The 109565-nt window shown below is 44.4% G+C and overlaps 9 protein-coding genes across 15 annotated transcripts in view; 6 read left to right on the top strand and 3 right to left on the bottom strand.

The window, feature by feature from the left end:
• Window positions 1-12147: 12147 nt before the first annotated feature.
• Window positions 12148-22396, bottom strand: sar1b (secretion associated, Ras related GTPase 1B). The gene is made up of 7 exons (XM_030360253.1): window positions 22203-22396; window positions 19789-19864; window positions 17673-17792; window positions 16386-16451; window positions 16099-16202; window positions 14651-14782; window positions 12148-14051 (listed from the first exon to the last, which is right to left on the bottom strand). The coding sequence occupies exons 2-7, from the start codon at window positions 19844-19846 to the stop codon at window positions 13935-13937; spliced, it is 597 nt and encodes a 198-aa protein (XP_030216113.1). The 5' UTR covers window positions 19847-19864; window positions 22203-22396; the 3' UTR covers window positions 12148-13934.
• A 427-nt stretch (window positions 22397-22823) lies between these two features.
• Window positions 22824-44417, top strand: sec24a (SEC24 homolog A, COPII coat complex component). 3 transcript variants are annotated; one of them, XM_030360212.1, is made up of 24 exons: window positions 22824-23192; window positions 24941-25621; window positions 26644-26790; window positions 27198-27263; window positions 28788-28850; window positions 29294-29460; window positions 30074-30261; window positions 30603-30705; window positions 31229-31355; window positions 31966-32075; window positions 32263-32375; window positions 34040-34158; window positions 35184-35239; window positions 35411-35617; window positions 36955-37078; window positions 37462-37620; window positions 38355-38528; window positions 39079-39189; window positions 40443-40618; window positions 41421-41558; window positions 41899-42003; window positions 42298-42390; window positions 42753-42856; window positions 43134-44417. In XM_030360212.1, exons 1-24 carry the CDS (start codon window positions 23138-23140, stop codon window positions 43246-43248), a joined length of 3501 nt encoding a protein of 1166 aa, XP_030216072.1. In that variant the 5' UTR covers window positions 22824-23137; the 3' UTR covers window positions 43249-44417. The 3 variants fall into 3 exon arrangements, with proteins under 3 accessions (XP_030216072.1, XP_030216071.1, XP_030216074.1); XM_030360211.1 differs by having other exon boundaries at window positions 30603-30714; XM_030360214.1 differs by lacking the exon at window positions 27198-27263 and having other exon boundaries at window positions 30603-30714.
• A 507-nt stretch (window positions 44418-44924) lies between these two features.
• camlg (calcium modulating ligand) lies at window positions 44925-48226 on the top strand. Its single transcript, XM_030360248.1, has 4 exons — window positions 44925-45241; window positions 45457-45920; window positions 46359-46424; window positions 46656-48226. Exons 1-4 carry the CDS (start codon window positions 45085-45087, stop codon window positions 46845-46847), a joined length of 879 nt encoding a protein of 292 aa, XP_030216108.1. The 5' UTR covers window positions 44925-45084; the 3' UTR covers window positions 46848-48226.
• A 2182-nt stretch (window positions 48227-50408) lies between these two features.
• On the top strand, window positions 50409-64156 carry ddx46 (DEAD (Asp-Glu-Ala-Asp) box polypeptide 46). 2 transcript variants are annotated; one of them, XM_030360215.1, is made up of 24 exons: window positions 50409-50568; window positions 50796-50978; window positions 51118-51240; window positions 51402-51425; window positions 51645-51726; window positions 51932-52100; window positions 52282-52604; window positions 52697-52801; window positions 53208-53373; window positions 53689-53809; window positions 54086-54261; window positions 54879-55000; window positions 55904-55982; window positions 56896-56978; window positions 57343-57507; window positions 57706-57868; window positions 58356-58549; window positions 59674-59811; window positions 60051-60200; window positions 60953-61168; window positions 61624-61842; window positions 62415-62559; window positions 62922-62995; window positions 63656-64156. In XM_030360215.1, exons 1-24 carry the CDS (start codon window positions 50540-50542, stop codon window positions 63701-63703), a joined length of 3297 nt encoding a protein of 1098 aa, XP_030216075.1. In that variant the 5' UTR covers window positions 50409-50539; the 3' UTR covers window positions 63704-64156. The 2 variants fall into 2 exon arrangements, with proteins under 2 accessions (XP_030216075.1, XP_030216076.1); XM_030360216.1 differs by lacking the exon at window positions 51402-51425.
• Window positions 64157-64433: 277 nt separating this feature from the next.
• On the top strand, window positions 64434-69895 carry c7h5orf24 (chromosome 7 C5orf24 homolog). Its single transcript, XM_030360252.1, has 2 exons — window positions 64434-64729; window positions 66165-69895. Exon 2 carries the CDS (start codon window positions 66168-66170, stop codon window positions 66807-66809), a length of 642 nt encoding a protein of 213 aa, XP_030216112.1. The 5' UTR covers window positions 64434-64729; window positions 66165-66167; the 3' UTR covers window positions 66810-69895.
• Window positions 69896-70581: 686 nt separating this feature from the next.
• On the top strand, window positions 70582-74204 carry txndc15 (thioredoxin domain containing 15). 2 transcript variants are annotated; one of them, XM_030360243.1, is made up of 6 exons: window positions 70582-70830; window positions 71291-71601; window positions 71861-72007; window positions 72324-72487; window positions 72909-73039; window positions 73793-74204. In XM_030360243.1, exons 1-6 carry the CDS (start codon window positions 70740-70742, stop codon window positions 73987-73989), a joined length of 1041 nt encoding a protein of 346 aa, XP_030216103.1. In that variant the 5' UTR covers window positions 70582-70739; the 3' UTR covers window positions 73990-74204. The 2 variants fall into 2 exon arrangements, with proteins under 2 accessions (XP_030216103.1, XP_030216102.1); XM_030360242.1 differs by having other exon boundaries at window positions 71291-71607.
• A 166-nt stretch (window positions 74205-74370) lies between these two features.
• LOC115546632 (pterin-4-alpha-carbinolamine dehydratase 2) lies at window positions 74371-85984 on the top strand. The gene is made up of 4 exons (XM_030360258.1): window positions 74371-74530; window positions 75188-75319; window positions 83115-83195; window positions 85533-85984. Exons 1-4 carry the CDS (start codon window positions 74444-74446, stop codon window positions 85626-85628), a joined length of 396 nt encoding a protein of 131 aa, XP_030216118.1. The 5' UTR covers window positions 74371-74443; the 3' UTR covers window positions 85629-85984.
• A 7551-nt stretch (window positions 85985-93535) lies between these two features.
• pitx1 (paired-like homeodomain 1) lies at window positions 93536-102197 on the bottom strand. Of its 3 annotated transcripts, XM_030360245.1 has the most exons (6): window positions 101994-102197; window positions 101084-101138; window positions 97379-97534; window positions 96163-96365; window positions 94272-94865; window positions 93536-93877 (listed from the first exon to the last, which is right to left on the bottom strand). In XM_030360245.1, the coding sequence occupies exons 2-5, from the start codon at window positions 101127-101129 to the stop codon at window positions 94317-94319; spliced, it is 954 nt and encodes a 317-aa protein (XP_030216105.1). In that variant the 5' UTR covers window positions 101130-101138; window positions 101994-102197; the 3' UTR covers window positions 93536-93877; window positions 94272-94316. The 3 variants fall into 3 exon arrangements, with proteins under 3 accessions (XP_030216105.1, XP_030216104.1, XP_030216106.1); XM_030360244.1 differs by having other exon boundaries at window positions 93536-94865; window positions 101994-102195; XM_030360246.1 differs by lacking the exon at window positions 97379-97534 and having other exon boundaries at window positions 93536-94865; window positions 101994-102195.
• Window positions 102198-108546: 6349 nt separating this feature from the next.
• LOC115547086 (extensin-1-like) overlaps window positions 108547-109565 on the bottom strand; it is a 10467-nt gene continuing 9448 nt past the window's right edge. Inside the window, exons 3-4 of the mRNA XM_030361055.1 lie at window positions 109273-109275; window positions 108547-108621 (exon numbers count right to left, since the gene is read on the bottom strand). Of these exons, the coding sequence (XP_030216915.1) occupies window positions 108547-108621; window positions 109273-109275 (78 nt within the window). The remainder of the gene's footprint in view (window positions 108622-109272; window positions 109276-109565) is intronic.

The following is a 109565-nucleotide window of genomic DNA, read 5'->3' as shown; positions in this document are numbered from 1 at the left end:
AAAGGTGTTTCATATACAGCCTTTACCTTTTTAGTAGCAAAACTAGGGATGCACAATGTTGAAGGAAACTTTTAAACTCTTTCATGTAGCTGATTTATTGCCATGGATGAAGGAAAGCCCTTTTGAAACAGGTTGCCATTCTTCACAAAGGTTGTTTTCGGATGGGGATTCCAGCTTTGTATTTGAACATAGCAAACGCTTCTGGTTTTGTAGCCTGTGTTCTAGGAATAGCACCGAGCACCAGAGGACTTTGTTGATGTTCCCCCGAGACTTTTTATACCCTATAAGTGTGTGAACATTATGAACAACCGCTATGATATCTACATGAGAGTACTGCAATGTTTTCAGAGTATTTCTGGGACATTGTGCAGCCCTAGTAAATACAAATAGATTATATGATATGATATTATATTTACAGTGTGGCTTCAATGCCCTCTCCTTCTGCTTCATAGTTCACCGCTGAGACTCTCAGAATATCTCCAAGCGAACCACCTTCATCTAGTGTCCAGGGAGGGGTGGGTCATGTTGAAGTGCTGGTGTGGGCGTATGGACGACCCCGCTTGGTGTGAGCTGAGGCTTTCAGGTTTGCTGTAACTTGGTGCTCTCACGTTGCACGCCCACGTCTGAAAGTGTTTTCTCCTGAACCAGTTTCTGTGCGGTGAAGCCCAGCACACAAGTTGTTTCTGTAATTGTCAGGGGGCTCTGTGTACGTTCTTTATACGGAGGAAGGAAATCTCAGTACAGTATCAGTCCTTGGACAGAAGATGCCGTAGAAGATGTTAGGCTGGCCCTGGGAAAAGATGATGTCATGAAGGCCGTCCCTCGGCCAGTTTCAGACTCTTCTCCCCTGACCGCCTTCTAATGCCCATCAGCGGACAGCTGGGCTTGTTGGTCAGTCTGACAGCTTGACATGCTAGAAGGCCACCGTGTCTACTGGGGTCCCCTGGGGATGCGGTGGCCTTTTGTTTACCTTGGTCCCCTGGTCCAAGGCAATGAGAAACAGAGTGATGCGTTGGCCTGATTTCTGGAGGCACCTGGAGATCGTTTGGATGCTGTCTGGTACTTTTTCCTATGTGCTAGCTGGCTTATTCAGTAGAGACTGGTTCAGGTCTTGTAAATAGAGTTTTGATTGGCCAATGCTGCAGACTCTCTTGTCTTGAATAAATAGGAAACAATGCCAAGCATTCTTTCTTTCCGATTTAACGTTTTCCATGTCTTTAAAGATTGACTCAATGGCACTTTTGTGGACCAAAACATTCACCTTTAACAAAAAGCAACACATAAACGTAGCAAAGAAACCAAATATTGGCAAGTTAAACTAGCGGTTATCATTTATTATAGATATGTTCTGGCCAAATTATAACTCTTTTAAACCATGGATTTGATGTACTGTATAAGTAGCTTAAGGATTGATATAAAAACGATTTATCAGATAATGCACTTTTCAAGTTGGCTGGGCTTCAAAGTTGATGCCTCAATCAGCTTCACACTAGATAACACAGCCACAAGACTCATTTGTTTAGTATCCAGCTAATGTTTGGTTAGCCAGGATGCAAAAAAAAAAGCTTAGTCATCCAATACAAGACGCTGAGGACCGCTGACTCAACACAGAGCGGGTCTGCTTCCTGTCTGCCATCATTGTCCTCTCCTTACTCTATTGTCCAACGCCAGCCCCAACATCCCCCCCCTCCACACACACACACACACACACACACACACTCCGCCGTTTAGCTGGACTTTCTACACACCTTCAATAACGTTTAATACTGCACGACTGCACTGCTTGCTACTATTACTACTGCTACTACTAGAGGCATACAGTTCTTTTGAATAGCCGTGTTGTGGAAAGCAAGCTGCTCTCCGCCTCTGTTTGTGGTCGGTGCTTTAGCTGACCGCAGAGGCTGGTATGAAGGCAGAGCGGTGATCCACCCACAACCCTTTTAGTTAGTTTTGCTTTGCTTCAGCCCGGTTACATCACAGCGTGATATCATGATCGTTCCACTCCCCTGGCTTCACCCCCCCTCCGCACCCTACCCCAGACACCCGTCAGCTCCCTCCCCATTCAGATCATCTCCCCCTCTGCCTCTCCTCCTCTTGCATAACCTTGTCACCATTGTTGCCCTTGATTTGACCCTCCCTGTGAGTACCACTCCACCCCGCCACCCTGTTTCATGTGATCCCCCTCCCTTCCCTCTCGCCCCTCACCCACTTATCTCCCCCTCTCCCCTCCCTCTCCTTCCTCCCACTGCTGCCATTTCCCTCCATCCTCTTTTGATATTAAAGTGAAGGACAATCGGTGGGGAAAAGGAACTCTGTTGCTTTAAGGAAAAATAATAGACTTGTGTGTTGACTGAGAGGGTGTGTGTGTGTGTGTGTGTGTGTGTGTGTGTGTGTGTGTGTGTGTGTGTGTGTGTGTGTGTGTGTGTGTGTGTGTGTGTGTGTGTGTGTGTGTGTGTGTGTGAGAGACACACTTCTCTGCTCAACTCAAAAAGAGAGAGTGAGGTAGTGAGCGCTGGGGTGAGGGAGGGAGGGGGGGGACGGGGTGAGGAGGAAAGGAGACATCCATAAGAAGAGGAGGGAGAGGGCGTTAAGAAAGGACAGATGCAGAGAGAGGGGGAGGCGGGTGCTGTACCGCAGCCAGAGAGCTGGAGAGAGAGAAGAGAGGACAGCTTGTTCTTTCCCCTGTGTTCTGTTTGTAGCCCGTCCATACTGTCGAGTTAACAAGAAGCTAATATAAACTCCACCAGGCTCTTCTTTGCTCCCTCCGTGCCATTCTCTGGGCTCTTTATCGCTTTCAGATGTTCTCTGTTCGGCACTTCCCTCCCTTTCCTCTCCCTTCATATTTGCATTATTTGGGGGGGGGGGGGGGGGGGGGGGGGGGGTGGTTGGAGAGGTGTCTCAACCATCAAGAGTTCCCCCGGAGCCCCGCCCATCCATGCTGGTTCAACCAATCACGACAATCAGCATCCACACCCTGGAGGTTCCTCTTGGTTGAAGGCCAACGAGAGTTATTGTAATTGCATGAGTCGTGCAGACTCTCTCCTCTCGAAGACGGCCCCCTTCCAGTGTTTTGAACAGTCAAATGAAGTGTCTTATGAAATTGGCATTAATTGCTGTGCCACTTCACGCGACCATCTGTCCAGAAACAACAACCGCAGCATGCTAATGTTGAGACACGCCGAGAGACGGAGGGGGAGGGCCTGCTGGAATCTGCCTTCCAGAGGCAGACCACGTACTGTGTGTGTGTGTGTGTGTGTGTGTGTGTGTGTGTGTGTGTGTGTGTGTGTGTGTGTGTGTGTGTGTGTGTGTGTGTGTGTGTGTGTGTGTGTGTGTGTGTGTGTGTGTGTGTGTGTGTGTGTGAACATGTGGTGGCGGTCAGCAGCTTCCCAAACCCGGGCCTTGGGTCGTCTAGCCTGTTGGTTCATTAGAAGTAAAGCCTGCTCCCCATTGGTCCCCCTCTCTCTCTCTGCCCTTCCCACTCTGCTTGATTGCTCTCCCCTGTACTGATCTCTCCTTGGCATCTGCTTCTCCCCCGAGCCTCCTCCTCTTGTTCGCCCCCCTCTGTTTTCCTCTCCCTGCCTTCAACTGGAGAACAAACATGTGTCTGTTTCCTCCGAGTCCGTTTATTTATCGGACTCCAGTGTCCAAACCTCACAAGCACAGCCAGGAAATATAGGCTTTGATTACATAAATCGGGAAAACTGCAGTGTGTGTGTGTGTGTGTGTGTGTGTGTGTGTGTGTGTGTGTGTGTGTGTGTGTGTGTGTGTGTGTGTGTGTGTGTGTGTGTGTGTGTGTGTGTGTGTGTGTGCGCGCTGTGTCCATTCCATGGCTAATTGCGGTTAAAACGTGTTCAGCTTGCGTTCTCGTCTCCCTGAGATAATCTCCCTCCCCTCTTTCAGAGATCTGGAACATTCTTTCAAACTATTTATTCTCCCTCACACTGCACCATAATCTCTGCCTCTCTCTGTGTCTGTCTCTCTCTTTTTCTCTTTCTCTCTCTCTCTCTCATTGCATTTCTATCTTGCTTCTTCCTAGTTGTCAACTGCTTTTTCCATCCCCCCCCCCCCCACCCTCCACCACCACACACCTCTCCCTCTCCCTCTGCAGTACCTCCAGGCCCAGTCAGGCCAGTGAGGAGCTGGCTGTTTGTCCCGTTTAATAGGAAACTCTCTGACATGTCTCCCTCGACCTGCGGTTGCCAAGTCCCTCTCCTCAGGTTTAAAGAGTTCCCAGAAGTTCTGGCTTCCAAAACGTTTTTATTGGTTTTGTTCGTTTGGATTTTGTTGATCTCCTCAGTTGGATTGAGTGTAAGCACTTGAATGATCATCTTATTAGTGTTGCAGGCTGGGAGTGGCCTGTTTTAGGTAGTGATCCTATCTTTAGAACTGTTTTAACAACCATGCACTGCTCATGTTTAGCTAGTTTGCATTCTGTTCTAGTTTTCTTATCAGCAGGTCTCTTATTTTTGTAAGTGTACCATATTTGCTTTTCGTTATCCTATTGGTCATATTCATGCACTATTTCCATTACCCTGGGTCATAATCATGCATTTTCAATATCATTGGTCCTATTTACGAGCTATTTATCAATATCAATCAGCTTCCTTTTGGGAGTAAAAGCAAGCTTGGCACAGGCTCCGCCTCCAGCGGTCTTCAGTAAGACGTTCTTCAGTAAGACGTTCTTCAGTAAGGCGTTCTTCGGTAAGGCGTTTTTCGGTAAGGTGTTCTTCGGTAAGGCGTTCTTTAGTTAGGCGTTCTTCAGTAAGACGTTCTTCGATAAGGCGTTCTTCAGTAAGGTGTTCCGGACCCTCCCCCCTCTGCATCACTTCTTCAACACGATAATATGAATGTTGCAGGAGGCCATCCTTCTGTATTCTTTGTTTCGAAGAATGTTGTGCCATTTGTTAATAGCTAAGAGAAATATCGAACATATATTAAAAAGAGCTATTTTAAATTATTTTTTGGGCTTTTTTTGCTATATTTATTTTCTTGTATTAGAATCTTCTTTGTAGGAGGGAAAAACTAAAAGTGTATTTTTCATTAGTGCGAAAAACCTATTTTCTTCCTTTTTGTACAAATTCAATGTTTAAGCGAAACTTTAAAGAGCAATATGATGATGCTGACGACAAATGATGTTTCCTGTGACTGTATCTGCATGCTGTTTGTGTTGCCTTAACGACGGCTGCATCCTCCCTCCCCTTCCTCCCCAAACTTTGTCTCATCCCCTGAAGTCCCGCCCTCATCTGGTGGTGTCCAATCCAGTTCAATCCAGCCCAGTGCAGTCAATAAAGCAGTGCTTTCTGTGTACCAAACGGTCTTGTTCTGTGTATCTTTTCATCTGAAAGCCTACCTTAGGGAAATATGATCACTTACTTATAATGAAGAAGCCTATTGGCTTGATAGTTACTTTTGATACAATTTTTTGACTAGGCCTCTTTCTTGGGTGTTTTTGGTAGATAACATACCCAAAGTAAGTTGAGTACACATATTTCCTATCTAAAAGGAGTCGAATGTTCTCTTTGTAGCAACATAAAGATGAGACCTGGACAGTTTTTGTCCATGAACCTGGTAGCCTACAATGCATAAATGAAGAGTGGATTTTTAAAGTGAATAAGACCTGTTGCATTGTCGGTGAGGAGCCCTATACTACTGAAGGCCAAAGGACAAGGACTAGTAGTAGGCCTACTAGTTGATCCCAATAAAGTAAAGCAAAAAATGACAGGTTTTAGTGGAGGTAGGTTTGGCAGTCTCCAAATAAAAACAGTAAATCCAACTTAAAAATTACAAAATGAACGTGGTGACACAAACCGGTTGACATCTCGAGAAGCCATTGATCAAGACATTCGACCCTTCTATTGACCGGTCACGGCAAATGACACAATTGCACATCGCAGTTGCACCACATGGCCTCCAGATGGAGATAAATGCCGTGTGTTCTGATCAGAGGCATTTAGCGTATTTGCTGTGAAACCCTCAGCTGCTATAGAAGGGAGGAGGCATTCGTCACTTTCCTGTCCTCGGGTCATCCACACAACCCCGTTACTGCTTGGGTCAGGCAATCGGCCTCGCCGTTGTGTGTCGCGTAGGCTACTATACACCTTGAATACATCCTGATGAGGTGGGGCGAGTCAGGGAGCATATTAATTAAACCTGACAAAATAAGAGTGGTGGGATAGGGGTGCTTCATAATTGTTCTTCTTTTTATAATCAGGGCTTTAAATAACCCATTATCAGCCAAAGAAGGTTAATATATCCCGTCACTACAACGCTCACTCGCAGGACTCGTATTCGTGATTGGCGTACAACAGAAGTGTAGGTGACCATCCAAGTCAAATGCCCTCCTCTCCTGCCCCCTGGTGGAATGATACTTAAGCTAATGGTCTGAGGTTGTGTACACGTCACCAAGGTGCACTTGCAGTTTATATTGTCGTCGTAATATAAAACTGGATTATACTATTTTATGCCATTGACTTACATTGCCTTGTTGTGTAGTTCTTTGTTTCTGCTGGCAGAGCTCTTCACTGGTTTACGTTTATATTCTAAGTGTCTTCTGCTAGAGAGGAAAATGTAGGCCAAGCAGACCAACAGTCAAGGGTGTCCGTTTTTGCGTACATGAAGGTTTTTGTGAATTGTGTGTGTGGTACATGCGTCTGCATCATGGACATATCGTGCACAAACAAGGTTATTGTTCCCTTTTGTAGATATATTCATGTGTTTGTGTATCTGTGTGCGTAGGTTCATGTGTCTGTTCAAACTTCCATGAGTGTGTGTGCTGCAGATATCATGATTTCTCCGCAGCAGCAGATGCCCGTTCTTCTCTGACACCACGACTAGCAGCCTGTGCTGCTGCAGTTGGCTCTGCTCCCATCGGTGTGTGAGAGATGCTTGAGGAGGGCGAGAGATTTAAGGGGGTCCACAAAGTGAGCAATATGAGAGAAATAATAGCGTCGGAATGGGCTGAGAAGAGAGCTCTTCAGAGACTTAATGAGAGAGGGGTTGGATTGAACAATGCAGTGCAGTAATGCTGGGTGCTCATCCCCAATGACGTGTGTGTTTGTAATTACCCTTTGCTCCTGGTTGCAATTTGAGTGCGTGGCAGATATTCTGTGGCTATAGAACAGAGGCTAAGGATAACAAATATATTTAGTTTCAGGCAAGTGTCTTGCCTTTCTTGGCAAAATTACTGTTGTCTCAAAAGGCTCCACAAACTTCCATTCAAGAGATATAACAGCCCCACCCTGAACAAGAACCGTTGCAAAAACCCAAAGGAGGAGGAAACCTTGACTGCCACAAAAGGATCACTCCACTTAGGCTAGTGGTGCATAAACTTTAGAGCTCGTAGAAAAAGTTGAAGGCAAACTCACCAATGAGAAGAGTAAGGAATATCTTAAATATTTAAAGATGCACTGAAATAGATTGTTAAAGCTGCTGTATGTAAGATTTAAGAGAGAACCAGAGAGAACAGAGAGAGAGAGAGAGAGAGAGAGAGAGAGAGAGAGAGAGAGAGAGAGAGAGAGAGAGAGAGAGAGAGAGAGAGAGAGAGAGAGAGAGAGAGAGAGAGAGAGAGAGAGAGAGAGAGAGAGAGAGAGAGAGAGAGAGATAGAGAGAGAGAGAGAGAGAGAGAGAGAGAGAGAGAGAGAGAGAGAGAGAGAGAGACTCAACAACCCCAGCCAGCCCCCTTCCCCCCCTATACATGGGATGGACAAAAAAGTTGGATTCCATTGACCAAAAAATTAGCCAGGAGCGGTCTCAAGTCAAAGTGGGGGTGGCATTTCACTCCCTAATAGATGACAAACGGCCATGCCAGTTCCAACCAATCGCACACAAATAATAAACCTAAAAGAATAAAACATCGTGGTTAAAATGTCCTCATATTGATCAATGACAGAAGACATAGGCTACTAGACATGCATCATGCTAAGACCAGCGGGTGTCGGAGAATTTCTGCAGGCGTTTTCTGTTGCGATTGTTTGCTTCAAGCACTGTAGGCGCTTCGGTGAGGCTGTGATGAAGTTCACTATTTATTGGTCCGTGTCTAGACAGTAACGAACATCCCTGACCATAGACAGTCAATCGCGTTTGTGGTCTACAATCAGACGTGAACTCACTATTGCATGCGGGTGTCTCCATTCATAAAAAAATGAAAACATTCGGGAGGATGCAATAATACACATTATTCTAAAGAGGTCAGAGATTCCGTGCGCAGCCCCGCCTTCTCCAGTGAAACAAGAAAGCCTGCTCCTTGACGAACGGGGGATTTTACCCCCTCGGTTTTACATAGGAAACTTGAAATAAGCAGGTGAAATCGACATGCCTGCCAAGCTGTGACCGAACCGGCTTGGCAGTGTAAAAAGACATATAGCCTACTTCATCCTGCCCAACAATATGGGCAGGATCTAGACCAAGCTCTCCTAATCGGGTCAGCAGTAGTGTCAATGCCTAGCCTCTGCGTTTGAATTATGGAACGTTGCATTTTTTATGCCTACAAATATTCTAGACTAGAGAGTGCACGTCAATTAATGAAACCTTATGCGGAATCAGATAAAGTCGGCTCTCTTTGCTGCTCAAAGCATGTTTCAGAAGTCAGCACATTAAGATAAATGTAGTTGTCACACAAGCTATTTTAGATTTCTGTTAACTATGGAATTATTTCAGGGGGGGAAATGCCGTGAAAAAATGTATGCACATTGCATTCAGGATTAGGAGTGATACATATCGGCCTAGGCCTAATCAATTGTGTTTTAATGTCTTTAGCATTCATATTATTGCAGTCTATTCTTTTCGTATGCTATTCTGCTGTTGGCCTTGATGGGGAGATATTTTAACGCTTTTTAACCCCATTTTCCTGTGACATTCCTGTGCCTCCCACTCCTACAGAGCCCATTTCAGCACCGTGTCAGTAGACAGTTACAATCCTACGAACGTCTTGAGTGCAGTGAACGTGCGTTCATGTTAAGAGGAGTTTCGGGAAACGCTCCTAAGAAATTTACGATGGATCGCAAGATCCATCGTGAGAATGATCGTACGAGCGTGGATCCATCGTTATCAAGAAACGGGGCCCAGGTAATTTATAGACGTTTTTAAAATACCTGTTAACAGGGAGGAATGTAGGCTATGGAAGCCAAAAGGGTCACAACTTTGCCTTACTGTAGACGTGTATGGATTCTAATTTAAAATAATTGTAATCATCATTTAGTGTAAAATTTGTTTTTCTAACTTTCATAAAACACTACTCTGAAATGTCATAAAAGAAGCCGATATTAGGGGAATTTTAATTTCCTATTTAACTCATTAAACAGCGCATTCAATGCTGAGTTTTTGATTACATTCAAATGAGCTCTTCTTGATTTTTCTCAGCTAGTAATTGAACCATCTTCACCCAATCAGCCATAACCAAACACATACCTCACTAGGCCATTGCTGATCCTTTTAACGTCCATGCTGTGGATTCACTTCACTTTGCCTACCTACGGGGTGTTTAATCCATGTTCACGTCATTAATCAACGTTTAGTCTCGCTTTAATTCTCAGAGTATATTTCCGCCTTCTTCGATCATGTTCAATGTAAATGTAATTTTGTGTTATTGTAGGCCTACATCTATTCTTCTCGATGTTCAGTGTGGCTGTTTCACCAAAAGGCATTAATAATTTACTATAGGCTAATAAAATCAATACCAACAATTGTTAAAGCGCTTCGAGGGGTGTTTAATTGCTGAATCAGGGAAAAATTGTAAAAATGTAGTAAAACTAAATCTTGAAGTGAAGCACGTTTTTGAGAGCAAATGTTTACAAACGGCACCCCATAAACACTGGCCTCATCCCGAATGAGGAACTTCAATGCAAGAGACGGTAATATTGTTTGCCTCACATTCCTATTTGACTACTAAGTGTGTGAATGTGGATTTTCAATTTAAAGTATTTGCCACCTAGTGGACATACATTTTCATTTGGCTTAATTTATCACAATATGTCAACCATATAATACTTCTTAGAGGAAGACTCTGCTGCCATCCAAAGGAATTGACTATAAAAGCAATATGTTGTGTCAACACGTTATATTTTTGGCCTTGTGCATTTTGAAATGTTTACAGGGGTATATTAAATGTTTAGTTTCGGCTTTCTAAAGACGGCCATGTCTGCAGTGTTAATGCAGGTGCCCCAATGACCATGCTTCACATCAGCCGATTGGCTGCTACACTGAACCCACACACCTCTTTGGCTTCTTTTGGGCTCCTCCAGAACAAGGACGCAGGGTGGTGGGTGTTGGAAACCCATTTATTATAGAGTTTGAAAGACAAACTGTGCGTTTACATGCAGAGTCATTTTCGGATAAAGAATTTGAATAAGACCTTAAGCAGACTTTTAAAATGCATGTAGACACCTTTACCCGATCTAACTCGGCCCGAACGGACACGCGAGATCGGATAAGAACACCTAGATAACTCGATGATAGTCCGATCTCTACGGGGATATTTTCTGATATTATCCATGAATCTTAAAGACTGCGTCGGGTTCTCCAACTCCCTGGTACTTCCACAGCAAAGACTTGTAGTGGGGGTTATCTCGGTCATGGTGGAGAAGGAATTGGGGGGAAAGGAACTTTGGCTTTGACCCTCTGAAGATTGAAACGCTACATGGAGGAGAAAGGGACTGTTGCCATATGCGGGACAGCTGTCAGTTCATTTCGGGTCCATGTCAGGGGAGTTTTCTGAAATATCCGGGGCTTAGCCAATAGGGAAAGGAAAAAGGCCAATTTTTTTTTCAGAATGCTTTGCATAGGCCTAAATATACAAAATACACAGTTTATTATAGCTTTAAATAACTTCCAGACTGCTGTGCTGCTTATCCCCAGACATCTAAAGTTCCATTGAAGTTATTTCAGAGTAAAATGAATACAAGTGAGACAGACCTTACATATATATATATATATGTACACATACATACATACATATATATATATATATATATATATATATATATATATATATATATATATATATATATATATATATATATATATACATACATGACTGGAGATAGAATAGGTTAATTCACTTGAGGTGGTAAACAGTCTGGTTATGTTTTTGAATCGTTTATTCTCTCGCCGGAAGGACTATCTAGAAGGACTAGGCTACTTTGAGATGCCCCTGGACTCCCCATGTTTGTTTCTGAAGCAAGCACAAAAAAAAAAGAAGTTGATTATTAATTTTTTTTTTTTTAAATAAGATTCGGGACCCAAAGAGAACTCAAAGCTGTCTACTGAAAACATCTTTCTCGAATGCCCCCTGAGTTTGTTGTTGCTGGGACATAGGGGTCAACCAGAAGTGGCTCTCCATGTATGTAAGGATAATGGACACGGTCCGTTCGAGTAGTAAAATCGGTATAAGGCCTAATCCGATCTAGCTGTCCCATGTAAAAGCACATGATGGTGAAGGTGATCCAAGCTGCCATTTAGGAACCTAGTGTGTGTGGTTAGGGCTGGTTTAACCTGATCACTCAATGCACAGCAGGTGTGCAGCCTCACCCAGCCTCACCTTTTTTTAAGTAAACAAATCTATTGGTGAGGACCACAATCACATGATCTGATTATCTTTCTGCTTTTTTTTCAGCCAGGTAGTCATTGACCTGGCTTTGAATAGATCATTTGGTTGTAGCCTAGTGTGTATGCAAATTATATGGGTTACAAGGTACGCAAAACGGAGATGGAAAACAAACGTCCCACTGCCAAAGTGGGATAGAGATAAGCGGAGAGCTGTGGTTCAACCCCAAATACATTGATGAGTTAGGTAATTTTTCCTCTTTGTGTCTCGACCAGACTGAAATACAATTTGGTTGTAGTTATGTAGGCAAACCAAATGAGCAAGGTACCCAGTAAACATGTGTTGATGTCTACTTTGTCTTAGAGCGAAAATTAAAATTACCAATCAACCGGATTCCTAAGATGACCATAACCAACGTTATTTTATTGATCACTGATGTTGGGCATCTGCTAGTGGATGACATTCGTGCTTTGGATGCATTTGTTCCCTTTGTGGATTAAATGTATCAATGGTTTACAAGTTACACAATCCATGCTAAATGGTCACCATGTAGGTCTTAATGTGATGACTGCAAGAAGAAAAGAAAGAAAAGAAGCAAACCATTCACGTTCGTGTCCAGCCTGATATTCATTGCAAACATTTATTACAATATTGTTTTAATGATGCAAACAGCAAGTCCCCTTCTGTTGGAACAGCTCATTAAGATGTCATAAGGGACTAAAAGAGACACAGGGATGGGAACAAAAAGCAAAAAAAAAGGTGTATTTCTTAATTGTCATTCCATTATGTTTCCTTTAAAAATATTAAAACAAAAGACGCACACATCTCCAATTAGTTAACATTGTTTAACATATTTTGGCATCTGCTCTCCTTGTGTTGTACTGGAATATTGGTCTTCAAAACCCTACAGAAGGCATGCATAATAGATTCTGGTAATGCACATAGATTAAGGGATATCGCTTATTAAAGAAAAAAATATATGTCTATCTATATAATATCCATGTACGTTATTTCAGTACACTTCATATATATATAATGTGGTCCCTTCGTAGCGTGTCTCTGGCCCAGCGGTAGAGGCTGCTCTGGGGAAGTCGTTGGTGCTGTCAAATACTCACCTCTAGGGGGAGCTAAGGACTGACTTGTTCTTCACTGTATCTTACTGCATGTCATCATAATCAGTTGCCAGCTCCTTATATTTTAGCCTGATCACAGTTTGTGCTGTATAAATATTCAATTTTAAACCTTGAAAAAGGTAAAAAAATTGTGATAGCCAATGATAGTTTTTTGTATTTAAAATCTCTTACGTAAATGCATACAGTCTAAGCAAATATGAAGGTCATCAAGATGCTTGGAGCCACTCAATGCCCTGTGCCTAAAAGTATAGAAAACTTTAACATAATGAAAATACCCAACTTTCAGCTACCCTGACAAGAAAACCCTAAAGTCCTTATTTTCAATACATTGAGATAAATGGACGCCTCTATTTCAGTAAAATAACAGCCACACATACACATCTTTAGGGTGCAAGCTATAGAGGTGGCCACATAAGGTTTTTTTATGTTTATTGAACAGGTGATACAAAATAAAAAAAATGTTCTGCAAAAAAAAAAAGAAAAAAAAAGATTTAGGACCGACAATTAAATACTGGGTCAAGTATCTGCACATATTTCGTTCCGGTTTAAAAAAGTGTATTGCGATGTATACAACGACACTGCTCTTCCTCGCTGCTCAAACTGATGGTGGGGAGCCGGGGCCATGAGACGGAAGGTGGGAGGGAACACTGCTTTACCAATGGAGCCATGGAATTGATTGACAGGGTCTGATGCATTTCATCAACACACTCAACGGATAGCGGAATGGGACAAGGCAGAAAGAAACTGGGAATGGATTAGTATAAAGATTTCAAGCCTGTGAATGGAAACGCCTCTGCTGCACAATCCATATTAATTTGACCGCTTTGAAAAGAGAAAAAAAAAAATATGAACAGGAGATTAACGAGATAAATAAGTAAACGTGTGCGTGCGCAAGTGCGAGAATGTGTGAGTTGGTGTTTGTGGGTGTATGCGTGTCAGTCTGTGTGTGTGATTGTGTGTGTCTGTACCTGTGTGTGTGTGTGTGTGTGTGTGTATGTGTGTAACCAAATGTTCGACCAATAAAAGTCTATTGGGTTCAGGTTGTACTGCGTTCTCTCGGCAGCTGGAGGCAGATGTTTCTAACCGAACATGGGCGTGGTTGAGGGGGGTCGGGGTGGTGGGCTGGCTATGGTACTTGGTGGCAACGGCAGGGGCGGCTGGTGGGTCAGGCGCCTCCCCCTCCCCCTCCCCGTAGTGGTGGGGGGGTGGCTGCAGCAGCGGGCGGTCCTTGGTCGTGTTGTTGGGGGGGGGGGGGGGGCCCTTTAGTCGATGTACTGGGAGAGCCAGCGGAAGCCCTCTCCGTAGCCCTGGCGCTTCAGCACGCTGCACATGAACACCTCCAGTGGTCTCGTGTTCAGCTCCTTCATGGGGACGTTGCCCTGCGAGACACACACACACACACACACACACCGTCACCGTCACTGTAATGGAAGATTTACTTTGCATCCCTCTGAAGCTTTTCGGTCCAGTTTCATAGGTTATCAGAAGTATTTTTGAAAAGCATTACCTCAATATAGTCATATTTTCGTCATACATTAAGACAATTATATGAATGCATGGATTAATTTCTTAATTCACATGACGGCAGCCAACATGGGGGTGAACCGGCAAAGCAACAGCTAGATCCCTCTACTCAAAGCAGCTGGATCTGAGCAGCTGTTACTGTTGATGTCGTTGGCTGGGGTTATTTCATGGTCTATACGTTCGGACACCCGGCGGTTAAACCCAAGATGTGACCCATGGGTGCTAGTGCTCTAGCCAACAGCCAGCCCCGCTAACGTGGAATTCTTCCAGTTTTTCCACAAAACTGAACTGACATCTAAACCGCTTCGCTGGATGACAGCCAGCGTAGTAACGGACCCCTTTGGAGCGGGCGGGTGCACAGTGTCACTCCCATCTCCACAATCCGAGCCCATCGCTCACAAACTGAATCAGAGGGCTACCCCCCCCCCCCCCCGCCGCGGCCCCTCTAACTCACCTTGCCCGTTGTCTGTCCATACAGTCCAAACAGCTCCCTGAGCTTCTCCTCACTGACGGCTTCTTGTCTGTCAATCTTGTTGCCCAGGATCAGGATAGGCACGTTTCCAATGGTCTCGTCCGTCATAAGTGCCTGGGGGGACGGAAGGGCAGTGTGTTACATAACCACACTGTAAAAGGACCGCGCTCGTTTGGGACTACTGACAATCGAGCAGCAAATAACACCAAATAGGACGAATGCATTTTGCCAAAAGTACAGTTCAAGTATTAAACGTAGTTACCATTATGCAAAGGAAGCGTATAGAGTTCCTCATTTAGAAACACAGCCTAACCAGGCCTGAGCCTCCCGATGAGGACAGACTGCATGGTGAAACACAGAGTCTTTGTGCCATCCGCGCCCATTAGGAGCGCTGTCCACGGCTTCACTCACGAGCTCAGCCCTGGGGCTGAACACTGTTACATAGTGTAGGGTTCAAGGAGGCCATGGCTTCACGTTGGAGCAAATATGTGGAACTTGCAAGCACTATGGCTGCATTCTTCTTTCCCTATGGCGTCTCCAAAGAGTCACTCGTCTGCCATTAAAGCGGTGTGGAAGCGAGCTAGCTTCACATGAAGCAGAAGGAATTCATGGGGAGAAGCATTGACCTATGAGGTTATATTTCAATAGTTTCAACTGACATGGAGATGTGGTAATAATGTAAAATGTAAAGTGTTAGCCTACTCTTTTTAGCGCAAACATAAATAAAAAACAAAAAAAACGCTTAATCAGCTAATCCCTGATCACATGTTCAAGCCATATATGGGCATGTAATGCTGGCCAATCAATCAGTGCATCACGACTCCGAGATGACCTGGAGGAACCACACTGTTTCAAGCATCACATTCCGACAACAGATTTCCTATGACCAATATTAAACTACCCATATTAAAACCAACATAATGGTTTCAATTCCATCAGATCATCACTTACTCGTGTGAAAGCAAGAATCACGTTACAACAAGAACTGTGTTCGCACACAGGATGAAATCATTTGAGAACTTTACACACACACTCTCAGTCAAGTGCCTTCGTAAAAGGGTCAATAAATGGTAGCATACTTATGTTTAAAGGGGACATATTATTTCACATTACAAGCCGTTGTGAAATGTTGCAGCTTCAGACAACACAGGTGGGCGTGTCCACCTAGATGTGTGCGGGATAGATCAGTCTACCAGACTACCCAGTGGACTGTGGCAAACGTTGCACATCTATCCGTCTTGAAATGGCTAATCACACTCACACCTGGTGTAATATGTCCCCTTTAATATAGCCCAATGAATGTATCTTATCTAATTATTATAGAGAAAAGACTCACGTTTTATAACTTTTATTTTTTACCATTTCTTTCTCTACGTGATGTCCTGAAACCATCCTAAGAAAGTGTGTTGGTCAGTATAGCAGGTACTCACGTCTAATTCTGTTTTGGATTCACCCAATCTTGGCAAGTCTGCACAGTCCACGAGGAACACGATGCCGTTGATGGCGGGAAGGTAGTTCTTCCACACTCTGCGAGCTGGGGACACAAAAAGGCCGAGCGGGTGAATCACCTCATGTTAGTTACATTTTTTTTATGTATGCAGATTACACATGATGACATGAATACAGATACTTATTTATCAGAAACAGGTGGAAGTCTCTGTACAGCATCCAAAATCATCTCACAAATTAAATTTGTCCTGCTTTCACAGACACCCACCTTGTGCATGGCCTCCCAGGTCGAAGGTGGTGAAGGTCATGCCAGCGATCGTCAGCTCTTCAGACGCTGATGGGAAAACACGGGAGCATGGTTACTTTAGTTCAAACTTGGTGATCAGGTGTTATGAAATACTTGAAGCTGCCATGTCAAGTGTATTTGCATAGCCCTTTATCACAATCACAACAGGGAACTTCGTCAAGCTTGAGTTAAAAAAAAAAAAGTAACGATAAGAAACAATATCCAAGATACATCCCTGTCAGGGGATGGCTATGAGAGCATGTGTACGATTGAATAACGAATGGTCACAAAAAGAAAGCATATTCCATAATGTAAAAAACTAATCAAATGCATTTTTAAGACAGATGATCGATGTTGACAAATAAATGGTAAGGGTGCTAGAAAATATATTGACCAAAACGAAAAGCAACCAGGGTCTAGCGGGCAAGGCATCCTTGTATTGGTGCATGGTGAGATTTCATCAGACCTTATTTTTTGGTGGACAGACATTAGCGTAGAGAGCAGCAGTCTGCAGCTGCCTCTGCCAGCTGGTTCACAAGAGCCAATAAGAACACAAACTCCATTCACCTGTTCAACAATCACCAATTTCCTAAAACAATTCCATAATTACATTCCGGTCCGTTTCATGATGTTATTACGATGACACATGTATTGACCGTAGCTGTGGTATACAATATCTGGCTGTCAAGGTGCTGGAGGGACAGGGACTATTAAATAATACCATCAGATCGTCACATCGTTCGTCACATCACCCACGCACACGAGCACCGACAGCTTAGCTTGTATGCATCCGTCCGTGATGAGGATACACAGCTTGACCCTTGGCCTGACCCCCCACCTACCACTCAGGTTGGTATGGAACTGTACATTGTTACACCCCTGGGAAAAGGCTCTAACCCTGGACATTTATGTGGCGTGTTTACTTGAATATGGAGCTAACCATCAAAGGAAGACTGACTTATACCCTCAAACCTCTAAAGAGGAGTAAACTTTGATGACCTCTCATGGAGATTAATGAAAGGGGGGGGGCGGGGTATAACAGTCAAATAATTATTTTAGGGATTCAACATTAGAGTAGAGATGTCCCCATACCAAACCAAATATATATTTCTCAGCTCATCGGTTATCGTCAGGCAGAACAGAGCGTTGGTGCAGTGAAGTTGTGGCGTAACCATGAGTCCATATCGTATTGGATCACCACAATAGAAGATTGGCCATAAACAAGAAAAACATCAGTCTAAGAGCCTGCGCGTGTGATTATGTACTCACTTGGATGCAAGGTTGGCACATGTTGTCCCAGTCGGTCATCTTTGAGCATGTGCAGGAGCGTTGTCTTGCCAGCATTGTCCAGGCCAAGAAATACTAACTTGCCAGATTTCTTATACAGTCCTATAAAAAAAAATGAAATGTGCATTACATGGCAGTGTAATAAAAAACCAAAAGGGTTTTAGATCCAGATTGAAACCAGTTCCAAAAGAACGTTCCCAGGAACAGTGTTTAAGGGTTCGAAAGAAAACACACTTACGCTCAAGGCAGTAAGCGCTAGAAAGACTGGCTTATCCATCAATAAAATTAAAATTGTGACAGTGATGTTCTTGACGAAGCCATGCTACAGTTTTGGCAGAAACATATTCTTGGCAAACAAAGAGAAATTCAAGACATAAGAATGAGATGTTTTGCTTTCGGGACACCTCGTCACTAGATATATGCTTTCAACATTGTGATAGGGTTCAGTTTACAGATTAACGTGATCATTCTAACACAAAAACCTTGAAGCATAGTGGCATTTAATAGTTATACTGCAGAGGCAGCTTCAATAGAAAAATAATAACTTGTATATTTCGCTCTGAGATATTTGACTTTATTTCTTTATTGAATTGTTAGCTAGCCAAAAGGCTTAGTACCGAACTAGGACTGAGCCATCTGGGAAATATACATGATTATGAGCATTTTTAAACAACAGCAATTCATATCAAGTGTACTTATGAATTCAAAATCCAAGCTGTCTAATAGAGGATCGTTATGTTGAAGAATATGGACATTTGAAGTGAGGTATCTTATTTGATAATCTTAAAGTCATCCCCACTTAATACAGTTATGTGAGGAAGTCAAATAATGAGCCTTAGCAAGTGCTTCAAAAGAGGAAGCGATGCCACCCAGACGCCCTTTGCTCTCATGTGAAACTGCACCAGTCCACGTATGACACAAGTTGGCTGACTCAGGGATTGCCGGCGATGACGGCTCACTGGATAACAAGGTAGCGACCCGTCGGACAGGGAGAGCCGGAGAAGCGGCTCTGCACTCTCATTGACATGTATGCACAAAAGACCCGTTTCCTGAGGCAGAGAGAGGTCTATGGCCATGCGGTAACATGAGAGAACCGGGATGTCATGGCTTAGATTGGGGAGTTTTCAAATTCCTGACACATTCAATGTGGTTTAGGCTTTTTTTGATCAACGCATCGTTAGGTCAGGTGTGCCATTTTATCAACGGGCCGGGCAAGAGTAATGCGAGCACACGTAAACTTAGTGTTCTAGATAAAAACATACAAAGAATAGACTCAACAGGCGATTCGGGGCCCAGGGCCGCCAGTCCTTCCATCTTCATGTGGAATTAGGTTTGTCTCTTTAGAAAGTAGCCAAACAAATGCTACATTTAAAAGCTAAACTTTTTTGGTGGAGACGCTTCAGAGATGAAGCCGTAAAAGTTAATAGACCATACTAAACAAGCTTCACAAAAACATCTCTAACCAATCTAATGTCCAAATCACTTTATCGTGTTCTACCAAAGAGTGCCCCTGTCACTCATAGGAACCATAGCATTATAGCACATCGCTCTTTGTGATCAGACATTTTGTTTGGCAATATCCTGCTATTTTGACCATAACTCTGTACACTCTGACGCACATTGAAAGACCAAAGAGCTATATTGTCATTGTTACGATTCCTGGCAGGAGGGCAAAAGCAAAACACATGCAGAATCTTTGCAACAAAGAAATCTTGGAAAACCTCATACAAAGCTCTTCACAGGGACAGCCCCCTTTAGAACGTCTCGGGTTACTGAAGTGATTTCAAACTCATTCACTGCTCTGCCGGATCAAAAAAATCTTTCTACTAAGAGTTGAAAAGGTTTCCCAATGGCCACAACCCTTTTGGGATACGTTCTTAGAACCCTCATTGCGCAGGAGCGTCATAAGGAGAAATGCTGCAAATGAATTGTGCCATGAACCATGGCTGTAAACTATAAGTTTCTGGCCAAACGATCGTTTGACCTTATGACATTGCAGTTGCTAAAACAAAAGACAATTAATCAACCAAAATGCTTTTAAACGTGAATACGTTGCCACCCAGAGGAACAGGACAAGTGTGTGTGTGTCTGTACTCACCTAGAAACTGCAGTACACTGCTGAAACCACTATAAATCCAATCAAATATGAATGACATATCCAAAGCTGTCGAATCCTGCAGGGGAGAAGAAAAAACTAAATTAATCACAAAAATACTATCAAAAACAATCGTAGGAATAAATTGTAGTACATAAAGCTAGAACTTACAATGATCTGGGCCACTACAAAAACAGTCTCAGTACAGCAACTCAGTGAGTAGTACTGTCAGGAGTACTTGTTACCAGATTACCAACCAAATAAAATGATATGCAGCTCTATAGATAAGTGCTTGGGTTGTGACTCATCATTTGAACATTAGTCAGGATCACTTTACACAACAAGGTGGGTCATAATATAACTGGGGTCTGATTGGAAGATTGGAAATTCTGTGTTGCCAACACAACATGGGAGGTTAACACCTTGAGATTGACAGAACAAGATGACTGGAGGGTCTAGGTATACTCTATTTTAATGTCCCAAACTGGGACCATCTCCCCAGGACTAGTTAACGCCAATCAAGGAGTTCTGACAAGAGATAATGCGCTACCATAAGAACCATGAGTGAATTTCAATCAACTGGTGATAAAAACAATGGAATTCTACAAGAACATGCAGCAAGTGATTATCTTGCATCAGTGTGGCTCTTTGGACAGGAGTTTCAGAGCAAGGATGATTATCAGATAGGCTTCACATACCTCCCATAAGCAATCAGAGATCTGTGTTTTCAACACCATTTAAAATAAAACCATTCACAACTCTTAGCACTAGGGCTTAAACATTTCAGAATTTGACAACTAATTCATTGATAATCACTGTTTATCTGTGAAAGATTATAAAAAAACTTTTAATCCACAAAAACATTTGGCTGCCAAACAAAAATATGTTTGTAACAAGGGACAACCAACCAGTCCCCTGCCTAATTGTATGTAAGCTTCCTCTATTCTTTCCTTACATACTGACATCTGAAACCCACAAGTGAGGAGCAGTGTGGGGTCATGTTGAGTAACATGCAAACAAGTCAGGGACTAAAGAGTACAGCAGGCAAAGGTGAAAGCCATGCAAAACCCAGCTGAGCTACACGTCAGCAGGAGATAGGCTCCTGTCTCCCATCGCTTCCCCCCGCCTTCCCAGAATGACTGCTGTGAAAGAGTGGGCCGGCATAAGAGGCTGAGACTCAAACATATGAACTTGTGAAGCAGCCAAGTCAGCTGCATATGCTGGCGAGATGGGCACCGACATCCACGTTCAACAAGTCTCTTGTCTACCAACAGGCGCTCGCACTAGACTACGGCACCGGACATAGCACCTTATGTCAACATATTACTTTAAAGTTGCCCAAATGGCCTGGGTATTGGGAGCACAATAAACAAGAAGATTATGGTTTGATTGTGCCTTCCATAACTATTGACTCACAAGTGAGATGATCATAGACGTTTTAAATTGTCAAAAGGTGGGAATTGTAATAAGAATTCAAGAGAACAGATATTCAACACAACAAACCGGTTACCAACATAGAGTGTAGAGAGCAAAATAGTTTTCATGGTCCAGTGACCTAGACATAGGTAGGTTCCAACGAGTAATATTACGATTTTCAGTCATTATTAAACTGAAAATAGGGTCAGGGTCTATGTTCTGAGAAAGAATGATCTCCCATCCACATCATACGATGCCCCAGTCAATCTACACAAGAGGCTTATATAATCAAAGATATAACTATAAATAAAAGGACAACAGCCCTTGTAGTCCAGTTTTTTTTTTTCTTAAATCATTTCTTATGTATAGGGTTTATTCGTAGAGCTGTATTAAAAACTAAATGTGTGCAGTAAAAGTCGACATATTTAAATACACACAATGCTAAAGGCCACATATGGGGACCGCTATGCATATACCAGATGATTCTACTGTCAAACCAGTGACATTACAGCCGGTAGTCGCGTTGTCATCGCTAGTTCCCTTTACTGCACATAAAGGTAGCTTTCGTGAACTCTGAAACACATTCGAATTCTATAATAAAGCCCGTGTAGATCAATTATCCTCAAACATTAAGGTGAGGCCGTCTAACAGGGTCGCTAACTTGAACCTTCTAGCTACGTGTCACGTCCCGATACTACGTAGCACTGCTAGCGATGCTACGGTAGCTAACCCTTTGGTTAAAATACACACTGGAATACTACATACATTTGGATTCATCAAACGGTGAGATTCTGTTCTAAATGTATATTACATGTGACGTTATTCAGCTGTATGGTTATCCGGGGTCGTATATTACGCCGTACAGCTCAGGGTTAGCAGCGCTAGCGTCCCTCCATTAGCCCCCATGACAACTCGCTAGCTGTGAGAGCTTTTGAGCGTCAGCTCTCACACCGAGGGTTAAGGCGTAGATCCCATCGTTGCAAATACATGGACAGACTTACCCGCTCGCTATGTGTAGATAAATTCACCTAGTCTGTACACTTTTATAACCATTAAAATTGGTCCTGAAGACAAAAGAAAGCTTTAAGTGTCGGTCTTCTTCGTTCTTTCGTGTTTTGTTACTAAGCCACGACACTGCAATGGCTGTTCAACAACTCCCCGTTTTGCCCAGCCGCTTCCGGTCTGTGTTCCACACTGACCTCTCCGGTAGGAACACAACAAGTTGACCAGACAATATGACAATAATCTCTTCAAAAATATATAAAACACAGAAATGAAGTTTGATGAGCTTGAATCAATTTTTAACTGCGTCACGTTTTAATACATCCATCACTTTTGTTACATAAGAGGTGATGACATTAGCTATAAAGCCAGACGTAAAGTGGCTTCACCGTCACACCTGTACCTTTTTCTTCTATAACCAGCCGTGTTCATCACCTGTGGGCTTGGTTCAGCTAATGGTTCATACTTCAGCATTGAAATGTCAGCTGAATTCAGTAACATCAAACGGGTCCCCACATTTGAAAAAGAACACTTGTGACTGTTCTGTTTTTTGGTTTCCAGTACACTGAAAACACAGAGACACCAGAGGAAGTGCCACGTGTAAGTACTGCGCATGCCCGGGGAATACGTTGATCCTGCCAGACCATCCCGACTTCCTGTGGAAGGAGAGAAGTGTTTTACACGATTATCTATCCGAGGCCTACGTTTATACTCTAACGGGCAATGGCTCTCCTCGTCACCCTGTGATGTCTAACTAGCCAGGGAGTTTATTTAGTAAGTTATCACAGGACGTCAACAAAGCCAGCACTTTAATTAGACGTCCTGCTGTCACCCGGTTTGCGTTAATTCGGCTACACTGTTAGCCGGAGGCGCAAGCTAACGCTAGTCGTTCGCATTAAGATTCTCTAATTGTGATCCCGGTGTCTATTTCAAGATGTCAAGTACGGGGTTCAACTCTCGTAACGGGACAGGGCAGACCTATGCAAACGGTAAGTGGTGATGGTGAACATATGAAGCACATCTGCCCCTCTGTTAGCTAGTCGGGTCGCTTATGGGGGCAAGCTAACTCCGCTAACCTTAGTATGAAGTGTGTCAAACTTGACGTGACTTCCTAATTTAATGTTTTTCCTTGTGGTCCGTAAGCTTCTTTTACTGAAGTTGGCAAAACGGAACATGTTGGGTTAATGTTGATGTTTAACTACCCGATGTCAGAAAATATTGAATCAGTGTTAACGTTGCCTAGTTTGTGGTTGTTGTTAGTGATGGTGGGGCTTATCTACTTGATTAGGACTGTCAGCGACACATTCCATTGTACATTTTCTTAGGAAGCAATCGATACGTACACCCATACTAATTTGTTTCTGTACGTTATTTCGTTTAATAAAGATAATGAGATTGAGGTAATAGCCCTTCTTTTATTAATGACACTTCCCTAAGTTAAAAACATCAAATCCATTTAATAATTATGCCGAGAGTTCCACTAATTCCTTACAGATATAATTGGAATATAACTCCCTGGGCGGGATTCAATTTAACTTTTCACTGTATATGTGGCACATTGGGGAGATCCAGATGTGTTGTATGCAAAATAACGTTATTGTTACTCAACCATAACCTTGTTCATTTCGGAGCTCCTGCCACATCCCTATTTGGTTCTATATATTTTTTTAAGTGATATCACGAATGACTTTAGGGTCAATGTCTAAATCATTGCTTTTCGGTGTTTTCAAGCAATGCCGGCAGGAATGTTGGCATTTCTATAGCAGTTAGCAGTTTGAGACTATTTGTAATTTAACCAGAGTCTCTGTTGACTAATCATCTCGCAATTAGCCACTCATATCACTTATATTCTTATCTCTCCCCCACACATAAGTCTATTAAACAGCTACGTTATTGCTGTCCTTTGTACTCTGATCAATTTAAATCAAACACGTCAGAGTAGAAGCTAACTCTCAAAACCAACGACTTGAGGTTAAGTTGAAAAAGGCGTCTTTAGCCTTATTCAAGAAGCTAACATATAACATCCACCACCAATACGCTACCATATGTGGTTATCTTTGAAATTATTTCCTGTAAGTATTATTTTTTTTTCATGCTTCCCTTTAAATTACTTGGAATAATTAAGTCATAGGCCCAATTTTTTCTCCCACTCTAATACCTTTTTTCTACCTATTTTCCATGCAAAATACATGCATGTTGACATCAGGAACCAGCTCATGTGGACCTGTAGTTGGAAACACGGGTCCGATATCAAACCCTCATACAGCACCCAACAACATAGCTTTCTCACATAAGTCAAGCTGCAGCAGATCTTTATATTTTATTGGCATGTATTGGCATCTGATTGATTCTTTGCTCTTCATACAAAACATAAAGAAAACATTCAATGCATCCCGTGTAGCAGCACTGTAGTTTAGTACTGTTTAGTACTTACTGGACAACTAGACCATGAAGAGGTTTTCCTAGCCATGTTCCTTCCCTGGAAAGCAATAACGTCTAGATTATTCCTGCATATCCTTTTTTTTACATAGGTAATGGCTCTTAAAAGAATATTAAACTATTCCGTTACTCTTATTTTCTTTTCCTGGAAAAATCATTTGTCTCTCTGCCCACAGTTGGGAAAACGTTCCATCTATTAGTTAGATTGAGAGTTGTTGACGTGTCTAGTCGATTTCACGTAAAGTAGTTGATGCTAGTTCTTCTAACCAGCCTCTATTGTTTTCCCTCTATTTTAAAGGTCCTTCCCAGAACCCAGGAATGGGCTTCAACATCGGTTCCCAAGCGCCATACAGTCCAATGCCGACCAAGGGCCCAGTGGCCCCTGGAGCTGGACTCTACAATTCTGGTCCTTACCAGCCAGGCCCCCCAGCAGGCCCTTACCAGCCCGGGCCCCCTGCTGGTGCCTACCAGCCCGGGCCCCCTGCTGGGGCCTTCCAGCCTGGCCCCCAAGCGGGTCCCTACCAGCCGGCTGCACCCGTCAGTTCATACCATCCTCCTCCAGGCCAGCCCCCGTTGACCAGACCCCCAATGGGAGGTCCGCCACCAACGCTCACCCCCCCGCAGTCCAGCAGCCCCGCTCCCAGGATGCCCCACGCGCAGGCTACTCCTCCACCCCCTGCTGCCATGTCGCACAACTACTACCCAAACCAGCCGCCGCAGCAGTCGCCGTCCCCTGCCTGGCAGTACGGCGCCGCTGCCCCCCCGGCCGCAGCACCACACGGAGCCATGAGGGCACCCCCGTCCGGCCCGGTGGGTAACCACGTTGGGCCGATGAACCCAGCGGCTACACTACTCCCTCCCCAGCCGTCGCCCTCCTCATCGGCGGGATATGCACCCACACCACTAGCTCCCGTCCCGCACAGCACTGCGCCTGGCTCCGGACCGGGGCCTGTCCCCCTCCACGGATACACTCAGCCAGGTAATGTAAATGGGGGGGGGGGGGGGGGGGGGTGTGGGTAATGCTGCTTATGAGTAATCCTCTATGTATCCCAGAGTCAACTTTGGATACTCTTTCTGGTAACACAAAAGCAGCTAAGCAGCGCTAGCTACTTGCGTGGCTCCTTGCTAGCAGCATGTTGTATTATTTACATGTACACACATGCATGTATGTTTTAACTGAGCGTTGTGGCAATATCAGTTGTAGTACTACACTTTCAAGGTCATCTGCTTTTGGTGCGGCAGTCTACTTGCCACGTCATGCTGCCGATTGAGGTCCAGCAGCCTGATTGCTTTCCTGTTGGCCCTGGACATTGACCTTTGTGCCTCCAGAGTGGCTGAGCGGGCCTTACACTCTCTCATGCCCTATCTTGATTGTATGTGGTGATTGCTGTATCGGCTATTTTTCTTTTGGGCAAAATACTGATATTCTCCCTATGCATTTCTATCCATGGAAGACTGATGGAAATCCAACCACGGAAGAACTGCTTAGAATGACCAAATTCACAAATATTTGGCCTTGTTTTGTTTTTTCCTCGGAGCCAACAACCAATTTGCATACTGGGAAAGTTGTGAATCAAGTGTTTTACAAGCTCCATGCTTCCTTTTTTAAAGGGCCTTTTGCCCTCAGCAGAGATAAGCAGCTGGAGTCCTGCCATTGCTGGTGTAGTCTTTAAAGAAGGAAGGACCACTCCTCTCATACCAAGAGGTGTCAACACCAGTTCACAGAATCTCAAGTTCAGATTCATGTTACAACACGGCCTCCTAATTACGACGTCACCACGATACACAACCGCCCTGTTAAACCAGCTGATCTAAATTACCGTCTTGCCGTTATTTTGACAAGATGCTTTTTGTGTTCAGATCCAGCTTTTATGGCCTAGCCCTTCTTTCACCCGATTCAAAGCGCAAACCGGCCGTGTGTGTGTGTGTGGGTGTGTGGCGGTGGGTGGGTGGGGCACTGTATAAGGAAGGAATTGAATATATATATTTGTTCATTACCAGGAAATGCTTCAACTCCCCCCCCCATGGCCCCCCATCCATATCAACCAGCCAGTGCCCCCTACGGGGCCCTGCCCACTGGACACGCCATGCCTCCTATGGGACCCCCGCCTATGGGCAATGCTACCCCTCCACCCCCCAAGGCCGAGGGTAAGTGTGTACCCCTTTCAAGTTTTAATATATCTGTGTTATAATTTGTCAACGTTTTCCATCTGTATTGATTACAGGAAAGTGATCCAATGTTGAGGTCTTAATTGGTTGTTGTAATTGTACCAAAAACAATGTATGTATGTAATTGTATTCGTCATAATTGCTCTGAATTATGTAATGCTAAAACTGAAATATTGTCACGTCAAACAACTTGAAACTTTATTACACCCATTGGGAAAGTGTGAGTGCAGACTGCACACATGCATTTCTACCGGCACTCTGTCGCATGGCCTCAACCTCACCCATCATGCAATGGGGTCAGTTGGGGGTGAGGAGCAGTGTGTGGCCTGACCTGCCTCCCGTCTCTGGTTCTGACTGCTGCCTCCTCTCCTTCCTTTCCATGCCAGCTCAGTGCGAGGGGAGTGCAGCGAGCACTGAGCCCCCCAGCGAGCAGGGGGACATTGAGTGTCCAGGTCTGGTGTAGTCCGTCTCAGTCCGTCACTCACTAGCATTCGTAGTGGTCCTGGTGTAGTCGAACCCTCCCCTTTGCATGCTACCCTTCCATGTACCTCGGAATGCATATTTTCATTATCATTCTGTATTCCTCTTTCTAAAGGTACATTTGTTTGTCGTCTTTGTTGTGGTTCATGGGCTTAGCCCCACAGATTAATTCAAGTATCATGGGGTATTGAGGCAGGTCTCTACATCTCCATCTGTAAAGTCTCCTCTTGTGTTGGCTAACCCATTCAGGTAGGGCAGGGCCCGAATATTCGATCATCCGGATATTTGTTTGTAGGGTATTCTAAAGTTTTAATTATTTTAAGGGATTTCTTTTTAACCTCTATGCCTATTAGGGTGACTGTGGGTAGAAGGCTAGTTAAAATACCGTCTGAATATCCCAGTGATAAAATATATAATTCAACGAGAGAGTGAAGCCTTGGACCCAGGTTCTTTCATAGGCACGGATTTCACAGAGAGTCAGTATGTTGCTTGAAAGTAGCTCCATTATAATTTCTTAGTTCTTAAATATGCAGAATATATCCATCGCTTCCTTTGCATGCTGGTGATTAGTTGAGTGCTGCATTCAGCGCTCAACAATTGCTATTCTTTGGCTTAATTATTAATATGGTTGGAAAGTAAGCCACACTATTGTTGTTCTGTGGATAATTATTGACTATTGACCACCTCAGGCTGTTATAGAATAATTAGCGTAATTATGTACACATATTGTATCAGCTTTATTGAAACACATTTTTTCAATGCTTACACTATTTTCACACCTGGGAGTCAATTTAAATACTCAGGGATACAGAAAGTAATAATCTTTGCTCCAAACTTTGTTTATTAACAGTTAATTGATCTCTCAATGTGCTATTTTTGTTCCTAGAATGCAAATCAAATTGATATGAAAAGCTTAATTATAATAATAAATACAAAACTATTTATCTCATTATTATTAAATAATTTTGATTATCTACCATAATATGGTAATAAGTTTAATGAAGGGTAAGTTATAATGGAATATGTGAATAATAATAATAATCCTTTATCTGCGATCATTTTCATCTTTAAAAACCTGATCCGTTCATCACTAGCTGCAAGGTCAACAAGCTTTGAGCATAGCTCGCCTACCAGCCAGTCATTCAAACATTGATTTGAAAGGATCAACAACTGATCTATATTGGATAACTCTAGTGTACAACTCGAAACGTGAAAGGGTTCGGAGCCTTTGCTTTGGAACCAGGATTGGCCAGTCACGTACCATGTGATTACAAGACGCACATCCAAGAAAGCGCTCCAAAGACAAACCCATCCCAGTCATTCTGTGTCAGAATGTGGTGTCATTCATTTCCTACGTCATCTGATGTTCATTCCGAATATATATCCCAGTCTCCCTTGTTGCTGACGTCCCCTCTGGTGTGTTGTGGCTAGCTGCTGTGGTAGCGATGGTGTGTCAGAGAAGGTTATTTCACAGTGTTGTTGTGTCGTTGTCGCAGGCCCTTCAGCCGGCAATGGCCACCAGGCTCCATACGCCTTTAATCATCTGGAGAACAAAATGGGTAAGTGTTGCCGCCAGACAGTGATACAAGGCTTTGTTTGGGAGTTGTAGTGCCATCAGAAACCAGCACTGTTGTTCTGTCTTCCATGTTTATTATTTGTTTGTCTGAATTAAAATATCGGATTGTGTGTCAGGTTACATGAACTAATGGCAGAACACATATCTCCAATCCTCCAGATTAATGTTGTCCTACTGACGTTGCATGTCTGTACATTTACAGACATGCATATGGCAATGCATCTTATGAAATAACATTAAATATCTATAATTTCTTACATCATTTTTTGTTATTGATGAAAAGCATAAGAAAAAGACCAGATTAACTGGTCATGTTTTCTTCATGGTTTGGCTCTGAGCGTTGTCTTTTTTAGTAAAGGTGTATTATGATACGAAATGGAACCATGTAAATGAGCCGGTGCTCCCTCTTCTCTCTCCCTGTCCCAGCCGGTGCTCCTCAGTCCGGCCCCCCCGGCAGACACCTGGGCCACTACCCGTCCCTCCCTCCAGGGTACAATAACACGCCCGCGTCCCAGGGCGCCGCGCCCCCAATGCACCCTCCCATGCAGACGGCCCCGTCGCAATACCCCCCGCAGCCCCAGCTCTACCAGCAGGTGACCGGAGCCTCCCGTCAGGATGTGGTCGTTATGTCTCAATGACCCAAAGGCTTTTCTTTACCGTCAAAGATGAGCCCTATAGGTCTTTGATTTGCTGCTTTTTAAATGATTTTAAGGTTTCACAAAAGTGTGTGAGTTTCAAAAGTGCAGATTGCACGGTCATGTAGTACCTACTACTGTAGACTTATGAGTTATGGTCTGTCTGAGGACTTCCTCACTGAAACCAACGCTCACTGAACCAATGCTCTTTATTTCCGTCTCTGATCTTTTACATAACGCTGTGGTTGAGGTTCACCCATCCACTGCTGGGTAAAGCTGGCGGAGCTTTGATTGGAGAGTTGCAAAGGGAGAGGGCAGAATGAGTAGAGCAAGAAACAAAAGAAAACGCCCCTCCATCCATATATTCACCAGCATTGAGAAGCGTTGCATCATAAGTGATGGATTTAAGGAAAAATGTCTACTTTTAAATCAAGGCCCGAGATTGCCTCATTTGAGGTTCACGCAGCTGTGACTCTTTTATATCCGTTCCACACTTGCTGTAGCTCGCTAATGTGTGTGTGTGTGTGTGTGTGTGTGTGTGTGTGTGTGTGTGTGTGTGTGTGTGTTGCAGCCACCAGGTGGGCCCGGCCTGGCACAGATGAGCTCCTCCCTGGCCTCTCTGAGCCTGCAGGGCAACACGCCCGAGGCCCTGAGGGTGGTCAACCTGCTGCAGGAGAGGAACCTGCTGCCCGCCGGACCCATCCCCGCCCCCACGCCCCCCCTGCCCCAGGACCTGCAGAAGGTCAACTGTAACCCAGAGTAAGACCCCCTGCTGGTTACATTCACAGCACCCCAACTTCACCTCTTAGGCTATTTTGCTTCAGTGCAAGCACATGTTTTATTCATGACTTCGTTCATTATTGTTAACCATGGAACCTGTTAGTGTTTTAAAATCGTAATTTACCCCCTTAAGATTCACTTTTATAAACTACTACACATACTGTATTATGTTTTTAGTTGCAATGTGGTTAGGAAAGCCTTGTGACATGCCAGTTAGAGTATATATAACTGCAGATATCTGAAATGAAGGCAAACCGAAGAGTTAACGACTTCTCTCCCTCTCCTTCCTCCCCGTCTCCCTCCTCCCCTCCGTTTCACAGAGTTTTCCGATGCACCTTGTCCAGCATCCCTCAGACGCAGAGCCTGTTGAACAAAGCCAAGCTGCCCCTGGGTCTGCTCCTCCACCCGTTCAAAGATCTCTCGGTAACTCTGGTCTCTGGTTCTTTCTAATCCGGATAGCCTGTGACCTAACCCTATCCACAGGGTCTCAGTCGGTGGTGGCTTCAATAAAAAACCATCTATCTGGCTTCATTTAATGTAGGAGACTTCTGGGACTGTTGTTTCATATGAACACAAAGTCATTGTAAACCAAGATTTAAGAAATGTTTAATGTCAGGCTGTCAGGTGCTTTGAGAAGGGATTCTTCAGACTTTGCATGGTCACTCAATCTCTCCCCCCCCTTGCTAGTGAAATGGATATACGTAGAATCTAACTACTTCCTCAGCAGGATTAAATAGAAAAGAAATGTACTAATGTTGCCTAACCCTCTTCATTATTAGCCCCAGTGTTTTTGATGGCTTGTCTGAAGATGTATAACCGTGCCATTTGCCGTCTAGCTTCTACCTAGCTAACCCTGGGACAGTCAACCACTGTCCATTGTTCCTGTTGAATAAATCAGTGCCAACCCAGGGGCTGATTTCTAACGTTGTCCGTCTCTCCCTTAAAGCAACTCCCCGTGGTGACGTCCAGCACCATCGTGCGCTGCCGCTCCTGCAGGACCTACATCAACCCCTTCGTGTCCTTCCTGGACCAGAGGAGGTGGAAGTGTAACCTCTGCTTCCGGGTCAATGACGGTGAGGAGGGCTGGCTTGGCGGGAAGGGCTCCTAGTGACAGACCAAACGGCCAGGAAGAGGGGAAAGCTCTCCTACTCGACAGTACCTTGTTTCAAACTGAAAGCCAAAGCATACTGATTGGGAATGAAGCCTTGTATTTGTAGAGCTAGAATAATATTGTAACAGTGTTAAGTACACCCAGGGTGAATGCACTGTGCCTCTGGCTTTTTTCTGACTGAACTCTCTTTGGGAAGTGGAAACGTTTATTTATTTTGAGTCTCTCCGAACACGGCTGTCTGCTTTTGACTCAGTTTTTTGTCTTTATCATTTTAAGTCAATTTCCAGAAAATCTAAATCGTTGTTTAATAAAAAAAAAATTTATGTTTTGTAGATTAATAAATCTTGAATTATATTTGTAACTGCCTGTTACAATAGATTATTATACAAATGATGTTTCACATCATTTTTTTGTTAATCTAATGTTAACATGACATGATCAGCCATGAGTGTCATGATGGCCTCGGGGCCGGTTTCAGAATGGATAGTGTGGTAGCTCTGTGAATGGAGAGCAGTGCATGCTAATCCTCTATGTCTCTCTGTCTCTCCCTTTCCCTCTGGTCTGGTCGACAGTGCCGGAGGAGTTCATGTACAACCCCATCAGCAGGTCTTACGGCGAGCCTCAGAAACGACCCGAGGTCCAAAATGCCACCATCGAGTTCATAGCGCCCTCTGAATACATGGTACCACCAACTGTTTCTTATTGTATTATATTATCATCAATACTATATTTTAGTACTGGTGAAGTCCCACCTTGGAGTCTAAAAGATTATTCTGTGTCTGATGCATAAAAAGGGACTTCAAACTTGAAGTCCAAGATTCGGACTGTGTTGTTTTGCTGTTTGTAATCGATTTGCATTTGCTTCCCAGCTGCGGCCCCCCCAGCCTGCCGTTTACCTCTTCGTGCTGGATGTGTCCCACAACGCAGTGGAGACGGGCTACCTCAACGTGGTCTGCCAATCGCTGCTGGACAACATCAGCGCGTACGTACCGCCCCAATGCGCTGTGGCGCCCTTTAACCCATTCAGACTGGATCATGCATGTGTGCGTGTTTACCTTTAAGACCGAATCACGCATCAATGCGTATTTACTAGAGCTGTCAGTTAAACGCGTTATTAACGGCGTTAACGCAAACCAAATTTAACGGCGTTAAATTTTTTATCGCGCGATTAACGCAATTATTTTATTAAAAAAAAAAAAAAAACTTTTTTTTTTTTTTTTTTCTTTGGCTCAAAACAAAGAAGCAGTAGCCTGGCTGCTATGTTCAAATGACATTTGTTCAAAGCAGTCGTTTAATTGCACTATAGGCTATTTTTTTGTATCGTCCTGTTTTGATCAGTGTATATGCCAATGTTGTTATCAATAAAAAATAATTTGCACAAGGCACAAAAAAAATCAAGGGATATTTAGCATAGAAAAAGAATTTGCGATTAATCGCGATTAATTAGAGTTAACTATTACATTAATGCGATTAATCACGATTAAATATTTTAATCGCTTGACAGCTCTAGTATTTACCATTAATGCCGGCAAACGCGTCTGTGTCATATGGAGCGGTGTCGTCTTTTCCGAGGCACGTGGCCAATAATATGCACTGTGATTGGCTGAAATACTCTTGGAGATGATTAGGGATTTTTGACCGACTAATAAAATGCTCTGTGATTGGTCGAAATAAGCATACACGCGGAGAATGTCTCGGTTCGAAACACTGCAAGCGATCCGTCATGGCTGATTCAAGTGAGGAAAGTGATATTGACGAAGTAATTAATTTGGATTTTAATGAAATTATGCAGGATGACACAGGACCAGATTTAAATGATATCCTAAATGATATATCGGTAATGCTTTGGAAAGCATTACCGCAGCACTCGACAGTAAATTATGAGTTGTGTTTAGACTTGAGACTGTACTGTTCTGTTAATCTGTACACTCACCAACAAGTTATGATTATATGGTTTCTCAAGACGCTTTAATACATCAAAATGATACAACAAAGAAAATGAACATTGATTCAAATTGAAATTATTAGGTAAAGAAGAAGTAACCCTCTGGTTTGTTTTGGTTTTGTTCTATATCTGTGTTTCAGTGTCTATCATTTGTCACTTTGGTACCTCAAAAGTATGAAATAAAAGCAGATCTGTATTGATTTTCAAAATGTTCTTGATGTTTTTGATGATCAATGATTTTTTAAAAATATGCAGTTCAAGTTTATGGCCAAGCAAGTCAGTCAAGTTGACAGCCAAAGAATTAATCTCTCAAATGCCTTTTACCTCATGTTTTTATCTGCTATAGAGCCTGAGAACTTAAGGTTTTAGTAGGCGTTGACAAATTTTGAATATTGCTCTGAAAACCCTCAGGTTTTGAGAAGGGGTTTGCAGAAAAGTTCTTGGGCATAAAAAGGCCTTTTTTAGCAGGCTTTTTAGGCCTAAATGGGTTAAAGGAAACGCAAAGTAAATTGAATCAACAACACCAGAAGGGGTTACCTAAAGCACAATGAGGGCTGATATGTGTTCAAATCAGAAGCAGAACCCCCTGACCCCATTGATTATTTGCTGAAGCTCAAAGTGCTCCCAGCCTCCCAGCTGAGATGGCTTCGCTCTGTATTTCGTGTCCCTTGTGTTCACTGCCCACATGTTCTGTGCCACAGGCTCCCCGGCGACACGCGCACTAAGGTTGGCTTCATCACCTTCGACAGCACCATCCACTTCTACAACCTCCAGGAGGGGCTGTCCCAGCCACAGATGCTCATCGTGTCGGACATCGAAGGTGAGGCAGAGGCTAAGGCTAGCAAAGCAAAGGCAAATTATTGCCGTGCCAAAAGTAGGGATGGGTTATTCGAATATTCGATTATTCGAAATGACGTGGGTATTCGACTTAAGCAGATTTTTTAATTTTTGCCTGAAGTTATTTAAATATTATTCATTAGCTATATATATTATATTTTTCGTTAAACGTGTATACTAACGCCATTTAAAATATGTAAAGTAGAAAGAAAGAAAAAACACAATTGCAATACATTAGATACATTTTTGTGCCTTTGCGCATTACATAGTAAACTTGCAGGCAGTGCGCACACTAAAAGAATTGGCGACCAAAAGAAGCGAAGTGTGGAAATATTTTGACCAGATTGGTAATGCGAGGCAAGCCCATGCGCTGCAAGTGGAGTTCTGTTGAAATCCAAGCCCACCAGTACTTATACTTTTTGCTGTTGTGCTTAAATTTACTTGAATCTAATTTCAGTTTGTGCCTTAGGTGTGCAATACTGTTCATTCATATTCTTGTCAAAAAAGTATGGTTTCGTTTCAACTCGTTTCGATTCAGCATACTGATTTTGTTTTTTTCCTTCTAAAATGCTCAATGAATTGAACAAATTGGATTTGATTTCCTTATTTATTTGACTAATAGATTGAAAACTAATTCATTTATTTAGTGAAGACCAGATCACGGAAGCCTTCAGGCTACATTATGAGTGCGCTACACTTTTTTTTTTTTTTTTTCGTAGTTCGTTTAACCGGTTACTCGATTTCTTTTTTTTTTATTGATTATTCAAATATTGATATGCCTTCAAATGCCCATCCCTAGCCAAAAGTAGAGCTCATTTGAACGTCCCTAGGACCCTCACCTGGGCTCAGAATATCAAGGGGATGCAATAAGGTTTTCCCTTGCAGCAATCTGAATCCTATATTATTATTGACATTTGTGGAATATATTATTTATGATTTTTACCTTTGCACAGTTCATTTATCTTAATTTAACGCATAATGGGAACATAACCCTTCTCTTTCCAATAGAAATATTTTTACCAACGCCAGACAGCCTTCTAGTGAACCTCAATGAATGCAAAGAGGTAAGAAACATCTTTGATATGTGGACTGTTAAAAATTCCCCATCCCCCCCAGTATTGTTACTGCGAGTGGATGTGTTGGCAGCCACTTCAGCATCGACATCCATTAGGAAACCTTTCCTCCTCATTGAAACGCATCCAATGGACCATACTACAACCCCCTTGTGTTCCCAGCTGGTGCAGGACCTGCTCAAGAGTCTGCCCCACATATTTGAGAAGACCATGGAGACCCAGTCGGCCCTGGGCCCCGCGCTGCAGGCGGCCTTCAAGCTGCTGTCGCCCACCGGCGGCCGCGTGTCCGTCTTCCAGACCCAGCTACCAAGCATGGGCGTGGGGGCGCTCAAGTCCAGGGAAGACCCCAACCAGCGAGCCTCTGCCAAGGTACGGGAGTGGGGCCGGGGCCGGGGCACTCCCCTCCTGCACTGGCACTGAACCCCATCAGCTCATGGCAGAGGGAGCGAAGTAAAGCTCTTTCAAAGTCAAATGCACAACAAACATGGAGTAGCATTCACTGAAATTCAAGTGCTCCAAGCGCTCCTCGACAGTGGAGCTACTAAGTAGTAAATACAATAAAGTAATTTATCATCTAAGTGATAATATGAATTATAAAAACACATTGTTTATGCACAAAATGTTACAATAATGGAGAAGGATGTACTTTTCACTGAAAGGGTAATTATTCTGCAATAAATGCAGTGATGTCCAAGGTTATTAGTTCTCTTTGAACTAGTTCTATAAGTAAAAAAGAGCTAGAACTAGAGCTGATACATAGGGCGTACATCATGTGATGATTCTGTGGCTTTCACAAGAGAAAATGTAGATAATTTTTTATTAGCATTCTCTCCTTTAGAGCTATAATATATGCAACCTTTCTGAAAGAATAAGTCAATTTGTGCCTAAAGGCATATTAGATACGCAACATGCTCTGAAAAAAAACAGAATATTTCCACCTCATTACCGCTTACATGGCAGGCTCGCATTGGCTCAGAGCCCTTGTGGTCGTGCTGATTGGCTGTTGGAGGCATACAGATATTACTGTATTACAGAAGATGGCTGTAGGCCTAGAAGAGCCATCCTAGAGCCAGCTCTAGCCTATTCATTGGTAGCGCATGTCCCATCAAGCATGGAGTTGAGGCCTTGTGTATGCAAGATATTCTCTTCAAATCGTATGATGTTCTGGTGGTGTGGAGGGTTATGAGGCAAAGAGAGATGTTCTACACAGGCAGGAGCGGTTGTATGACAGATGTTGACAACCTCGTAGATGTGCACTGCATTCATTCGAGACCGACGAGGGATAGGTTGTCTTCTAGGCCGAACCTCTAGAGACAGCGTTGTTGAGTTCAGCTCATCAACCAATATAGAGCGTGGGGATTCATGTGCTCATTATCTGAAATTTTGTCGTGCTGTACTTTTCTTAAAATTCCACAGTTCCTAGACCTTGTATATTTAACGGGATTCGCAGAATTTTTTTCCCTATTAAAAGGTAGACTGCTAATTATTTGGTCTCTCACTGGACAGAGAAGCTTTGAAATGCAAAATGCACTGATTGAAGGTTAACGCACGCATGCAAGGACATTATGCATGTTCCTATAGAATGCTTCTGAGGAAAAACCCAATGTAAAGCCGTTATTCTTATTAGCTTTGCCCCTTTTAACCAGTGGAACCTTTTAAAACGGTTTAAAGAAAGTTGTGCTGTGTGTTGTCATCGGTATGAACAGGATATTCAGCACTTAGCCCCCGCCACAGACTTCTACAAGAAGCTGGCTCTAGACTGCTCGGGCCAGCAGGTGGCCGTGGACCTGTTCCTCCTCAGTGCTCAGTATTGTGACCTGGCATCGCTAGGTGAGCCTCATGCATACACTCACAGATATTGTATCTTTTTGGTTAACATATTGATTCGTATTGTATAACGTCTCTTTTTTATGTACCGTAATTTTCCGTCCTGTATATCCTGTGCAGCTACAGTGTGTTGTCTTGTTATTCTGCACCAATACACCACAGAAACGTCCTTGTGTATGAAGTGTGTTAACCTGGTAGCAACCTGACTTTCAGTTCCCATCGCGGTCTCATGCTACATGTCATGTCTCCTTCAACCCACTTTCCTATCCTTCCCATCTCTTGGCTTGCCGTGTCCATAAAGGCACAACAGCCCATACAAATACATGAAGTTATTATCTGAGCAGATATCATGATATAACTCCCGTACGCTCCCCTCCTCCCTACAGGATGCATATCCAGGTACTCTGCAGGAAGCGTGTACTACTACCCCTCCTACCACCACCAGCATAACCCCGCCCAGGTGGAGCGCTTCGAGAAGGACCTCAAGCGGTACCTCACCCGCAAGATCGGCTTCGAGGCCGTGATGAGGATACGCTGCACCAAAGGTCAGCCTGGGGTCCTCTTCACCACCAAAACCCTGCCCCTAGTCTTCATCAGCAGAGCTGTGTTCCCAGTCACTTGGTTCATTATTGTCTTATAATTGGTGGATAGGTTTGCGAAGAATTCAAGAATTCCAATAGTGTTTTAGTGTACTAGAGATTTGCAGGTCACCAAAAGCTGCATATCTCCAGCCTTCACACTTTGCGTCCTTTATAATTGTTGAGATCCTAGATAGGGCTTTGACTTTTGCCCAAAAATCATATTTGAAGTTCGTTTGTTTATTAATATTCAAATATTTATTAATAATATTTTGACCATTAAATGCCTTCAGTAAGACCTGGATTGGGCTTCGCGAGGTTTGTTTACCGGCGTTGCTATGGTTTCCGATCATGCGCGTTCCAACGGTTTATTAGGTTTCGAATAAATCTCTCTAATCAATACTTCATTCACTGCCTCTTCCGTGGTCATTACAATATTATGAATAGACTGCGTCGGGTTCTCCGACATCTCTCCCTCTTGGCCTGCCCATAACAGGTTGGAATATTAAGGGCTACCTAATATTCGTTTGAATTTTGATTTATTTTTTGATATTCTAATTATATTAGAATAAAGAAGTTCAGAGTCAAAGCCCTAATCCTAGACGTGTTGCGGTGCAGTCTTGTGTATTGGCCCTTCGGATTTTGGGATATATTGTCTTTATTTCCCATGAATAAGTAAAGTCCCCTCCTCTTTCTCCCAGGTCTGTCCATTCACACCTTCCATGGGAACTTCTTTGTGCGTTCCACGGACCTGCTGTCCCTGCCCAACGTGAACCCGGACGCGGGCTTCGCGGTGCAGATGTCCATCGAGGAGAACCTGGTGGACATGCAGGTGGTGTCCTTCCAGGCCGCGCTGCTCTACACCTCAAGCAAAGGTGAGGGATCAAAAGAGGACCGTATGTTTACACATACGGGGGCGATACCTTATCCCTCTCTGCCCACTTCCTCCCTCTCTGCCCACTTCCTCCCTCTCTGCCCACTTCCTCCCTCTCTGCCCACTACCTCCCTCTCTGCCTACTTCCTCCCTCTCTGCCCACTTCCTCCCTCTCTGCCCACTTCCTCCCTCTCTGCCCACTACCTCCCTCTCTGCCTACTTCCTCCCTCTATCCTTATCTATCTCCACCATGAAGTGTTGCGTTCAAACACATGTGATTGACAGGCAGGTGGATTCCCTGAACCAATCAGGGAGGTGTTGCCCTAGTTGGTCACAAACAGGCCCTGTGCAGTCTAAACTTAAAGTCGCCTAATGCTGTCAACTCAAAACAGATGTCCCCACAGAGCATTTCACTCCCTAATAGCTGACAGATGGCTTAGGCATCTCTAACCAATTACACAGAAATGATAGGTCCTAAATCTTAAAGAAAGAATGTTTTTTAGGAAAGACCAAAGACGACTTGTATCTGACGGCCCTTCCCTTCTCCCCAGGAGAGCGCAGGATCCGCGTCCACACCCTCTGTCTCCCCGTGGTCAACTCCCTGACCGATGTCTTCGCTGGAGCGGACGTTCAGGCTGTCACCGGGTTGTTGGCTAGCATGGGTACGTAGCACACCACATGAAGGGGCTGGACGGATAGACCAGTGACTCTATGGATTATAGTATTAGCCTCCAGTCCTTAATCTGACCCTTAATGCTGACGTAATGTTAAGAGTGACTTAAGCTTGGGGAAATAGCTGGTGGTGTCTCAGTGGCAGAAGCCCAGTTTGAAATCCCCTTTCCCTCCATGAAGCTCCTATTGGCCTGAAGGAGAAGAGTATCCACCGGGGTTGTGCTCACAGCGCTTTACGGGGTTAAATCCTTTCCTTCATAGAACCATTTCCTCAGTGCCTATTCAAACTGTTGATCAATCTACTGTTGATCCAGCTATCTATTATGAAGACGTTCTTGGGCTTAATGCTATAATGACTGAAGTTTTTTCATAGTACTCCCAAGACCTTCATTACCCTTAATAGTCGGCAGCGATTGGCTCAGGTCGCCTAGTAACCGCCCCCACAGGCCAATCCAATGCCTGGGAACCTCTTGGGGGATAAATTAACCTTGATGAAAATAGATTTCCTGTTTTTCTCGGTTATCAAGGGTCAATGAGACAATATCCTGTCTCTATACTCTCGCTTCATCTCTCTCTCTATGTTAAGTTTAATTTGTTGGCGCCTGTATTCTTTTAGTTGTATTGCTTTTAAGGTGTGACTCGTGAGCGCGCAGCCAGCATGTACTTTTGCGCGTGCCGTGGGAGTTGATAGCGTGATGTGTTAATGCTGTGGAGAGCGGAATTAAATGGCTGTTACACGAGTTGACTGCGGACTATTATTGTGGCTGGGATTAACATCTATACTCCTTCTCCCCCTCCATACTCTCTCGTCCCCTCCGCACTCTCTCTCCCTCTTATTAATCTCTCTCTCTGTGCTCTCTCTCTCCTTACTGTCTCCATACTCTCTCTCCATTCTCCTATGCTCTCTGCTTAATGTCTCTCCGTGCCTTCTCCTTACTGTCTCTCCATACTGTCTCTCCATACTGTCTCTCCTTTCTCTCTCTCACTCACTCTCTCCGTGCCTTCTCCTTACTGTCTCTCAATACTGTCTCTCCATACTGTCTCTCCTTTCTCTCTCTCACTCACTCTCTCCGTGCCTTCTCCTTACTGTCTCTCCATACTGTCTCTCCATACTGTCTCTCCTTTCTCTCTCTCACTCACTCTCTCCATGCTTTCTCCTTACTGTCTCTCTGTGCTCTCTCTCTCTCTCTCTCTTTCTCTTTCTTTTTCCCCCCCTCCCCCATACTATCGCTCCGTGCTCCAGCTGTGGACCGCTCCGTGTCGGCGAGTCTGGGCGACGCCCGGGACGCCATGACCAACGCGGCCATCGACTCGCTGGCGTCGTACCGCCACGCCGCGTTGACCATCCAGCAGCCCGGCCTGCTGGCCCCCGCCTGCCTGCGCCTCTTCCCCCTCTACGTCCTCGCGCTGCTCAAACAGGTAGCTACCCTGCCTCTCACCCCCCCGGTAGCCCCTCACCCAGGAAGAGGCTGACAGGGACGCTCTTGATTTGAAGAGACATCCAGAAGCATGCCTTCTCGGATGCACCCCACATCATAGTGGCACTTCATTCCCCGTTAGAGGATGAAGTTGGACTTCATAATTGATGTCCACCCCAGCACCATATAAGCCCTAATAATAAAGCAGGAAATTACAAGGAAACTAGATGGGGGGGGGGGGGGGGGATGGGTTTAAAAGATTTGACTTAATGCTCCTTTCTCATGGATTCAGACGGGCGGTAGACTTGAAATTGGATACCATTTTAATAGACGAGTGCAGGACGGTAGAAAAAGGAGAGGCGGACAGAAAATTCTGTTAACATTAAGGGTAGAAGGCATTCCCTCTAAGTTGTAATATTACTATATATATATATACTACATCACCATAGCAACTTATCGTGCCGCGTCGTGGCGTTCCGTCAGACCATCTAGTGTTGTTTCCTTGGTCCAGAAGGGGATGTTTGCTGCCTGAATCCATGTGAACGCAGCAGAAGGCTGGTGGATTTAGAAGAGTGGCACCGTGTTACTCTTTGTTTGACAAATGCAAACACAGAGTCAGCAAATCTATTCATTGGTTTCCCCATCATGTTTATATTTAATACAAACATCAATGTGTGTGTGTGTGTGTGTGTGTGTGTGTGTGTGTGTGTGTGTGTGTGTGTGTGTGTGTGTGTGTGTGTGTGTGTGTGTGTGTGTGTGTGTGTGTGTGTGTGTGTGTGTGTGTGTGTGTGTGTGTGTTCCAGAAAGCCTTCAGGACAGGCACCAGCACCCGGCTGGATGACCGGGTGTTCTCCATGTGTCAGCTCAAGTTCCAGCCCCTGGTGTACGCCATGCTGATGATCCATCCCACCCTCTACCGCGTGGATGACCTGTCAGACCAGGTGAGCCCTCCATCTGCACAAAGGATCCCTGGCCTGTGAGGAAGCCACAGCATTCGTCCTCAAACATAAAACACTTGGTGTGATGGCAACACGACCACCAGAATTTCAGAAGGTGTTTGAACAAAACCGCTTGCTGTTATTATAGTGACTGAAAACCTTCTGGAGATAGGGTAAAATACTGTGTTTTCAAGAATATATACATTTCCTCGGGGCCAGGGTCTTGATTTCCTTCAGACGGAATCCAATGCCCCTTGTTATCTTAATGTCACGGCCATCTCACCGACTTCATTTTCTCTCTCTCCGCCTCCCCTGTCTCTCGCCCTCTCTTTATTGCGACCAGGGTGCTCTGAACATCAGCGAGCGCACCATCCCACAGCCCCGGGAGCTGCAGCTCTCTGTGGAGAAGCTGTGTCGGGAAGGGGCCTTCCTCATGGACGCTGGATCGGTGAGTAGAGGCCCGCCTCCCAGCCTCCAGACACATCAGGCCTTGGGCTGATGTGGATCTTTATTCAGGTTAACATGGGGGGCCTCCGTCAATGAAGATGTACACCAAACGTCTCTAAAACTTAATTTCTCATCAATATGGTTGAGATATACACATGATTTATTCTGATTCCCCCCAGACTACAGGCCCATGTCCTCCTGTCAACCGATAGCTCAAGACGTTCTCCGATCCATTATATGAGATGTTTTTACTGTAAATGTTTTGACTTTCGGACCATTCCCTGTCCTTTTATAGGTGATGCATCTATGGGTAGGAAGGAGCTGCAACCCCTCCTTCCTCACTCAGGTCTTGGGCGTCCCGGACTATGCTGCCTTGCCTCAGAACATGGTACGACAATTTGCAATTCATTCTAAAAAAGTCTTCCTGCTTGAGTAATCTTAAATGACTAACGTAAACAACATCATTTACAAGCCCTTCTTATGACTCTCCCCTTCTGCAGCAGTTTTTTCTGCCGTAGAGTTTCTGTTTTAATGGTTCTGTTTTGGTGGTTGGTCGTTTTCTGATTAACGTGTAAAAGGAGGAGAGTGGGTTCAGTAGATATGCTACTACCAATACTTGCACAGCAGAAAGCCTCCCTCAGGGTACAACAACGCACTCATATTCGAAAGCCTCTCCGTAAAGGCACCACTAAATAACACACCCACTCTCCCCACACTCTCCCACCTCTCCTTCTGTTTTCCCCCCACCAGTACCAGCTCCCCGAGCTGGAGACGGCAGAGTCACAGAGAACCCGGGCATTCATCGGCTGGCTCCGGGAGCAGAGGCCCTTCTACCCGAGCCTCCATATCATCAGGTAGGTTCTGTTGACCATCCACATGGCGGCCGGCCGGTGCGCCTCAAAAGGGAACTACTCTGCTAAGCAGATCGTAACTGTAGTGCACTGATAAGGAAGATGCTTCTATGAAAGGGTGTCTGAAAGAAGAATACGTTAAAATGTTAATTTTGTTTTAAAAAAAAAATGAATCATCCAAGGGGAATTCAGTGCAACGCCATACAACAGAAGATGTTAATATACGTTTATTTCCCTCTGCGGGTCTGTTGAGTTGTGGTTGTGTTTCGTCTGGCTTCAGGGACGACAGCCCGCAGAAGGGGGACTTCATGCAAAACATGATCGAGGACCGGACCGAGTCGGCTCTGTCCTACTACGAGTTCCTGCTGCACATGCAACAGCAGATCTCCAAGTAATAGACTCTCGCCGGAGCCACAGGAAGACACGGAGGCTGTGTGTGTGTGCTTGCGTATGTGTGGTGTGAGTGTCATGAGAGTGTGTGTGGTATGTGTGTGCGTGTGCGTTGGCAGGGCGAGGGCTGCGCTCGTTTCCAGGGCAAGCTCCTGCGCCACCTCCAGTTGTAGTCTGTCACATCTTTCTTTTCCTCCGATCCATGAAAATGCTCAGCAACCACAACGACAACCGTTCCTACGTGACTCAACAACCTGATCCAACGCAAGCATTCATTCAAAGAAACCAAATAACGTTTAATGGATTGAGCACCTCAGAGAGATGAATAACGTGGATCATAACGCATCGCACTCATTGGAATAATGAATTGTGGAGAAGGGGTGGGTGGGGTGGGGACAAGAATTAAAATCAAAAATAATAATTATAATGATGACGGCTCCGGTTGTAAATGGTCAAGTGAATCAGTGTTCATGCTCTAAGAACAATCTTGTGTACCGGCGTTGTTCAAAAAGCAGTTGGTGTGTGATGTAACTTTGTTCCAGAAGCACAGTTGTCTTTCCTTAATACAGACTAATGCAGCTAGGTGGAAGAAGAAGAAGAGGAGGAGGAGGAGGATGATAAAAGAGTATTTGGGCGTTCAAAGACTGTTATGACACAAGTGTGCTTGTTTGTCTGTGAGTGGTACACCCTGGTTCTACCTATAAGGAGGGCAAGTGTGCTTTGTATTTCCTCATTATAATCGTGTGTTCAAGGAATCTTTGTTAGGTTTGGGGGAGGAGAGGGAAGAGACCAAGTACGTACAGATGTAAACAGCCGTCTTCGCTGCCTTGATTGTTTGATTAAGCAATGGAAAGTTGTCTCCCAGCACTTGGTTTAGATCTGTCCTTTTCTGTCTCAAACACGTGCATTCTTTCTCTCTAGAGATTCAGATCGCCTCGGATGATGTCTTGTTTTTGTTTAATTTATGAGACTCCCAATGTGATTAAATTCTGTAATTGCCTTGTATGGGAAGTCACATTTTATTATCAAGCCTCTGTTTGAATACAGTCCGTATATAAGAAATATTTTAATATAATAGGATATGGGAAATTCTTTAACACAGACATAACAAAGCCATTGTTATCTTTTAATCATACTTATTGATACTTGTATATTAAAGACTATATAAAAGTAATACATTGCTGGTGATTTTAATATGAACAAGGTGAAATGATACTAAGGAAATAAAACATTTGGGACTTTTTAAATGTAGTTTGTATTGTTGGTAAAAACAGATGCAAAAATGTTTTCTAATCTGCATACACTTTTTGTTCAACATCAATGACTACATTTCATAAGGAATGTGAATGCAAATGCTTTTCAGGATGAAATACTTAAATCTATACATTTTTAAAACGTGGGGTTGTAGATTTATTTTGTGTTAAAGGTTGTATCGGACTGCAATGAGTTATTCAACCTCAGAATAATTTCATTCCTCTAAAAGGAATTTACAAAGCATTTCCTAATCAGAACCTATTTTATAATAAAAACATATTAGTTGACAGATGGCATTGATGTGTTACGATTAAACCAGTAAATATTTAACATTTGTATAATTAAATAATTCCTTTTGACTGAAATGTACAATTCATTTATTCATGAGGGCTCCTGTGTCTGACATCGCCCTTTCTTCATGCGCGTGTATCGAAAATCCTCGGTGGCGCGCATCTAGTTGGCGTCATCATTCTGCGCCCTGGCTCAGCCGACGAAGGATAGGCTCCGTATGCTGTTGATCGTAGCCTGCATTGCCAATTATTGTTTTGTAAGCACTGTGTGGAAGACATCCTTTGATTCATTCAACGATGGAGTCGACCGAAGATAACGGACAAACAAGCACCGAAGAGAAGACTTTATCTGCAGCCCAAAGGAGAGCTGAGATCCGCAGGAGGAAACTGCTCATGAATTCTGAGGACAGAATGAACCGGATAGTTGGTTACACAAAAATTGAACCAGAGAGCGGTATGTCATGATTGATACTCTAACGTATATTTGGTTATTGCTATTATAATATAAAAGCAATATTTGTGTTTCGCTTTCATCGCCAAGAACTGTCACACTGACGTTTAAATCATTTGAGCTGCTTATTGGCTCTCGGTTTTGTCCCCCACGTGAGAATATATGTATTTATTTGTACTCCTGCCATACCTGATGTCCCCATCCTGTGGTCTACGCAGCTGGCACCCCCCGACGTCCAGCAGAGCCCAGGTTTCACCTGGATCTAGAACGGACAGATCCGTGGCCGGCCAACTCCTCCCCAAGGCCTTCTCCCTTCCTCCAGGAATCCGCCCACTCCCGTAGTTCCACCCCAGAGAGGAGAGGCTCCCCGCTGCCAGACCTGGGGGATCCCGTGGGAGGGAGCCTTGAGGACTTGAGAGGAGTAGCAGCAGGGGTTCGACAGAGACCCAGGGGAGAGAGGCCTTCAGACGATCCAAGTGGCTCCCCACGAAGAGGTCTACAGACGTACCTGTCTCGGTTTGATGATGCCATGAAGCTGCGTGGACAGCTGGCAGTAGCCAGTGAGAAAGCGGCCGAGGAAGGGGATTCAGAGCCGGAGGAGTTCGATGTCTTTAGGATGTTCAGGCTGATCGGCAGCCTACTCCTGGCTGTGTTTGTTAGGGTCTCTGTCTGCCAGTACCTGGTGAGTCCGGGCCACTGCGAGTGCACAGGTTCCATGGGCTGTTCCCATCAGTGATGAATTTATTGTATTACAATCTGTAAACAGAAAATAATTTAATGAAATACTCGTACAAAAATTACATTAGCAAAATACCCATTAAAGGTATTGTAGATCATTTATTTTAGAAGCATTTTTAGATAATCTGTTCTGAAAGTCTCTTTACATCCAGACGGTACTAAATAAATCAAATGCTCTGCCAAAAGAATACGATTACGGAGGTAATAAGCCCTTACAATCGCTGCATTCTGCCCAAAATGCCTACCCTACCCTTTAAGAACAAGTATAATTATGTAGTCTGTGTTTTGGTCATTTTATAATACTTGTTGGTTAGATGGGTGCAAGCATTGGCTGCTACATTGTTAATTTTACTAATCACTTTTTTTTCTTTCTACTTTCTAGTCAATTTTCGCTCCCTTTCTTACCCTGGAACTTGCCTACATGGGCTTATACAAATACTTTCCAAAGGTGAGTTGCCATCTTATAAACGTCACTCCTTTTGTGTTGTTTTCGTACATACCTCAAGTTATGTACATTCGTGATTGCTTGTCAAATATTTATTTGCAAGAATCTTGGTATTTTCGTACGACGAAAATACACTCAGCAGCTAGGAACCCCTTTGAGGAACACTTGACCATTGGTTTGACCAAATTGTATGTTATTGAGTCTGACCTACCTGACCTTTAACCTTTCCCACAGGTGGAACGGAAGCCCCAGTCCACGGTACTGACGGCCGCCCTGCTTCTGTCGGGGATCCCAGCGGAGGTCATCAACCGCTCCATGGACACCTACAGGAGGATGGGCGACGTCTTCGCCGACCTCTGCCTCTACTTCTTCACTTTCGTCTTGTCTCACGAGATTCTCCTCATCGTTGGCTCAGAGACTCCGTGATTGGCGGGGGGCAAGCTTAGTTCCATCCTCCTGTCTACTTCCCCTCCCCTTTCCTGATTTATATTGGAACATGCTATTTTGCGCCTGGCTACTAGTGTTATAATCAGGGTGGAGTGGCAGCATCCTGCGTGTGGGCACAAGCCAAGCCAACTAGTTAAGATGTAAATAAACTGGAAAGTGAGCTACTGCTTCATGAATGTTCCTTGGAAGCTCCAGTGGGATGTTTGTTTCATAGATAAAACTGGATGCATTCACATAACACATTTGGTCTTTCCATTGACTAGGCACATGCAATACTTCTCCACACAACTTTGCTCTTCAAACCAATCTTGGTAGATAATTTGGACTTTGCTCGAAACACTGCAGTCTTTATACTTGCCATACCACCATGAGTAATATTTTGTTTCCTATTTCAAGGTCCAACAAAAGGTTGAGGTTGTGTGTAAAATATGGGTTTGGAATTTCTTAAATTACAGTAAAATAATTGCTCTTACATCTTACCTACAGCACCTTTTAACTACGGTAGGTTCATTCTTAATTAACCACCAACATGGAACAATCGCCTTTAACAACCGTATTTAATTTATTTATTTAATCGTTCTGTAACTACTTTCTTGTTTCATAAATGGGTCACTTGGCCAAGGGCTCTGGCCACCTTGATCAGCACTGCTGACTCAGCAGTAGGTCTGAATCTGAACTTTTAAGAACAACAAGGAACAAGCGTTCACATTTTATTTATCAGAGACTGATGGGACTTCTTTTCCAAAGAAGATATCTATGCTATACTGTATGGCATTGGTCATCGCTTTGACTGATCTTACCTACATTTGGATTCTATATATAATCTTCCCTGACTAAACCCAAAGTAACAGTTCTGGCCAGGTGGTCCTACTGCTTCGTCCAAAAACATTCCTGTCTGGGATTAGTTCAGACAAACCTCTCCAAAATGCTATCATGGCAGTAGGTTAATCTTGACGTCAAAGGGTCGTGTGTGGGATGTATTTATTTAACTGATGAATGCTTACATATACAATTAATGACCATACATATATTCATGTAGCATACTGGAATGTTCAATGTTTTGGGTGAATGTATGTACGTCTGTTTTGCTTTTCTGTGTGTGGCCGTTCAGTATATATCATATTCAGTGTGAGGCGGATTAGGTATGCTCATCTATCTGGTAATAAAAGTTAATGTAGTTTGTTGCTCTAAACCAGCCTGGCTCATATTTGTGTGATATTCCAGTCAATTACTTCTGACTGTTTTTGATAATGTGTATAATTGTGAACAACCGTAATCGTTTTAAGAACTATCGTACAGTTTGCTTTAAAACAATTTAAATGAAGGCAACCAAATAAAGATGTGGCTGGCGACCATCAGCTCTCATGTTGTTTGTTTTACCATGTTAGGCAATTAAGGTTGGAGACCAGAAGCTTCAAAGAGAACACTAGAGGTAAAATACAAAAATTAGAATATCGTGCAAAAGTTTGTTTATTTCATTAATTCAACTTAAAAGGCGAAACTAATATATTGTATAGACTCATTACATGCCATATGAGCCTGGCATGTGAGCCTTTATTTATTTGTTATAATTCTTATGATTATGGCTTACAGTTTATGAAAACCCAAAATTCTATTTCTCAGAAAACTTGAATAATGTGAAAGGTTCAATTTTGTAGGCTCAGTGTCACATCTAATCAGCTTATTAATCCAAAACACCTGCAACGGGTTCCTGAGCTTTTAAATGGTCCATCAGTGTGGTTCAGTAGAATTGGCAATCATGGGGAAGACTGCCGACCTGCCAGTTGTGCAGAAAACCATTACAGTTTATTCAAACCCCAAATTTAAAATCTCAAAATTAGAATATTGCATGAAATCAATAAAAAAAGGATTTTAAATACAGAAATGTTGGCCTTCTGAAAAGTATAATCATGTGATATGTACTCGGTACTTGATTTTGGCCCCTTTTGCATGTATTACTGCCTATATGCGGCGTGGCATGGATCCTTTGAGCCTGTGGCACTCTTGGCTGGAGGGAAGGGACCACAGAGATCCCTTTATCTCTTCAAAATAGTTTGTGTCAAAACTAATGATATCCCAAAAGGGCTTGTACTTTAGAATGTATCATAGGATTTTTTGGTTGGCAGTTGAGCTGAGGAAATGCTAATGAACGTAAATACACCTAAATTCACAGTCTGATTGGCCTCTGTGATTGTTGAGGCTGAAAACCTATTGCACATTGACTGATCAGCACAGGTTATAATTGCCATCACCACACAAACTCAAGGAGATTTCCTGGATGGCCCAGTGTAGCAAATGTCAATGCCACAATCCACGTAGGGTAATTCTTTCGGGTTCCCTCAGATAAAGGATAGAGGTGGTAGTATTGAAAAGTTGCAGTGTTTATTGCAAAATTGTTTCATACTGAACATGGCAAGGGTGCTCCGCTGCCATGCAGGAGATCTCCCCAGTGTGTGTGGAGATGGCTGGCCTAACCTGTGCACACTGATAACTCAATGGGCAGCCTCACCCAGCACCAGAGTCCAGAGTCCAATCAGACTCCGCCATGTAAGGCTGCTTAAACCTGCCATCAGCTCCCACTATCTTTGGTTGGAGGTTGGAGATCACGCCCCTTTTTGTGCCTTTTCAAGATGGGTAGAGATGCCAAAATCCATACACATGGTCAGCCGGGTCCCAGAAATGACATCAGAGATTGGTATTGCTAGCCCTTGCCCATCTTTTTGACGGAGCCTCCCAGTGGTGGGGCCCGCGAGACCTAGTCCATCAGAATGGGGTGTAAAAGGCCAACCTTGAGATAAGAGGTACACTGCCCTGAGACTTGATAACCTTGTTCCAGGGCCTGACTGGGACCCCCAGACCGAACCTTGGCACTCTTTTGATGCTTTGTGAATCCCTTCCAGTGCCTCTAGCCCTTCCAGTCGGGCTAGAGGCACCGAACATCATATATATCCCCAGGTCTATAGCTCATTCCCAAGTGTCCATAACTTCCTTTAGGATTTATAGTATATTATCTACTCATTTATTTAAACCTTAATGCCCCGATTCATATGAAAGAGATGGCTCTATCTCCTAAATAATTCTGTGCCCCCACATACATGGAACCGTTGGAATGGATTTCTTTCGGCGGAAGCAAAGCGCCCATAGACCTCTGTTTTGTCCCACTAAAACACGTCCTCCTAATCTGTCATAAAGAATAATAAATGTCATCTTTGGGTCTTCAAACAGTAGATATGGGCCGTCGTTTAGGTGGGAGGACAGGCCGGCTAGCAGGGCGAGTACGGTTCTCTTGCATACTTCAGGGCAAGTATTCAGAAATATGCAAGTGAACAGAACTTGCCCTGGTTGCAGCAGTGTAAGTAATATTAAGAAGTATGCACGCAAAACCTCCCCGCACCGTTAGGGCCTTAACCTCAACATAACCCTAACCATAACTTGAAACCCAATCAGCTGATCTAGGTCAAGTTCCGCCCACTTGTCTCTGCAGCGAGCACCACGTGGCCAGCCAGGTGACGACACCACTCCTCTGTGTGCTTGAGGCCTCCCGCCACACGTGGCGCACAATGCCGTCCAAACAACTTGGACTCGTCGCATGAATTACACGCAGAAGCAGTCTCTTGGAGAGAACATCCGTGGAAGTTTGTCAATAAACTGCGTTCTATCATCGTTTCCTCATGAAAACCACTATGGGACGAGAATCACGGTATGGCTGAATTGCGCAGCCCGTTTTCTTATGTTATTGTGGTTTTAGTCAACGCTGAGATATATATTATAAAGTGCGTTTGAATGGCTAACATGCATGCTAGCAGACACTTCTAAACGGACGAGGAGCTAAAGCTGACAACCTATCAACAGAGCGCGTGTAACGTATGTAATTTGTCTATGTCATTGCACACGTGTTCTAACAGAAGGATCTTATTTGATCCGCAGGCATTACAGAAAACGGTCGTCCTCCAGAGGCCGGTCGGGTAGCCGGTCCAAGAGCCGCTCTCCGGACAAACGATCCAAGAAGGAAGACCGCTCCGGGAACCGAGACAAGGACCGTAACCGCAAGGAGCGTTCCCGCAGCCGGGACCGGCGCAGGTCGAGGTCCAGAGACAGAAAGCGGCCCAGGTCTGTATTCGGAGTGAAGTGTGGTGGTGACAAAAGTAATGTATTGTAACAATAATATGGTTTACCACTGCCCAGCACCCCGTTCGTGTAACTTTAGGCATTGTATGCTTTATTCTCATTTAACTTTTGTCTTAAACAGGCGCTCTAGGAGCAGGGAAAGGAGACGGTCTAGAAGCAGAGAGCGGAAGAGGTCAACCAGTCGGAACCGGGGTCGTAGGTCTCGAAGCAACAGTCCAAGCAAAAGCAGGAAGACTGATGAAAAGTAAGATTTGTTGTAATCAGATCTGGCGCGACTCAACCTCAATGTCCATTACTATTCCATGTGGTTGTTCGACAGTGGTTCTGTGACGCATCAATAACGATTCAAACTGTAGCAGAGTCAAGACTAATGTTGACTTTGCATGCTGAAATTGCTCTGTGCAGGTTGGAAGGTGGAGATAATGGTTTGTGAGTATCTAGGAAAGCAGATCACCCATCCATCCATCACCCAGAGCATATAGATTTCACAGGCTGTTTGACCACCCATGCATGTACTTACAATGCATAATTCATGTTTTCCTTTTGGTTTTGTTCGGCCTTGGTTTCATTTGATTAAGATATTTCATAAGTCATCCAAACTTTAACTTGTGACGCTGACTTGTTATGTTCTTGTGATGTCTTTGCCAGGTCTAAGAGCAAAGAGAAAGAAATTGATGTCTCCGAAAAGAAAAAGACAAAGGAAGAGAAAGAGGACGAAAAAGTTGAAGATGTAAGTTGGAAAGCAATGTTTTCATTCTAGTTTTGTAAGTGTATTTCTAAAGAAGGGCAACATTTTAGACACAAATAAATGATGTTAAGTAATAGGGTAGGCTCTTCCAATGAGTACCTGAAGGTGCCATTGTGAGCCATCATATCTATATAATTATGAACTCACAGACCATTGATCTGTTTGTGTTTTGTGCATGTGTTCGCAGCAAGACTTTGACCAGAATAAGCTGGAGGAGGAGATGAGGAAGAGGAAGGAGCGTGTGGAGATGTGGAGGGAGGAGCAGAGGAAGAAGGCCATCGAGAACATTGGCGAGATCAAGAGGGAGCTGGAGGAGAGGAAGCAGGGCAAGAAGTGGAGTCTGGAGGACGATGAAGGTAGGCAAACGCACCATGCATCCATCCATCCATCCATCTCATTAACCGATAGGTCTCTGCTGTTCCTGGTGCAGGCATCTATCCTAGCAAACCAATGACCTGAGTCTGGGATAATGCCCAACTGCGTCAAAACAAGATACATTCTGAAAATTGATTGTTTCTTTAAAACCTTCCTCCTAAGATGACGATGAGGAAGGAGGTCTCATTCCCATGGAAGGAGATGAGGAGGATGAGGAGGAGGAGGGTGAGGGCAAGGAGGAGAAGAAGGAGAGCGAGATGAAGAAGGAGAGCGAAATTAAGAAGGAGAGCGATGTAAAGCAGGAGAAGCCCGAGGAAGAGGTGGAGGAGGAGAAGAAGGAGACTCCCATGGAGCTGGAGGAGGAGGCGATGGAGGAGGAAGAGGAGGAGGAGGAGGATGATGTGGACCCCTTGGATGCTTACATGGAAGGCGTGAAGGAGGAGGTGAAGAAGTTCAACATGGGAGGCATGAGGGGAAACGACAAGGTGAGCTCGGAAGGACGTATGATTTGGAAATCTTAAATTCTCTGCATGGGTTAATTTGCAATAAAAAAAATGTTCCATTCATTTTTGTACAGAGAGGCATGATGGTGACCAACGTCACGGTGGTAAAATCCAAGAAGGGGTCTCTTACCCACAAGAAGAAGGGCGAGCTGATGATCAATGACCAGGATGCCATGGAGGTGAGCGCTCCTGAGTACTAAAACAAGCTAAGGACCGGCATATCATTATCTCTGATTGAAGATGCCAATTCTGTCTTGGCAGTGCACCTGCACACTCAGAATTTGTAGGACCCTAACAGAGATTACTCCTTTTGAACTAAATCTAATTTTAAATTAAACAAGTTTTGGTTATTATGATCAATAGTGAATGATCAATAGTTCCACTGATTGTTTGCTCTCCGGTGGATATGGATACGTTTTTTTTGTTTTATGTTACATAAACATCCATTTTGTCCAAGAGTTTTTTTTTTTTTTATTGGATTCCAATTTCTAATCAGCATTGCTATAAGACCATCCATAGTTGTAAGATCACTCAACCAACTCTTTGGCCTGGTGTTAAGATGCATGTGCATGTGTGTGCTTGCAGTACTCCTCTGAGGAAGAGGAAGTGGACCTGCAGACGGCTCTGACAGGCTACCAAACCAAGCAGAGGAAGGTGCTGGAGCCAGTGGACCACCAGAAGATCCAGTACGAGCCTTACCGCAAGAACTTCTACGTGGAGGTCCCCGAGCTGGCCAGGATGACTCCAGAAGGTTGGTGCCGTTGATTTAAATTAAAAAGTCCCAGCAAAGGCCCCTCATAGTGTAAAGGCTAGAGTTTGTACATCACTCGTCATTAACTCTTAAACCATCTTGAAGGGAAACCCTCTGCATTAAGCTGCCTATGGACAAGTGTTGCGAATTAGCACTTGTGCTAAAGCACTTAAACAATGCATCTGGTCTGTCCTATTGCTGTGTCCATATCAAATAAACACTAAATGGTAATAATAGCTTTGACCTTACTGTGCTGATGTAAAGCTTAGAAATGCTTCCTGCTCTAACGCCGATGTGCCCTTTGGCCGTGCTCAGATGTGCACTGCTACAGGCTGGAGCTGGAAGGCATCACGGTCAAAGGGAAGGGCTGTCCTAAGCCCATAAAGACGTGGGTGCAGTGTGGCACCTCCATGAAGATCCTCAACGCCCTCAAACGGTCAGTCTGGATGAATTGCATCCCACCTCCGTTTGTTGCCAAAAAGCACTCCCGTAATAAAGGGTAGTGCTCTTCCAATGCAGGCTTTTTGGTGTATTGCGTGCATATTTTCATTGGTGTTGATGACTCAATAATCTCAAATGTATTTATTCGGACCGCCCTGGATCCTAATACATATGAATGTGGTTTTATTAGAGCCCACTGATCCATTCTATTAAGAGTACCGCTTGTGTTGTAATATATGCTCTACCTCTGTCTTTCTCTCATGGTGTCCAGGCACAGCTACGAGAAGCCCACCCCCATCCAGACACAGGCCATCCCTGCCATCATGTCTGGGCGTGACCTCATCGGCATCGCCAAGACCGGCAGCGGCAAGACCATCGCCTTCCTGCTGCCCATGTTCCGACACATCATGGACCAGAGGCCCTTGGAGGAGAGCGAGGGCCCCATTGGTAAGGGCCTCTTCTGGATTCACAATGTTAAAGTAGTACGGCTCAACCGGGTGTGTTTTGATCCGTCATGTCAAATAGATTTAAGTTGAATTGACAGTAAACGGTACAATACATTTATTATACAAATCTGAATTGTAGGATAACCTGCTTGAATCGTTTTCCCATAATAGTTTGGCTGAACTTCTGCTGAAGGTACGATTTGAGATTAACTTCATTTAAACAACCGAAAAGCATCTCTTCCCTATTTGTTCCCCCACCATGCAGGGTTGCATTCACCAGCCTGTGATTAAAGGGCTCGTTTGGGGGGGAGGGGGGGGGGGGGGGGGGTGGGTGGGTGGGTGGGTGAGTGAAAGGCTATCTTATTTCTTACCATTTCTGATCAGTTTAAACGTAAGAAAATATTTCCCCACATGGGATAGGAGCATTCTACAATCAAAATAGGCTAATACAGAGGCAGGCACTGCCCCTAGGAAACAGATAATCGCACAGTGCTCTTCACCAACGAATTCTGACAGTTAGCATTTCTAACAAATGCCACTCAAAAAGTCCTCCTAACGTTTCTTAGAGCATGTGTGAAGCCTCCTGTGTGATTGGCTAATGCGTTTTTCCTCCCCCAGCGTTGATCATGACCCCCACCAGGGAGCTGGCGCTGCAGATTGCCAAGGAGTGCAAGAAGTTCTCCAAGACGCTGAACCTCCGGGTGGTGTGCGTGTACGGGGGCACTGGCATCAGCGAGCAGGTACAACGCTGGCTGGCTGTTCATCACACGGAGGAGGGCTTTGCGCTGTGGGGTGAAGCCATCATGTGTGCTTCTATCATCCTAGTAGAGTAGGGGCGGACCGCGTCCAGCTCCTGGTCCGCCTGGTTTCAGATTTATTTTTATTAAGTTTCTTTTACTTCATTTTATTCGGAGTTATTTAGTACGTAATCCAAAAGAAACCCTGTTAAGAACCAGTACCTACATAACCTTTTGTACGCATCTCCACGTGCGGGACGTAAACGGCGCGTTCTAGCGCTCGAGCTGCTCGGACCTCCCCATGGGTTTAGTTCTCTAGCGCTCACGTAGATGCTCCCACACGCTCTCTCTGCTGCCGTTGCTCCAGCGCAACACACACACACGCAGCACCGGGACTAATTCCGCCGCTATTAACAACTGGCGGTGCAGACTCTGGAGAGTCAAGGTCGACACTCGCCTCTGATAGATTGAAGTCTTTGGAGACTTATGCTTCAAATGCACTCTCACACAAACAGACAGACAGACACACACCACTCCATCGCTGTCAACGGCAATCGATGATCCGGTAAAAAAATTGTAACGCACAGTGACTTTGAGTAATTTTATCTGATTACTGGTTTGGAAATAGTAACGCGTTAGATTACTCGTTACTGAAAAAAGTGGTAACGCGTTACTAAGTAACGCGTTACTGGCATCACTGGTCCTCTGTAACCCATACGAATGCTGTTGTATTGGCTGGTATTTTTTATATTATTTTATGGAACCGTTACACTCCTCTTTTAAAGGTGTGTGCCAACGTAAGGGTGCTATTTCTAATCCTATTTTCTTAAGCATAGCCCAACACAGAAAGTCCAGATTACGTTTGATGAAGACTCCTGTATTGTTCCCTTCCTTCCTGTGCTCTAGATCGCTGAGCTGAAGAGAGGAGCTGAGATCATTGTCTGCACACCTGGAAGAATGATTGACATGTTGGGAGCCAACAGCGGTGAGTGAGAGACCTTCTCCCCTCCGACCCTTTTATCTTTGTAAACACAAAATACCAATGCAGGACGTGTGAACCAATCACATGTTGCCCTGCGTAAGTTCCCACTACTAAACTGTTTACGTTTCTCAACGCCCTACCGGAAGATAAGGGCCAGGACAGGTAGGTGCATCTTGTTTTGCCTAGTAACTGAAGATAGGCCAGCATCAAGCTGAATGTACACTGCCTGCCAATGTATCCTCATGTACTTTCACAGGCAGTATACCGTATTATCCCACCGTGAGCTCCTTAATGCTACGCTGCAGTGTTGTCTGTTTGTGAAGCCCATTGACTAGTGCAAACGTAGGTCTTGCATACAGAAATCCCACAAAGGTCCGCGTCTTGCATCTGCAATATGGGAGTCTTCCCTGTGTCTAGAACCTTGAATTGCAGCAAGCAAAACAAGAGAAAGGGAAATCGGTTTTGTATCTTCCACACATGCGGGGTAATCTCTAATATGTTTCCCTTGTAGGTGACAGGGTGCTTGGCCACATAATGGTTGGTGGCTCCTTGTATTGTGTCTTGAGGCTGTTTGTCTGACTCTTAAAGTTCCCTCAGGCCGCTGAGATGGTACGCAAGACCACAGATACCCAAAGCAAAGGCATTTTAGAGGATAAGCAATGCAAAACATCTGCTATTTGTCAATTGTCATTTTGTGTGCAATTGAATATACTGTGCTGGAAGGAAATGCATTGGTTTTGAAGTATTTTAGCCAAGTATTAAATGTACTGTATATATTATCAGATTTGGTTGATCCAAGTATTGTAAGACTTGTTTAGATTGCATGCCTGTTGACCTGACGTATACAGTGTAGACGTGTGGCTCTGTATCCGGGGTGTCTTTGGCTGACGGCTGGTGCCTCTGCTCTTCCCTCCAGGACGCGTCACTAACCTGAGGAGGACCACCTACGTGGTGGTGGACGAGGCCGACCGGATGTTCGACATGGGCTTTGAGCCGCAGGTCAGCCGCGGACATGGGGGGGGGGGGGGGGAGGGGGTGGATAATGTACTTCAACCTGTGTTAAAGGGACCCTATGCTGGGGGGGCAGGGTTTGGGGAGAGTAGGAAGAGAGAGCGGGGACGCCAAACTCAGGATTTAGACTAGAGTTGAAGTCACAAAACGTAAATTTTTTATCGTATTAAAAAAAATGATTGACAGATCAGAGTGTACATATTAAATGATAACACCAGTACATTCCAAAACAAACGCTAAACACGTCCAAAACCGCAACCTCATCGCAATCCACAACCACAAGGACCCAACACAAGGACACCGTTTGGAAAAAGTACCCGCTAACCTTGAGCCTGACGCTCGTGTGCGACAGGTGATGCGCATCGTGGACAACGTGCGGCCGGACCGCCAGACGGTGATGTTCTCTGCCACCTTCCCCCGGGCCATGGAGGCGCTGGCCCGCCGCATCCTGGCCAAGCCCATCGAGGTGCTGGTGGGCGGCCGCAGCGTGGTCTGCTCGGACGTGCAGCAACACGTGGTGAGGGTCCCTGTGTGGGTCACTAGGGATCCCCGGGGGGGGAATCTTCCCTGATGCCTGACGCAACACGTTATTATGGCGACGGAATGGTCAGGGACCTCATGATACGTAAAGCGTATTAACCTCCACCATGTGGTCTCTCTCTCTTGCTCTCGCTCTCGCTCTCGCTCTCGCTCTCTGCTCCTCCATGATGTGCAGCTGGTGATCGAGGAGGACAAGAAGTTCCTGAAGCTACTGGAGATCCTGGGCCACTACCAGGAGAAAGGCTCCGTCATCATCTTTGTGGACAAGCAGGAGCACGCCGACGCGCTCCTCAAGGACCTGATGAAGGCCTCCTACCCCTGCATGTCCCTGCACGGAGGTCAGCCCGCGGTGTCTTCCTTATGTTCCCTCTCAGGGCCCCTACCTCCAGGAGTGGTAGGGGGCCCCTGCCTCCACGGGTTGTCGGGGGCGGGGCCTGTGCTGTAGTCTTTATGTTCCCCTCAGGGCCCTTACCTCCAGGAGTGGTAGTGGGTGGGGCCCGTGTTGTGTCAGGGCTTGGGTCTGTCAATGCCTTCATCCATGTGGGTCATCCTTAAGTCTCATGGCGGCTGCAGCCCATTAGCGATGGCAGCCGCAACTTTTTAACCAATGCTCTTTTTTTGTGACCTATTGGCTGAGATGAATAATCAGATGTAATACGCGGATTATATAAAATGTGTTCTTCATCGCGACACAGTGCCTCAGGATGGTTGAGGTCGTTCTACGTCCTTTAAAACGTAGTTTTGTAAGATGTTTCTTAGCCCAGATAAACGTCTATGACGAATAATCTCAGTCAGTTGACCCGTCTGTTGTGTCTGACCGCTCAGGCATCGACCAGTACGACCGCGACAGCATCATCAACGACTTCAAGAACGGCGCGTGCCGCCTGATGGTGGCCACCTCGGTGGCGGCCCGGGGGCTGGACGTCAAGCAACTCATCCTGGTGGTGAACTACAACTGCCCCAACCACTACGAGGACTACGTGCACCGCGCCGGGCGCACGGGCCGCGCCGGGAACAAGGTGAGGCTCCGGAACCATGGGGGGGGGGGGCATGTGAGGGATCCCTCAGGCCTTTGAGGGCCGGCAACATTCTAGCACCTCTTGACTAGATTGGATTATAGGAGATCTATTGCTGGGACTCTTCACATAACCATCGTGATTTTTCACACGCAGAGCGTGAGAGTTGGTTACAAAGATCAACAATATCTAAGAAGTCAGTCAAAGTCAGCTTTATAGTCAATTACTTCAAATGTACCAGAAATTTAAAGGAATCGAGAAGACGTTTCTCACTATCCCACGGTGAACCGATAAAGTGCACAGGCACAACAGATAAGACGAGACGATTCCTAAAACTGAAAGTAAAGTGCACCGCAGATAAGGCAATTTACTAATATTAAAAAGATGGACGATTAAATATAAGTGTCTGCTATGTATATTAGTAGCATTGGCAGGAAGTAGCAGTATATGTTTCTGTATAAGTTAAGTTGTGCTAGTGCAAGAAAGGCAGTCCCTAATGGCATCAAAAACTCTGTAAGATGTATTTGTAAACACTAATAATGCAAATAGTGCAAAAAGAACAGTCAGTAAAATAGCAGCCATTTCAGTCTGTATGGAATGTAGTAATAGTAACAGTGCAACCGAGTTTTTCAAGAGTGTTTTTCGGGGGGGGGGGGGCAAGTTACTTGATTTGGATGAGAGAATTATTAGATTTTATTGGTCTTATTAGTTAACCTAATCAATACACCTACAGTACACTTTTGCATGCCACTCAGAACTGGCTGGCGGGTCACATGACGCCCTTGGTCGCTCTCTGAGTTTAGCAGTACTACTAGTTGATGTTAGACAACCGATGGGAAACCTGGACCCTTCTTTTTTTTAAGGTGTACAGGTCTTAAGGGTTAACTTTCAGTAGTTTTATCCTCAAGCCTGTGGTTCTTATACTGCACCCACCAACGAGTGGGTGCATTGAAACATTTATTTATCGGACGTTTCTTTTCTTACGCTTTTATTTAAACTTCTTTGTTTTTGTCGTACTCGGCTAACCTTGGTTTGTGTACGTTTTCTTATGCCACCCTTTGAGCCACGATGGCTCGTACGGTGTATGCATAGTAGGCGTGTTGAACCTTGTCGCTCCGTTTCCCCAGGGCTACGCCTACACCTTCATCACGGACGACCAGGCCCGCTACGGAGGGGAGATCGTCAAGGCCCTGGAGCTCTCTGGGTCCCCGGTGCCCCCTGAGCTGGAGAAGCTCTGGTCCTCCTTCAAAGACCAGCAGAAGGCTGTAAGAACCCACTGTGGAACGCAATGAGGCAGCACAACATGGCTGGGAGATGCTGGTTTAGAAACTGGATACCATTGTGGTTCCTGGATGATAAATGAAACATTTATACATTTTTGTGTATATTAAATAGTTATCTACATGCTCATACACAATATTCTCTGACAGCCGAAAACTAGCCAGCTGTCTTCTATGCTCCAAACTTTAATCTCTCTCTCGCTCTCTCCTTCCCACGCCGCCAGGAAGGGAAGAGCATCAAGAGCAGCAGCGGCTTCTCGGGGAAGGGCTTCAAGTTCGACGAGACGGAGCACGCCCTGGCCAACGAGAGGAAGAAGCTCCAGAAGCACGCGCTCGGCCTGCAGGACTCTGATGACGAGGACGGGCCCCTGGATGTGAGTATGGACCACCTCCCCACCCCCAGAGAGGAGAGCTAGAGGTTACCCCTATTATACCACCAGAGTGGCTGGCATCAGGTTGGAGGGGCCACCCCCACGAGTGACTGATAGATCAGCCTACAAGTCTAATGGAACAGTCTCAGCTAGTGGTACAGTCCACTAGTTGAGCTGGTAGATGGAGCGATCAGTCATTCCTTTGGCTGAACACTCCCACATACTGCGGGTATGCGCACAGGCCCACCTCAGTACCGTATGTTAGGAGGCTTTGGTAAACATGTTCTGCGGAGGCATGTTTTGCGGAGGCTTTGGTAAACATTTAGCGGCATGTTTCAGACATGGGGGATCAAAGAGAAAATAATAAAAATAGTTTATTGGAACAGAAACTGGTTCTTGCCGCCTATCCAGTGTATAGATAAAAAAAATATATACGGTCCAAGATTCCCATTCCCCTGCCATCCTGTGATCAGCAATCAGCAGATCATGACTTTGGTGTTGGGCCCGAAAATGTCTATCTCTGCTATAGGGTGTATGTGTGAACGGTGTTTCTTTCTATCATTTGTGTTTTATGTTAATTGATTTGTCAGTGCCATTAATTGTTGACATGGCAGTCTGTCAAATAATTTCAAAACGATACCAGTACACCTCGGGGAAATACAGGGTCCCCCTTTATATTCCTATGGCTCAGTCCTCAAAACAACCCCACTATCGGTCCCCATGACAACCTGCCTGTCGCCCCTGCCCCTCCTCAGATTGACGAGCAGATCGAGAGCATGTTCAACTCCAAGAAGCGGGTGAAGGACCTCTCGGCGCCGGGATCCTCCGGAGGCTCGGGCGGGGCCATGTCCTCCTCTGGGGGGGTGACCAGCCTGGGCCCGCCCTCCGCAGGGAACATCCAGAAGCTGGAGATGGCCAAGCGGCTGGCGCTCCGCATCAACGCCCAGAAGAACCTGGGGGCCGAGGCTCAGGTAGGGCCCAGCGTCCGGCGACGAGCCCCCGCATGTCGGCTCTCTGAACGGGAACCCATCCTGGGGGCTCGGACTTCATCTAGTCCTAGTTATAGCCCTGTTATCAGACTAGTTCTAGCCTTGTAATTAAACTAGTTAGTCCTGCCTGTTGGACTTGTTATAGTCCTGATGTTGGACTAGTTATAGTCTTGTTGTTGGAGTATTTATAGACTACTAATTGTCCTGTTATTCCCTTTTTAAAGTGCTATTATTTCAATTTCAATTCTTATTTATGTTAATATTATAAGTCCTTTTTCATAGTCCGGTTATTAGTCTTGTGTGTGTGTGTGTGTGTGTGTGTGTGTCCCGATCTCTGCTGTTCTCCTCCTGATCTATCAAACATCCCCATGGCCGCCCACACACACCCAGACCTGTCGCTGTTGTCCCCTCACACATGCTCCGTGTCTTCCCCTCAGGACGTGATGCAGCAGGCCACCAACGCCATCCTGCGCGGCGGCACCATCATGGCGCCCTCGGTGTCGGCCAAGACCATCGCCGAGCAGCTGGCGGAGAAGATCAACGCCAAGCTGAACTACACGCCGGTGGAGAAGCTGGAGGAGGAGCGGCAGGCGGCGGAGCAGGCCGAGACGGTCAAGAGATACGAGGAGGAGCTGGAGATCAACGACTTCCCTCAGGTCGGTGGTGGCCCCCAACGCATGCTAATGCTATGCTGTGCTACACAATGCTATGATAGACACCGCCGCGCTACACAATGCTATGATATACTAACCAATGGTACGAGACACATCTTAGGAGACCAACGATTTCCCAAGGTCAGGTAGCCCCCTGCACGCACTAATTTACACACAACTGCACACATGCTGTGTACTTGGCCTTTCTTATTCATAGATGAATATATAGATTATTTATATCTCCTTGAGGAAAAGCACCTCTTTTCCAAGAGAGCTAATTGGCCACATCACACACTTGCAACAATAAAACCATAAATTTAAACATGTTTAAAAGACACAAGGAGCACAATTGTTGCTTTATTTCGAAGCTCATCCAGGCTCAGGGCGAATTACACTGTATCGTTGTGTGTATATATACTCGGTATGTTCCTCCAGGTCAAAACTTCTGTACCATTGTCTGGCGCATGGATCCTTGAAAGATAACGTAGTTCCTGTTGGCTTATGGGAAATGTAGTCAGAATTGTGCCCTTGATATAATCTGAGTCTGTTGCTGATGGTTGGGTCTTGCATTGCAGACGGCGAGGTGGAAGGTGACGTCCAAGGAGGCTCTCCAGAGGATCGGGGAATACTCTGAGGCTGCCATCACCATCCGGGGAACCTACTTTCCTCCTGGGAAGGAACCCAAGGAGGGGGAGCGCAAGATCTACCTTGCTATTGAAAGTAGGCGATGGGAACGCACACATCAGTCACTATGTTCTGTCCACTTTGATCTCTTTAATACCATCAGTGCATGGGTGGTCTCGTATGGAGGGGAACACCTTACTAGTGGAAGTCTTGTACGTTTGGAGGTGGTGACGTAGGCAAGGTTTTGCTTAAAAAATGTAATAATCGTATTGTGTTATGACAAACAAATACAATTAAATTAAACTGCAGAATGAAGATGTTATTTTTTGGGGGGGGGCAGGGTAGTTTAAATAACAGGTTTTGATTTTCAATAATTTGTAAACTCCCAATGAGGTGTGTTTTAGATATGGACCATGTGGTCAGTCTGTGTGTAATCGTCATTTTGTGTTTGTCTCAAGGTGCAAATGAACTGGCTGTGACGAAAGCCAAGGCAGAAATCACCAGGTTGATCAAGGAAGAGCTCATCAGACTAGTAAGTGCTATTAATTACACAATAATAATAATAATAATACACATTATTACAAATTGGAAAGTCTCAACTACTGCGCTATTCTATTTTATGGCTCTAAATGTGAAAGATGATTGGCCGAGAGAGGTTTTGCATTGTGGAATACTGCAGTTCTCCCGAGTGATTGACATAACACAGTTCCAGACGGAGGGAGGGGCTGAATTATGAATGATATTAAAAATGAAGCAAACATTTGAGTGCACAACCCCTTTTTTGCATGTTATATTTATTTAGTTAAAGAAATTATAGCAAAGCTTCTTGATCTTTAAAACAAATGCATTTTGCCCAAAAGATAACCTAAGTCTATTAATTATTGTTTTACAATGGAATCAACCGATTTGTATGGTTGTAAAAAATAAATTAAAAATCTTAAGGGTGGACTGATTTAAAACCACAATTTCTCGCCGTTTATATGATCTATTCTATTCTTAAACACTATAAAGGTGTGTAAAGAAGGGGGTTGTTTTGTCGAAGAAGCAACAATCAGCGTTCTTGGAGCCATTGCTTTATGTACACACGTACTCTGTCTACTTAAAAACGTTATTTTTTATTCTAAAGGAAGAGATCAACAGTACAAGCCTTCTGCTAATGTTGCTTTTGTCTATTTTCATTTCTTCATTACAGCAAAATTCTTACCAGCCGACGAGCAAAGGGAGATACAAGGTGTTGTAAAGAACAACGTGTCCCCCGGGAGTTCAGCAGCGCGGCTTCATCTTCCACCACTTCACTTCAATTCGATGTTGCATTTGTTTCGGCACATTTTACACATTTTTATAATGATCCCTTCAATTGCAGTATATTGTTAAAATTGTCCCGTTTGCTTTTTTCTTGTCTTGAGGCTGTTTAACTTTTGTGTTCAGTGATGTTTTATCCAACCAGATATTGATTAAATTTAACATTTTACTTTGCAATTTCTCAAATTGCAATAAGTTCAGGTCAATGTAATTGTCTGCAATTCTTTGCTGAATGTAAGATATTTTTTTTAATTTCCTGTATAATAGAAGTTTGGCTGTCTTCCGTAGGCTACATTTTACTGGTCATGCAACATTGTCAATGTATGGTGAAAATACAATGGTTTTACTTTCCCCAAAAATAAAAGTGATTTAAAAAAAAAATAATAATCTATTCCTAGTTCAACCAAGCCTCTATCTGTTGAATAACAAAGAAATCCTGAAAATATGATTCATTCTGGTTTTCTAAAATAAATTATTTATAAGATTTCCTTTTTGTATGACGGGAATAGGTATTAATGTTTAAAGGGCAGGGTGGGAACACACCAAATCAATTGTTAGAATTCGATCGGTTTTGGTATTGAGGAACAATAATCACTCTTCACTCGTTGTCAAATATCTGATATTTGTTAATTTTGATATGAACAAATGATTACGATGTGAAAGTGGTTTTGGAGGAAAGTGTTAAATCGCATCTGTTCATCTGCGCATGCTCAGAAGGTCTTCCCGTCTTATTAATTTTTAATGGGAAATGGCTGCGTTCCTTATCCAGATCTCCGCTGCATGGAAATCCCACATATATACGCCTTTCATTTCAGTATACAGCAAACCGATATTGTAATAATTCAATCCGGGAAGGTGAATCGGGATCCTTTGTGAGAAATGAATGGAGTCATGCTTTGAAGGATGAAAGATCTGTCCTTTTTGTTTTTAACCCTCTGCTTCCCGTGATCCACAAACAATCGAGGTACAGTAAGTGCAAATATAAGTGGACTAGTGGTGTGCGTTTCATTATCCCATCTTCCTTTGAGTAACTAATTCATAGTTTAATGTAGTTTTTATGTCCTCGGAACCCTTAGAGTGTTGAAGTGTCAGAAGATGTCCGATGATCCCAAGAAGGCACTAACCAGAGCCCAAGTAAATCGGGATATTCATATATTGTTATTTATTAGAGACGCAGTTCATTGTAGCCGTTCTGATATTTAAAACGATATCTACTGTCTGCCATAAGTCCACTGCCCTGTTTGGTCCTGTCTGAGTGACAGACAAGATGCCGACTGGGCTGTCCCCCTGGCTTTTGTACATGCTGTGTTTTATCTGTTTTTGTGTGTAACCTTATCGGTGCTCTGTGCTTCAACAGGATATTGTTATTTGGGAGTATTTTCGTTGAACATTAGTCGTTGCCTAGTCACTTAATCAAAGACCACCATGCTTAATCATTACGTATTCTTAAAACCATAGATTATTAAAATGAGTTGTTTCAATAATTGCATTAAACCTGCTTGGTTTATTATTGTGCAGGAGCAGGTGCTGCTGGTTCCTATAACTGTTACAGATGAAATAGGTCTAGTTATAGTTAACGGTAACTTTGCCATCAGGGTGGTATTTGACTTGCAGCTTCTACCCCCTTAATTCTGTCTGAAGAGTTTGGGCCAGAAGACTGTAGATCTTGGTTGTAAGATAGCAGGACGTTTATGGGCTTACCACTTCTAATGATTTTATGTTTCTCCAATGTAATCAGCCCAGTCTCACACGGCCTGTCTAGTAGTGCTCAAACTGTACACACATTGTGTACTGGTACACACATTTAATTATATCATTCAAATTTGCAGCTTGCCTAATAAACAAAAGCCAATAATACATCTGGCTGCCCCCCACTAACAAAGCCTATCTTTACCCTGATTTGAGTTAGGATTGACTTTACTAATATGTTACCGTACATTATGTATAGCAGAAATAACAGGCATTACAGAGACATTACACACACACACACACACACACACACACACACACACACACACACACAAACACACACACATACACACAGAACCACACACACAATCGCACACACAGACACGGAGACACACACAGACACACACACAAACACATTTAATTCTTTATTTTAATCCACCACCATCACATTACAAGAGACATGATTCAAATATTTCAGAGATAAGATAAGTCACTGCTGATATGGAGCAGAACACAAACACACACCCACACACGCGCACACACACACACACACACACACACACACACACACACACACACACAATTTGGGACTTTGGGGCTTGCTTGAGCCCCTCAAATCCCACCTGATTGGAGGTTGGGGTTACGCCGCACCACATGCCCAGGTCCTCCATGTCCGTGTGCAGCAGCTGACGGCTCCTCTCCTCCTCCAGACGATGATGCGGCAGGTGACCACCAGTGACTTCTGCATGAGCGGCCGGCCGTCCTGCCTGGCGGAGGACTCCCACCACCCCGCCTCCCACTTTGAGCTCTGCGCCTCCCAGTCCAACAAGTTCTACCCCTCCCCGCACCCGCCCTCGCTGCAGATGGGCCTGGGGCCCATGCCGCCGCTGGCCCCCCAGAGCTCACACAAACCCCTCGCCTGCCACAGGCAGGACGCGCTGGGAGACCCCCGCTCGCCGGGACCCCCGCAGGGCTCGGGCATGGGCATGGGCAAGGCCGGCGCCGAGCCGCAGCCGCAGGACCTGAAGAAGAAGAAGCCCCCCGGGGGGAAGTCGGGCCGGCGCGGGCGGCCCGCCGGGACCACCAAGCTGGCGGGGTACCGGACCAGCACGGGGCGGCCCCTGGGGACCACGCGGGCGGCGGGCTTCAAGACCAGCCCGGGCCGGCCGCTGGGAACCACCAAGGCAGCGGGGTACAAGGTGAGCCCCGGGCGGCCCCCCGGCAGCATCAAGAGCCTGTCGCGCCTCAACAAACTAGCCTACGGCACGTGCAGCGGCGCCGCCTTCCCCTACCCGCTGCCCCATAAGGACAGCCTGTGTGAACCCTCCTGCAAGGACAAGGTAGCTAATGATTAACCCGCCGGCCCCTCACCCCACCTGGGTGTTGTCCCGTCAGAGCGGTCTTCTCCCCCGGCCCTCACCCCACCCTGGGCTTTGTCCCGTCAGAGAGCCCTTCTCCCCCGGCCCCTCACCTCCTCGGGGGGGGCAGTCCCGTCAGTGAGCCCTTCTCCCCCGGCCCCTCACCTCCTCGGGGGGCAGTCCCGTCAGCGAGCCCTTCTCCCCCGGCCCCTCACCTCCTCGGGGGGGGCAGTCCCGTCAGTGAGCCCTTCTCCCCCGGCCCCTCACCTCCTCGGGGGGGCAGTCCCGTCAGTGAGCCCTTCTCATCGGCTCTACTTTGAGAGATGCATGCTATAGTTCTGCTGTCAGAAACGGGCCATGATTGTACATTTGTTCCAGTCTGAGATAAGGAAGTGTGCCGTTGCTGTTGTGTTTTTTTATAACTGTTTTTGTGTCGTCATATGTGTGTGTGCTCTGGTCATGTGACCATCAGGATCTCATTTCACCGTTGAATCTATCAGCGTCAAAAGACGATTGGTTTTAAATTCACCTTGGAAATATTTTAATATCTGATCGTGCAGCCATTAAAACTTAATTTGGTCGGTTGATATGACATCCACTGCTGTGTGACACCATCTGTCAGTGGCTGGCTCTGCTGAGCATGCTGCTACTCAGCAACCAGTCCAGTTTAAGCAAGTATTTTCCGTGTTGTCGTTGTTAATGTTGTTTCCAAACGGCCTTCTGATTCTAGGTGTTGTTTCTGTAGGTCTGAATACAGCAACATGCATTCATTACCTGAACCTGAATATAAATAGACTTCCACATTCTATAGGGGTTCTATTTTCAATTACCTAACTTTTCAACAATGGTCCAACTATATTTATTGTTCCGTATGCAGTTTTGCATCACATTAATTTATACAAAAATCGAAAAAAGTGTGAATCTAACAAGCATGACTTCATCATGAAATGCAGTTTGGCTAGGGGTTGAGGACAAGGAGCTATTGGCATGTATTTAGAGTATTGTCCAACAGTATTAAGACTTGATATACTTAACCAGGTATTTAACCCCTTCTTCCCAACACTTTTGTTGGAGAAAAGGACTATGCCAAACATTTTCATGAATCATTGAGGAGACAAGTGGCAGCATTCTGCTTTAAGAGAAGCCCTAAACACGAAACTCCATCCCCATCATTTGTAAATATTTAATTGTTTCTTTTTACTTTTGTTTCTAGACAATTGCAATATTATAATTCTGATGTTTTTTGTTTTAAATTTTTGTATAATATTTCATAGAGTATTATGAAGGCATGTCTCACATTCTGCCACCCTATCTATTCTAAGGTTGGAAATTGCTGTATATTAATTATCTACCCTGAAGCATTTTCTGGCAAACGTCATTGTCAGGTTTGAAACATGTTTTCACTAAGTTATGGCTCAACCCTTTTTCAAACGCTCATTTAAGAAGAACAGATAAGAGATTTAAAGTTGTTAAAGTGGAAGCAAATATGTGTATGGTTGGCTCTATGTGGTGACATAATTATTTTACATCGTTGTACTTAGATTATTATTTTGTTGCGTGTGTGTGTGTGCGCGCGCTTGCGTGTGTGTGTTAATTTGTGTGTGTGTGTGTGTATACAAAGCTGTCAACTGCTTAGGTTGAAATCTGTAGACATGCTTTTAACCGATTGCGACCCAAAACACCATTGTCATCCACCTCTACCAAAGATTTGTATCTTTTCTACAAGCTTCTATAAATTCTCTGCTAGAGTGTTTTGATAACTTCTACTCATCTACTGTATTATAATCGTGTGATTCGGGGGATACCCATGTGGCGAATACAAACGCAGGTCATTAAGGAGCATGTGTGGGAGGTTTCGTCTTTTCCAAGGATGTTTGCAAAAGTAGTCTGGGCACAGCTGGCTATCAAACCCAGGAGCTATCAGCCAGGATCTGATCTCCTCCCAACCTCCTTCGCACTCCCCCCCCCCCCCCCCCACACGATGAAAAGGGTTTTCCGGCCTCTGTTGAACGAAAGTGAATCTGACCAAGGAACTTGTTTATGCCATACTGCGAATGAAGACGCTTCGTTGTACCATGAATAAATAGCTTGTTTAAATAGTGTTGTTAATGCATTATAAATCCATACCTAGGAGCAATGTATGCTTCCACAATCAAATCACAATTTTATATTCAAACGTTTTTACTTACGGACACAATTACATCTCTTTTTTTTATGTAACCAATATGTAGCTTTAAGTTATTTACACTGATGGAAGTTGCTCCTGTTCACATTACATGTCACTGACCTTGGCGGGACACTGGTTTGGTTTTATATGATGTCTGTGCTGTACAACATATATACATATATATCCTTTTTTCCCTTTTACTTTTTTCAAGGATAAAGTAGGCCTATAACTCAAACGATAGTGGATTATAAGGCTTAAATCCGTTCCAAAACTTCCAATTCCCAGCATCTTCCTTGTTCATGACATTGTGAATCATGGGATTCCATCTCCCCATCATACTTCTGGAGAACCCTGACACGTCTAGTGTTATTCCTCAGTGGGTTGACTTGTTTCACAGGATCTCCAAATTTGGTTACAAGACATAAGCGCTTTTGTGAATATATTTTGTTGCGTCCAACTTTTGTTGATCTCTTATGTTGAATGACCATACACCTCACACATATTCTGTGAGTAACTAAGTTTAATAGAAAGCCCATATATTTGGAAGTTTTTCAAGGTGTGATATCAAAGAGGGACTGCAGTTAATGGCAACGTTTTTTGATATGCCTTTACAATTTTAATCCAACACAATCAAGGGTAATTACTGAAATTAAATTATGAAATGTTTAATTGATTCACTCACCCTTCAGCAAGTTCTACAATTTAAAACAGCAGGTTTTAAAGTGATTTTGATTAAGATGTTACCTCACACTATTGAGTATTATCCAGAGAAGAGAAGCCCTGTGATTAATATATTGTGTAACACGCTCACATTTAATTCTTTGTATATTCCCACGTTTTTTTGCATTTCTTTATTTCTTGCATGGTTGTTGTGAAATGTCTAAAGGTTGTGTAATAAATTCTGAATTAAGACTAACTGGTATTGACTTTAACTTTTAAATCCAACTCTTAGCCATTTACATTATTTAAATTATTTGTCCATCGAGAAAGGCAGTATAGATCAAACTGTTTTAAGTTAATATACATTTATAACGTCATTTGTATGGGAAATGATTCAGCCCTCATAAGGTAAATAATTAATCATATTAATAATTTACTTGGTAAATGTCACTATAAATAAATAAACGTGGCCACAAATAAATATTTAATTCCATGTTTAATTAAATATATTTATATGTGTATTCATGTATTGATGTGCTGCTAGTTGTTTATGCAATGAAATATGTCTGGCAGCTTCATTTATAAAGGCAAACATATATTGCATATTGCAATGACTTTGCTGCAGTATGAAAAAATGTTACATGTTGGAATGTAATTATTAACAAAAATACAAGAATATATCTTCATCTCTCTCTCTCTCTCTCTCTCTCTCTCTCTCTCTCTCTCTCTCTCTCTCTCTCTCTCTCTCTCTCTCTCTCTCTCTCTCTCTCTCTCTCTCTCTCTCTCTCTCTATATATATATATATATATAATGTATATAATATATATATATATATGAAGAAAGAGAAATACTTTTTTGGTTTGATTTGAATCCTCTGCCTATTCATAGGTGGAGTCGGAGGTTTGTCCGACATAAACACAGAAATACCAGAACGGAACCATGGAAGAACGGAAGTCAGGAGTCGGAACTCCGGATATAATGTTTGTGTGGTCCGCCATGCTACTGTATCCGATACGCTACACAGTTTTGAAAATTATGAGAGAATGGTTTCCTAGTTTGAATATTTGTCGTATTTTATACCTTCAGTATATAAATTCAATATGACGGTGGTAATAGGTATTAATTATATTTGGTTGGTTTTCTTAAGCATTAATTTGTATTTTAGTGTCAGTTCATCAGTGGTCGCACAGGGTAAGTTTTGGACCGTAGCATTGCTAGCATAACGTTAACTGAATTAACATTATTGTAATATAGTTAATGAGCATGTTAAGCACATTGTGGAAAGTGTTGTGTGCAGGATATATCTAATCAGGCTGAGGGCCCTATAGATGTGTTATCTGAAGCACACCGATCCCTATTAATCAACATAAATGGGTTATTTTGGTATTCTGACAGAATTTTGACCTCCTCTGTTGTTAAGTTCTGTACATATTAACTTAACACTATTCAATGGGATGTTTGCACCAAAGCTTTAACACAGTTGAGTTAAATTCAAGCTAAATGTAGAAACGATGGTAATATCATGGCAAACTAGCTGTTTTTTTTCTTTTTCTATCAGATGTATGCTTGGATATTTAAGGAGGTTTTTTGTCAATGACTAACGTTTCTAGTATAGTTGATATGCATTGCTATTGTTTGATCACGTTCACAGAGAGCAGTGAGTCTTCAGAGACAAAATGGAGTGAGGATGCCCTCTCCGACCTGGAGAACAGCCCTAAATTCGTTGAGACGGACAACTTTGAGTCTCACCCGAAACGGCAGTTCAAAACTGCTGAGATTGCAGATGCCCTTATGGGGACTGAAACCCCCATCGATCCATCGGACATAGAGTCCCTGTATCCCAAAAATGTGAAAGACTTCCAGAGTGGCTTCTTGCCACCTTGTGCTGAGGATGATGCAGAGTGTGCTGCACCCTCTCAGGCTCATTATGGAGTACTTTTGAACAGCCCGGAAACAGAGCAGGTGACTGTAAACAAAGCCTCTTTACATATTAATAGTCTATAAAGATTGAAGGATTTGGGGATTCGGGGTACCAACAGCCATTAAATGTGGCTTCTGCCTACCTTATCATATTCAAACTTTCATCTCCCTGGGCATAACCCTAAATCGATATTGGTTTGAAAATGTATTCACTTACTACTTTCTATTTTCCGTTGTTTGATTTCCAAACGATATGTATAGGGTGGTCTCTCATTCGGTGCCCTCTCTTCCCTGTTCCAAGGTTACTCTGGATATGGTGCACGTGGACGCCATGGTGACGGAGGAGCAGAACACAACGGAGACCACGAAGACGCACAAGGTCAACTGTGATAGGAGGAATATCACCGGGATGGAGGACTTTACTGTGCAGGTCCTGAATGCTTCACAGGTAATTCCTGTCTTCCTGTGAGGAATGGACTTGTTGATGCACTATGGGTACTCAAAGGGTAGTTTCACACATAAATACTACATCTATTAACGTTTTTATCAGATAATGATCTATTCATCTATTCAATTTGAAATATGAATGCCATAATGGAGTCTTTAATCAGAACAATGAGTGCATCGATTTCTCAACTTTGGACGACCTATTGCGATGCAAACCCCTTCCTGCCACTGTTACCATGTAAGCCCTGTTGGCACCGGTAACATCATGCAGTCATGTCTGCGCTGGTCAAACCCTGCTTGCTGGTGATGTGCTGCAGGACCTGATGGAGTTCCTGAACGCCAACGGGACCGAGTGCTCCGTGGTGCTCTTCTTCACCACCTGGTGCCAGTTCTCCGCCAGCCTCGCCCCTCACTTCAACGCCCTGCCAAGGGTTTTTCCCAGCATGCATTTCCTAGCACTGGATGCCTCTCAGCATAGCAGGTACATGATTGCTTGTAGTAGAACTACGTCCTGTTGACAAACATTCAGAAGGAAACATACGAGTTGGTTGCCCGGTTGGTAGCATAATACCTAAAAGCAAGTACTTTTTCATGTGTTTTCCTTCATGCCTACAAGTTAGCTAATTTAGCATGCCAGAGTACATAGCAAGTCAGGCTTCATAGCTGTTTATGTAATTACTCATGTCTTGGGTACATCGAATGTTATGTTATTCGGCATGTAAGGCTATGGAGAACTTTGTTGTTGGTATTATGTTTACAGCCTACACACCTTTTGGGGTCCTTTGTTCCTGAGGTTACGTTGGTATTATTCTGCCCACAAAGTAGCTTTTTATTAATTGTTAGAACAACATGACCTCTAAAGCCTGTGTCTGTGGTATGACCGATTTGATCCATTTGTCCAGCCTGTCCACCCGGTTTGGGACGGTGGCAGTGCCCAACATACTGCTCTTCCAGGGGGTGAAACCCATGGCCCGCTTCAACCACACCGACCGCACCCTGGAGGCACTCACCTTCTTCATAGCAAACCAGACAGGTGTGCAGCATGAACAAATATACACTTTGATTTAATCTCAGATTGGGCGTGGTCGGTATTTATGTTTTCTTGCCTTCATAGCTTCCTATCATTTCACAGAGGTATGGTATGTGACCGTATTTTTGTACAATTTGTATAATACTTAAAAGTTGAGTTAGGAATGTAACTTATTATTATGTTGTCTAGCCTACAATGCTGTGTGTCTAAAATGAAGTCAAGTCTTGCTGGTTATAAATACTTATGGATTGTATAAATACATACTCAGTTTATTTCTAACTTCAACATTATATTATTTCAAACTACATAAAGCTATTAAGATGTGTGATTATGCTGCTATAAATGTCACTTTCAGTTTTTAATATCTGGACTTTCGGGACAGGCGGTCATTATTGTAAAACTTACCGCCTACGCGGGACAGACGCTCTTCATTGGCGAACAAACCTTTTTCAGTCTCAACCACAATGCAAATGCTTTATCCTGCTACAAAACAGAGACAGATATATGTCAACATAATGAAAAGGTGCATCAATAAGATGTCAGATGAAAAATAGAAAGAGGAGCGTCTGTAATTTGGACGGTATGAATAGTACCTACGGTATTTCTAAGTAACCTGGTATACAGTTATACCGCCCTGGCCTATCTCAGATATTGGCACTAAAACTCACTCTTTCTTAATATCCCCCACATGAGTCTAAAGTAAATGCTTGATCCAAGCAATGCAAAATGATGTCCCCTTGAATTCTCTCCATCCAGGATTCGAGGCTGGCCCTGACAGAGAAGTGACGGACTCCGACCAATTGGGGCCCCTGCCCGGGGTGCCGGTGAAGAGCATCGATTGGCTGCTTGTGTTTTCAGTCCTGTTCATCACAGGTTTTACGTTCTATGCCATCCTGCGGACAGACAGCATCCGGTGGCTCATACCAGGACAGGAGCACGAGCACCAGGACTGATTTAGATCAATTAGATCTGTAGTAAAAAATATAATGATGCTAAGTTATTTTACAGTTAAAGATGGCTGGGTTGCATTTAAGGGGGCGGTGATGGTGACACTAAATTGCAAATTGTGTGAAGAGATGACGTGCCATCTATGAAATTTTATAAAAACTGTTTTGCTGTGATTGTAAATGAATGTACATTTGTTGAAATAAAGATGTGTCCTCCTGAACATTGGTTGTCAAATTTGCAGTAGGCAATATTTGATTCTTAATCTCAGTTATTTGGATATGAAAAATATATAATATCACATCTTTAACAGGTATTGGAGACGTTATGGATTTTCCTAAATTAATTAAAAGAGACCCTACTTTCCAAAGCGTATTTTAATCAGGCAATATCCTGAACGCCTATGATCTCAAGCATACGCTAGAACCAGAAGTGTTGACCACCACAGCGTTTGAAGGGCTCATGTTTAGCTTTGGCATTAAGAGTGTGTCCTGGAGGGTTTCTAGGCTGGGGAGCCTCCTACCAACGATATCAAGACATTCTAACATGGTGAGAGAGAACTCGGGTTACCGTGCGTTGGTAGCGTCCAACTCTTATCTGTTGCAGTGGCGCATACTGCAACACATGTCCATATTTCATTGCGTAAACCTCGGCCCATAGCTCGACGGTTATGAACGACTATGATTAACCTTTGGTAAAGTGAAGACGTCACCGGCGCATTACTGTATACCTACCGTATTAAATTGAACCATGAACCAGAACGACTTAGACGACTTCTTGTTAGTGAGACACTGCCCCCCTGCGGACATCTGGTAGAATGTTATGGCATTCTGCTGCACGCATCCTGGATGTATTATAAGAACACACATTTAACACGCACAACATATAGACTGAGTGGAATGTAGCATGCCTGCTTCAACCTCCTACATTAGCAACGTGAATATATGGTGAAGAAATAAATAATAGATTGAAGTCTAAATAAAAAAAGCATCTTCTATTATTATCATTGTAGTCAAATGTGTAGTTCACACATACAATTTAGACCGAACTGTTCCAAGATAAAACAATGCGAGTCAATAGTGTCATAATATGTTATGGTTATTATAATTACTACTGCCTGTTGTGTCAACACCATGTTATAACCAGTGTAAGACAGTTGTTCATAATAATTACATTTATTCATGCATTCTCGTACTATGTCGCCAGGCCTCGGAGTCCCACTGGCTCACGCCAGCAGACCGAGAGCAGTCGGTGATGGAGCTGAGGGCAACCGGCTGGGCGGAGGTGGAGACCCGGGACGCCATCTACAAAGAGCTGCGATTCAAGAGCTTCAACCAGGTGTGTGTGTGTGTGTGTGTGTGTGTGTGTGTGTGTGTGTGTGTGTGTGTGTGTGTGTGTGTGTGTGTGTGTGTGTGTGTGTGTGTGTGTGTGTGTGTGTGTGTGTGTGTGTTCTATCCTTTAGAATCTGATACTGCATCCACCACTGTTCACATAAACAAAATACACGTGCACCAGTATGTTTTTACAAGCTGCTAAAATTCCTTTAGATTATTTTTATTTTAGTCTGGTTTAATTTAATTTATCTGCAAACTTACTTGCTTTTATAAAAGGAAATCAAATTGCTCGTACTTTAATTTGAAAATTTAAGAGCAACAAGCCTAACACAGGCAACATTCCCTTGGTAACGTATGTCATAGTATTTGTATAACGTATTTATTAATTTATTCCCGTTTGTAGCTATTATTAAAGTAATTGAAGTTTGTTCTGGAGATCCCTCTTGAGCTTCAAAGCGGAGAGAGTCTGGTTTCTGTGAAACGAAGCAACCCATTCACATGGAACCAGTAAGCAGCGTGCTCAGGGGTCTGCGTAGACTGCACCTTCCCAAGGCTGCTTAGCGGCCCCTCTAGTTGTTTTAGACCCCAACAAACTCTGTTTTTACACTTTCCCTCTGTTTGAAGAGGTGGGCGGCGCTGCGACGGGCTCCATGTGGTCCCCCGGCTCCAGCCCCTCTCCTCTTACCCACTGTGTCAGGCCCTATTAGGCTGAGGAATGCCAGGCCCCCAGTTGGCAGCAATTGGGGTTTCGATCAAAATGATTTCTTTTGCAAACAATGAAATTGGTTAAAATGTTTCATCTGGTTGACAGAAACCACTAACCACCTCGTCATTAGGGTTGGGTTTTTTATGTGTATTTGCCACTCTCCTTTACCCTGTCCCCTGCTTCTCTTTGTTTCTCTCTCTCTCCGTCGCTGTGTACTTGTCAATCCCGTTCTTTTTTTCTGATCTTGTGGCCCAATGTGGGGCTCACATTGCAGTGTTCCTTCTTACTGCTTATGTCTGTCTGTGTGTGTGTCTGTCTTTCTGGCTGTCTCTCTATATTAGATTTTTTTTGTGTGCACACACATTTGTTTTTAAGCTGTTTAGCAAATTGTTAATCCATTCCTTTCATATTTGGATTTAAATGCCCTTACTAGAGGGAAAACATTAGCAGTGGCCTGCTGGTTTTAGTACTTATCAGCGATTGGCTTTGGAGAGATTTAATCTTAATTCCCTAATTGGACTAATTTGGGTTTTGTTAAGGGGTGCATTCTCAATTGTGACCTGCAGGGGGTGGAAGAACTGCACTCATGGATGGCCAAAGGCCTCAGTGGAATATTATTTATCTATATATAAAAAAATGTTTTTTTACATTCTATGGCACAGCTACACAAGGGCCCCCCAGTTAAAGATGCCAGTGGGCCAGAAGGAGAACATGATAGTTTCATACACATTTTTTTAGTTTACTTCATTTCTTTGAGCACTGCAAGTGGAAAGTGTTGTGATGTTGTAATGTTGTAACATCCAACACAGTAATTGATCTGTGGCAGTACGGGCACACACTGTGTCCCTGTCTGAGCCGTCCGGGAGCGCCATGGTTCCTCATCAACAACGCGGATACTAAATCGGGTTTGAAGGGTTCAATCCCTTCTCCGGAGCCCCTTTGGTCCATCAGAATTCCGGCAATCACATGTGCAAACGAGCCTGCTGTACAGTCTATTTCCTCTGGTTCTAATGCTTTGATTTCTATTTTATTTGTTTTCACCTCCCTATGTCTCGGTGTTGGTGTCATAGAAACAATAATAGGGGAGAATTTTTTCTTTTGATGTTGTTTACGCACAAACCTTAATGTCTCGGTTATTAGGATGCCGACCATCTGCTTCACGTTTTGCAGAGAGGAGCACAAATTCTCGTGTGGCACGAAGCGTCAAAACTAAAGATGGTGTGTGCTGCTCAGAGGTTAGCTGCTCGCTGCACCACCACAGCTTTTGCAACACTTGCTGAGCTCGATGACTCAATGACTCCCCCCCCCCCCACCATTAAGACTTCCAATGTTACCCCCCCGGCAAATATATACCAAAATGGACTCCTGAGTGTCAAGCCATCCTCCCCCACGGTTCAACTTTTAAATAAAGTTTTCAACCACGGGTTACCCAGTTGTCTTCATAAGAGGCTCAGGCGCAAGATATTAACCAGATGTCAAGTTCAAATCAAACATACAAATAACAGTCACTCGGCCAGATCTGGTCAGAGGGTAGTCTCTTGGGAAAGGTTATATAACCGTTTCTTGAGTGGGACTCCACATGTAACTGTCATGGACCATGTCAGATGCCTTTGTCTTCCAGTCACCTGTCCTTACTGATCTACTTAAATAGGGGCCACGTTTGATCATTCAGACGTTGCCCCTCTTCTGAACGTACACTACGGCCTATATCTGGGTGAATGCTGTGCATCAACATAATACAGCTGTCTGCATGGCCGGGATGCAGATGAATGACGTTGTCACGTTCAACAAACGTCCATAGTCGGAATTGTGCAAAATAATGATAATGAAGATAATGGCCTACAGCTCATTGCTAACTTCTACCCTCGTGTTTAAGATGAGAGAGTACAAATAGAAGTGTGTGTTGTTAGAAATGGTGCTGCATGTGTCGGACATCATGTCTTGAACTGGATTGGAACCAGGGTCCGTCGTGCTGGGGGGGTTTAAAGCGCCCTGGGGGCCCGCCGCAGGGAGCACGGTGTGAACGCTGCTCTCTTAGAGACGTGGCTTTCGGATCAAATTGGGCTTCTATTCTACGCTTTTTTCTTCACAGACTTTCACACCATTGTAAAATAAAATAAACATAATAAACACTGAATTGATTAAAACAATCTTTAAAAAGGTTTTTCCTCATCAAATGGCACGTGACGTCAGTTTGGTTGTCTGCGTATTATTGGATGCATTACTAAAACTATCTTTGTATTTTAGTTCTTTACTTATGTCACCAAATAATGGTCAATGATGTAATACCCAGCCCTTTTCCCCAGGGGGACAAGCTTTATAACTGCTCTGTTTACATATAACCCACCTTCCCTGGTGTACCTACGGTCCATTGGTCTAGGCTGACACCCCTCCCATGTTGTCATGGCTCTCCTTCCTCGTTCAGCAGACACAGCCTGGCTCTCAAGCCCTGCTCGTTCTCTCTCGTTATACGCTGTGCCCTGCTTTTGTTCGACACGTTGTTTTACAAGTAAAAACTGAGCCCCTGGATAAACTAACCTCTTAAAGGCCATCTTTGTTTCCCCATATGCACACAGGCACACCAATACACACATCTGCACACAGACACTAGGACTCGCGCGCGTGCACACGCACACACACACACACACACACACACACACACACACACACACACACACACACACACACACACACACACACACACACACACACACTCTGTCGGCACTTACAGAATTACACGCAACAACTGTGCTTGTCGGAGCTCAAAGGACATCCAGACACTTGCATGCCAAGGACTTCCATGCATGCATGTTCATGTACACACGCTCGCACACACACACACACACACACACACACACACACACACACACACACACACACACACACACACACACACACACACACACACAGACAAATACACACCTTATCCCATCGGCAGAGTGCGCAGTTAATCGGATCAGCGGTGTTTGGTTCCTCGCTGTCCTCTGACTGGGCCGTTCCCTGAGAACCCCCGGTCGTCCCACCAATGACGTGGTCCCGGGCCGCCGCCGAGGGCTAGCCAGCCAGGACACGGCTGCTCACACAATCTGGGAGATGTCAAAGCCTCTCCTTTTTAACTCCCCCCGTGTCTTGTTAAGCCCCTGGTGTCTCCCCCTGCGGTGGTTTGCTGGTGGCGGTGGCATGTCCTCATCGTCATTGTCCACAAGGTGCCTGTTAGACTGCAAGGTCCTCCCTGCACCTCCGTCTGAGCCAAACCTTCAGGGTCCTTTGACCCCCGTTATCACAGAACCAGCTAATGAATGAATTCATGGCACTCATAAAGGACCCGTGCGGCAGCCAAAGCCCCCGCGTCCCCAATCAGTCGAGGCCGAGAACAACACACCCCGGGTGGCCTCCGTCACCGACACGAGTCGGGGTCTGAGCATCAAAGTGAACCGTTTGGGGTTGTTTTTCACCTCGGATCCAAGTTGGAAATGTAAACGGGGGGGGGGGGGGGGGAAGATGTGAGCCAGCGAGCGGAGAAGGCATGCATGCATTGCGAACACGCAATTGTGACACCCTCCGTCGGCTCCATGGAATAAGTGAGCAGCAGCCCCCCTCGGTGAGACCCAGACATGTGATCTCGGGCCTCCAGTTACATGTTGGCTTGCTCTGTGGCGGGTAGAGGGGTTGTGGCTTGTCGGGGGTGGAGGGGTGTTTTGGGGGTGAGTGTGTGTGTCTGTGTGTGGGGGGGGGGAATCATCAGCCAGCTGAAGACATCTGGAGTGCCGCCTTGGCAGCACGAGCGATATGAAATGTAAGAGGTGTGGACGCCATCATCATCACCATCATCATCACCATCATCATCACCATCTCCATCACCCTCCTGATTGCCACCACAGTGGGATTCGGGCCGTCTTGCCTTTCAGTGCAGACAGCAGCCAACCGCTTTGCCCGGGATGACGGCTCTCGCAGGATAACTCGCTGGCGAGCGCGCTGCGGTGGCGTGGAGCGCAGAGCTGCGGCGGGCGCCCGGTGGGGGGAGTGTGTGCGAGTGCACGGATGCAGGTGCATCTTCTGACTGATGCTGTGCGTTTCTTTGGTGTGTCTGTGCGTGCGCGTGCTAGCGCAATTTATTATTGTATCTGTGAAGGAATTCAGTTGCACGTGCATGTGTGCGTGTGCGGTTGGTGTGCGTGCGTGCGTGCGTATGGTGTGCGTGCGTTTATGCGTACCTGTGCGTGTGTGTCATGGCGTGCTTGGGTACGTGTGGGCGGTTGGTGTGAAATGCGTGCGCGTGTATGGCGTGCGTGCGTGCGTGCGTGTGTGTGCGTGCGTGCCAGAGGCTAGTCCGAGTAGACACAATCTGCATGCACTTAGCTCTGGCAAGGCGGAGTAGGCGTCTGTAAGCCCCCGGCCTGCGCGGCGGTGGAAAGGCGATCTGTAAATAACACACACATGTATTTCAGACCAAGGCCTGGGCTCCAGCCCTGCGCCACAAGCAGAGAGAGAGACGTCTAAATAGTCCCGTCCAAAGTTATATGACAATCATTCCATAATAGCAGAAAATGGCCCCTGTGAAAGCAGCGTGTGTGGGGCGGGGGGGGGGGGGGGGGGGGGGCGGGGGGGGGGGGGGGGGGTGTATCAGTGGTCTCCAGGCGGGTGTTTGTGATTATTTGAGATGGGGCTCTGTGAAACGTCAAGTCAAATTAACCCACTTTGACAGCTAAAGCAGCTCGGGCCAGTCAGGCAGGATGGTAAGGCTGACATGGCATAAAGCGGGCCGGCCGAGGGTAGCTGACTGACTGGTTGTCTGGTTGTCTGGTTGGCTCTGCATTTATTTGACTATTTGTCTCTTTTTCCGGTTTGGCATTGATTTGACTGGCTGTTGTGCTGATTGGGTGTCGAGCTGACTTGCTCTTTCGCTGGCTGGACATTTAGCAGACAAGTCGGTTTCCTGGCTGACTGAGGGGTTGACTGACTTTTTGAGAATCTTGAGTTTATAACTGTGGAGGCTGGTTTGCTGCCTGGGTGTATAACTGAGGAGGGTGGATGGCTGACTCTATATCTGAGGAGGATTGTTGGTTTGCTGGCTGTATACATGAAGAGGCTGGCTGGCTGTTTACCTGAGGAGGCTGGCTGACTTGGTGAATAAAGCAGGCTTGTCTGACCTGTGGCCTGGGAGGTGTGAGCCTCACAATACAGCCGTGTAAACAAAGAGGCTTGATAAGAGTCCTTGACCCCCGCTGACTTCAGGCTGCTTTATTTCCTCCGATGTCCCAAGTGGAGGGCAGCTGACCTGCAGGTGACACCCTCATCCAGGCAGGACTTTGACCCGGGTCCACTCCCGGAAACAGGGGTTTAAAAGGCTTTCAAATCAGAAACCAATGCTTGGTTACACATGCATAGACCTCCGCCTTTTGGGTGGGGAAATGGTGTCGGCGTGTCTTTATGAGCGTGGTGCGCGCGGAACGGCTGCGCGCGGAACGTCTGCGCGCGGAACGTCGCTAAAACTTAGTTTGTCGAGCGGTTAATTTACGGAACCATCTAAATAACGAAAACATTTGTTTTTGCTATAAATGTATTCTTTGATTAGTTCCTTATTGGTTTTCTGTATTTATATATATTTAATATACATTTTGTTAGAGTGTGTGTGTGTGTGTGTGTGTGTGTGTGTGTGTGTGTGTGTGTGTGTGTGTGTGTGTGTGTGTGTGTGTGTGTGTGTGTGTGTGTGTGCGTGCCTCTGTGTAGGCTGAACCGTGTGTCTTGTGTTTCACATTCCATTCCCGTCCAGTTTACACTCCGTGCGTCGCTCCGTTTAAACATCTCCCGGCCGGCCCGGACGGCTCGGGGAGAGCTTCTATAAACGGAAGGTGAATGTGACGCTTCGTGTTTTTTCTTTCCGCAAGATTGGACTAATAGCGGACTAATAGTGTAGGCCAAGGCAGTAATGAATAGTGTAGGCCAAGGCAGTAATGAACTCAACAGTCAAACACAACTGCATATTTTGGCATTAGGAATCCATTTATTCTTCCAATGGAATATAAAATAGTAATATTCCTCATGACATTTTATAAAGGTAAAGGTAAAGAAACCAATAGAGAATCACAAAGGGTATTCGGGGGTGAGAAAAATATTATTCTCTTGAAAGTGACGGAGTACATTCTGAATTTATTCTACATTAATGGCCTACGCTATTCTGTAAAACATGATGGTTTAAACTGTCAATAATGAGACAAATGATCAGCACCTCTAGTTGAGGAACAGTGTTATACGCTCCCTAAAACCTAAACCTGTCATTAACGGCACCCATTATCTGGCACGCGCTCAAAAACCTTGCACAAATAAACCGAGAGAGAGAGAGAGCGAGAGTCTACGCCTACACCTGACATGACAAGCAGCTTATTGCAGCCCTCATTAGAGCCAATGGGAGTTGAGAATAAGCAGGCTGCCACGGCCCTCAAATTGGTGCCAGTGGAGGTCAAGTTGCAGGAATATGACAATTACTTAAATTGATCAGGTGCTCGTTTCCTTGATAACCAATTTGATCGGAGCCCACGATCGTGTTACACGCGAGGGTTTCCGACCAAACGGGAGGTCCCCAGAAAATTGGTTACAACCATGTAACAACACGCTTAAAGGACGCCACGCAATTTCCTCCTGCAGACTAATTCTGTTGGAGAAAGTTCCAGGAACGGGTTGAGCGCATGGGCAGTGACAGCCTGTAAACAATGGCGGTTCAATTGATTTAATTAGGAAGAGAGGATGTATTCAGAGGCTTAATTGAGATTGCAGTGGGAAATTGCCCTGGAATTACTCGACCTACTCGCTAGCTGCAGTTCCCCCCCCCGTGTGCATGACGAGGGAGTTGAAGCCTCCGCTTTAGATGACTACAATAATGCGCGTGGTGCACGTGGCGCGCGTCGCTAAATCTCTCCCATTTGGTTGATTTGTACATTAATGGAACCGTCAGAAATGTGCTTCATTATTTTTAACTTTTAATATCGAAATGTACCCTTGATGCCTTCCTTATTAGCTCGTTATATCAATATTTTTTATATTAATTTCATTATTGTGTGCGTATTTAATTCAAATTAATTCTTCTTTTTAACAGGCGTTTGGTTTCATGACGAGAGTGGCCCTCCAAGCTGAGAAGATGAACCATCACCCTGAGTGGTTTAACGTCTATAATAAGGTAAGGATGTAGGCTGGTTTAACTCTATAATAAGGTAGGGATGTAGGGTGGTTTAATGTATATAATAAGGTAGGGATGTAGGCTGGTTTAACTCTATAATAAGGTAGGGATGTAGGCTGGTTTAACTCTATAGTTAGGGATGTAGGCTGGTTTAATTCTATAATAAGGTAAGGATGTAGGCTGGTTTAATTCTATAATAAGGTAAGGATGTAGGCTCGTTTAATGTTTATAATAAGGTAAGGATGTAGGCTGGTCCATAAGCTTATCTCTTGCAGTTCTATGTAATATTTATGAATTTGTATTCAGAAATGGAACATGAAACGTTAGCCTATATTATGTATAGTCCTTTTTCCATCAAAAAGATAATGCGCTTTAAAATGATGCGCATCAAAAGTTAGTGCGACATATGTGATCGAAAAAGGGTTATATCGCTCTAACGCCGATTTTGTCGCACTAAGTTAATTCGCTCTGCAGAGGTGGTTTTGGGAAAGTTCTAGCGACATAAAAGTAATGGAAAACGGCTGAAGCGATATAGAATGTCGCGCATGCGCATTGTTGATGGCAAATCATCTAGCGGGTCAGAAAAATGCGCTTCAACACGGGGCATTGTGACACAATTTTAATTCGCTATGATCATTCTGTCGATGGAAAACCGTTCAGGCGCTTCTTGTGTCGCTACAAATTAATTCGCTTTAAGAGTTAATTCGCTTGAAAATCTGATGGAAAAAGGACTTATACATATGATTTATTATTATTTGTACAAGTAATTGTAGAGATTAAATAACAATATGTATTATAATGACGCATTGAAAACGAAGGTGCTCTATACGGATTATATTCTAGTTAGTATAGTTACAGAGGCAGACTCTAAAGTCTAAAAACCACCACACAGACACAGACACACAGACACACAGAGAAGAAAGACAGACACACAGACACACTGAGGACAGACACACAGAGACAAAGAGGACAGACACACAGATACACAGACACACTGAGGACAGACACTGATACACAGACACTGAGAACAGACACACAACATACAGACACACAACACACACAGAGACAGTGAGGACAGAAGGATCTTCCGTGTGAAATACGGAGAGAGAAGGAGGCTTACAGCTGGCGGACCGACCAAAACGTAGCAACTGCCGAAGAGCAGTAGCTTAAACAAGTAATCCCATCATATTGCTTGTGAAAAGCTCTGCAAAATATGCCCCCCCCCCCCCCCCCCCCCCCGGACACCCACACCCACACACGCCTACACATACATTCACACACAACCCACATGTTAGCACGCATGGCACGGACATGGATCCAACTCAGACTGGAACACAGTTCCCACCTCAGCAGTGAAACGTTGGCAGATCTGAGAACTGCTGTCGGAAACCCAGCCGACATCCACAAGGCGGTCGCCTCTGGGCTGCCGAGGGGTGCGGTAGGGCTTCTGCTGCTGGAAGAATGCTCTGCCTAATCCTTCATTAACACACTGAATGAGGAGGGTGCCCCCGTTGGCTCTCTCTCTGGCTCACTCTCTCTGGCTCTCTCTCTGGCCCTCTCTCTGGCCCTCTCTCTGGCCCTCTCTCTCTGGCCCTCTCTCTGGCTCTCTCTCTGACTCTCTCTCTCTGGCTCACTCTCTCTGGCCCTCTCTCTCTGGTTCTCTCTCTGGCTCTCTCTCTGGCCCTCTCTCTCTGGCTCTCTCTCTGGCTCTCTCTCTTGCTCTCTCCTGCTCTCTCTGACACCCCAACGGTCTCTAAATGAGCTGAAGAGCTCCTCTCCTGTGGGGCTTGGTTCGTTCTTTCTGTTCTGTGTTGTTCTTCTTTGCTACTTTGTATTCTAACTCTGCTGTACTTGCCTTGAACGGAATGCATATTAGGTACAGCTTCTACGTATATGTGATACATGTACATATGATTAAAGATAGTCTGGTTTGTGATTCCCAGGGACGTTTAGCTGTATGTCTCCTAATCAGCAGCAGCCTAGAGCTCTTCAAAAGGTCAAACTGAACCGACGACAGCAGACGGCAACAATAAACAGACCATTTAAATGGAGATTTCAGAACCAAACGGGAGATTGGGTTTTCAATACAATGTGACGCTGCGGGAGATATATAACTTCTAGAAATATTACGAAACAACTACAATATTGCGATCAGTGAATGATTCAAAGGCTAATGAATGATTCAAGTTCAATGGGTTGGTGATAAAAGATGCAAAATTCAAGTTGCAGATATAAATTGTGGATAAGCAGTAGCTTTGATGTATAGCTACAAAAAGAAGTACAAGCTCCTCTGATTATCATTTGCTTCCAACGTTGGGTCTCAACGTTCTCCCGCAGGTCCAGATCACGCTGACGACCCATGACTGCGGAGGGCTTTCTAAACGCGATATCAAAATGGCCAAGTTTATTGACAAAACCAGTATAAATTGCTAATAAAGTTGCTATTTGTATTACATGGTTATCTTATTGTTAGTAATTGGCAAACTAAACTATATATCTTTATCACTGAAGACCTTTATCTTAACAAAACCAGTTGATTTAGAGAAACAAATGTCCCTGGGTTGCCTGGGTTTAATCTTCAGACACCTAGAAGTTCATTGTTTTGAATAAAATAACTTAATTGAAGTTGAAAACATCAATAGCGCAGGTTTTGAAAAATGTTGTGGGTCTTTTGTAAGATTCTGCTATATGATTTATTCGATAAAAAATATTTGAAATATTTTCATTGCATTTGTTGAATACTGTTTTTGTTATGGAATTAAAAAATTAAATACTTTCTGCAATTCAAATTCCATTGTCTCACTAAATATGATGGGTTTCTGCTTATTGTGGTGAAAGAAAAACAACATTTTCGTGCAAAGGAATTTGGAAAAGAACGACTTGGAGATAACGTTGTGTTCTATAAATAATTATTTATAATCCTTTTCATTTGTAATTTGTTTTTAACATAAAACACACGTGAACATAAAAAACATTTGGTTGTAAATTGGACTTAGATATCAGAGATAGATATCAGCTTTCTAATATAAGGGTAAGGATCCGGTCAATAAGAAGGTGGGGTTGGGAAAGCAAGGCATTCTGGGAACTTCGTCCAGACAAGTTCCTTCTATTTGCACCGGTGACATTGCTTTTTATTATGCGTTCGTCATACTCAGCATTCTCTAATGTTTAATTTAAAATGTGTAATCAGAACAAAGTATTAACGACGATGCCGCGATGCATATGAAGCTCCTGATGTCGACTGGTTCAGAAGTTAAGACCTAGCTCCAAAGTGATTCAGCAGACCCCTCGTCTTCCTTCTGACAACTTTGGATCAAACCCAGCAGGGACGGGGTCAGAGAGAGGGAGGTGGTTCTTCAGATTTACGGTCTGGTCCGGGGAGGAGACAGATGTGGCTGTAGCAGTTTTTATGAAACTGATGCATGAGGTGAAACTCTGTGATACTATTTACATATTGGACACTTCAATTAAATTAAAAAAAATGCTTGTAGGGGATAACGAAACATATTTGTTCTGAATAGTGTGTGATCCTGCCCCATTGCATATCTGGTATAAAACTGAGCAGTTTCTAGAAAAGATTTTTACCAAGCGCTACTAGGTTTGGTGGCGGAATAGCTCCTGAAATACAGCCGAACGGAAAGATCAAGGACAAATGTGGAGATGAGCAGCAGACTTCACTTTCACGGAACATGTGAAACACAAACAGTCATACGAAGCATAGAAGCTAATGTTGATATATGTCAGAGAACATGGAGGATCCTTGAACCTTTGACCCCCTTATCTATCTGTCTTTCTGGGAACGTCATGAACCAAATGAGACAGTTGTTGGATCTGTTCTCTATTAGATAGTACTCAGACAAGCCCTGGGTCTTTCTTCTCCAACATTTAACCCAAGGCTGGGATTTAGAACTAGATAATTCCTCTCTATCGTTCAGCGTGTGAGTGTCTGTCTTAATGGTGGCCTGTCTGTCACATGCTTCACTGATGTCCTGTCTACATGGACTATGTGTCCGGACGCCTTCGCCATGACCATGTCTCCCTGTGGCACTACCTATAGAAAAGATAATTACAAACCTCAATCAACCAACTGACTGGCCTGAGGCTTATGTTATGCTGTTTGGATCATTATGTTTTGATCAGACACGACCACCACATCTCCGTCCCGACCTTCCTCTGCCTGCCGTGATGTCTTGGTGTACACAGTTCCTGAATGAGAGCCAGCAGGGCCCGGCCAGATGTGTACCCTTCCTGGAGGTAATTGGGCTCAGCTGATGACCAGAGGTTGCAGACACAATGTGCCCTGCCCTCCCGTTAAGCTACAGCACTCTGTGCTGTGGACCCCTGGCTCCCTAATCTGTTTCCAACTCTACCTGCCATATCTGCATCGCAGGCATTCCACGCCTGGCCCATGAGTAGTAGGGTGGGGGGGGGGGGGGGGGGGGTGGAGGAGAGAGAGAGAGAGAGAGAGAGAGAGAGAGAGAGAGAGAGAGAGAGAGAGAGAGAGAGAGAGAGAGAGAGAGAGAGAGAGAGAGAGAGAGAGAGAGAGAGAGAGAGAGAGAGAGAGAGAAGCAAGAGCGAGAGCAATAAATGAGGACATGTTGAATAGGAAACGTGAGTGCTTGGGGGGGGCATCTCCAAGATAAACCAGGAGCAAATGGTGGAGAGGAAGAGAGTGGAGAATGGATGAGGGGAGAGACAGGCGAGACAGAGGGCAGCTGGGGGAGTTCACAATGGCTTTTCCCCTTTATATTTATACCTTGAGATGGAACAATAATAACTCTCCTGCCGCTTCTGAGAGTGACAGAAGGGGAACGAGAGAGAGAGAGATTGAGAGAGAGAGAGAAACACACAGATACACACACACACACGTACACACATAGTACAAGGACAGGCGTTCATTTCAGAGACAAGAGAAAGGCATGTAGAGAGAGATGCAGTCTTTCTGTTTGAGTTTTTTCCCTCCTCTGTGACTGCTGAGTGTGCGTGATAGCAAGCGATATTTCTCCTGTAGCGTGCTAACAGTAGTTCCACTCCCCTCGCGTGCAGGGGAGAACCACTTGATACCAGCTGATGATAGTAAATACAAGATAAGAAGGTCAAAGAAGTCAGTGCGTTATGATGAATGTGTGTGTGTGTGTGTGTGTGTGTGTGTGTGTGTGTGTGTGTGTGTGTGTGTGTGTGTGTGAGAGTGTGTGTGTGTGTGTGTGTGTGTGTGTGTGTGTGTGTGTGTGTGTGTGTGTGTGTGTGTGTGTGTGTGTGTGTGTGTGTGTGTGTGAGAGTGTGTGTGTGTGTGTGTGTGTGTGTGTGTGTGTGTGTGTGTGTGTGTGTGTGTGTGTGTGTGTGTGTGTGTGTGTGTGTGTGTGTGTGTGTGTGTGTGTGCGTCTAGGCCAGGGTGTATGCAGTGGTAATATGCAGTGTGTACTGGTGAATGTTGGATCTAGATAATAATAATAATCTATAATATGAGAATAATTAATGCAGACTCGCTGTTTTGAAGGGCATGAATAATAAATGAATAGTGAAATGCCTGGGTAGCCCTGCCCATTCTTCCGGCGAATTGAGTTCGCCCTGCACAAGGGTCTGGAAAAGAGCAATACATTTATTTCTGCTTCCGATACGTTTTTAAGGGAGCCTATCGCCAGGCTGGCTTTTCCCCTTGGTGCGCTATTGGCTGGTTTAACACAATGATGACAGGGAAGAGACGGCAAGTGTAAAGAGTCAGTTGAACTAGGCCCATTGATCACTCTTCTTGTGCTGAAGAAAATGACGGCAGCTTCCCCAGACCAACGTGCAATCTACGATTGGCTTGGTCTGGTAATAGCCAGGCCAAGTGAAATGCTGATTAAGTACAAAATAATCACACAGACTACAGAAGCCTACAACGTTAACAAACCTCATTCTAATTATTATTTGTATGTCCTTCTATAAGTAAACCATACAGGGCATTTAAAGAGGTTTATAAAAGTGAAGCATATAGGGCATTGATGCATATGGAGGTTTTCAGAAGTATCATAGAACAAGGAGTATTAAAGTCAAATAGGTACCAGTAATAAGAAGAAGGCTTTTTTCTTCATCCTTTCTTTCCACCAGGATTTTCTCTGTGTAGTCATATGTGGTTTCACGCAGGGTCCAGGAGATCCAGCGAGAGAATACCATGTTGTAGGTAGCACAGCAAGAAGGTCCTTGGTTCAAATCCCCTGCATAGGGAGTTAGCACAATCTTCTCAGGGTCAGGCATTTTAGGTTTTCCTCCTAGCTCGCCCAAATACATGCAGGTTAGTGAGATAGATAGTAGCAGGTAGCATTGTAGTTTGTGGAATGTATCATGTTAGGGATAGTAACAAGCAAGTAGCATCTTAGGGTTATTGGCAAGTATTAGCATGTTAGGGTTAGTGGCAAGTAGCATGTTAGGGATAGTAGCAAGTAGCATGTTAGGCTAAGAAGCAAGTAGCATGTTAGGGGTAGTAGCGGGTAGCATGTTAGGGCAAGTAGAAAGTAGTATGTTAGGGTCAGTAGCAAGCATGTTATGGTTGGTAGCTAGTACCATGTAGGGCTAGTAGCCTGTTAGGGATAGTAGCAAGTAGCATTTTGGGTTAATAGCAAACAGCATGTTATGGGTATATGCAGGTAGCATGTAAGGGTAAATAGAAAGTAGCATGTTAGGATCACTAGAAAAGTAGCATGTAGGCCAGCAAGAAGCATGCTCGGGGTAGTAGCAAGTAGCACGTTAGGACCCATAGCAAGTAGCATGTAAGGGTTAGTACTAAGTAGCATGTTGGGTAAGCAGCAAGAGTCATGCTATGGTCAGTAGCAAGCTGCTGATAAAAAAGTGCAGTGTCCAGTCGAGGCTGATGAGGTCACCATTAGGGTACATTTACTTTTAAAGCAAATCCCTTCCCATCTTATCTCATTCGATAATAAATATTTGCTAGAAATAGCTTCTTGGACAGATAGGAAAAAAGAGAGGGTTTAAATAAAGTGGGAGGAGATTTGTTAAGACACCTAACTGTTAGTTTGGAACTACATCATCATACTGGTTAGTTTGGTTAGTATTTGATTAAATATTCAACCAAAATGCAAATCTCCATAAACCGTATTATTGCATAAGTCGCTAGGGTACATGCTATGGGTTTAAATATTAAGTATGAAAGAAGTCGCCTTCTATATTAAAATAAGTATGACATGCAATACTACAGTTGACCGTTGCTGGTACTGTACTCCTTGAGCATACAATCCTTTGGTACTTCTGAAAGTGCCATGATGCTAGATTCAACATGGCCGCTAATCCTAAAATGACCGTTTTCTCAGGACGTGTATACATCATTACAGTAATTTATACTGTTGAATTCGGGCCTGCATCAGCATGCACGAAGCGGTCCAACAAGTGCTCATTGGGCTACTCACAATCCACCATCAGCAGCTAGTTGCAGTAACTAGGCTACCGTCACTAGGATACCATAACCAGGCTACCTTAATCAGGCTACCGTAACCAGGCTACTTCAAAACCATAACATTTGCAGTTGTCTTCACATTCATTATTTTGGTCATCCATTATACTGTATGATTAAAAACATTGTCAATTTCTTAATCTTATTCTTGAACCTCTCCAAGGTTTTACTAACAGCCAAGAGGAGCATTGCTTTTGCTATCAAGGAGTTCAAGAAAAAGACTAAATATTTGCTTTGGACTGAAGGGCAACCTTTTTAGGAGGTGAGAACTTGTATACTATGCATATTAGGAGCAGCAATAGATAAGACAGGATTTACAAGACCTTCTGCCATCTTGGGTATCACTTTAAAACTAGCCCTATACAGTCAGTGAATAACAGTTGCATATTATAGTGATCTTGTAAAGTTATAACCCAATTCTAGTTTTTATGGTTATTATTACAGGGTCTTGCCGAATGCTTCATTGTATTTACACACCCAAACACACGCACACACACACACACACACACACACACACACACACACACACACACACACACACACACACACACACACACACACACACACACACACACACACACACACACACGAACAGAGACACACAGAGACACACAGAGACACACAGAAACACACACAAACACATACACACACACACACACACACACACACACACACACACACACACACACACACACACACATACACACACACACACACACACACACACACACACACACACACACACACACACACACACACACACACACACACTTACAAACACACACTGACATACAAACACACACACACACACACACACACACACACACACACACACACACACACACACACACACACACACACACACACACACACACACACACACACACACACACACACACACATATTTTGGGATATTGTTCATAGATTCATGAATCAGTTATTATAATATAAATAATAATTATATATATATATATATATATATATATATATATATATATATATATATATATATATATATATATATATATATATATATATAATATTATAATTGCTAATATTACTATCACTATTATTATTATAAATATTATGATTATTACTATTTTATTTTATGTTTTCTAAAGCTCAGCATATGAATGTACATCCACAAATTCCAAATGCTTTGCCAATGGGGCAATCCCATAGTTGTATTCATTATAAAACATTCATTGACATAAAAATACGTCTACCTATTCGTAGCTTTTTCAAATACTATATCCCTCCATGGTTCAGGCTGGGAGGCATTTTCTTTTAGATTATATTTTTCGATTGTCCGAGTGAATTGATGTAGGCCTATCTTTTCAAGATAATAAACAAATTAGATAATTAAATATATCAATGTCAATTAGGATATGGTCTGTCGGTTCTTCACTTTTGGAAGGTCTGGATAATTTCTCTCTTACGGCTTATTGCGGATAAATGTTGCTGATTTGTCTCGCGAGAGGACACCAGCAGGTTGGAAGTCTGTTTTTACTCAAGTTGGGAAAGTTTGGCAGTTTGGCAGATTTTTCCGTAATATGTCTTACTCTTCTTCTGTCTGGGTCTTAACTATTCGAGCTTTTATTGAGATTGTGTTTATTCATTAATAATGTTTGAGTGAATAACATGAGTTTTTCTGTGAATTATATCCTAGTGTTGTAGGCTACGTGTCTGTGGGATTGCGTGTGCGTTCGTGTGAGAGTTTGGATTCGGGCTTGAACCCAACCTGGTACGTTTGGTTCCACTTATAACGTACCCAAAGTGGTCTTTGTCTAATTAGTTTAGACAGAGCTGTTGATTAACTAGATCGATGCGTTTTCGCTCTATTGTCTTTTTTAGGCTTCTAAACAAGTTATTATTATGATCTATTCTGTTAACCACTAAATATATGTAAACTTTACCTTTTATATATAATTTTGTGATTCTGCATTTGTCCCCGCCGCCCATCCCCCCCGCCCCCTGTCAGGGACCTGTAGGCCTGTAGCAGTACGAGGTTTTTACCAGTAGGCCTACAGAATATGAGCTATTTAGCAGTACAGTATCTGAAATATTCACCAGTACAGTGAGCTGTTCACCAGTACAGTATTTGAGCTGTTTAGCAGTACATATAAGCTGTGGATCAAAATGATCCAGGAGCTGATTGCCTTTTGATCTGCTTCTTAACTGATTAGCAGCGCAGGGCAAACAGCCTCACTAGATATGGGATTACTTTCACGACAAGTGCGATACTGTTATAACAAAAAGGTAAATAAATAGAAGGTTTAAATTCTAATTTTCCATATGATCTAAATTGTATAAAAGGTGTCTTCTATAGGCCTATGCAATAACAACATAAATGGCTCGCTATTTTAGTCAATTTAGGTGCGTGCTGGTACTGCGACCCCGAATATCTCTCTCATTTAGGGAATTGTATTGGCCAAGCGAAATTGTAACCTAATTTATATTAACCGTCTTTAATTGATATTAACCAATTCCCTAATTGATATGAACCGTCCCTTATTGATATGAACCGTCTCTAATTGATATGAACCTTCCCTAATAACCGTCCCTATTTTATATGAACCGTCTCTAATTGAGATGAACCGCCTCTAATAACTCTTTGTGGATGGATCATGGATCAGGATGGATCAAACCCGAATGGGGTTGAATCGCCGTTCCGTCGGCAGGCAAGCATGCAAATAACAAACAATATTGTCATAGGCCTATTAAATACGTAGTCCCAGAGATAATCCAAACTTTACGCGGTTAGATTTAGCCCGAGGCTTCTGTTTCTTTACAGAAAGTCGCGTGAATAACGTATATCAGGCCTCTATAAAGGAACTGATGTTCATGATCATATACGAAACGGGCCTAATTCGAAATCAGTGAGAAAATATGCTTCAAAATAAACCCATATTTTTTTAGTTTATTCAAACAAACATAACCATAAACACGCGGAGACTTTGCATCACCTTTGGAGGCTAGTAGGCTATAGACTAAAGAAACTACTTCTGCAAGTTTTACATTATTAACAATTTGTACATAAACACGTTGCACTCAATTTAAACATGCGTGGTTTTTCTATTTCAATAAACAAGGAGAACAAAATTTCTTCAGCGAAACAACAACAACAACAACAACAACAACAACAACAACAACTAGGCAATAAACATGAAAGTCTTGAACGGGACGCAAAGGATTAAACGGGCCCCTGGCACCCCTGCATAGAAGATCGGCAGGCCTAAAACACATAAAGCGGTATAATAAGAGTCATTTCACTATGTACAATATAGAGCTTTCTTCTTTGACCGGGTCCAGATTAGTGTTGTGTTTGCGTTAAACTTTAAAGTTTTCTCTTCCTAATCCGAGTGATGCGCCACAACATGTTCACATGGCGGCGCGTCTCCAAAGCGCGCAATCGAATAATAGCACAGACATCCCTTTGTCTGATTTTTTGTTATGCCACGTATGTACAATGTAACACGTCTTCATCACTTAAAAAAAAATGGGCATTTAAATTGCTGTGCAAATTACTGGTAAACACATACAACCCGCATAATCCATTTTGAAAAATTTAGGATTGCAACTAATCCAGTTTAGCTGAATTTTTTTTCCCAATCCAAAAGTAGGCTTACGTCGTGTCCGCTCATCGTGGGGTTTTCACCGGGCCTGTTGACCCGTCAACTGTTGTATTGACAGGCGTTCAGACTAGAGCCCGGGCTTTGTAACCCGCTGTATCCGAAGGTCGGATGCTGCTTGGATTTCAGTCTCAGGGTCGCCAGGCTGGAGTTACACGTGTCTCTGTACACACTGTACGGGGACCCGGGGGGCCCATACGGGCACGCCGACGAGGACATGGCCGTGTTGATCGTGGACGTGCCGATGCCATTGAGATTGCTGATGTTGTTCAGGCCGGCGGTGGGCATCCCCGGGACCCCCGAGTGGCCCATGCCGGATGCCATCGTCATGGATGAGATGGAGTTGGGCGCTGAGAACATGGACTGCGTGGTCAGGGGGCTCATGGAGTTGAAAAAGGTGAAGTTCTTGGTGGACAGGGGCGCCGGGGTGAGCCCCTTGTTGGTCCAGTTGTTGTAGGTGTAGGCCGGGTACATGTCGTCGTAGGGCTGCATGAGACCGCTGAACTGCGGCAGATAACTGTTTTTGCACAGGTCCATCTGCTGGTTGCGCTCCCGCTTGCGCCATTTCGCTCTTCGGTTTTTAAACCAAACCTGAGGATAAATAGATAAAGATAAAGTCAGAATAGACAAAATAAATCTATGGATTGTTTCGTCGCTTGTATCAGCGTTTCTCAAGGCCGAATTATATTACGGTTTTAGGTATTTTATAATATTGCCAATGCCGTCGATTATGTGTGGCTTGAAAATAGGCCTATTTCGAGCAACAGAAAAAAAATAAAGAAATAATACATTTGTATTTTTTTATTCCAGCTACAGGCTACAGCTAAACAAATTAAATCGCATTTTTGGAAGGATTTAATGTAGAGCGTTTTACAAACGAATTATTTTGCAATTGTGGACTAAACATCGTGCTCTCAAACTAAGACTCAAACTAAGACTTTTATAATGATCTGCTTCGCACTGTTTTACATAAAGAACAATAATGCAGTCAAATCATAGCTGTAACCAATCCAGACTCACTGCATATTATTGTTCTTAATCATAGTAAACCAGATGGCTCAAAGAGGAATTTCACACCTTATTGCATCTTAATAATGGAGGGTTGTTGTAAATTAGGCATTTATTTAGAAAAAAATCTCCTTCATTTATTGATTAATTATGTCTTATTTCAAAATGAACTGAAACGCATGTTATATGATCTCTGGGAAATAAAGAATTAGGCTTATTGTTAATTGGTTATAGGAAATATACCACTGTAATTTACCACTGTAATATAGGCCTACCACTGTAATATACAACTGTAATATACCATGGTAATATACCACTGTTTTTTACCAGTGTAAAATACCACTGTTGTAGTGACAAGAAACTAAGAGTTTCCGTCATGTTAAGAACAGGTTTGAGTAGGCCAGCAGCAACAGTTTTTTATGTCTTGTTTATTTAAACTAGAAAAAATGAATAGTTGAAGGGAAACCATCCTTCATTCGCAGATAGGCTACGCAGTGTCACAACATGACCCCAGACCCCATATAACATGAGTTTTATTGCTTATCATCTTTGGTCTCAAGCCCCGAGGTCACAGCCAATTCACGACGATTGCAATAACACATTTAATTAAACAATTTAAGTTTAAATTAATGCCGATATAATCTCATTGTGCTGATAGAATAGGGCGATACATTTTACCAATTAATCCCCCAATTAAATTTCGTTATTCTCAATAAATTCCAAGGGACATACATTAGTGTAGGCTACCTGTTCACTTCTGCTCTCTTCTGCTCTCTTTGATGTGATAAGTAAAAAAAGTAATTAATTTCGATAAATCTATTGATTTAAATATGAATATATTTAAATCAATAGATTTATTAATGTGTTTTAGGAGCCTTACCCGGACCCGGGCCTCGGTGAGGTTGGTCCACACGGCGATCTCCTCCCGGGTGCTCATGTCCGGGTAGCGGTTCCTCTGGAAGGTGGCCTCCAACTCCTGCAGCTGCTGGCTCGTGAAGTGCGTCCGCTGCCGCCGCTGCTTCTTCTTCTTGGGGTCATCGGTGGTCCCGTCGTCGCTGCGGTGCTCCACGATCCTCTCTTTCTCTGTCGAGGCGTTAGGAAAAGAGGAACGCATGAAAACACAGATGAGGAACAAGTTGGAACAAAATTATCGGTTTATATATGGATGTAGATGTATATATGGATGGATATATGGATATATATATATATATATATATGCAGACTAAACGTATGAGGGGTCAGGAGACCTTAAGGGAAAATAATCCGACCTAAAATAAGGCCTTCAGGTCCCACTCCTCGTTTTAGAATAAGCATGCCATTCTCAGATCTGAGTTGTTTAGCTCTAATTAAACGAAGGCCTTCTAAGCCAAACCCAGCATACTCATAATATTCTGCTATGTAATTTGAAACATTTCAGACATTCCTTTCGTCTCAATATCCTCAACCATATAAAACAAAAGCTTATATTTGCCAAAATCTTTATATAGTCACAGATTACATACAACCAGCCCGTGATAATGCAATAAGTAGCATGAGCTGTCTGTCCATCCGGACTAACACACATCCAGCTGTCTGACCATCCAGACCGTAACCCATCCAGCTGTCAGTCCGTCCAGAGAATAACACATGCAGGCCCTATGTGTGACAAACAGCCTGAGATCACGGCCGATGCGGCTTGCAGAATAAAAACGTCCCTCCGTATTTCCCTGGAAAGGCAGATGAATGAAAGGTTCTCCTCAGATCAACATCTAGGTCTTCTCTAGATGTTTACTCATCAGCTGACAGAAAACAACAACTACTTCCGCTCTGGTTGACAGACCCGGGTACTCTGCCAAGTTACTTCACGTACGCACAAATCCAACATTTACATAAGTGGGTCATTAAGTGGGCTATGAAGTGGGTCTGAGGGTCCCTGGGACCCGGGGGTCGGCCTGCCACGTGCAGCCCAATGCTCACGGTCTCATTTAGGTGCCACTCTCGAGCTACACTTTTAAACCCCGGGGAAGCCTCTCTTCTGACACAGGAAAGATACCAACACCCAAATGAATACAGAGGAGAGAGCGGGGGACGGTGAAGCTCCGATGCGGCTCAGGTACCTGCTGCCAGCTCGGTGTCTGACGACTCGCTGCTGGAGTTCTCTAAGATCGCCCGCGCGCTGCTCGAACCTCTCGGCGGCATTAGAAAGGTGGAGGCCGCGTCGCGCGCCGGCGGGGGTCTCGCGGCCTCGGCGATTCTGTCCAAATTCATTCCACCTTGAGGGAAATGGTGCGCATAAAAAAGGAAAGGGAGTGTGTCAGGCTTCGCGTAGCGGCGACGCTGTGGTAATTCAAAGGGCTGGCGAGTGTGAGCCGATTCATGAGCAAAAATAAAGGAGGTCGGTGGTTCTCGACAAGAATGTAACGTCCTCGGAAGAAGAAGAACAGCCCCTCTGGTTGGATAAGGGAGGCCCGTGTGCTCCTAGTGTCCGCTTAGAGAAATATGACCAGTGTGAACAAAGCTGCTCTCGCTCTCTCTCCTAGAGAGAAGACACACCCCTCCGGTTGGGTTCACCTCCCTGACATGAGAGCAGGACCCGCCCACCATGGGGGTTCGGGAGTCGAGAGGAGAAAAGCGCAATTTGGGGGCGCGGCGAATGGTGCCTCACGGGAGCGTGCAAGGCAGCGTTGGACTCGCGTTTAAGAGGAAAGCGAGGGGTCACTTCTCCGTGGAGGGGGTCACTTCTCCGTGCAGGAGGGGGGGTCACTTCTCCGTGCAGGTATGTTCAACATTGGTTTCGTGCAGTGCGACGCAGCGGCCAGCTGCGCGCTTCTATAAACACTGGTACACAATGTGTGTGTCTCGGATGGGTCTGCTGAGCTGAATAAACATTTGCCATTCAGGCGCAGTTTCTTTTTCCATCACTGCGCATGATATTAGCGCTATTATGGCTATTTGTATGAATGAAAGGCATTGTAAATGCTCACTCCATGGTTTTCTCCGACGTCGGCCCACAGTATTAGGATATATAGCCTATATATATATATATATATATATATATATATATATATATATATATATATATATATATACTCTGAGTGTTTTGAATGGAATTCCTGCTGTTTGGACTGAACTCACTCCACGCGTTGTTGAATTTTGGTTGAATAACCAAATCAGATAGTCTTCTTTGACGGATAAGCCATTTAATTGATGGCTTATGTTATGACATACGGTGATGCTGTTATACATTATAGTTGAATTGATATATCTGAAACCTGTCATTGGTCTAGATAGTTACAATACATTAGATAAACGAATGCGCTGAGGGTGACGTCAGCCGCTATCAGCGTCATTGGGGCGCTTTGCTCTAACCATCTGAAGAAAGGTCTTTATGTTTCAAAATCTTTCTTCTTAAATTCCTCAAATGAGCTTTGTTCAAACACAAGGCTACTAAAGCCTGAAACCCAGCGGCTCCTTGTAAAGAAATAGCTGTACGTTATTATTTTTACTATTAACAGGCTCAGCCTAATATTAGTTTTCGACGGTTGTTGAAATTATTTAAATTAGAATGATCGAACATTCCCGTGCTACGGATTCCCGTGCTACTATATATATATGGAGTTGTATTTACACGGGGTGCTGTTATAAACCTGAAGCATGTGTAGACCTGCTCGGCCACAGTAACGCGCCTCGGACTCGGGCCTTTGTGCCGTCTAACTTAAGCCGGTCACAGGCGCCAGTGCTCAGTAGTCTTTGTATGACGGGTACTTTTGACAGGAGACCCCGTCCGACCGGAAAGCTCCCCGAAGGCCCTTTCCGAACACATTCTGTGCAGCCTCTAAGCAATTATTTGCTTGCCCCTTTTCCTCAGAGCGATTCTCCCAGCGATCGGAGAAATAGTGTGCCATCTCTGAACATGTAGGTTCTTGAGGGAACCGAGCGCGTTCACAGGCGCCAGATAAATATTATAATATAGTATAACCTTCAAGGATATGTCTTCCTCTAATTCCGTATAAAGAGATCTAACGACACCGGCTTAATTATGGCATAATTAAGTTCGACTAGCCTAGGGTTTAACACTGACACGCACCAAGAAAACCCTGATGCTGGAGCTTTCTCCGAGTTTGGCGCAGAGGAGTTCATTACACCACCACTTCTCAATCTGGATGGCTCAGACATCTACCTGAGTAACTCCACGAATCCACAGCGCCAGCCTCGCTTTATGGTGACATGTATGAGGGCTAATGAGTAAACTGAAGGACACGGTCCTCAGGGGTCATCGAGTGTGGTCAGCAGGTGGAGGACCTGACCCGCCCAAGCTGATGGTGCTGCTAGGCGGATGACAGACCGGTGAAGGGTCGCTGTTTGGGAGTAGGCCTACTTGGTGAATCATTCAAGGCCGTGTCAACAAGATGGGGTCAACAAGGTGTTTGGCTTCAAAATAAATTGAGTTTGTTGTAGTTAAACTTACAACTCGAGGCTGATTCGCGGTTTGGTGTATATTGTAGTAGACCTCGTAATGAAGCTGAACGACGAGGCGTCCTTTGCTAAAACATTGGCCTGCATGTCATACTGCAATCGTGGGGCCACAGGTTTCGCGTGTGACGGATGATCCAAAAGCCTTTTCATCCGGCAGGATGGCTGAAAGGCCAGTGGCAACACAAACACTTATTTAAACCTGAAAATAAACTCCTCGGACTTATTTTGCTATAAAGGAAACACACACAGACCGGTGCAGCCCTGTCGTGTTTTCCCACTGACACCCACGGTGGCCAATTGAACCTCAAAGCCTTTAGAAAGCCACAAAAACATCGAAAATTAAAGCTGGTCTGCACATAGGCCTCCAAAGAAACGAAAGACGTGGGCATATAGATGTAAGTGGATATGTGGTAACTGGAGAAGGACAGGGATAATAGCGTTATTGCCTTGGTGATTCCTTTGCTGCTCTATAGTGGATACTTGGTCAAAGGCCTGCAATGCTCAGTTTAAAAAAAACAACAACTAAGCAACAACAACATCCAAATAACAATTTCCCCCTAAACAATTAAAACGGATCCAGAATTGCCATCAAATGGGCTGGCAATACAATTAATAGAGAGGGACACGTTGGACAATTTTTTCACGGGCACTGGTAGGCCTAGGCCTATATGAATAAAAACATAAGTCAGGCTGCCTTCAAATGACCCCCAACCACAAACGTAGGCCCTTAGAAACTATTTAGACCGCTTCCTATCTCCCGATGATAAAAAACGCTTTGAATTGGAGAACATGAATTTCAATCAACCTTTTAGGGCTTTAATTTGAACCTCAATGTTATAAACTTCACCATCAAGCTTTCAGACTTAGGAAAGCGCTTAAAAAAAGGAGCAAAACAAATGCGTTCTTGTGGATTGTAGGCCTAATTATTTAAGGTTCAGTTCCTTTAAGTCTACAGATTCAAATACTTTTATTTTAATTTATCTGTACTTTCATAGGCATCACTATGAATTGCAACATGGCCTTATCGCATGAATGCACACGAGGGATGCAATACTTATATGTTATGCTGAAAAAAGTATAAGAAAAGTTAACGAAAAGTTATCCTTAAACCCAGTCATTCAAAATGTTGAAAATAGCCTATCTAATGGGAAATTGGTGGTTGCCATCTTGTCTATTGTTAATTTATTGAAATAAATAACGCATTCATTCAACTTTAATGGCTAAATAAAATTTGTTTCCTAGAATCATGTAGCTCATTTACAAATTATAAGATTGTAACACACAGTCTTTGATGCGGGCTAAATGTTCGGGCAGTAATACAGAATCAATATAATAAAAATGCCTACCTGGGTCTCCGCAAGAGACTGCATTCTTCGTCAGATTCAGTTCCATTCCAGTTGACTATGAATAAAATGAAACAATCTGCATTAGAAAACATTTGTAATATTTGAACACACTATGGTTTGCGTGAGGTAAAAAGGCTATTCAGGTCAGTGTTGACTTCTGATCAGTATAGCCCGATCCATCAATAACCTCGCCTGATTCCTTGACAGAGCCTCCCAAATGGTTTCCTCATTCTTACGGATATGATCTTTTAACCCCCAGCCTGCGAGCCTCTTTCCCCGTCAGTATAAACCATGCCAGCAGTGTATATTTCGCCATGCATAATGCAGACTACACACATAACCTACATAACCCCGCGTCCTGCAGGAATCGACCTCACTTTGTCCACAATACATTTGGACATCATTTCGCTGGTTTGTAGGCCGATCACAAGAGTCCAGGCACTAAAACATTGGCCTTCCTCCACCTTCTCATTTGGCCCTTGAATAAGAGTGTCCGGCAGAACCCAGACATCACGGAGACACACGACCACCTTTCATTTGACGGAAAGAAATCACGCATCAATTTGTGTTTTTGCCCCTCTATGTGTGATACACCGCCACACACAGCCCATCAACTGGTGAATACAGGTGGTCTTAACTTTATGATGTCTGTGGGTTATGTCCAACGCGCTATGGACGCGACTGTGATGTGGAACAAGCACAGAAAATAAAATAACCGACCCGCGATCCATACAAAGATCTAAATCGAGGTAGGCCTATTATAAATGCTTAGCCAAGCTTTGGTTATGAAACAAAAGCATCACAGTGAAGGAGCCTACAGACGGTCGTCCTGACGACGCGTCAGTCAGATTGCACTTAAAATCGCAGAACATGTCCAAAGAAAAGGATCCAGGTCCGCGTTAACACTCACCGGTCGGTCCCCAGCGTACAGGCCTGATAATGAGTAAAGTCTCAGAGTCTCCCCATGCAGGTGCTGTTGAATAAATCCACGTTTGGCGTCGGCTTCATGTGTTGTGTCCACCCGATAATGGAGGCTGCAGTGTTCGCCTCTGCGCAGCGCTGCCTCGCTTTTCTTCTGCAGGCTCCTGCTCACCTCGTGGTGACGTCACCACTCGGCCCATCCTCGTCCTCAAGCTCTCGAGGAAGCGAGGAAGAGCGGCTCAGCCTCCCCGCGCTGCAGCATCACGCGCAGCGGGGGACGGCTGATACTGGGCCGTTTGGACCAGACAAGAGTTCGTGTAGAAATAGAAATGGATTGGTAAACAAGTTGCATTACGTGATAGGTTACACTAAATTAAATAATAATGATACACATTTCCTCAACACTAACCGTGGATATTGGCTCCAAATCATGAAGCGGTGAATGCATATTTTTAATATGAAAAAAATATGGCAAAACTATTTTTGAGCAAATAGGTGTTTTTGTTTTTATATTATTTTCAAGTTTCGGTTATTCTCTCATTTCATAGCCTGTCTTTGGACCGGGCCTAGTTTTAGTGTTAGTAAAGGCGGAATTGTTTAACTGGGAGCATGTTACGGCCTTATATTTCCTTAAACAACAGCTCATAAAAGACGAGGCGTGTGAAGACTATTCACAATCTACTCAAACAAACTTACCTTATAAAAGAACAACGGTTACGGGGCCCTCCATGACCTCTGTCAGTAGGCCTACCTCAATATCGTTTTAAAAACACCCCAATGGGTCTCTACGGACGGTTACACGAAAAACGGATTGTGGCAACAATTAGACATGCGGTATAAACTTTATCGCAACTAATAATCGCAATGGCCTGATGTCGACTTATTAGCCCAAAATGATATATACAGAACATAGCTGTTTCTCACTTTGCATATCTTACAGGCCTTAATAAATTCATACCGTCGGTATAGGTCCTTTAAATAAACGTTGCCTTGATCTGGGCATGTGAAGCCTACATTTCGACACGTGTCTACATCGAAAATGATGTTTATTTTAATTTAATCTTAATCTTTTTCCTATTTTCCTATTTTAAAGTCCTGGTATGTTTGCCCATAGCATACAACCGTTCCGTTATCTGTAATGTAGAATATGTTTGCATACAGGTTCTATAGCCTGTGATCAGATAACTTCTGTAGGCTTATCGCCGCAGCCATAACTTCATGTAGAAAAAAGGAAACTACAAAGGTGTTAGCCTACTTGCCTAGCAATTAATAGCAAACCATCATATGCTAGATTGTGAGTTTATATTCGATTTTATTTGCTACAACATATTTAAAATGTAGTTTAAATAAAGGGAACATATCTAATATTATGAATAGTTAAATGTGATAAAAGCTCCATCAAACTGACAGGCCGAGAGGTCATGAGGCCTTATGTAAGTCCACAGTGCCCGCTGTGTAGGGGATTCAAAGCGACTTTTAAAAGCCTACTTAAGTAGTCAACATTTATAAATAAGACCAACATTTCTAGCGGCTGTCTCGGGAGTAAAACCCTCACACAGCATCAGGCGCTCATAGCCTACAGCCCGGTATAGGTTGTATGTAGCGCAGTAGGTCTAGAAGTCCAATCCTAGTGAGAAAATGTTCTCTAGAATTGTAAGCTTGGTGCATTTGTATGGGCACGAAGAGACGCGGTCATTATGACCTGGGCCCGAGCAGGAGCCGGGAGCCGGAGCCGGGAGCATGCAGGACCCGGGAGCGGTGCGTGAGGCGGCGGGCGCATTCAGCGGAACCACATCCTGGGTACTCTACGGTTAGGATGATCTTTAGCTTCGGACGTGGTAGAAAGTGTGAAACTTGTCCCAGCATCCCATTCTTCTTTTGAACCCCGCCAAGAGCCTTCATGAACCACATCGCGGCTCTGTAAATGGATTGAAGGAGGATTAGAACAGAGCTCGTGGGCCGCGCGGGAATTGAGACGGCCCGCAGCGAAGCTCCCGCGCCTCGAGTTTGAGGGCTGCGGGTCCATCAAGTACATAAAGTCCATAAAGTCCATAAAGTCTCTATTCTGTTCACACGTCGGCTACCCCAAATCAAAATGGAAGCGTCAATATTTGCTCCATACACACACAGGACTGTTGTATAATGGCCTCCCTTAATGTTATATAAGAGGCCCCCTTAATGTTACTTAGGCACCTCAGGTCGACTATTTCAAAGGCCTTCGAAATGATCTTATGGTTTGTCCTCCTGAATAGATCACTTTATGTTTACGATAAATATAATTTCCCCGATATGTTGTTTATTGTGACATGGTGTGAAATTAACTTGGAAACATGACCTTTCAGAAATGGGATTTAAAAGTCGGCTATCCTTTTTATAAGCAGTAGCAAACTAATTACCTCTATTAATTGCTGAGGGCGTAAACAAAAAGACACTCCTTAAAAAACAACCTAATAAGGACCTATGTGACAATACTGACCCAGTGAGCAGGCAACTGTGTCCACAGAAATAGTAATAATATAGGCAGTGTTGGTCTTTGTAATTGTCTACCTGTCACTTACAAACACACACACACACACACACACACAAACACACACACACACACACACACACACACACACACACACACACACACACACACACACACACACACACACACACACACACACACACACACACACACACACACACAAACAGATGCTAGCAAACGCCAACGCACCCAAACATGCACACAGATACACGCCTGCACCCACATACACCCAATCAATCCCACACACAGACACCCACCCACCCACCCACACAACACACACACACACACACACACACACACACACACACACACACACACACACACACACACACACACACACACACACACACACACACACACACACACACACACACACACACACACACACAGACGTGCACACACACGCATGCACAAACTATAATTAGGAGGTAAGTAAATGCTGTGATTACCCAACGAGTGACTGGGAGGTAAATATTACCCTGAAGGTGAGGCAGTGGCCCCATCTCTCCTGTGCAAATAGGTGGAGGGATTTAGCAAGGTTGGTGTGGGGGCCCCACACTGCCTGCCTGTCTGTGGCCGGGGCCTGTCTGACTTCAGGTGGTCACCTCCGCAGAGTAAATAGTCATTCTCCACAACATAATGGCTGATGCATATACTCAATAGGTGCAAAACAGGTCACACCCCACCGCAAGGGTTGCGTGCCTGAAAGACGAAGGGGTGTGTGTGTGTGTGTGTGTGTGTGTGTGTGTGTGTGTGTGTGTGTGTTTGTGTATGTGTGTGTGTGTGTATGTGTGTGTGTGTAACTTACCGCAGCTCTTTTGTATGCATGTGTGTATGTGTGTTTTAGTTGTGCAAGTTTTCTTGCACTCTGTGTCTGTGTGCGTAACAATCTGTGATGCCTGTGTGTTGGCATTTTTGGCTGTGTGTTGGTTTGCTTGAGTGCTGGTCTGCAAAATGGTTGCGCGTTTAAGTGTGTGAATAGAAAAGTGCGTCAGTCGCTTTGACCAAAACACAAGGTCATGTGTTAAAAGGTATATATATATATGTATTAAATATATATATATATATATATATATATATATATATATATATATATATATATATATATATATAACTTATATATAGGGTTAGGTTTTTTATCTTTATATATATGGTCCTGTGAGGGGTTCTTCCCTCGTTCCCCCGGATTCCCATTATCGCCCTGACAATCGGCATGCATTCATCATGAGGCTGGACTCTAGGATTCAGCTTGTAAGGCCGCTTTCCGCTGAGCAGACAGCGGGGACGTCCCCCGTGATTGTCCCCCGTCCTCTCTGTAGAATCCATCAGGGTCCTCTGACACCAGGCAGATCCTTAGGATGGGAAGCCCACTGTAACATCACACAGAGAAGAGAGAGGGGAAGGTCCCTCTGCCTGTCTGTCCCTCTGCCTGTCTGTCGTCTGTCCGTCCATCGATCCATGTGTCTGTCAGCAGGCCAAAAAACACGACCGCCTCACACTCAAATCCCCCCCCCATTCCCCCACCCCCTCCACTTTTCCTATCGCAATGCAGAGGGGGATATGCATTTCATAATGTTTCCAATATGGATATCTATGGGCTTCAAATGAGTGAAGAGGCACGGGGACGGGGGGAAAGGGGGGGGGGGGGGATGAAGTCACCAACATCTCATCCATGGGGCGATTAGGAGAAATGGAGGCTTCCTTGTTCTTGAAAAGGCTCTCCCCTTGAAGTGTGCTGAAAACACAGATGTCACAGTTTCCAATCGGCAGTGAAATTAGCCGTGTTTTGATTACGCTGGGCCCAGAGATTAACCTACGTAAACAGCTCTCCTGGAGGAGTCCTGGTCTCAGGCGGAGCCGTCATCCCCTTTTTCCAAACTCTGCCGGCCTCCGCGGCTTAAGGGATGATGCCAGGCGGACGTCCAGCTTCCACTTTTTCATTTGAGCGTAAACCTAATTTTTGGTTAAATTGATATGTCCTTTGGTCCGCTGTTAAGATATGACAAGCCACCGACACAGAGAGCTCTGCTTACACAGAGCCAGTACCACATGTCTATGCAAAAATAAGTATGATTTTACCCCATGAAAAAACTGCTAAAAATATTGGCTCAAGTACCTTTCTGTTATATCAATTCCCCAACATTCAATCAGGATCTGGATTAAGGAACCCGTTGGCACCAGCAACCGTTGTCACCCTCACCCATCTTAAGTTGCACCCGGTTCATGCGATGTGCAATGTTTACCTGCTAGCACTCGCTAGCCTGCCGCGCCTCCCAACCATACTCCCATATCTGGTTATCCCTTAAATCCAGCGGACTCTGTACATGCTAAAAGCTAATCTGGGGGAACGGGCCCTGTGCTGTATTCTGGAACACCTCGCTACACCGCGACGTACACACAGCGCTAACATCTGCAGCGCTGCTGCCCATCACCATAAAGCACTGATTCCACCGACGCAGGAAACATTGAAGTGGAGGACCAGTACTGAGGGACTCAGTTTCACGTTCAGCATGGGCCTCGGCAGTCACTTAGAGAGGCTAAGGGGGGGTGCTACTTCTCTCCCTTGACGTGGCCGACGGCAGAAACACAGATCGGTATCTTTATATTCAAATGTTTCGGGTCTTTCTGTTCTCCCTCGGCAGATGAGCATAACACACTCGTGAAGGTTTGTTCTCGTTACTCCTACTCCCTACAACATCTGGTCACTGGCCCCACCATTCACACTGCACCGCTGCACAGAGCCCTCCTGCTCGGAGATTTACTGCGCAGGCTTACTGATCTCTTTTGGGGGTGGGGGGGGGGGGGGCGGGGGGGGAGGGGGGGAGGGGGGAGGGTAGGCCTTGTGTTTCTGCACTCAGGTCACCATACTCCACTTCCACTACTCCCAGTTTAATCCAGTTTGGCTCAGGGAAAAATAATGTCCCCCCCCCCTCCTGCCCCCACCCCTTCCCCTCTCAGCTTCCTTACGTCACCTACGGTGTCCCATTGAGGACAACAGGGATCACAATGTCAATTGCTGAGAAGAGTTATGGGAAGAAAATGTGGAAACGTATCAATAAAATGGGGATCAATTTAATGACATATTTTGGGGTGAGGGACATGAATTCTGGCCATTGGATCAATTATAACTTACCAGTCACCAAGATGTCTAAATATCCCATCTAAGAATGAGATTTCTATAGAAGGGGGGCGTGCGAACCATCTCTTTATTTAATCAAATTTTATGGAGTGATCAGTGAGTGTTTATCTTTTTTCAAAGGCAGTCTATTCAATAATGAAAAAATAAATAAAAATAATTATCTATGTATGCACAGTACATATTTTTTGGATGCATTGTTTGTCTCTGGTGATTCTCAGCCCCTTGCAGCTACTAAGGCCAAGAGAAAGGTAACCAGCCGGAGGGGTGGGGGTTCCTCCAGACCCAGACTGTCCAGGCCTGATGCACGTCTATTAACCCAATGCTGCACTGGAAGACAACCAGTGTCAGGAGAGGGAGGGAGACTGAGACTGAGAGCGAGGGAGAGAGTGAGAGAGGGGGGGGGGTGGGGGGGACTTGAAACAAAACTGAGACAGGAATAGAAAGAGAGAGAGAGAAAGAGAAAAAATCAACGAGAAAAAGGGAGAGAGAGAGAGAGAGAGAGAGAGAGAGAGAGAGAGAGAAAGAGAGAGAGAGAGAGAGAGAGAGCCAGAGAGAGAGAGAGAGAGAGAGAGAGAGAGAGAGAGAGAGAGAGAGAGAGAGAGAGAGAGGGAGCGAGAGAGGGAGAGAGAGAGAGAGAGAGAGAGAGAGAGAGAGAGAGACTCTGGACAAACCAGATCCGCCCAGGTTCTGACCTATTGCTCCTTTTGTATTCCCCTTGACACACAAGATTTATTGTGCAAACATTCCCTTTCCCAAAAATACATATTGAAACAATTTTTCGTCAAACACGGGAGACAAAAGTGAGCGTGGAGCTCCGTCACGGGAGTGTGGAGCCCTGGGCGGTGCCAGCCGTCAGCCCGGGGTGCAGCGGGTGCATTAGTAGTCTCGCTTCAGGAGCCCTGAAAGGCTGAGCTGGTCGGCAGCACTGTGGGCCGTGACCGCGGCCGGGAGCTGTCACACCGGAGACAAAACCCGCCCGGGATGATTAAGAAGCTGCCTCAGCAACCCCGCCGCGCCGCCCGACTCCTGGAAATACACCTCACCTGTCTCCCCGACTAGCTGCCTGTCTGTCTGTTTGTCTTTCTGTTTGTCTTGCCTGTCTCTGTCTGTCTCGCCTACCCGTCTGTCCGTCTTGCCTGCCTCTCCGTCTGTATTGCCTGCCTGTCTGTCTTTCTCGCTAGCCTGTCTGTCTGTCTTGCCTGTCTCTCCGTCTGTCTTGCCTGCCTGTCTGTCTCTCTTGCCTGCCTGTCTGTCTGTCTGTCTTGCCTGCCTGTCTGTCTGTCTTGCCTGCTTGTCTGTCTGTCTTGCCTGCCTCTCCGTCTGTATTGCCTGCCTGTCTGTCTTTCTCGCTAGCCTGTCTGTCTCTCCGTCTGTCTTGCCTGCCTGTCTGTCTCTCTTGCCTGCCTGTCTGTCTGTCTGTCTTGCCTGCCTGTCTGTCTGTATTGCCTGCATGTCTGTCTGTATTGACTGCCTGTCTGACAGTTGTTTCTGCCCGTTTTACAGACTATCGACCTGGTCTGCTTGATCTGTCTGTCTGTCTAACTGCCAAATAAGTTCTGCTTTGTTCAAAGAAGCAGACAGGGTACAGGATATACAGGTTACAGGCTAAAGGGCACAGGATATAGGGCACAGGGCACAGGGTACAGGATACAGGATACAGGATACAGGGTACAGGATACAGGGTACAGTGTACAGGATATAGTGCATAGGACAAAGTGAATGGCAGATAAACAAATGCACCCATGCAGACACAAGCTGAATGTATTGTGTCTGTAATTCTCCAACTGAACGGGAAGTTGTTTGGACTGCATACATGCTTGGCTTTATTTGGTGGAAAGTCTACATTATGTCACCTATTATATATTCTATCATGATACACATCTTCTTCTTCACTA

Source organism: Gadus morhua, chromosome 7, assembly GCF_902167405.1.
Source record: "Gadus morhua chromosome 7, gadMor3.0, whole genome shotgun sequence".
Taxonomy (NCBI): domain Eukaryota; kingdom Metazoa; phylum Chordata; class Actinopteri; order Gadiformes; family Gadidae; genus Gadus; species Gadus morhua.
Note: the sequence above shows the minus strand (reverse complement) of the source record. Positions and strands in the feature narration are given on the sequence as shown.

Bases quoted from the DNA above. Each gene is read 5' to 3' on its own strand.
- txndc15 (XM_030360242.1), top strand. From the start codon at position 70,740: ATGACGGTGGTAATAGGTATTAATTATATTTGGTTGGTTTTCTTAAGC. The intron at 71,608-71,860 runs GTAAACAAAGCC...CCCTGTTCCAAG, and splicing joins CGGAAACAGAGCAGGTGACT to GTTACTCTGGATATGGTGCA. The intron at 72,008-72,323 runs GTAATTCCTGTC...GATGTGCTGCAG, and splicing joins AGGTCCTGAATGCTTCACAG to GACCTGATGGAGTTCCTGAA.
- pitx1 (XM_030360245.1), bottom strand. From the start codon at position 101,129: ATGGAACTGAATCTGACGAAGAATGCAGTCTCTTGCGGAGACCCAG. The intron at 96,366-97,378 runs GTACCTGAGCCG...ACGCCTCGACAG, and splicing joins AGACACCGAGCTGGCAGCAG to AGAAAGAGAGGATCGTGGAG. The intron at 94,866-96,162 runs GTAAGGCTCCTA...ATTTATCCTCAG, and splicing joins TCACCGAGGCCCGGGTCCGG to GTTTGGTTTAAAAACCGAAG.
- sec24a (XM_030360211.1), top strand. From the start codon at position 23,138: ATGTCAAGTACGGGGTTCAACTCTCGTAACGGGACAGGGCAGACCTAT. The intron at 40,619-41,420 runs GTAGCTACCCTG...TGTGTGTTCCAG, and splicing joins TCCTCGCGCTGCTCAAACAG to AAAGCCTTCAGGACAGGCAC. The intron at 42,004-42,297 runs GTGAGTAGAGGC...GTCCTTTTATAG, and splicing joins TCCTCATGGACGCTGGATCG to GTGATGCATCTATGGGTAGG.
- ddx46 (XM_030360215.1), top strand. From the start codon at position 50,540: ATGAAAACCACTATGGGACGAGAATCACG. The intron at 61,843-62,414 runs GTCGGTGGTGGC...CTTGCATTGCAG, and splicing joins AGATCAACGACTTCCCTCAG to ACGGCGAGGTGGAAGGTGAC. The intron at 62,560-62,921 runs GTAGGCGATGGG...GTTTGTCTCAAG, and splicing joins GATCTACCTTGCTATTGAAA to GTGCAAATGAACTGGCTGTG.
- sar1b (XM_030360253.1), bottom strand. From the start codon at position 19,846: ATGTCATTCATATTTGATTGGATTTATAGTGGTTTCAGCAGTGTACTG. The intron at 17,793-19,788 runs GTGAGTACAGAC...TTTTTTTTATAG, and splicing joins CAGTGTACTGCAGTTTCTAG to GACTGTATAAGAAATCTGGC. The intron at 14,052-14,650 runs GTGAGTTAGAGG...TGTGTCTCGCAG, and splicing joins ATGGACAGACAACGGGCAAG to GGCAACGTCCCCATGAAGGA.
- LOC115546632 (XM_030360258.1), top strand. From the start codon at position 74,444: ATGTTTAGCTTTGGCATTAAGAGTGTGTCCTGGAGGGTTTCTAGGCTG. The intron at 75,320-83,114 runs GTGTGTGTGTGT...TCTTTTTAACAG, and splicing joins GATTCAAGAGCTTCAACCAG to GCGTTTGGTTTCATGACGAG. The intron at 83,196-85,532 runs GTAAGGATGTAG...GTTCTCCCGCAG, and splicing joins GGTTTAACGTCTATAATAAG to GTCCAGATCACGCTGACGAC.
- camlg (XM_030360248.1), top strand. From the start codon at position 45,085: ATGGAGTCGACCGAAGATAACGGACAAACAAGCACCGAAGAGAAGACT. The intron at 45,921-46,358 runs GTGAGTCCGGGC...TCTACTTTCTAG, and splicing joins TCTCTGTCTGCCAGTACCTG to TCAATTTTCGCTCCCTTTCT. The intron at 46,425-46,655 runs GTGAGTTGCCAT...CCTTTCCCACAG, and splicing joins TATACAAATACTTTCCAAAG to GTGGAACGGAAGCCCCAGTC.
- c7h5orf24 (XM_030360252.1), top strand. From the start codon at position 66,168: ATGATGCGGCAGGTGACCACCAGTGACTTCTGCATGAGCGGCCGGCCG.